We start from the raw sequence: 102,395 nt of genomic DNA on the forward strand, positions 1-102,395 counted from the left end.
ATCTTGTTGACTATGAATTAAATGACACAGTCCAGTGCCTGTCTGCAGCATATTCTGCACAGGTGAGCAGAATATACAGTGCCTGAACCAACTCTTGTCTGTTTTTAGACTTTGTATTGTGCTTGTCATAGTTTGCACTTGCATTATCTGCTGTGTAAACCATGTCGAGTTGTAAAAACAATATTATAGAAACATGAGAAACCTTAGTCTGTTCTAACTATTTATTTCCAATCAAAATGTAGGACATCATTTTAAGTTACATGATGCAGGACATAAATGCAGGAAATAAAATGATGTTCACTCCAACACAAAGCAGAATAGTTTATTTTAGTGCCCCATGTAAAAAAAATCATACCACATACCACAACATACCACGATTTATAAAAGACAATTGCACCCTTATAAAAGCCAATTGCAAAGGAGACCTCCCATTGTGGAAAACACATTATGGAATTTCCTGCTGGGGTGTAACTCACCACTGGTATAACATCTCCTATACATCAAAAACTGGTTTATATAGAGTATTAAATAGTGGTGTGGATAAGCTTGACTCAGGTTTGATTTGTTTGTTTTTTTGCCACTAATAGACATAGGAATAAAATATTTTTGTTGTGGTCATGTCCAGAAAAAAACTAACCCTGGAAGGGATGCCAAGACAGGAAAGATGTGCAGATTGGGCCAGTTGTGGATGATTCTATGAGAGATAGATGGAACCAATGTACCCCCATAGCAAGTCCAGCCGCGATGGCCACAAAGTGCCTGCTGCCACCGAAGTGGTGAAACAGCCGATATACCCACTTCCGGCCACATCCAAGTCTGAGACAAATGGCCCTGCTGTACCTGCAGCTGAGTGTGTTGTGGCCAACCCCCCCTGTGGCCGAGCCGCGGGTGCCGCTGGACCCTGATGTTGCTGCACCACAACCCACAGGGGACAAAGCAGGAGAAACTGAGCCTGCTGAGATGGAGGTACAACAGTCAGAGGAAACACAGGGCAGTCATATACCTGATGATTTCGATATAAGCGGTATAGGTTTATGTAGGTTCGTCAATAATTTAAGTATTTATTTTTTTACTTTTAAGTTGCTAAATAAATATTGGCAAACACGGTTTTAACTATCATTTGTGCCGTTATTTGCAGCCTACATAAATACAATTAAATACTAAATGGAACATCTAATAGCCACATATTACAGTTTAAATTGCATGTGCTTTTTAAAAAAAATCTATAAATTATACACCGCTGTACATTTAATGCTGTACATGCTATACTTGAGGGATCCTTTGGATTTTGAAGAGGAGCTGACATTTTGCCTCTGCAAGAAGACAGAGATCTCTTGCACGGAGGACCTTGTAATTATCCCAGATGTCAGTATTCTGCCCTTGTGTTTAGCATGTAATAGATAATCTTTTTTTTTTTTTTTTTTTTTGATAGTTTAGCAGTGGTTCTGAACAAAGCCAGGGGAAGCTGAATTTTTGGAAATGGTAATCTCAGCTGGTTAAACTAGAACTTCACTCCACCTGCAAACTCTTTTGGCATCATCAGCTGCATCCAAAACTAGTCCAGATCGATTTTGTTTAGCCAAGTCCAAGTTTTAACATAACTTAACCTTAACATAACTGGTTCGTGCTGCTGAGCAACCAATGTTGTATCCTTGAGCAGGTTCCTTCACCTGGAATTGCTCAGATACAATTGGATATCGACCAGAACCTGTAATGAACTGCCTGGGATGAAGTTTTTGTGGCCTGATGTGACTGATTGCACATGGACAGACTCTTATCTTCATCATATTATTCATTCATCATGTTGCTCTTCTCCTTTTAGCTGAAAGGTTTCAAAACTACAAACTAAGGTGAAACAGCTGGCCAGTTAATGGAAATGGATAAAACTTCAGTTAAATACTAACTCCAGTCCTTGTTGCTCTTGCTGTATTTGGTCGTGGTGTAGTAAATGCTTTGCTGCTTAGGAATGACGAATGATCAATACCTATCTAGCAAGGGCCACAATATTATCACTGTAATGACGAGTAAATTAGAACCAATACACAGATGAATATTTCTTTTCTGCAGAAACGGTAGTCAATTAAATAAAATCAAAGCACAAAAATGAGTTCATCTGTATGTTTGCGCAGATATAATGAACAATTACAGAAAAAAATATTCTGGCAAATAAGGACATACTGTAGGTGTTGAAGTGTCGACTGAGTGTCAGGAGATTTTTTGTGTTCGCTACATCTTGCAGGTGCAACCAACTAAATAAACTTTATTTGTACTCTGTTTTCCCATCTATAAGTAAGAATGACAGATATCGCATAATATAGTGGAGTAATAAGTATTTCACCCTGAAATGTAAAAGTAAAATAAAAATGTTAACGTAAAAAGTCCCATCAAATTTAAATACTTAAGTAGAATACTTAAACTTGATCTTAAATACTTAATTACACTACTTATGTTTCATTTTGCCTATTTGTTTTTTAAATCAGAACCAGGAAAATTTAGGGTAAGAAGATTCTGCTTAAACAACCAAACAGCTTTCTCCAGAAAACTGCACTACAGTAAATCTGAGTTTTACTCACCCAAATTTAAAGCCAAATGCCTGTCATTAAATATAGATACACTATTCGTAGCTCAGTTTTAATATTAAGATAGCTTTCATTTTTACTTAGTTTTTATTTTATTTGTTTAGATTTGGCCAAGACTTGCACAAAGCAGTATAGAAATGAAGGTAAAAAAAAAAAAAAAAAAAAAAGAGGCTGTCCGAGGGTCTTTGCTGACATGTAATCTCACCTCTCTCTGCTTTTAACTATAAGGGTACAGAGCTAAATTCTGAAAAATGGTTTTAAAATAAATCACCTTGCCTTCTATACTGTATGTATGGAAAATGCAAAAGATTTCCTGAGGCACACTTTTAAAAAGCTTTTACTAAAGCCTCTTTGTTGAAGGGTATGGCTCATGGCTCATGTATTCATATATACAGTACATCCAGAAAAAAGCATGTCTCTCCATCAATGTCCAATCTACACTACTATTTGCCCCATTCTGTGAGAGGATTGCTGGTCAGTGTACTCTCAGTGTAGAGTTTTCTTTTGTCCCGACAAATGACTTCCTTCCACATTTTTGTGTCCAGTTCATGATCGACCCCTTACTTATCAAGAGTATTTGGTGTCCGAGATCTTCTTCCATAGTAGTGTTTTGAGGTTGTTTAACACAAGTGAGTGATGCACTTCCATTTGGGAGGCCAGGCCACTCAGTGTCATGCAGGTGCGTAGTTGCTTGTCCAAGTCATCCATCAAGTCTGAAGGTGCTCCAGAAAACAGGAAATCCCTCAAGAGGGCACATACCTTGGCCAAGTTTGGTCGCACTACCTCCGTGTTGCACTGTTTGGCCAGACGATCACAAGTAGCTGTGCAGTCACTCCCAAATGTGCAGTCGGTGTTGATTTGGCAAGCTCGTCCTCGTAGGAATGCCCGTACAGTTGCTTCTGGGACCACACTTCCCAGGTCTGGCATCTTGCAGTCATAGTTGGTGCTGTAGCCCACTCGTTGAGGTGTTGTATCACACATGTAGAAAGTACCATAGACCCCATGAAAAAGTTCCTCCATCATCTCTAGTAGACCAATCGCAACGCGGGCACGACGTGGCCAGGCTGGAGCCAGCCAGTGGTTTAGAGAGCTGCTTAGAGCTTTGGGCATCAACGGATGGAGCCAGGATGGTATGTTTACACTGAAAAGGGTGCTGTGGGCCACGTGCTCTGTGGTATAAAGTTGGCCACAAAACCCTAAAAGACGGGGTGCATGCTCTTTATCCTGGAGCACCAGAGTCAATACAAACTCATTAATGCGCAGCAAAGCCCACACTGACTTTGCTTCAGCTAGAGACACTTTGCCATCAGCATTAACATCAGCCAGTGAGATAATGCGCAAGACAAGTGAGCCAAGAGACAGCTGTTCACCCAGACTATTCTACAGAGAGGACAGAAAGATAAAGAAAGACATAAAGATTCTTTTTCAGCTGGACACAACTAGAATAATTTATATGTAACTCTTTAGATGTGTCTTTATGGAAATTTACTCTATATGTCAATTAAAAAAATAAGAAGAAGAACTCAGGGTCCATAATATACAGTGCATCCCAAATATTTATATATTTATTAATAATTATTAGACACATAGGGAGTCTGCTCATTTAATAGCTGTCTAGACAATCACTGACCCCCTCCACAAGGTGGGTAAGCCACAAAAGGTCATTGCTGAAAAGCTGGCTGTTGTCGCTGTATTGAAACCTGTCCATGGAAAGTTGAGTGGATCGTGGAAGGAAAAGTAGCACACGCAACAGGGATGAGATTGACAAGATTGCCAAGCAAATGCGATTCAAGAACTTTGGGGAGCTTCACAAGCAGTGGAGTGAGGCTTTGAATCAGGAGCCACGAACAGACATCTTCAGTAAAAACTAAAACTGTTGCATTCTTAGTATCAAGTTACTCCTAAACCAGAGACAACATCAGAAGCATATTACTTTGGCATATTACCGTTACTCAGTGGTCAAAAGTCTTTTTTTCAAATGAAAGTAAATTCTGCAATCTGATGGACGAGCTAAGAGGCATAGAATCCAAGTTAATTAAAGTCCAGCGTGAACTTTAAATAGTCTGAGATTATATAGGGCGCCATGGCTTCTGCTGTTGGTCCGCTGATAGTCAAAGTCAAAACAGCCATTTACTAGGAACTTTTAGAGCACTTCCTGCTTCTGTCATCTGACAAGCTTTATGGAGATGCTGATTTTCTTTTTCTGCAGGGCTTAACACCTGTCCACATTGTCAAACCTACCACTAACTGTTTTGCTGACCATGATATTACTGGACTTTATCGCCCAGCCAACTCGCCTGGCCAGAAGAATAAACAGAGTATATGGGCTATTATCAAGAGGAAGATCATTAACAATTCTAGAAAGCTGAAGCTTGCTATCAAAGCAACCTAGTCTTTCAATAGCACCTCAGAAATGCCACAGGCTGATCGCATCCATGCTGCGTTGATGGAGTAATTGAGATGCACTGTATTGCTATGGGGTCTGTAATTTTAATTAAAAAGTAGTAAATAAACTTTGTGGTTGATATATTATACTTAGCTATAGACTTTATTGTCTATTCAGTTAAAATAGGTTAAATGCAGTTTAAAAAGTATTGATTATATAATACAAAACATTTAAACGCTATATAACAGAGACCTAGGTTTTGAGATCTGTGGATGGAATAAAGCAATTCATCTATACATTTGTATTATGACTTGGGTTTGACATGATATTGCTGACATTGCTATGTATATTATACAGTAGTACACGTACACAACAAGTTGATGGCAGCCCTAAGTAGTAAAAAAAAAGAAGTGGACAGAAGTACCTTGAGAAATGAGTGCAGCATCTCTCGAAATTCATCCATGGATGTGCCACGGGTGGGTTTATCATACAGACTGGCATCACGCTGAGCGTCATGTAATCCACACTTTACTACCACAGCTTTCTCCTTCCACACAGCACTGTATACCTGCAACACACACCCACAAACATTGGTCTTACTATCCTTGAAAGAACTGACATAATTAATAATGCCACTCATTGAGCTTTTAAGCTAAATTAGGATATTTCAGGCATAGTTGCATATAGAACTGTGCACAGTATGTGACTTTGGTTTTTGGTTGTTTCTCCAATCAGCTGATCATTGACTATTATTGCTTTAAATGCTGCAAGTAACTGAAAATGTAGCTTAACGCCTCCGAGTGGCGCAGTGGTAAAGCGCTCGCCCTATCATCCGGAGGTCGCTGGTTCGAACCCCGGGTGATGCTGTTTTCCTCTCACAGCCGGAGGCACAGAGAGAGCTGATTGGCCGAGCTCTCTCAGGGGGGAGGGATGAGAGGTACTTGCGCTCCCACATTAGTCACGGCGCTACAGCCAATCAGGGGCGTCTGTGAGCTCGCGCACACGGTGGGAGCGGCTAGCGCTTTCCTCCGAGTGTGTTACTCCGCCCCTAACGGTGCGTGAGCGAGCAGTTCGAAAAGATGCGGTCGGCTCGCGTCACGTGGTTCGGAGGAAACACGGGATAGCTTTCGCCCTCCCGACTGAGTGGTTGTAGTAGCCTCGATGTGTGTGGGAGCCCCCTAGTGACGGGGAGTAATTGGCCACGACTAGATTGGGGAGAAAATCGGGGAAAAAAGAATTGGACAGGACTAAATTTATAAAAATAAAAAAAAATAAAAAATAAAAAAATGTAGCTTAACTAACCTATCGCCCACATTAATATACTAGCTGAGCTAGTACTATCTTTACTTGGCATTCCATATCCAAACAGTAGTTGAAAGAAAGAAGAATTGTAAATCAATCCCAAAGAGGGAACTCTCATACACTCAGGGTTGTTTGTCGAAATTAGGTTATTAGGTGATGATATTGGCTGTAACTATCTTTACCTGTTGTGTAGGTGACGTGGAGAGGCAGCGCTGTAGAGTTAGAGTTTTCTCCTCACACAAAGACTTACACACAGAGCCAGAGATAATCCCCTTTTGGTAGTGCTCGCACTGACACACACACACACATTTTCATGTTATAAGGCAAGCTTGATGCAATATGAATACAATATACATGTTAGAGACAACAGACCAAAAATATCTGTGTGAACATCTGCAGTTGCAGTTTCACACAGGACTCTATTTTCAGTTCTAAATCCTCCTCACCGAGCCTGGGTGTTGCCAAAAATGGTGACTTGATATGATACTTTTGCAACACAGCAAAAATGAGCATTTCCTGAATATGTGACTTAGATTTTTATTTTTGATTGAAACCTTAGAAAAGTACAGTAATTGAAACTTAATAATGGCATTATGTTCATGTCATCCATTTAGACTCGGCAGCGTGTAAGTAAACAAAATATATGCATTAGACAAATGAAACATTAGACAGTAATTACACATAGCTAATTATACAGTATGAGGGGGTGTTTCTAAAGCACAGGGCTTAACATTTCGATGCTAGCTAGAGTAGCTATATGTAGTTCTGTGTAGCATAGCTAGGGCATGCCTTTACTGCAGGAAGAGTGGACATTTTTGTCAAAACCGCACATTAAAATCAAACCCTCTGGTAATTCTAGGGATTCTAGAGGACCGGTCCACTATGGTCTCTGCTAATCCTCGCTGGCTTTTACCTGTGATCATTCTCCATAAAAACCAAGTCCACAGCACTTGTGCTCTGATTGACTCAAATCAAAATGTGATCTGTGTTTCAACCACCTCTGACCTGCAAATCTCTTCTGAAGCACTACTTCACCTTTGATTTCACCAGTACTTCACCATTCTCATTGCATTCCATAACCCACCAAACAGTTCTTGTTACCTTAAACATCTCCGGTAATCACAATATGATTCCTTTCTTATCCAGCACACTTCTCCCATTCCTTTAGTACTTGGACCGAAGAAATAAAAAAATATTTTCGCCTACGGGCAATTTTCTCATTTTATAAATGTTTATTTATAGCACAAGAGCACAAGATCCACATCTGGTGAGTTCTTAAAAGAGTTCTGAATAACAAACGTTTTGTCAAAGCAGAAAAATGTGAACTTCATTAGGAAACAATATCATTTCTGACCTGACCTTTACTAATCTCATTCTTCACTGGACCCATAAGGCAAATGTGGGCACCATGGCTCCTGTTCTCACCATCCCTGCTCCCTCTGTTCAATTCATAGTGTATATTGACGCATCTAACCCTGGGGGAGTCACCCATTCTGAGATCAATCATTCTTCCTTTTCCTTATGATTCACTGTGACAAAAAAGAATTATGACGTGAACAATCAGGAGTTGTTCGCTGTTAAGTTTGCACTTAAAGAATTGAGGCAATAGCCCAAGGGGTTAAACGAATAAACTCTCAGCAAGCCAGGTAGTCTCTACATTTCTCCAGAATTAAATTCACACTGTCTTACCATCCCAGGTTAAAAAACACTAAGCCAGATGCTCTCTTACATTTGCGCACCTGTTCGAGACCTCACCTCCATGCAAACCATTCGGTCAACACTCCGTTCTCTTGGAGCGGCCCTTTTATCCATGAAATCCCAGGTTAAATGGGAACACGAACCAGGACCAAGTCACTTCCCTGCAAATCACCTCTTAGTTCTTTTCTCTCTTTAGTTCTCTGTCTCTTTACTAGTGCTAGTTAGCCTGTCAGTGCTTGAACCCTCTTCCTGATCCGACTCTGCTTTGAGTGATCCTCTACAAAGGAAGACACCCAGGAATTCATGGCTGCTTGTGACACTCGCAACTGGAACTGATCAAATAACAAAACCCCATCCAGACCTCTCAGACTCATTCCCATCCCACATCGACCATGGGTCCGAAAGCTTTAGATTTCATCAACTGACTTCCTGAATTAGATGATAACACCTGGATTCTCACCATTGTCAATATTTTTCCTTCCTCTGCTGGGACTTCTGTATTCTAAGGAGACAGCAGAACTGCTCGAACATGTTTTTCACTTGAATTGCGAAACTATTTTAAAACCTTATGAGACCTCATGAGTCGGACAATGCATGAACAGGCGTTATACAGTGCATACCTGTAGCTTTGATACGGAGCTGTCATCAACTACTGAAGTAACTCTGTGAACCTAAACCTACTAAAGGAGGAAGCTAATAATCCTTTTGTAATATTAATAACAATACGATCTGGATTTTTAATTATCTTTCTACCTTGTTTTATTTTCCTGCAATTACTTTATGTTTGAAACAAAATCATTAACAAAGTATAAGAGCATCATTTTTTATTAAAACTCAGCCAACATATCATTTAAATGAAAATAAAATGTGACTTAAAGCCACAAACACACTGCGGGCTGATTTATCTATTTAGACAAAACTGTGGCAGGGGGAGTTTACGATTAGCCTGATCACACTGATATAACCCCCAAATTTTGACATAATATTTTGCCATTTGTGCATTTTAGCATCCTTATGACCCAAAGAAAAAACATGCACAAAATATTTTCTATCAGTTAAGGATACTTCTTGCTTCACTTTTCTTAAAACTGCAAAACACTGTTTATGATCTATTACTGTAGAGATAACCGTCCATTGCATTTAGTCATAGGCCATTCTGCAAAACAGCTTAGTGTACCCATACATACACTTATTAGTAGACTCAATCCTTAATTTCTTACAAAATAACTGAGCAAATGACCATAGTTGAACATCACAATGCTTATTTTATTTCATAATAATAAATGTGTGTAACTTCTAAATGGTTAATGCAATATTCCTGTTAAACCTACTGAATTTAAGCTGAAGGTCTACTTTTAAAAAGCATACAGTTTGCTTTATTTCAATCCATTGTGTTGGTGTACAGAAGCAAATAAATAAATTTTAAAAATCCAAAGTTGTGTCACTGTCCAAATACTGATGGACCTGACTGTATATGTCAGTGCGATACTGTATTTTGATGCATATTTTATAATTTACTAGATTTTGTTTTACATTTCTATTACTGTAAGTGTGCTCATATTCATCTTGCCCAATTATTTGCACTGGATCTAATTGCTATAAATGATCATAGAAAACTCTTTAATGCGAACTTTGAGAAAAACAGAGGTTTGTTCTGATATGACAGTAAGCCTTAAAGCAATCATTTACATTCTAGGAGCTGTAGTACAATAGCTTACGATAAGCATTGTGCAGACATGGCCCCTGCATAGCTCAGAGTAGGAGGAGTACTGTATGTAGACAACCCAGCTGGCCACCAATACACCCAACCATGCCACCATCAGGTACTTCACCTTCACTGCAGGCAAACGGGACTGCGCATAAATAGAGAGAAAGAAACTGAGTAAGACAAAGATTAAGAAAATCTCTTTAAAAAAAGTAGACAAAGAAACATTTATGACAAATGTGTGTCAAACGTTCTTCTCAACTAAAGACACACACTTAATTACAGATTAATACATACTGTACAAAGTGAATGAATTGCAACAATATTTCATACACAAGTTAAATAAGCTTTATAGCATGCTATAACTACACTGGGTTAAAAAGGTCAATGAAGACTTTTTTTAATGCATACTAGTAAAAAAGCTGGACGGTAATTGAATAAATGCCCCAAAATCGTCACTTCCAGGGATTTGCAGGTGAAGTGGTACGACGAACTGCTGCACTCTGTATTGTTTGCTGGTGATATAAACCATTTTTGTTTGTACAAATCATTCTTTAAATAATAAAAAAAAACATATTATAGCGTTCTTGACTTGTTTCAGCATTGCTCCTTGTTTCAGCATTGTAAAGTTAGTTCGTTCATATAATTAAAGTAGCTCGTGGAAGGGGAAACTAGTCAGCTAGCGAGCTGTGCATAATGGCAGACGCAGACGGTGCTAATATTGTTGACCTGCTTTTGGCAAAACCAAAAGTCTTCCTTACGAGGAGAGACTTAAATGGCAGGGCAGACCAATGCCCTAGATTGATCTGGTGCAAAAATCAGGAAAAAATAACAGGTCTTTTCAGCTCTCCTGGTATGACAAGGTGAACTGGCTGACTGGAAGTGCTGTGACAAGAAAATGTACTGTTGGCCATGCCTCTTGACAAAACCTTCTTAGGGAATGGGATGTGTTTGCTCAAATGTGGGTTTTGGGGATCTGGGTAACTTTGACAGGGCATACAAAAGGCATGAAAAGTGAAAGAACATAATGAATTTTATGATGAAGACCTAATATGAGCTTCCCCTGTTTCAAAAGCTAGCAGCCGCCACTGGTGTATGGGCAGATATATTATGCTTAGAGAGGCTAAAACATGAAAGACATTTGCATTTCTTACCTCATTTATACGCATTCAAGTTCAACCCCTCCCTAACCCTTCAGCTCGTGATTGTGCAAATGCATTTACTTTCCATGAAACTAAATTCACTAATGGCAAATTTGGTGTTTCACATTGCCTCGACCAGGGCATTTATGAATGCTTTTCATTATTATTATTATTATTATTATTAACAAGCCTTCACCTTAAATTCAATTCAATTTTATTTGTATGGAGCTTTCAACAATTGTCATTGTCGCAAAGCAGCTTTACACAATCAAAATTATGGAAGTTTGTATGAAATGTGAATGTGTAAGAATCAAAATGATCTTTACTTCATCCCTTTTCTCGCATACGCCTCTAATTATTTTACTGTTCAGGTACACCCTCAAATGCTATGCTTTCCTAAAGGTTTGGAAATAAACCCGAGCTCCATCCAGTTGAGGGCTCCTGAAAAATGACTCCAGCTGAGTGGCACTGTGGTGTGGTCAGTAGAGAATTACTCTTAGTGAAACTGGCTATGGAGAAATAGTAACACTGGCTAGATGGGGCACTTCATCCTTATATGATCTACATGGGCCGCAAGAACCTCGAGAACATCAAAACAGCCAAGCAATTGATCTCTTGCCTAGTCTGGTAGGCTTTACTTTTCACATCCTTCAGTTTCACCTTCTTTTTTCACTCAGGTTTAAAAAATAAATGGTAAGGCTCATATATATTCAGAGTCACTAAAAGAACCCTCATGCATCTTGCCAGAACTATGTTTTGTAGAGGCAATCACTTAGGAGTTGGACTGGATGATGTCCAATACTCCAGAGATAAATGTCCCCATGCAGACCCCCAGGGGAGAAAAATGGATTGCCCAGCACCAACCCTCTCCAACTCTCATGACCTATGAGCTTATCCTGGAGAAATACTGATGGTCCAGTATGCTGATGGTCCAGTAAAATTAACCAGTTCATCTCTTCCTGCTTAAACTGTATATGCGTCTTATGCATGTATACGTCTTTTCCAACTACTTAGCCGACCCACTGCTTTCCAGAAAGCAGGACTCATATGTACTTTGATATTTCAGAGGACAGTATGAGTGACCTACACTATCTAAGCTGCCTCAGACTTATGGTACAGAGATCGCAACCTCCATTATCTCATCTCACCCTTCACCTGGGAGGGTCATGGACCAGATGAAAGGCAGTTGATTCTAGCACACAACATCTTGACCCTGCTTTCATTTCAGCCCCTAGAACTGCCCAAGGTCGCAGCATGGAAGGGACCAAGCAAGAAGAGCACTCCTAGGAGAAGCATCTCAGAGGGAAGGGGGTACCAAGGCCTCTGGTCCCAGCACATATGTTCAAACTCACCTGATTACTAGCACCTGGATTCACACACAAGCACATTATAAAAGGACTATAGAAACAGACACTTTTTGGGTCATATGCTCTGTAGTGATTTAGGCCAGTTTATTACCTAGTTCTTAATTTCCTGGGTTGTTTTTGTGGTTTTAATTTTGATGTGTCAGGTTTCCTGTTTTGATAAGTTCATGCTGTTCGCTAATTGCCCAACATCTACCAGTTTACTGTGTTTAATTCACGTATTTGTTTTGACTGCTGAGTTTATTAAAGTTTGGTAAACCTACACTTGCATCCTCACTTCTGTTTGTCCCAATCATTTTTGTTGTTTTGTAATCTCCTATACATATAATAAAACTCTAAAGTTGTACATGTCTGTACATTGAAGATATCTGCGAAAAAAAATATTTGATTGCAAGATGTGTAATAGAACACTTCAAGATGGTTTGGGGATTTTGTTTGTCTGTCTGTTTGTTTATGCACGCCTTATGTAAAAACTAAAGAATAGATTTTAAAAGGGTTTTCACAAGTGTATTTGGTTGAGCTTGAGGTAACATATAGGCTTTGTTTTTTCTTGCCATCAAAAATCTTTACTTCATCTCAAAATTCAACAGATAGCGTAGTACATTTTTTAAAACGCATGTGAGTGTGCAATCAACTTCCATGCAAATAAAGTCGCAGGCACATCTAGTAATAATAATAAGAAGAAAAGGGAGAACACTATTGGGTTGTTTAATAGAGTTTAATTTTATTCAATTTATATTCTGCTTATCCTGTGAACAGGGTCGTGGGGGCACGAGGAAGGGTACACCCCGTACAGTATGCCGATCCATCGCGGGGCACACACACACCAGCAATTTGGGGATGCCAATGAACCTAATCGTCATGTCTTTGGACTGTGGGAGAAAACCCGGAGTGTCTGGAGGAAACCCACCAAGCACGGAGAGAACATGCACGCACACAGACCAGAGGCGGGAATCAAACCCTTGATCTTGGAGGTGTGGGGGAATGCTGATTGGGTTTTTTCAAAACTATAGTACATTTTGTGAGAGCTGATTCAGTGGTGCAAGAGATACATGTGGTATAACAATGTTGATATAATGATAAATGATAAAATAATATTATTATCACAATAATAATGATAAAATCAGCAGTATCTAAACAGTTGAGGTTTTGCAATTGCAATCTTTGTTCGTGTTGATTATAATAACAACAACCAATATTACTGGTTATTCTTATTGGTTGTAGGAGTCCGTGGTTTTTATTGTTAATGCTGATGCTAACTACGGCCCTAAAATGCGATTTAACTTTCCAGGAGAACATAAATAAAACAATTATTTCGTGTAAAATGATCATTTATAATAAAATGAATACATGTTCAAATGCAGGAGAATAAACCTCACCATGCCCGCAGTGGACAGGGGAGTTAATCGCAATAATGTAAAAACAGAAAACCTACCTGCAGGCCCTTGGAAACCGGGCACAGCAGCACGAGATGCGCGAGCCTCCGCAAAGCGCGTGGCATCTTCGCGAGCGCCTCACGTCCTCTCACCGTCATACGTAAACATGCGATCCGACATTGCGCGCGCCCCCTCAGAAACACGAAAGGCCACAAAACGCGATGAGAGGGGAACCTCGGGAATCCTCTGTTCGACAAACACTCAAATCGGAGATCCGCTGGCGGCGTGCGTTTTATCGCCGCGAGCTTCCTTTCATGAATAAAAAAAAAATGGCCTTTTCTAGATTCTAAGAGCGTGTCCGTTACAGTGCCGCCACCCACCGCAGCGATGCTGAGCGCAAACCAACAGCGCTCATGTCTCCGGATCCTCTATCGCTTCTATTTTTATGTTGGGATGCATGAGAATCAGGATACAGGAGGCCTCACAAACACATACATACACACGCACACATCCGAACCCTCTCTCTCTCTCTCTCTCTCCCTCGCTGTGATTCGACAGTGTTTTAAAGGGGGGGTTGATCCACACAGTAGGGGGGTTTACACCGCCCAAAGAACAAATCTTGCCTTAAAGGAACAGATTTCGGGAATAAGGCATTAACACAGGTACCTTAAATCTGATTCTGGTTTATTTAAGCACGAGACAGTTTGATCTGAAACATTTGAATTCGATTTTTAAACGATACGGTTTTGCCTTTCCTGAAAGTTTGATATACAAGTCCTGAGGTTTTGATATACAAGTCCTGAGGTTTTGATATACAAGTCCTGAGGTTTGATATAAAAGATGTACATGGCAAAGATAGATTGTGTAGAAATGATAGTCATTCAATCAATTAACAGTCCAGAAATGAAATTTAATAGATGAATCAAATACTAAAACAGCAACAACCTGTTTTTTTTTTTTTGTAACGAGTAAATTATAGATACGAGCATAATAACAAGAACATTTGCTATTAAATCATCTTGACGAATTCACCTGAGAAACAATAGTGTACTGTTTGAGCCAGAGACATCTTACCTGGCCTAAAGAGAAAAATAATTGGTCCTTTTTTTTTAGATGAAAGTCAATTATGCATTTCATTTGTAAATTAAGGTCCCATAGTCTGGAGAAAGAGTGGAGCAAAATCCAGGTTGTTTGAGTTCCAGTGTGAAGTTTCCACAGTTACTGATGATTAGGGGTGCCATATCATTTGCTGATGTTGTTTCACGGTGTCTTATCAAGTCCATATTTAAGCCAGCCATCCACCAGAATATTTAAGAGACCCTCGCTTTCGTCTGCTGGCAAGCTTTATAAGGCAATGTCCGTTTTTAAGCAACACATCTCTAAACATGATAATCTAATTTTATCTGTGGTTTGAAGTGCGAAAAGCAGTAGGCTGAGAAGACAGTGGGGGTTGTGGGGGTTTACAGGGGCCAGCGTGATGATGCTGAAAATGCTTCATTCAATGTAAAACGTCTATGTGTTTTTCAGTCAGGATTGCAGCGTGAAGCCAAGCAGGTTCAAGTTAACAGGTGACCAACTTGTGGGAGAATGTTTGTAATGCATTAAACTTAATAAAAGCAGATGATAAACTAACCATATCAGATCAGATCCTAGATTACTTTACTCCTCTTGAAGAGAACAAGCTAATTTCACTCATCTCTTCTGCAAAATCATCAACCTGTGTATTAGATCCTATACTGACTCATTTTTTGAAGCAGACAGTACCAGCAATAACGGAACCCCTGGTGAAAATAATTAACTCTTCACTCAGCTGTCCAACTACAGGCGGATATCAAACCCCCCTTTTATCTCTAACATTCTGGAAATTATAGTAACGCAGCAGCTATGTTCATATCTACACGAAGACCTTGGTGTGATTATAGATTCCAGTTTCATTTGAATAATATGAAAAACCTTCATGTAGAAAATATTACCAGCTTAGCATTCTTTTACCTTAGAAATATTGACAAGATAAGGAATATATTGACACTAAAGGATGCAGAAAAACTAGTTCATGCTTTTATTACCTCTAGGTTGGACTATTGTAACGCTTACTGTCTTGTTGATCAACTAGGTGCATAAACAAGCCTTAGTTAGTCCAGGATGCAGCAGCAATTCACTAGAACCAGAAGATATGAGCACATCACCCCTGTCTTATCCACACTGCACTGGCTCCCTGTGAAATTTCGACTTGATTTTAAAATAATACTTTTGACGTATAAAGCATTAAATGGTCTTGGTCCGCAGTACCTGAGTGAACTGCTAGTGTCTTAGAATCCGCCACATCTACGTCGATCAAAGGAGGCTGCTCGTCAGTACCGCGAATTATAAAAATTATAGCTGGGGGCAGAACTTTTTCTTACAAAGCCCCAAAGTTATGGAATAGCCTTCCAATTAATGTTTGGACCTCAGACACAGTCTCAGTGTTTAAGTCCAGGCTATACAATACAATTACCTTATACATTGTGTGACTGTTACCATACCTAACTGTTATCTCTCCTTGTATTCAGCTTTCTACTCTTCTCTCTTTTCCTCTTTCTTTTTCTTTCCCTCTCCCTGTCTCTCTGTTGAGCTATACATGTTGCTCCTGAGCTGCCAGTGATCCAGACCCCCCTCTGCCCTCTGGACCCGTTTAACTTGTCCTGGTGCCCCGCTTCTGGTTGGAGATCTTCTCGGATGGATGCCCCATGTGGTCTGTCTGGGATGCATGTGGTGACTAGGGCCGGTTCTACTTTACCATGAAGACGGTCCTGCCCCCAGCTAATGTAGACAGCTGTTTTCTGAGTCACACTGAGTGATTGCAGCCACTTGATAGTTCAGGCCTGGAATTTCCTGTAAGACATCTCCTGTTATGTATATAACTTTCAGCCTCCTAACACACAGTATGCCTGCAGATGGGTTCCCTGTTAAGTCTGGTTCCTATCAAGGTTTGTTCCTATTGCCATCTCAGGGAGTGTCAGCTCTCGGCTTGTTCATAAGGGACAATCTGATCATTTTGATTCATACGCATTCACATTTTATACAAACCTACAAAATTTCTTTTGATTGTGTAAAGCTGCTTTCACAATTGAAATCAATTAATATATATATAAATATATGCCCCCTTCTTGTCAAGGTTAAGGGCTAAAGACATTGTTGGTCAATGGACTGGTTTGGGTGACATGTAAAATGAAACTTTTTGTTATGTCCTATTATTTTATTTTAATTTAGTTTTGTTTGTATAGCGCTTTTAACAATGGTCATATTACCACTATGCAAGACAGATTAGCCTTTGCCTTACCTTGCTGTCATATTACCTAACATCATAGGCACTAAGCAATGTATGCAGGCTGTAAAACATTACACTGCCCAGTAACTGATTACGTGAATGTCTCCAGACAGATGGTATTGCCCTTAATAGAAGGTAGCTGCTTCTTTGAAAATAAATCAGTTTATGGGTCATTGACGGATAAGACTTTTTAATAGGCCAATTTTAAAATACCAAAAATATGGATATGTTTGGCCATTTTCTAAACATTTGGAATGTAGTGTACACATGCTCTTTATAAAGAAAAGAAAAACAAATTGTCATTTTAGTGTTTTTACACTTAAGTTAATAAAACATCTTGATCTGGAGCATCTGGGTATCATCGTCATCTGGGGCGACCGTAATATATCTCAGAATTCACATTTTTTTGTATCATTAAGACTAGTTGAACTCATATCAGTAAGTAGATAAACTGATGAAGAAAGATAAACTTTAGTGCCCTTTCATTTTATGAAAACCATTATTTCACAAGTTTATTCTATAATATCAGAGTCTCCTTCATTATCCAGTTAAAATAAATGTTTATCCCTATAAAAGGAATGGAAAATGGCTGAATTTAGAAAAAAAAAGATACAATATACAAATAATTATACTTAAACAATTAACTCTATGTATATAATTGATGTATAGAATATGAAAACTACAAATATAGGACATATATCTATCATTTAAAACATTTAGCAGTGGTCGCCCCACATGATACTCGGTCGCCTCATATGATATTTTCAAGTTTACTCAAGTATAACAGGCTAACAGCTAGCCTCAGAAACCAAACTAGCTTCTTCTAGTGACAAAGCACTATCAAATTTATCATCAAAATATAGATTTGTGGAAAACAATTATAATTCACAGTTTTGGGGTGGTCGCCCCACATGATGACCAAAAGTGACTGCGACATCACAGTTGTTAAAAACAGCTTTTTCTTACTATATGAGAGAGACTGATTTACTATACAGTTGTTTCCAGGGGGTCTTCACTTGTGTCTGGCTGATGCAGTATCCCATCCTTGAGATGTTTTTTAAAATAAAGGTCCCAAAATTGTGGTTTGTTGATGGTCGCCCCGGATGAAATGGATAGAATCAACATAATTCGGACAACATTCGTTTGTATATTATGATAGAAATATATGAGCAAATGCTTTATAGTTTTGTCAATTGATGTAAAACATGTTTAAAATTATGCCAACTAGGAAAAGGGATATATTTAAGTTGATTTAAAGTGTTTTTAAACCCGTTGTCCTAACAAAAGTCAAGGCCGGACGGTCGCTCCATATGGTGTTTTGGCACTTCGGATAGCAGAAAAATGATGTAAAACTTAAAAATTTGGGGACGTTAGAGTGGTTTAGTAGGTAAAGAAGGTATAACAAGTAGATGAGAAATTTTTATGTATTTTTTTGTTTTTTCTGCAAAATAAAATTAACCCGGACAGAAAAAGGGGGCGTTACGTCATTGACCCATATCCAATTAAAACAGTGTTGCAGTGATTTCCTGTGGATGTTTCTACTGTTGTGCCTTATTTGTAATAGCATATTTCATAATACCATATATTATGCCGAAAGTTTTACAACCATTCTTTGTCTGATATAAGCTAAAAGACACTTGACAGGTGGCACGTCGGTGGCTTAGTGGTTAGCACCGTCGTCTTGCACCTATAGGGTCTAGGTTAGATTCCCAACTCTATGCATGGAGTTTGCATGCTCTCCCTGTGCTCGGTGGGTTTCCTCTGATAGTCCAAAGACATGCAGATTAGGGTAACTAGTGTGTGCATGTGCCCTGTAATGGTTTGGCACCATCTCCAAAGTGTACACTGCCTCATGCCTCATGTCTCCTGTGATAAGCTCAACAGCCCCCCGCGACCCTGTATACAGGATAGAACGGTGTAGATGATAAATGAGTGAGAAACTTGGACACTGTCCCTGATGCTGTCATCACTCACAAGATTAGCACGAGGCGGGGTACACCTTGGCCATGGTGCCAATCCATCACAGGGCACACACATACATTCACTTACACACTATGGGCAATTACCTGACACCAATAACACCAGTTAGCCTAATCTGCATGTCTTTGGACTGTGGAAGGAAACTGGAGAACCCGGAGGAACCCACCAACCCCGGAGCAAACATACAAACACATGCACACATACACACATACCTGGCCCAGGAATTGAACCTGGACCCTAAAGCTGCAAGGCGACAGTGCTAACCACTACACAATCGTGCTGCCTCAATGATGCTGTCATGTGCGAAATTCCACAGGTACATTTTTGGAAGAAATTTGAAATAGTCTTACAGCTTTTCCAACCAATTAATTATAGGTGAAAGCCAAATAATGACACATGTCTTATGTGCATTAATTTTGCTCATACCAAAAACAATTGTAATTTCCAACAATACAGTGTAAAGACAACAATACCTTTTTACCCCTTTGCAGTTGTTCCAAATATATTTAATTTAACAGATTTAGGCTTCAAAGCATCCATTTAAAATGTATTGACTATCTTTCTAATTTGCAAGCTTTTCTTAATTTAAATAAATTTAGTGTGGCCTTGTAGCGATTTTAAAAGGTTTAGAATTATTACAGTGACAGTTATGCCTGGACTTGTCTATTCCCAATACCTTAGAATGGTGATCACTGAACATCTAAATTTTAAAATTAGTGCATTACCTCCCAGACTATATTATGCCCTCAGAGACAATTCTGTCATGTGGCTGTGGGACACTTACTATTGTTCCTACTGGCAACATCAATAATATGAAAATATCATGTCATCACTGCTCTTACTGCTTTCTGACATCCACCTTAAATGCACAAACACAAAAACACATTAACAATTTAATTGTACAGATCAAGAAAGCAATCAGGATTTTATTTAGTATTTTTTCTACCACTGAAATTGCATCTCCAGTGCAAATTGCAAATCCCATTGTCGCCTTGGACCTCCAGCGTCCGGTTTTAGATCCCGGCCAGGCTTGATTCCCATCTCTGTGTGCGTGGAGTTTGCATGTTCTTCCCGTGCTTGGTGGGTTTCCTTTATGTACTTCCTTTATGCAGATTAGACTAATTGGCGTTCCCAAATTGCCCGTAGTGTGTGAATGAGTGTGCCCTGTGATAAATTAGCACCCTGTCCAGGGTGTACCCCGCCTCATGCCCTAAGTCTACTGGGATAGACTCCAGGCTCCCTGCAACCCTGAATACAGGATAAAGCAGTATAGACGAGGAGTGAGAGTGAGTAAGTGAAATTCACTGCGAGCAGCTTACACAGCTCTTTTAAACACAGGTGTGACTTACATCAAGCATAGCAAACAACTTGCATTTAGACCTCAGTCATGCACGCTGCCATTGAAGCCAAAATGGAGGGTACACAATCGTTGACAATAACTACATTTCATATGAAAAAAAGGCTTTATTTAAGCAATGTGATATGTCTGGCCATGTGTGTTGTAATTTAAGTAAATGTTAAGCAGTTGTGTAGTGTGGGCCATTTTTATACAGTACAGTACTTCCATGTTCATATGGGCCAAATTAAACTAGGCTGTGGGCTCATTTGGTTCACAGGATTGTGTGCTCTATCTAGGCTTTTTCTATGCATGTGACCAAGACTTTTGCACAGTACTGTAAGTAAAACACTTGTTTAATTATACTGAGCATGTCAGAGAACAAGCATGCTTGTTAATTTGACCTCAAGTTAATTTGATTTTTGTCTAGCCTCTTAAAGATTACCCATAAAGATATGGGCCCGTTTTTGTCACATAGACGTCCAGTATATTTTTAGGCATTAAATTGGCAAGCAATATGGTAAAACAATATACCATCAGAAAGCTTATAATCTTTTATGATACATTATTCACACCATTTACAAGAGTTTCAATTATGACTGAAGGAATTTGCCCTTTCATGGTAAAAAAAGTTGTATGTTGTTGTTTGTCTGAGATTGTCTTGGCCTAATACTAAGACCTGCTACAATCAGATGATTTTATTATGTTTTTAAAGATGGATGGTTCCAAGCATGCCAGAATGCATGGTCTGACTTGTATTTCAGATAGAAAATGATCAGTTACCTTCTGAAGACCTCTGCAAATGCAAGACTTATGCAAATGGAAATTTAAAAAGGAGTATAATATGTGACCTTTACATTTCCCTTACCATGAGTGATTTATTATAGACACAGTCCATGAGATTAGTTAGGTTAATGACTGCAGCAGCACTGTGAGTAGTACAGTACAAGTACTTTTTTTTGCAAGCATTTATGGTATCCAAATAAGATTATCCACATTAGCTTATGACTGAGGAGGATGAACCAGACTGGTCCAGAGGTTAAGGATAGCCACATAAGGAGATCGGTGTCAGGCTATGTTGTATATTGTGATCAGAGTACACGCTGTTACCATGATATAGATACCTGGCTTGATATGGACTTTAATAACTAACCTGGTTACAGCTTTTGATGCTATTTATCACAGAAAGGTGGTCTGTTATCTTTTGGACCTTGGAGTAAGAACATGACCGATTTTGGAGATTTGCAGCTTTATGATAATATTTCATCAGAAGGTGCTGTACCTGAGCGTGTCCAGAAAAGTATAAATTGTAAAGTTTTACGTTTAACACACTCCCAGCATTGAAAAAGCAAATTGTGTCTTCTAGCAATAGAGAATTGTTTATTATGTGTTAATTTAAAAATTGCATTTATTAAATTGAGTTTTCATCCTTAACACAAGCTGAATGCAATTCTTCCCTGGGCAATTTAATTAACAATTTAATCACAAAGGATCAAGGTAAAACCCTTAAAACAACTTCAGAAACCAAAGAATCCTTTGTCCAAGGCATACACCCCATTTTAAAGCCTGGACGGTTTCACAATTTTCCCACCATCAGTAAGAAAAAGTTGCATGGTTTTTGTAAGAAAATGGTTTAATTCTAGATTCAAAGATCGGCTAGCCGCCTCACATGGAACATCACTGGACATTTAAACTAACAAACACACACACATATGATAAATTATTAAAAATGATATACAAGAGTTTATGTTGTATTTTAAGTGGATACGTATTCTTTTGTATACATTTGCAGTTAAACTTTGGATTGCGAGCATAATTTGTTACAGAATCGTGCCTGAAATCCAAAGCATCAAAGAACCTCACAGCGCTTGTTTCACAAACCAGAAATATTCATATAAAACTGACTATTACAAAATATAAAGTAAGAATGTTACTAATTAACCTGAACTTTACCGTTTAAAAGACTCATGGCTGGTGTGAGGAAGATGAGAGAGACAAAAGGAGGCAATATCAAGTGATCATTAGATAGGTTTCTTGACAGTGCATTCTCGCTAAACAGATTTCAGATCTCCTGAACTGCTACAGCCTTTTTCTTTACGAGGGCAATTGTTGCAGTATAATTACTAAAAAAAAGTTACTACTTTTGGACACAATTATAAAAACGCACACACACACATGGTCACAATGCTATAGTGAACAGTATACATGTGCACGGATGTTGACTATACAAGTGACGATTACCCAAAATCCTGTAGCACGAGAGGGGGGTGGGGGGGGATGAAAGAGAGAGAGAAAAGAACCATTGGATCAGTTGTGATCATTTGACGCTCAATTGCAAGACTTCGCTCGTTTACAAAGTTTAAATCTTTCCTTCTACAGTCCAAAGACACGCAGATTAGGCTAATTAGCTTTCCAACATTGCCTATAATGTGTGAATGAACATGTATGTGTGTGTGCCCTTTTAAAGCAATGAATCATGCATTATTTTCACAGCAAATTAACAAAACCTAATGTTTTGCTGAAAAATATGTAAAACGTATTTTAATTAGCGAAATAAAACCTACTTTGGATGTATATATCAACGTCACACAATAAGTTACCAACAAAAGAATATCCTGATGGTGTCGACAAAATTCCACGTTATTCTAGATCATTTCTGAAATGTATGTAGGAGCCAGTTTGTTTGTGCATCATTTGCTAGATGCAAATTTTATGTGTTTGAAATTTATAAATTTTATGAAAAACTACCCTAAATTTAATATTGATTTAAGACTGAGTAGCAGATACATCTCAACATTTACTGTTCAAAGAGATTATTGCATTTTTCGACGTCTTCAGCGTTGCTTTACAATGTACAAAAAAAATAAAATCAGGACTGACCATAAAGTAAGAAAGTGGTCCCAAATTTATAATTAGTGTATATATTAATAATTACAGTTTAATATGTTGTTAACATGTTATTGCTACAGTGCTAACCACTACCCACCATGCTCTTCATTTAGTTATTTTCAAAATTTTATTATTAGATTTCTCACCTTAGTATAGAGTGATTTTATGTTTTTATGTCATAAAATGACATTTACAGAAAAAAAATCTATTAATTAACGAAATATTGAAATCATTATGCGTAGTGACAATGAAAAACACCCAGCAGAGGTGAAACTGGGCTGCAGATGTCTCCAGTTTAATACATTTCTAAGAATAGTATTGTAGTTGTAACATGATGTGCTTAAAAAAGATTCTAGAATGTTCTGGAGAGTGCTAGAAGTCTTTTATTTAACCGTAACTTATTTTATCTCTCTTGTTCAATTTTATGTTCTTCAACTGTCATAAGATTAGCACATCAAATAGTAAGTACATCGCTAATGCAAACAAAATCTCTTTGCGTTATTGATCTCCAAGCACACATAATGACGTGGAACGTAAACATCGAGAACCCGGAAATGCACACTGAAGCGCCTTCCGCGTGCTCTCCCCGCTCTGAGAAGCCCCCACTTCCTCACGGGTCGCACAGCCGAAGGGACCGCGTTTCTCGTCTTAGTCTGAGTGTTCCGTCTCTCTTCTCTTTTGTCTCCATTGGCATTTTCCGTTTCGCCTGATCTGACGTAGTAGAGGTTGCTCAAGCGTTTTATTGAAACGTGGTCCAATGTGGGCGTCGTTCAGCTTTTGCCTATTACACGCAGTCCGAGCTCAGCGGTGTGTGTGTGAGTGAATGTGTGTGTGATTGGAGGCGGCATGGAGGTTTTGTGGCTCCTACCGCTGCTTGTCTTGCCGGTCCTGTTTTTCACCAGCACCACGTTTGTTTTCTATTTCAAAAAATGTTTCTACGTGGCGTATATGATGCTGCTAGCCATGATCGCTATTCCCATCTGTATCGTGAAGAGCGGCGGACGGGACGTCGAGAACATGCGGTGAGTAATGAGCGGGAGCTGGTACGACACGACACTGCACCGCGCCGTTAGCCAACTGGGCTAAATGTTAAAGCGCCTGAAGCAGACCGGATTCCAGTATCCAAGACATGGCTCAGGCTGAGCACGAGCGCACACACGGGGACAGTTATTTCTTGCTAAATGTATATGATTATAGCGAGCACCAGGAAGAGGTGGAATTAACCAGACATAACGTGGCTAGTTTATTGTGGCTAATGTCTCAGTCGAAGGATTGTGTCACCACAGTGTGCATTGTGAATAGATAAATGAACCATTGTATAGTTCCGGATCTTGTGGAACCAGATGTTCACGAGCTAACCCATGCCAGTGTGCTAGCTATGCTAAGCTACAGGAGCTTCTCTGTCATGGCCTCCAGGTTGACATTCCCAGTGCTGTTGTGGTTTGATTTTATTCAATTATCAATGAGGTATTTCCTTCGAAAGCTGCAAACTGGCAAAACATATCCAAAACATTGGGTTTAAAATTTAACTCTGTTTAGTTCCTAACATCCCAATAATACTAATGATTGTAAGTTGAAGTGTTAATCATGTTTGCAGACAAGCAATGTAATGTAATAACATAGGTGGCACGGTGGAGTAGTGGTTAGCACTGTCACCTCGCACTTCTAGGGTCGGGGGTTCGAGTCCCGCCTCGGCTCTGTGTGTGTGGAGTTTGCATGTTACCCCCCACAGTCCAAAGACATGCAGATTAGGTTAATTGCCATTCTCAAATTTCCTGTATGTGTGTGAGTGTGTGCCCTGCGATGGATTGGCACCCCAACCAGAGTGTACCCCGCCTCGTCCCCAAAGACTCTAGACTCCCCAACCATGTACACAGGATAAGCTGTATAGATGATAAGAATATAATGAAAATTAGATCATTTATTCAATAATTTTTAATACGTTTTTTTTTTTTCAACCAGCTCAAGTTTTACATATATTGAGGTGGTTGCCGCTCAACTAGTGTGTATTGAGTTTGAATAGGGTTAATAACCTTGTTTAGATCACACCCTAACACACACACACCAGATCAATAGTCGACTAAAGAGCCACGTTGACTCATAGCTCAGCTCCCACCTTCGTTCCAGTGGGACTTGTGAAATCCTGCTTTTGGTGTTGAATATTATTTTTGTTAAATATGGACCCGAGCTTTTGGATGAGGCTTATGATTTTGTGTGCTAGTTATGGTTTTATATAGTGTTGAGAGCTGTTCTCAAGAAAGTAGCTGAGACTTGTTTAAAAAGTACATGTACGACTTTGTATACTAATTTTCATATTCATTTGTTTGTCATGTTCAATGGCGTATCAAGTTACAAACTGGGGTCACTTAGCATATAATAAAATAGTGTAGGATAGTCTTCTCAATGTAGAAAAACTAACTTCTGTTTAGTCATGGCACCACAATTTAAACTTTAATTCATTTACAAAATACTTCGTAAAAAGAAATGAAGAAAGCAGGGAAAAACTACTAGTGACAGAAGTTGTGACATGTAAGTAGTAATGAAGTAGTACCTGTTTTTAAGAAGAAACTTTAAAATGAACACTAAAGGAATGTTCAAGGTGAGGTAAGATTTGTGTTTGATTGCTGGGAGCAATAAGAATCAGTGATTGGCTGCACGCGAAGTGTATTCAGGCTAATAGTGGCTTGAGTGAACATGCCCTCTAAATTAGTTCATCAGCAGCTGTGATGTGAGATGTAAAGTTATATCTAGTTTAATACCGTCACTAACATGTTCTGTAAAATACACCTTCTTCATCATTAATAGACATGAGCACAATGCTGCCTTTCCATATCTGTATCCTGTTTTAAATCCAGAAGTTTTTGAAACTTCAACTACACATATGCCATGCTTGATCAAAGCCATCCTGATCTCATAGATCACTAGCTGACTTGAACGGAACAAGTTCAGAATGAGTCCCAGAACATCATAACCTGGCACACTTGTGATATATTATTAAGGTTGCAGGCATATTTATGTAAATAATTTTAACATGCTTCAGGATTGGCCTTTTCTTTGGGATTAATGATCATCCAGGAAACTCTCTCAGTCAGACAGCAGATTAACAAAGCTGAAGAAAGGTAACAATAATGACCTTCATTGCAACAGCTTGATAATGATATTCATTCAGGTCAAGAAGCTATTGCAAATCATCTTAAAGATAACAGTAAGGGATAATCTGCTCTTAAGCATTGTTAGAGGTGACTGTTTAAGGGAACCAATCAATTATGTTAAGCTAGTATATGAATTCTGTGCCAAAAACCTCTAAGGAAGAGTCTGTATATGTAAATACAGCTACAAAAATAACACTGGCGTTTGTTATTGCTTTTGCTATGGATTAAATATCTATGATTAGTTTTGTTTCCTCTGTATTCTGTCTAACACATGAGCTTCTAGGAAAAAAGGGAAAAAACACTTTAAATACAGTGTGATTACACCACACTAAAAACGCTTCATCGCATGCTGTACTGACAGTTAACAGAATATCTATTCATTAAAATTAAGCAGAAGCCACATGGCTAGTAATTACATTTGCCATTTACTATTTCCCTGACTTCTATGTGTTCTACCATTGAGACCATCCATCCAGTGTGCATTTATAAACAAGAATGCAAGGGAAAAAATCCCCACGTTGTGTTCTTTTTCCAGTTTTTGTATTAGCCAGGGTTTGACCAATTAGATTTTCTCCTTAATTTGACCTCATATAAGACAAGACCTTCCCACAGCTAAGGGTCAACAGAAGCTCATTTACATGAACACTGAAACAGCACACTTGCAGGAGGAGTGAAATCAATAACAGCTTGTTAATGAAACCATAAAATAAGAAAAATTTCACATAATTGTCAGTATTGCTGACATGGATTTTGTTGTGCGAAGCTTTATTCTTATAAATAAAGCAACTATATATTTTTTAGATTTATAGAATCAGTATTGTATATAATTTTGATAATTGAAATGTAAATTTAACCTGAGGTGAAAATTGCTTGTGTTTATGTGTAATAAGCACAGTACCAACAGTCCTATAGCAAGGTTAGTGACTTAGTGGTTGAGACATTATTGTAAACGTTCTGGCCACATATCAAGGACACACCGATTGCAGTTTTCTTGACTGGGTTTGATTGATTCTGAGATCAATAATTGGCAGCATATTACTACTACCCTTTTAAAATGTAAAATCCATAGTATGTTCATAATAAAATACAGACTATTAAATATCTTTTACATTTTCTCCAAACGTTCACAAGGTTACAGGACCTTTGCCATTCAAATCTCAAAATAAAAAAAGTGCTGCAGGTTATTCGACAGTGCTTTTCTGTGCAAATAAAATCCTATAAATGAGGTGAGAATTACCAACCGAATGCTTACTCAGAACTTGTGTGACAAAGTTAATTGCACATTACATTTGACCTACAAAAAAGTACTATTGAAACTGTCTGAAGTACCAATTTAGAAATCATAGCCGATTTTCTTCATCGTGACATCATTATGTAACGTGGCTGTGGGGATTTTTGCCAGTTCAGCCACATGAGCAGTACTGAGGTCAGGTATGATGTCTTGTTCTTTTCAGGATGTTCAGTGTTGTTGAGGTCAGGACCCAGTGAAAATGAGATCACAGCCTTGACAAATCATGACTTTAGGATCTAGCTCGGGGCACGGGTCTGTTGTCACACCAACACATGGGTGTGAATTCCACAAATAAGTCGCAGGAAAGCTGATTAATACAAATGCTCCATAAAGCCTGATCCCAAAAGAAATCTATTGGAATAAAGTTAAACAATATAACATCTGCCTATACTGACTAAATGTTTATTTGTAAACTAAACAGTAGAAATCCAACACTTTTAAAAAACAAATGTATGCACAAAATTATAAAAACTGCCAAGAAAAAGAAAGGAAATGACTAAGAGAAAATGTCATCAATAATCACAGTTTTAACCATTTAATAGTTAGATTTTTTTATACTTTCTATTGTTTCATGCATGTTGTTTATATAGTTTATAGTGGAATAATTCAGACACGTCACCTCCATAACATAAAAGTGTCACATCCGTAATGCCAGTTTACCCTAAATCATTTATTCAAGGTTCTTCCATGCTACAAGTGTGATGCTTTCTGTAATTGTCTTTACAATTCAGAGTTTGCAGAAAACCTTCTCTCTCCCATAAAAATTTGTCACATCCATAATGAGGTAACTTCTCTATATGTTAGATTGTTGTGTAATTGAATCATTAATGCAAATGAAACATTTTTAATTAAATTGATGCACCATGTTTTGATTTAAAAATGTTCAAGTTTAGACATTCCTGTTGTTTTGCTGAATGAATGTGGACTCATGGTGAATGAATGTGGTGGAAACTTCACATGCCTCTGTCTTTCATTCAGTTAATTACTTTCAAGCATTTTATTCAATAATCTTCATGCATTATTCAGTGGGCTAGTGAAATGTCAGCAGTTTGGCACATGAGCAAGCCATGAGTCGAGCGGATCGTGGTTTATTGCTGACTCAGTAAGTTTGATCATATGTAAAAAATTTATAAATATTAGCATAAGAATTAAGAGAAGTTTTATTCTTTCTTCCATGTTGCTCTTGTGTGCATCTTTGTATCTTTACACATCAGTGTGGGGATAAACAAACCAACAGGAAGTTTCTATGAAGCAAAGACTGCCTGCTTACAGTGGAGAACTGATCTTGATAAAGCTTCTTGATAACTCCCTTACAGTAATACAGCATTAGTTCTTGCAGAGAAGGATGTGTGTGTACTTCTGGCCTAGCTGCCAAATCAGTCACACGTCTGTCTAGTAATAATTAATACATGCTAGCTATTTTTTTGCTTATATGTAAATGAGGTAAAAGTTTTTTAAGTTTGGGTCAAACTGCCAAGTTGCCACTGCTGGGCCCCTGAGCAAGGCCCTTAACCTTTAACTACGCAGTTGTGTACAGGAGACAAATATAAGTCATAATTCATGACAGTCATAATTTATAACATCTGCTTATACTGACTAAATCTTTATTTGTAAATTAAAGAGTAGAAATCCAACACTGAGTTAAAAACAAAACAAAAATATGCACATATATAGTGAGGTATATGTTTTTGCTATGTGCTTTTGATATGTTTTTACTTCACATGCCTCTGTCTTTCATTCAGTTAATTACTTTTAATTATTTGATTACCCTGGTATTTGATCACCCTGTGATTTTGCCAGTTTTCTTACTTAGAAATCATGGAGGGGTCACAATTTTCAGCATAGGTGCATTTCCACTAAAAGAGACAGAATATAAAAAGTAAAATCCGGAATGATTTTTTTAAAACAATTTATTTGTGAATTACTGTGTCAAATAAGTATTTGATCACTTGCTTATCAGCCAGATTTCTAACCTTCAAAGACCTGTTATTTTGCTTTTAAACAGTCCAGCTACACTCTAATCATGATTCTAAATTAGTAGCACCTGTTTGAGGTCGTTAGCTGTCGTAAAGACACCTGTGCACCTCACAATCAGCCAAAGTCTAAGGGTTAGTCCACACAAAGCCGGTGCGTTCCCTATCCGATCATTTTTTTTCCCTCATTCTAAAAAAACATTGCGTAAACACGGCGTCATCTCAAGAAATATCTGCGTACACACAAAACCACTGAAAACGGTGTAGTATATATGCCAGACCAGTATGGGCTGCTGTAATTCTGCCATAGAGATACACTATACACAGATAAGAAGACTTTGAGCATGCGCATAACCTTGCGCGTTGTATACGAACCAAGATGGTGATGTCCATTATCGCTTGTTGCTCATAACAGTTGCATAGAAGCAATAGATTTTGCCGTAATAAAGCTAGTAGGCTTTGTAGCAACACAAACACAATCATGTAGTCCGCCATTATTGTTGTTGCTGTTACATGTGACGCAGCCGACACGTGATGTGATGACATCATCGTTTCACAAAATATACGGATTGGCTGTACACACGAAACCGCAAATTTATCCACTTTGGGACCGGGTTTCAAAGAATAGCGGTTTCAGTCTCCTAAAACGCCGGATCCGTGTGGACGAAACGCCAATATGATAACAAATTTATGAGTATACAGCGAAACGCGTCTCCGTGTGGACAGGCCCTAAGTAGATACATGGGCAAAACCAAAGAGCTGTCAAAAGACACATGAGACAAAATTGTAGACCTTCACAAAGCTAAAAAGGGCTACGGGGCAACTGCCAAGCAGCTTGGTGAAAAAAGAACAACTGTTGGAGCAATTGTCAGAAAATGGAAGAGGCTAATGATGGCTAATGATAATGATGATAATGTCCCTCGGACTGGGGCCCCATGGAAGATCTCTCGTCATAGGGTATCAATGATGCTAAGAATGGTGAAGAATCAGCCCATAACTACACGGGAGGTGCTGGTCAATGCTGTGAAGAGGGCTGGGACCAGCGTTTCCAAGGCTACTATCAGTAATACACTAAGACGTCATGGTTTAAAATCTTGCATCGTACAGAAGGTTCCCCTGCTTAAGTCAGCCCATGTCCAAGCCTGTCTGAAGTTTGCCAGGGACAATCTGGATGATTCTGAGGATGATTCTGTCAATCTAGAGGAGTCATGGGAGAAAGTAATGTGGTCAGATGAGACCAAAGTAGAACTTTTTAGTCTTAACTCCATTCGCTATGTTTGGAGAAAGAAGAATGATGGATCTAAAAATGTTAGTAAAACAACTGACAGGAAAGACATCCAAATGCAAACAAGCAGGTCAGCAAGTCAGATTTTCATATTTTTTAATCAGGCACTTGTTACACTTTTGCTGATGCCATGGCTACAACAAACATTAAGCATATTTCCATGTTATTTGTACAAGTAGGAATCAAATAGTGGATATTTTTATTGTGCTTTATTTTAGTTAAAATCCTTATATAATAAAATCTATATAATAAGTAAAATATAATTAAAATTCCTGTTCATTTTTTCCCCATGGCTGTTAGGATGTTAGGACATCCTGTTAGGATGGCCTTTGTACTGAAGTGTGTATTTTCCTGGGTGGGTGTGTAAGCTTGCGTGCATTTGTGTGAAAGAACAGTAAACAGGCCAAGGTCGGTCTCATTCTCTCTGTGTAAAACCATCAGTCATTTCACACACACCCCCCCCCCATGAGAGCATGTCTATCCTTGTATGCATTCATTGTAAACACTGACATGGCCGTTTAAATAACTTGAGCCACACTGAAGCTATAGCAAACTACATGGGATAAAAGCCAGTTTTTATTGTATAGTTTGTGCACTCAGCAAAATCACTCCAGTGGCCTGCAGTCTTAGTGTGTCTTTCCACTTACTTATAAGCCTGGCTTGGAGCAGTGGGGAGAGTGTACAGGGCTACAGCATGATCATGTCTCAAATTAGCACATGTTTTAACCATGGGGCAGTCCTTATGATCTAAGGTTATTGGATTAAAATTAAATCACCGGTGTTGATGAATCAGTCTGGAAGGACGATGATAGAAAATGGCTGTCCTGATGATGAATAATTTTGTGCGGGATTCACCTTGCAAACTTAGTTTGTAGTCTAAGTGCAATTAAAATCTGTGTGTACACACGTGCATGTGTGTGTTAGTAGTCCTACACAATAACCCCCGTCCCCTTTGTCTTCTGTCGGGAGTTATTATTTTCAAAGGTAAAGTGCAGATTAAAGTTTGCAGTCTAAGTAAAGTTAACGTCTGTGTTCGTGTGTGTGTAAAAGTCATCCTACACAATAACCCCGACCCCTCCTGTTCGGTCTCTACTTTACACAAATCCTGATTCTTTTCAAAGATAAAGTGCAGATTCAATAGTTTTAATTTTACTTCATATTTTCTATTAATAATTTGAGGGAGAAAGTAACATTTTAGAATACGAATCAGAAAGAGCTTTCACTGTGAATTTTTTTTTCCCTAGGCGCAGTGATTGTTTTTGTGTTGGGAAGGAGGACTGATTTATTCAAGTGGATTGGTATGCTTTACATTATATGCAGTGTATGACTTACTTTCCCCCGACTTATGAACAGTTCCGACTTACAAGCATGCTCCTGGAATGGAACTCGTTCATAAGTAGCAGACAACCTGTACATAGAGACTAAAAAAAATACATTAGAGATAAAAGTGTTCAATGTCAACACCTGAGCACCACATCTACTCTCTCCCTTATGGCTAACTGACTACCTTAAATGATAATAAAATTTAAACATAAACAGAAATTTATATATAATCAACACTTATAATATTTGCCACTACATTAATAAAGACATTTAACATAAGAGACTTGATGGATTGGGGGGGGGTGTTCGGTTATAAATTGTGATTCTTTTGTGTGACAATTTAATCCAAAATCGATGAAAAAAAAAAACACTACTTTATGTTTATAATATAGATGATCCTGTCGTTAGAGTGTGTTTACAGTCTCAAAGGTTTAAAATTGTAATAAAATCCTGGAAAATTAAATATTAAACCAGGATATTTGTAAAATCGTGATACTTGTAGAATCTCAATTTTAATCAAATCAGCACCTAATATCGTGACGTCCTATCAGGAAGTGATTGGTGATTCCCTTTCATATTAAACCATGGAAACCTAGGTTCCTAGATGAGTATTCAATTCTGTTATGTATTGACTTAAGGTTTTATTTAGTTTTGCATTAGTTTGTTAAACTAGCATCACTTGTATGATTATTATGGTTGTCACAGGTAGTCATAGTGTAGTCACATGGTCACGTGGATCCTTTTAGTGTCCAGCTTCTCTTTCTCCTTGTAGTGGACGTGGACATAGTAGTCTGCTGATTGTAAATATGTTTCATTGCTACCTCAACTGCCACTCCAAGCATAATTCATAATTTATTTAAGATACATGATCTCTGGTGACAAAAGAAGCTGACCAGAACTTAATGAAACAACTATCTGTTTTGGCCAGTCAGAACGGGACGGTTTGTTCTCTTGGCACTCAACCTTTGCTTAAGGCCAGTATCACTTTGTTTTTTGCACGTTTACTGTTAGCTTGTTGTACTTTGACTCACATCACTCAAGTGTTTTTACATTGTACATTCTGTACTAATAAAGAAGTCCCTGTTGTTGTTAGTCCTTTAGCTGCGCCTATCGTGGAGTCGGCACACTGGTCCATCCGATCTGCATACACAACTTATCACAGGTTTTATGTGAGTGGCGATTTGGCATCGGGTGGGTGCCCACATTATGTCCACATTAACACTTCAGTAAAACCCTCAACCCTTAAAACTCCCAGTGTATATATTCCGGTTTTAGATTTTACATACTTCTTACTGTGTTTACTTCTGAAATATTTAATTCTGTCCTCAACACTTTCACTTTCACATATACTGTGTAACGGTTTATTTTGTTTGATTGAGAGAGGGAGGGAGAGAAATGGCAGAGAGCAGTTTAATGATCTAAAATATTTGTACCCTCTGCATATGCAAATAGTGATACTTTATATGAACTTGAAAGCACAGGACTTAAGCGGTAAGTACAGTACTGTCACCTTGAACCTCCAGGGTTAGGGTTTGAATTTTTGCCTCCGGTCTTGTGTTTAAAGAGATTGCATACCTACCCTGTCAAACAAAACTGCATCTTCACCAATCTCTTCCTGTCTTTCATATTGCTCCACATTAGTACTTCCCACTGGTACTGCGTAGGATTATTGCCAGGTTTGCAGGCAGATTACAAAATGATAAAGATTTTTACTGCGGAGGCAAGTTATAAAGAGTTTTGTTTTAAGTGTTTGAAGGTAAACCTTGTTACATTATCTCTATGTTAAGACAAATCTTAAATGTATGTGCATACATCTACACATTTATATGGGTGAGGGTTGAGTAAATTACCTGGGATTCTTGTGGTCTGTGGTCTGTGTTTTTTGCTCACCAGAAAGTGTGTTTGAGAATTACTATAGACATCCTGTCAGCTCAGACCAGTCTGGCCATTTTCTTTTTAGCAACAAAGTGTTTCCTGCTGCACATCCTCCACTCACAAGATTATCAGTTTTCTGTTTTCTGTGTGTAACCTGTGAAGACTTGTACAGTGGAACCTCGGATTACGAGTAACGTGGTTTACGAGTGTTCTGCAAGACGAGCAAAAATTTTAGAGATAGTTTGTGTGTTTATTTGGCAACCTGAGAGAAAGGAGCTGTAAACGCGAGCGAGCCCCTCTACAGCCCCCCTCCTCTCAGGTTGCCAAACAAACACACAAACTCTTCTCTGTCGCGATTGTTTGCAAAGGTGAGGAGCTTTTTAATTTGTTTTTTTTTGTTGTTGTTTTACTTACAGCAGTGATTCTGATAGTATGCGCTCACGTGAGTGTGACTAGGAATGTTCCTTGCTAATTTTTAAACCGTTTTAAAAACGGTCTATCCGTTAATGTGTGTGTGTGTGTGTGTGTGTGTGTGTGTGTGTGTGTGTGCACGCACATTTTACACACACCCACCCTGCGTGTACAAACGGAAACACTTATCTGTCGGGATTTATTTTTAAATTTTTTAAGGTAAAGTACAGGTTAATTTGTTTTATTATTACTTTATATTTTGTATTAATTATATTTATGTATTTATTTTTTTGGGCTGTAGAACGAATAATTTAAGTTTCCATTATTTCCTATGGGAAAATTAAATTTGGTTTACGAGTGTTTTGGAATATGAGCCCGCTTCCGGAACGAATTAAGCTCGTAATCCGAGGTTCCACTGTATATGAAAATCCTAGAAGATTGATGGATAGATTGATGGATAGATTGATGGATGCTTCATTAAATCCTGAAGGAAATTCTAATCCTAGAGCTTTAAATCAGGGGAAACTGTCAATTTGATTTGATTTTTGAGCATTGCAATATGCCATTTGATTTAATACCAATAACATTTATTGTCCAAAAATGTTTACTATCTAAATTGTCTCAAGTAGCTATATTTCTTGCATGTTTTAAATTGTTAAAAAAAAACTACTAAAAGTATGTAATGAACTTTAAAATGATTTGTAACTTGTGTTGTTAATTGTTTAAATGTAATATCTTATACAAGGCGATAATCTTTTTCCCCTGCCAATCTTCTGTTCTGTAAAATATCCACCGATAAAATCAAAAAAGAGAAGAATCTATACTCTCCAATAATGCAAATATTTGTAGAAGATGCGAGATAAAAAGTATACTTTTTAGGCTATTTAACATTTGGAAGTTTAACAAAATTTGTACATTTTTTTTATTAATTCAGAATCCAAAACAGGCCCTATGATTCAATTAATTGAGCAATGAAAAAGCAACAATTAATTGAGCAACAAGGGATTGATTGAATTACATAATCTTTAAATCTCAACTCTACAGCTGCTGAAACACTCAAACCTGCCCCTCTGGTACCGTCAGCCATTTCAGGGTTTAAATTGCACGGGTTGGACTTCTTCCACATGCTGATGACTGATGTGAGCATTCTCTGATCCTCTTGAACTGTATTTGCATGATTTTATAAACTGTCCTGCTGTCACATGATTGGATAATTGCATAATGGTGGACAAGTGAACTGCCACTGTCCTGTACTAATAAACGTCTCGCACTAGCATCCTTATGTTGTTGTTGGTCTTTCGCCGCAGAGGACCATCTGATCTTGGCACAGGTTTTACACCGGACCCTGACGCAACCCTCCCGTTTTATCTGGGCTTGGTACGGACCACTGCATCCAGTGGCTTTTGGGGTTTGGGCATTGGCTGGGAATCGAACCCAGGCCTTCCGCATGGCAGGCAAGATGCCTACCACTGAGCCACCAGTGCCCTCTTGTGCATCTTTAGTTAAGGTACATATACAGCAAAACAAATACCATGACATGAGGGTTGATCACCAACATTCTCTAAAATATCCATGTTTGTTATTTATTTTCAGATATTTTGTGTGTATTACTAAAATCTGTGAAATTATGTAAATATTTGCCCCCTGCTCTTTAAGTAAGGTATTTATTTAGACTTGGTTTCACATAATCTCGGTTTCTTATGAAGCGGTTATGAAACTTATTCACTTCCAGCTAATATTTAAAGCGGCACTGAAGAAGTTTTAAGAAATACTGTGTAAATTTCGCTACATTGACACACATTTGTGTGTTTTAAAATAGTTGCAGGAAGTGTGTGCAACCTCTCTTTCAAAAAAAAGCAATTCATTGCATGTATTTGTACTTTTTTTAGTGTAGGTTGGTAATGTGTTTAGAATAGTAATCTGCCACTTTCTGTTCTGTTATCGCGATCAGCCATGAAATTAAAACCACCTCGGGTTATGAGTTCCCTTCGTGGCAGTAGGATTTCTCTGTCCTCAGGGCATGGTTTGCAGGATCTATGGTGTGGGCCATGTGCAAAGCAGGCTGTGATGCACTCTGTCTTCTGGTGCTTTTCAATTGTGGTTCACTTGTCAGTGGTCATAATGTTGGTACCATAAGGCTGATCGGTGTACGTGTTTGTGTGGGTGGACTTTGTCCTCAGCACACCATTCCAGCCCTGAATTATTTGAAAACAATTGTCCATACAGGTGCAAAGGTCAAGGGATTGACACGCATAATAGTGCTTTACTACATCACTCTTAGCTTTGTTGCTCTCTATCCTTTACAGAGCAGTTGCTGAGTCACAAAAGGCAATTTTATAGTGCAGTTGCATGATTTGTGTAGTGAAAACAAAACCATGACTGTTGGGTAAAATTTGTATTAATAACTACTAAATATAAAATAACTATATATAATTACACATAGATAATTAACAATGGCTATTTATTTATCTTTGGCAATGATTATTTTCAATCTTATTTTTAAGTAGGCCTAATTGTACCTTTAAATTCCAGTGGAACCTGATGTAGTCTTCTGCTTTAGAAGCTGGTTTGTCTTGAAGATTGTTTATTCTGTGCACTCTGACATGCTTTTCTGACCACCACGATTGTAAAGAGCGGTTATTTGAGTTACAGTGGGGTTTGACCAACAGTGTTGTTCAACTTGCCTCTTTTTGTGTGTGTTTTGTGCACAATACCGAGACCTCTATAAGATTTTGATGCCCATGCTGAGATTAGCAGAAGATCAAAGATCGCAGAGATTAGCGGTTTCTGTAAAACATGTACGTGAGGCATATTTTAGACACAACTCCTTCAGTTAACTTGTGCAAGCAAGGCATTATGTAGTTTTAAATTATGTGCCTTGGCTAATTATTCACTATTTTAATTTCTCCACAATGTGTGTTTAAAACTCGGAATAAAAATTAGTTTTTATGTGCAGCGTAATTAGACTGAGGGCTGGGCTTATTTAAAATGCTCAGGATCTTAATTGTAAACCACTAGCATTTTTGCAGTGTAACTTTGGCAGGGTGCTTGGATTCATCCATGCACAATGTGATGCCGTCACCACCATGCTTCACACGTGTCTTTACCACACGTGGTCTCTTAAGGGCAAAACTGTGATGATGATCTGCTTATTTTTTTATCACTCTTTTTATCTTTATCACATTTTTGCTGTTTCTTTTTGTATGTTCATATGTCATTTAACAAACTCTGAGGTGGAGAATGCATGGATGTACTGCACAGTGTGTATGTGGGAAATTAGGTTGCCATGTATTAGATTTAAAGATTTTCTCTCATCAGACCGCAAAGCTTTACACCTTTTCCAAAAACAGATGACTTGTTAGCTGCTAATTTTCCTTTTCCATCCATATTTAAATTGTATTTTTAATTGTATATGTATGTATATGTGTCCTGTAAAACAAGTGCCAACCCATATTTGATTGTTTTTGCTTGTGCCATAGGGTCATTCGCTTCTTGGTGCGTCATGTGAAGTACTTCCTGGGTCTGCGCTTTGAGGTCAGTGGCTGGGAGCACCTGCAGACCGAGGGGTCTTATGTAATCATCTCCAACCACCAGTCATCCCTCGATGTGTTGGGTATATATATACACACACACAGACACACACAGACACACACACACACACGCACATAATTCAATTCAATTAAATTTTATTTGTATAGCGCTTTTAACAATTGGCATTGTCCCAAAGCAGCTTTACACAATCAAAAAAATTATTTAAGTTTGTATGGAATTCGAATGTGTATGAATCAAAATGGTCAGATAGTCCCTGGTGAGCAAGCCGGGGGCGACAGTGGCAAGGAAAAACTCCGTGAGATGGTAGTAGGAAGAAACCTTGAGAGGAACCAGACTCAACAGGGAACCCATCCTCATTTGGGTGAAACAGAGAGCAGGAATTGATCTGCATTTATACTGTGTGTTAGTTGGCAGGCAGTTCAGCATAACAGTTGATGTTAATTGATGTTAATATGGAGTCCAGTTGGCTATTCAAAACTCAGGTAGACTTGTATGAACTATCGAACCGTCAAGTCCTCAGAGAAACAGTTGCCAACATCAGTCGAGGCCAGAACCGTCTTCTAGGTAGCGAGAACCATCCCCAGACACGAGACGCATCCCAAAGAGACACACGGGGCATCATGTGACAAGATCTCCAACCAGAAGCGGGGCACCAGGATGGGTCAGACAGGTCCGGAGGGCAGAGGGAGTCTGGATCATTGGCAGCTCAGGAACGACATGTGTAGCTCGACAGAGAGAGGGAAAGAAAGAGAGGGGAGAGAGGGAAGAGAAAAAGCGGGAGAGAGAGCAGAAGAGAAGAGATAACAGTTAGTTAGTTAGTTAGTTAGTTAGTTACAATGTATTATTATTTGGAATTTATAAAATGTAAATTATTTGTGATATAAACATAGTTGGCTGTAAATCTTTGCATAAGTAAAAAAAAAAAAAGAAGCCAGATTTACAAAAGTTTGCTTGCATGTTGATGACGAGCACTTGTGAATTTTTCGGGTGAGTGCATTGCACAGCTGATTTGCATTTGTTGACACTCACACAGCTCCATTAAATGCATCTCACTGCATCACTACACTAAACTACATGAATGGCAAAACAGTCTTACAAGTAGAAGTGAATGTGTTTTTTTTTTTTTTCCTTCTGTGCCAATGAAATACAGGGGTCAGACAATGAAACTAAAACGCCTGGTTTTAGACCACAATAATTCATTAGTATGGTGTAGGGTCTCCTTTTGCGGCCAATACAGCATTAATTCATTTAGGGAATGACAGGAGTGCTGCACAGTGGCCAGAGGTATTTTGAGCCATTCTTCTTGCAAAATAGTGGCCAGGTCATTATGTGAAAACGTTTCCTGACTCGCTCCTCTAAAATACTCCAAAGTGGCTCAATAATATTTAGATCTGGTGACTGTGCAGGCCATGGGAGATGTTCAACTTCACTTTCATGTTCATCAAACCTTTCTGTCACCAGTCTTGCTGTGAGTGTATTGGTGCATCATCCTCCTGATACACGGCACAGACTTCAGGATACAGTGTTTAAACAATTGGGTGCACATGTTTCTCCCGAATGGTTCGGTAGTCCTTGGCAGTAACGCGCCCATCTATTACAAGTATTGGGCCTAGGGAATGCCATAATATTGCAGCCCAAACCATCACTGATTCACCCCCATGCTTCACTTTGGGCATGCAACAGTCTGGGTGGTATGCTTCTTTCGGGCTTCTCCACACCGTAACTCTCCCGGAGTGGAAAACGCAGTGAAGGTGGACTCCTCAGAGAACATTACATGTTTTACATTGTCCACAACCCAAGATTTTTGTTGTTGGCACCATTGAAACGATGGCATTGACACGAGTGACCAAAGGTTTGGCTATAGCAGCCCGACCATGTACCTTGACCCTGTGGAGCTCCCAACGAACAGTTTTGCTGGAAATAGGAAAGTTGAGGTGCAAATGTAATTCTGCAGTGGGTTGGGGTGCTGCAGTTTTATGTTTTTTGGATGCAATCCGGGTTAGCACCCGGACATCCCTTTCAGACAGCTTCATCTTGCGTCCACAGTTACTCCTGTTTGATATGGTTCATCCTTCTTGGTGGTATTCTGACATTATCCTGGATACCGATGCATAGATGCTGATTCTGTTTGCATTGTAATCCTGTAAGTATTACAAACTTAAATAAGTAGCTTTTACCTCCAATGCAAACTAAAAATTATTTGAAAAAAATCTATTTTGCATTGCCACACTAAAGAATCACGATGCACCACTGAATCTATTTTTCTATTTCTAGTTGTTGTTTTTTAAGTGTTTTGGCTGATGTGTTAGTGTTGTACATAATTAAATGAAAATGCCATGAAAAATAGGACCAATTTATGAGCCAGCCTTCATCCTGTGAAAATAGCATACCAGTTTTAAACATCACTTCCTTCATAAGCATGACAAGTGCTAAGCCTTACTCCAGCGGAGGATGAGTCTTTGATGGAGAGTGCAAAGAGGATTAAACTTGACTGTTCAGAATATATAAATGATTCTACTCCATAGAATATTTTATTTTTAAATTAGAAGAGGTTTATGATTATAAGCCTTTGTATGTGTGAAGTTTCAAACACTCAGGAGCATGATTAGGATCCGAAAGTTTTTCCAAAATTTTTTTTTCTATACTACCAGATTTCTTGTAAATTCCTTCAGAACAATTTACAAGACAATATGTTCATATCCTGCTTCATAAATTGGTCCCAGTGTTGTTAATTATCTAAATTTTATTGTAGTTAAGAGTACAAAAAAATATTTTTTTAATAATAAATGTATGTCAAATGTTGGGGAGAGGAAGTTGGAGTTCCCTCTACAGGCTAAAAGTTCTCTTAAATTGAATCTGAGACTCTATTTGAGCCCACGATACACCAGGGAACACTATTGTCCTTGTGCCAGCACTTCTCACTAAACTCTTGAATACATAATACTTAATTTATTACATTAAGTACAAAACATGTTTTACATTTATCATGGTGAACTAGGATTGACGAGCCTCTTTAATAGGAATATCTCTACCCTATATTTTTTTTATTGAATAATTGCATGGATGAGCAGAGGTACAGGGGAACATGGTACATTAAATATAATTTTGTAGTGCTGATGTTAACAAGAATCATTTATCATTCACCACTTTTTCCTTCTGCCCTGCGTCAGTGTAAATATGCTCTGCTAGGTTATTTCTCAGAACATGAGCAGGTTGGAGACTAACATGTCAAATGTCCGGCGTTAATCTGTTAATCCCAGTTTTTAACAGTGGCTATTTCTTGATAATAGTTAATTCCTGGTTCTTTTTCCTGTGCAGGCATGATGGAGGTTTTGCCTGATCGCTGCACCACTATTGCCAAGAAGGAGCTTCTGTGGGCAGGAACAGTGGGCATGGTGTGCTGGCTGGGGGGCATCGTGTTCATCAACCGCAAGAAAACTAGTGATGCTAAGAGCGTCATGGACGACACTGCCAAGATCATGCTGCACGAAAAGGTGTGCCTGTCTAACCTTCAACCGTACCAGCCTTTTAGCATGGACTATTGTTACAATCAAAGCAGGAGCCTGAGACTTTAGTGATTGATTAAGCGTGCAGGTTTTAGGCATGAAAATAATGAAATACTGGTCCAACTTCTCCATGTAGACAGATTAGCTTGATTACGGCTGCACAATGCCATAAATCAGGAAGAAAGATGAGCGAAGTGACTGAGTTGTATGACTGAATAATTCGCTAATCTCTGATTGGTGAATTAATAGTGTTGTGTTACACTGTGTGACCGATATAGCAATCTGGTATTGTTCTCAAGTAAATAAGTGAACAAGGTAATGCAGTGTGATGTGAATGCAGGGAAATACATGCACCGTCATTTAGAAATAAGATTGTGTGTATGTACAAATTGAATTGAATTGAATTGAATTGAATTCAATTTTATTTGTATAGCGCTTTTAACAATTGTCATTGTCGCAAAGCAGCTTTACACAATCAAAAGAATTATTCAAGTTTGTATGGAATATGAGTGTGCATGAATCAAGATGAGCAGATCGTACCTGGTGAGCAAGCCGCGGGCGACCGTTTGCAAGGAAAAACTCCCTGAGGTGGTAGTAGGAAGAAACCTTGAGAGGAACCAGACTCAACAGGGAACCCATCCTCGTTTGAGTGAAACAGTATAAATGCAGATCAATTCCTGCTCTCTGTGTGTTAGTTGGCAGGCAGTTCAGCATAACAGTTGATGTTAATTGATGTTAATATGGAGTCCAGGTAGTAATTGGAGACAATTGCAGTCTTGAACTATCGAGCAACCGCAGCCAAGTCAAGTCCTCAGAGAAACAGCTGTCAACACCAGTCGAGGCCAGAACTGTCTTTATGGTAGAGTGAAACCATTCCCAGACACCAGACGCATTCCAAGGAGACACACGGGGCATCCATGCAACGAGATCTCCAACCAGAAACGGTGCACCAGGATGGGTCAGGCAGTTCCGGAAAGGGGGAGTCTGGATTACTGGCAGCTCAGGAACGACATGTGTAGCTCGACACAGAGAGGGAAGAAAGAGAGGGGGAGAGAGAACAGAAAAGGGAAGAGCAGAGAGGAGACATAACAGTTAGGTCTGGTCGCAGTCACATCATGTATAATGTGAATGTATATTTAGTGTAGAGTGCAAGCAGAGACTCCGACAGGACTAACTATAACAGCATAACTAAAAGGGAGAGCCAGAAGGAAACACACATGAGGGCTTCCTGAGATGTAAAGCAAACAATCACCTCATCGTCAACAAACCTAAATGATCAATGAGAGTGGGGAAGACGGCATCTAAACATACCAGTTCACCTAATACTCCTAGATCTGCCCCTTTACCCAAGACAAATCTATTTATAAAAATGCTTGATTAAATAAAAAGCAATGCGAGACCATTTAATGTTTTATATGTCATAATTAATATTTTAAAATCAATGCGAAATTTCACAGGGAGCCAGTGAACTGAAGATTAGTTTTCACTTACTTTCAAGGTGAAGGTAATTGAGATCGTGATCCTCACACGGCAGATTAATCATGCAGCCCTACCCTCAACCCTTCATCCCTCTGGACTTGCCTGACCCATCCTTCGGGCCCTATTTCTGGTTGGGGTTCTCATCACAGCGACAGCACTCACTGCTGCCAAAGAGGATGGCTCCATATGGTCTGCCTAAAGATACATGTGATAACTGATGACAGTTCCACATAATAACCACAATAAGATTGAAATTTAAGATTGAAATTGCCACAGTCAATTTCGTACCCAAGTCTCTGTTAGAAAACGGCTGGTAACCTTAACAAAGTGGGCATGTTAACTACACACATTCTCTGCTATAGAACTTGCACTTTTGACCTAATAGCACACAGTTATAGTTAGGATTTAATAACAGTCATGCTATTCGGTGCCACACAAATGAGGATTGGTTTAATTTTGAGTTTCTTTGTGATTTCGGGGAACTTTTTCTTTGCCAACGCTGCCTGCGCATCTGAACTAAACCACGGAGCAATGGAAAAATGAACTTTTTCTTTTACTCCATGTGGACGGCACTTACTTGGGGATGGCACCAGGATATGCACTATTTGAATAAGGCAAGGTGACGAGACAGTGTAAGGCTTTGGGCCTTGTTCTGTTAACTAAGCAGATTTTTTCAGACCACTTCATTACAATAGTATTTTTAAATGCTGTAGTCTTATAACATTTAGAAGCTAAATATTTGAAAATTTGTTGAATTAAAAAAAATATATAGTTCTCTATATCTGTCTGTCTTTTCAGATCCGCCTGTGGGTGTTTCCTGAAGGAACACGGAATCAGAAAGGTGATATTTTGCCATTTAAGAAGGGCGCGTTCCACCTGGCAGTACAGGCCCAGGTAAGTAGGATCACATTTAACACTAAAGACCGAGCTTGTTTAGTGGTGTTTAGACTCTATATCAACAGTTTTTAGTTGGCGACCCCATTTTAATGTCTGTGCCGTTTTTTTGTTTTTTTTTGTAGTTGGATAAATGAACATAATCATAAATAGTAGGATTACTGTAAATAATTTTATACATTGTGTTGAGAAACTATTTATAGACAGTTTAATTTAAAAAACATTATTACATGTCTCAAGTCCATGTACATCACAAAATTGCTAAAAAAAATAGTAGGAGTGTTGGGGATCACAAATTCATAACGTATCATGGATTTTGAGTCATGGATCTGATCACTTTGGTTAAGCCAAAAAAATAAATAAATGATATAAAATATAGGCGGCATGGTGGTGTAGTGGTTAGCACTGTCGTCTTGCACCTCCAGGCTCCGGGTTCGATTCCCAGCCAGACTCGATTCCCGTCTCTGTGTGCATGGAGTTTGCTTTGCATGTTGGTGGGTTTCCTCCGGGTACTCCGGTTTCCTCCCACAATCCAAAAATATGCAGGTTAGGCTAATTGGCCCGTAGTGTGTAAATGGGTGTGTGAGTGTGTATGTGTGTGGGCCCTGAGATGGATTGGCATTCTGTCCAGGGTGTACTCTGCCTCGTGCCCCAAGTTTCCTGGGATAGGCCCAGGTCCCGGCGACCCTGAATACAGGATAAAGTGGTATAGGAGATGAATGAGTGAGTGGTAAAAATTATACTTCTGCTTTGCTTTAGATGGGAATTTAATCGTTATTGTTAATTTTAAAATAGTCTATACATTAGCTAGACCAGCCAATTTCAACTATCTTAACTCATTCGCCAGATAGGCGGAAGCTAATTAGTGACATCACCCGGTTTGTGCACAATGAGGACAATAATACATGCCATATGTTGCGTTTACTCTTTTGCCCACCCCTGTATGTGATTTAGGACACTAAGTGTAGTAAACAGCAGAGGGTGCCACTGTTCCTCTGGAGCACATTAACTCAAGCTCCCACACACACCTTTTGTACTGGCATTGACATATTTGTTAAGGAGCAGCCTGTGTTTCTCAGGCCGTTCCCAGATGAACTTTGTGCTCTCATACAATTTTTACCAATGCCATCTGGGAAATCTGACCTTGGGTTTTTTTTTTAGCCTGGGAAGATAACATGGCTTGTCGGTTTATTTTAGTTATTGACCTCCTCTCATTTCTTTTTTCTCTTTTCCTTTTTTCCTCTGTCTATCTCCCACGCCCACAGGCTCCCATCATCCCCATTGTGTTCTCCTCCTATAGCAACTTCTACCTACGGAAGGAGAAAGAGTTCAAATCAGGTGAAAGATTTTACGTGTTGTAACTTTTGTTCATTTATTAATCATACCTGATTTTCGATGTCCCTTATGATTCAAGTGTTTTCTGTTAACTTGGAGCTAAATGGTTGTACAAAACAGCTTATATTATTTGGTATAATGTTTAGTTGTTGGGTGTTGGGATTTAATCTTCTCATGTAGTGAGCCTTCAGTACAAGCTGTCTGTATGTGTAGCGCTGCCTGGTTGAATTTCTTCCTCCTCTGGTTGATTTCCATGTCACATTCTGTTAAAAATTTTGTTGCCACATCGCATCTGTCTGTTCACTCATGAGTAATTTTATGAAATTTCTCTGGGTTGTGTTTGGATTGGCGAAACAATATTGAGCCGTATGAAAGTGTCACTTGAAAAAGTAAAACCAGCGCTTGGGATGAAATTTATCGTGATTAAAGGTGTAAAACCGATTGACATTTGCAGAATAGTTAAAGAACAGTACAGTGATGAGACTCTTACAACTCTTAAGACGTTTGAATGATTCAAATGTTTTAAAGAAGGCCGTTCAACCATGAAGGATGATCCTGGCCGGGGTGCCCTCTGCAGGTGTTCCTGTTAACATCCTGTGAGTGGGACACCTGACCCTTGAAAATCGATGAATAACTTGTCACCTACTTGCAGAAGAGACGCACATGTCTGTGGGAACTTTACGCGCAATCATTTATGGACACCACCTGCACGTTATAGGACCACCGCTGGGAGTTACAGTACTAACTGCTCGCACTAAGCATTTCCACATGTTTGACATATTAAAGGAGTTCCTGGGAGGCCAGCATCAAAAGTCTCAGTTTGACTTGAACACCCATCATGTTTTTGTGTCCTAGTTTCTTAGTGTATTAGCTTACAGACATGGGTGACAGAATTCAACATAATGCCCACCATTCATCCACGTGTACAGTTTAATGTACAGCTTTGAGTTTTTTTTTTTTTTTTGCTTATTGCTAAGCTAGGCTAAAATTCTTTGATGTGGCAAATGGGAATGTACTTTAAGCTTCAGTAAAAAATAAATTTTCTCTAAAAGGTTATAAACCATTATTATTACCTTTGGTAGAGGACTCTTTGGGCCCTAGTGTATGTAATTGTGATGTGAAGAACTGGTTGGTGTCTTATGTTGTTAGTTGTGTTTATGTTTTGTTTTATACTTTTCTTACAGGAGCGATCACTTTGAAGATCCTCCCCAAAATTGAGACAAAAGGCTTGACGTCAGACGACGTGACGTCACTCTGTGACCGGTCGTACGCCGTGATGCGTACTGCTTTCCTGGAAATCTCTGGCCAATCATCTCAGTCTAATGGGCCGTCCATTCACTGAGCATCTCAGTGACCTCATCTACGGTTTCTCTCTCATTGCCTCTCACAGCTGCAATGCTTTCTGACGGCTCAAGACTTTGCAGTCGTGGTGATTGACAGTAGCCGTGGCAACTAGACACTTCAAGTATCTCCTTCGGTGTCCATATAAAACCACATTACACATTTTTACACATGCGCTCACATACACAAGCACACACACACACACACACACACACAATACACAATACACTCTGGTCTCTCATTTGGGGACATTTGGAAGTGCATGGGTGTGGAGTTAAACGAGGGAAGCAACTTTTGACCTTGCCTACTGGGCACAGTCTGTTTGGAGCATTTTTTCAATCGCTTTATTTCAGAAGGGAAAATTTCTTGTGCATTTATTGTGCATGCCTTTGGGACGCTTCGTCTCCCCTTCGCTTGTTAGATCCTGAACAATTTATCATGTTTTACTTTTGCTGCCTTTTCCCTGGTAATCAGTTATTGTAGCTGATTTTTTTCCCCTTCATTTGTTCTTTTAACTTGTTATCCCTCATGTTTGTGTTCATGTTTGTTTTATTTGCCATCAGTCCTGCCTTAGGAACTCTAACCAATCAAAAGTGTTCCTTACATGTAAAACTACCACCAGTGGCAAACTTCCACCATTCCAAGTCTCTACCCCTTAAAGCAGAATTCGACATGTTGGGAGAAATTTTTCACTGGATTTTACTCAGTGTTGCTAATATTATTTTTCCTTAATATGCCTTATTACTGGAGTTTGCACGTAAAAAAAACTAAACCTAACCATTTATTTTGCTTATTGTTTATTTATTTTGGATTCCTGCCTTTTTGCCTTTTAAAGTTTCATCCGTTGTTTTTTTTGGGGGGTGGGTGGGCTGTTTCTTTAGCTGTAAATGAAATGTAGTGTTAGATTGTATCGGGGTGTTGGCTGCTAAAAAAAACAAGAAATAAAATCCAGCCTATTAAAATGTAGTATTTAATAATTTATTTTACTTGTGAATTAGAAATGGGTATTTTTTTTTTTTATTTGGTGCTTTTTGATTTGCCATGATGCGTTTAATCTGTCATAAATTTATTCTGTTCTACCCGATTAAACAAACAGAATCCACCACAAGCCCCCCATTTTTTTTCCTTTTCTTTTTATCCCACTTGCCTTGAGCAGTTCACTGCATTTCAAAGTAACATTTCAGCAGCTACTCGATAAGAAATGTGTAGAGATTGCAACCCCACACATGCGTCTTTTTGCTTGTGTATGCTACGTTAACTTTCCAGCCTTATATGTACATGTATCTTGATTATTTTAAAACATTGAGAATTCTTGTTTTGTTAAAACTGCTAAATTAACATGCCATCTGCTATGAAATTATTGGTTTCATTTTAATATGACCTTTTGATTAATAATTACTTATTTAAATATTTAAATTAATCTATATAACGATTTTCACTTTTTGAATTAAATTTCTGAAATAAATAAACTTTTCAGTGATATTCTAATTAATTGAGATTTACCTGTGTGTGTGTATACAGTCAGCCAAAAAAAATGTATACACACTTCAGTAAAAGATAGACTTGTATAAAAATTTTAAATACTAAATACTGATATAGATAATATAATATGTGTGTATTTTATATATATATATATATATATATATATATATATATATATATACACACACACACACACATACTATTTGTCATATTGATACAATCGAGTTAAAAAAATATATCTATATGAACTGTTTTTGTGCTATGTATGTAAATTTTCTTTGCTACCAGGTACAGCACCGAGCGAGTCAGGTAGTGAAGGATGAGAGTGTTCAGACAGTTTTGTTTTTTTTGTCCCTCCTTTTCCAAAACAGAATTTTAGTTCTGTTAGCCTCAGTTCATTTTGTGTAAGAATATTGTATTAATTTTAACTATTTCATATTGACTGAGGTGAAAAAGCTGATATGAAAGTGTAAAGGTTATTTCTAAAAAAAACAGTAGCTGAACGGTCAACCTTCTGAAAATTGCAGAAAATATATTTTAAGTTGTTTTTTGTTTCTCTCTTCTTGATGACATATATTTGATTAAAATGTTTTATTGTGCTTAATATTGTTAAAACTATACAATTTTTCTTTTTTCTCCATTTTATTTGGGTTCAAATAAATATTTATTTCATTTGGAACACCATGCAGTTGTTTAAGGCCTTTTTTAAACTTATTATTTCCTAGAAGTTGAAAGCACATAATTGTCCAGTATGTTTGTGTTTGCTCTAATTTTAGAGTTTCCATCTTTTGGAACTAAGGGGCAAAAATATGTTCCAGCATGACTGTGCTCCTTAGTACAAAGCCTACACAGAGCCCTGAATAAATTAGATAAATTGGAATGCAAACTTTATACCAGGTCTTCTTGTTTGACCTAACTAATGTTTTTGTGGCTGAGAAAGAAGAGAGGCTGATGCTCTAACAGCAAAGAGGGGTACAACTCTGGAACGGGATGATAAACATCCCAGGTGATTACATACAAGGGTTGCACAATGAAACTGAAACGCCTGGTTTTAGACCACAATAATTCATTAGTATGGTGTAGGGTCTCCTTTTTGCGGCCAATATAGCATCAATTCATCTTGGGAATGACGGATACAAGTCCTGCACAGTGGCCAGAGGGATTTTGAGCCATTCTTCTTGCAAAATAATGGCCAGGTCACTACGTGAAAACGTTTCCTGACTCGCTCCTCTAAAACATTCCGAAGTGGCTCAATAATATTTAGATCTGGTGACTGTGCAGGCTATGGGAGATGTTCAACTTCACTTTCATGTCCATCAAACCACTCTGTCACCAGTCTTGCTGTGTGTATTGGTGCATCATCATCCTGATACACAGCACAGACTTCAGGAGACACAAGTATTGGGCCTAGGGAATGCTATGATATTGCAGCCCAAACCAGGACTGATTCACCCCCATGCTTCACTCTGGTCATGCAGCAGTCTGGGTGGTACGCTTCTTTTGGGCTTCTCCACACCGTAACTCTCCTGGATGTGGGAAAGACAGGAAGGTTGACTCATCAGAGAACAATACGTTGCCCACAGCCCAAGATTTTTACTGCTGGCACCATTGAAACCGATGTTTGGCATTGGCACGAGTGAACAAAGGTTTGGCCACATCAGCCCGGCCATGTACATTGACCCTGTGGAGCTCCCGACAAACAGTTTTGGTAAAAAACAGGAGAGTTGAGGTGCACATTTAATTCTACAGTGAGTTGGGCAGCTGTGGTTTTATGTTTTTTGGATACGGTCCGGGTTAGCACGCGGACATCCCCTTCAGACAGCTTCCAATATTAATAATAATAATAATAAATACAATTATTTTTAATACTGCATTAAAGGACTTGTTAAGATTTTTGATTTGTTTAGAGTCTGCTATTTAAAGTCGTTAGGGTTTTTTGTTTTTCCATGTCACTAAAGATTTTCATGAATATTGCATGAAATCAAACAAGTCTGTCTAACATGTTTACTTTGTGTGTACAATCCGGTCTACTCTCTTCTGATGAATATGTATACATACAAATATATAAAATGCTGAGTGTGAAGGCTCATTGTAGTGTCTGATATTACATGATCATTATACACAAAGCTGCAGTGGATATGAACACAGTGTGTTTAAAATATATATATTGACAAAATAAACTCAAATAAATGTAATTCCTTTTTCCATATGGGAGAATATTTTTTACTGCATTTCACTGTATTGCTTTGAGCCTGAACAATAGTAAAATATTATTACATAAAAAAAACTATTCACACATCAGGCCTTGATCTTTTAAATAAAAAATGACTTTATTACAAAGGGCTACATTGAAAATGTAATAAGGTAATACACTGATAAATGAATTCTCATGCCATTACTGATGCTGCCTATAACGATTCGCAAAAAGGACTTTTAAGCTAAGCAATAAAAATGGAATAAAAAAAATTGAAATTGAATAGAAATTCACTCCACAAAATTCAGCTGAAAATGTGCCATATAAAAATGGCAAGAATATCATTTCTCATAAGTACACATGGTAAATCCTGAGTATTTTAACTTTGCACAAAATACTTGGCTCATAGTGGCATTAATATAGTTGCTCGTAGAACATATGCATCATTTATTGAACCACACTGTTGGATTCCCATTTGTTAGGGTGTTGATTAATAATTCATTCTCTGATAATAGTGCTGGCTGTAAAGATTAAGCACAGAATTGTTAAACGCAGATGTGCTGATGCCCTGTATAAATCAGGATTAACAGTAATTGATGATGCATTATTTAACAAAGAAAAACTCTTTTATATATATATATATATTTATGCTCAGACTTTCTGTGAGGAGATTGTATTTAACATGGGAAGACTCTTCAATGTCAGTGCTTTGGAAGGCGCAGACGTAACACTACTTTTATGTTTTTTAATTTTTAAAATCATATTAAAAAGGTAAATGGCTGTTTATATGAAGCATATAGTTGGGGGTCAGGGGTAGCTCAGTGGTTAAGGCATTGGACTACGGTTCGAAAGATCCCAGGTTTAAACCCCACAACCAAGGCCCTTAACCCTCAACTGCTCAGATGTCTAATGAGATAAAAATGTAAGTCGCTCTGGTTAAGAGCGTCTGCCAAATGTAAATATAGTATGTAAAGATTCTTTGTTGCTTTACTCAGTATTGAGCTCGAAAATGCCTCTAGAAGGCACATCACAACACACAATAGCTTCATTAAATTTTATTTCCATGGCTGAGCAACAGCAAACAAGCCTTATATGTACAACACCAAAAACTAGATAGATAGAGTGGCTATAACACACAGTACAGCCAGTGGACTCTGTAGCGGTTTAAATCCGTTCTAATTCATTCTTCCTCACTACCTGGCAATATATTTCCTGTTTCAGCATTCCTGTGCCCCCGTGCATAAACATGGTCCATAAAGACATGGCCGGAATTCCAGTGGCCCACGCAGAGCCCTGACCCCAACCCAATTTTAGGATATATCTTTGGGATGCATCCTTTAGGGAACGCTGCTTCCAAGCCAAGCTTCTTCATCCAACATCAGTGCAACAACATTACAAATGCTCTTTTGACCGAATGGGCACAAATTCCCACAGCCACATGCCAACATCTTGTACAAAACCTTCTCACAAACATCGAGGCTGATATACATTTACATTTACATTTGGGCATTTGTCAGACGCTCTTATCCAGAGCGACTTACATTTTTATCTCATTACACATCTGAGCAGTTGAGGGTTAAGGGCCTCGCTCAAGGGCCCAACAGTGGCAACTTGGTGGTTGTGGGGTTCGAACCTGGGATCTTCCGAACCGTAGTCCAATGCCTTAACCACTGAGCTACCCCTACCCCTGATATAGCTGTAAAGGGGCACTCAATACTAATGTCCATGTTTTTGGAATGGGATTTTCAGCACACTTATATCAATGTAAAGGTCAGGTGTCCATACTTACTACTTATATACAGTACTTGGGTCACAGAGTATATTTAAAGATGGTCTGGTGAGTCAGTGTTAAACATTACAAGTTTGTAACATGCCCACACTAGTGCAGATTCCAGGGCTGGTTAAGCGTTCTTTCTCCCGAAGTTAAAGGTAGGGTGTGTTTAGTTGTGTGTTGCAGGTATGCTTTGTTGCACAATCTGTTGATCATCTAATTTTCTTGGCACGAGCCTGGAAAAAAAAGTGAGAAAGTGGTCATTCAGTGTGAAAAAGAATGCACACACAGATACAGCGACATTCAGGATGAAGGAACAATATACCAATGTGACAACATAAAGTACAGATGCAGTCATTTTAAATTGCTTGCTGGTACATCACAGGACACAGGTCGATCTCTGACTGGTTCCTGCCTGACCCATGCTCAGAACGTGCATGATAGGGTCAAATTCACTGTGTCTCATTAACCTCCATCTGCATTGTAAGGAAGATGGATGCAATGCTATATACGTATTTCTGCCAGGTGGAGCAGTATTACACTCACTCATTGTCTATACCGCTTTATCCTGTGTACAGGGTCACGCCGGGCCCAAGCCTATCCTAGGAGACTTGGGGCATGAGGCGGGGTAAACCCTGGAAAAGGTGCCAATCCATCGCAGGGCATGTCTTTGGACTGTGGGAGGAAACCAAAGTACCCAGAGGAAACCCACCAAGCACGGGGAGAAAATGCAAACTCCATGCACACAAAGGTGCAGACCATAAATCTCACAAGTTAAAAGGAACATTAAACATTTTTCCTTATTTCAGCATTAATGAAAGATAAAATATACACTGTTGTTGTACAGTAACTGTTAATAATGCTGTGTCCTACATGTTTTTACATAAAGAAAGAAAGAACTCGACTACATATGGGCTACGAAGTCCAATTTATGAGAATGCATGAGTGCTTAGGTGTACTGGTTATTACACATTGTTTTACAATGTACAGACAGTGATGTACATTAACATCAGATGCAAATTAACATATTTGGAGATGCAAAGTCAGCTTTTGCGGCCACCTTTTTTCTCGTAAAGGTTGCATTCTTCACGTACATTACATTGGTGAGGGTTGACCAACATGAAAAGTAAATTTCCTTGGTAAGTTACATAAAGTTATATTCTCAGCCAACAGATCGTCATATCATTGTCAATAAAGGTTGTAGAGCTTCATGATGTTTCCTCCAAGTTCAAGTTACACCATAGAATTTCCTAACTTGGAACAACCAGAATGTCATTTTCTCGCAGATGTTTTTTTCTTATATACATTCACCGCACACTTTATTAGAAACACCTGTCAGAATCATCCAGATGCAGGCTAGAGGAATTGAGTAATGTTTACAATAACCATCAAAATGAAGAAAATATGTGATTTCTGGGATTTGTAAGCAGGACACAATTGTTGCTTCCAGACGGGCTGGTATTGAATATTTTTATAACTGCTAACCTCATGGAATTTTCACACACACACAGGTCTCTAGAGGTTCCTCAGAATGGTTGAATAAAGAAAAAAACATTAGTGAGTGGGAGTTCAGTGGCCGGAAATGCCTTGGCGATAAAGAGGTCAAAGGAGAATGGCCAGACTGGCTGAAGGTGACAGAAAGACATGATAGTAGAAAGGAAAACCTTCCTGAGAAAATATGAGGAAGAAAGCTGAAGAGAAACCAGAGTCAAACGGAAACCCATCCTCATTTAAGTGATACAGATTATAATGCGATTATGAAATATTTCCTTCGAATACTGTGTGCTATATGGGCAAAAAGCACAACTCTGCAACCAGGAGGTTCATTATAGCTTTAAGGAAGAAGTCTGTTTTGTTGACGTTATCAATTCTTCACTGATGTAGACTACCATCGTAGCTAAACTGTTCAGATCAACTGCAGTCCAAAGGCATCTTCCAAGTTTCTAAGTGATATTATGCATAGTAATCGCATATATTTTATAGGCAGTCCACATGGAGCCATCCTCAGCAGCAAGCTCTGTCCAAATGATGAGAATTTTACACAGAAGCATGGAATCAGGAAGGACCAGAGAGCTTTGGGGAAGGAAAGCCCACACACTTTATATTAAAACAGAATCAAAAGGGGAAAGTTCCCACTTACAGCACTGACTGCGACAACGCATCACTATGGCTGTCATTATTCCCATAATGCACACTTACATGATCCAAGACGCTCCTCCAGGAAGCTGACCTGCTCACTGAGAGAGTCTATTCTGTCCAGCTGTCGCAGTGAGTGTGACAGGAAGTTGGTCTGGTCTGACAGGAAATCCGTCCTGTCTAACAGGAAACCATTTGTGTTGGTCATGTCCTCCTCTGGAGGAAAGAGTGTGGAAAATGGTGCGAGAACCATCTCCAATTTCTACAAGGAAAGACACAAATTATTTTCAACTTACTATAATTTGACTAAAATTTACAAACTTTGGGGGATGACGTTTGATCTCATCAAATTAAGAGTCTTCCTAGCTTTTGGACCGTGGGAATATTTGAATATGGCTAACAAGAAACTATTTGCTTCAGATCCTGTGGCGGGGATGTGAAGCATGTGTTTGTCAAGTCACTGGAATGTGGCTTGTCTATTCCAAATAATCTGATTCTATTTTTTTTTTTATTAATCTGTATTAATTAATCAACTATAGCAAAATAAATAGTACACACTGTATAAAGTGTATTCAGATGAGTGTATTACCTGCTCCAGCAGCTGTACTCTATTCCTGAGTCTCTGGACCTCTTCTGTAACATTAGCCACCAGCCCTTCCTCTCCACCTTTAAACACACACATAAACACATGCATACACATTCCTGAGTCACTACCACCAACCTAAAAAACATTCATCACAAACATTTATTAGTATGTTTAATATCCATCTATCCATCCATCCATCCATCCATCCATATATCTTAAACATAGATGTTAGTTTAATATATCTTAAATAAATGAAGGCAGATTGTCATGACCAGAATGGAGAAAAGATTGTGGTCATGCTAGTTATGTTAAACACGTGATCACAGCATATAACTGATTTACCAATACAATTAATCTATAAAACATAATTTGTTACAGCACATTCTATACAAGAAAGCATGGAACATATGTAATGAATATACTGTAACTATTCTTTTACATCTTTATTTCATGTGCCAAAGTAGTAATCTGGGCACAAAATCATAAAATGCTGCACATGGTGATTTCAAGGTGAAATGGTGGTTACAACAAATTCCAAAACACTTTTACTGGTTATAATTCAGCTCCACATTCAAATGTCAAGCAAGAAGTGCTGAATGATTTTCTCAACTAATACGGTTAATTTGAATTAATGTTCTATTTTTATGGATATGATTTTTTGAATAAATTGTACATGAATGAGGAATAACCACTATTAAATGAATAAATGGCCCTACAGTCTGCACAACTCACAATCACTTCCTGTGCTCCCAAGTGCCACAACGGAAACATGTGCGCCCTATCATCTGGAAAAGTTCGTTTCCCTGGTGGTGCTACAGCCACCTGGAGCCAAGGGCCTGGAGAGAGCAGGCTGGCCATGCTTTCTCAGGGGGAAGTAAGACATCCCTATACTCACATCAGTCACAGCGTCACTTGCCTTCACATGCTATACCCTCCCAGGTGGAACTGTAGGAGTTGATGAATGGGGGGTGTCCTAACAAGAGTAAAGTGTCCTTTACATTTTTTGCACTGCATATACAGTATATGCTGTAAAAGTAAACCGTCAGCCATAACATTAAAACCACATAAAAAAAAAAAACTAAGTAAGAATGAATAACAGTTATTATATCACTACAATATGACTGTATGTGAATATACGGTACTAATATGATGGCTAGATGGCCATCTCTGTCCACTTCCAAAAGTAGCTGCAATGGGGAATGTGAGCATTATTTTTGTTTTACATCACATGAAAGGGTAGGCCTGTGTGGGTCGCTTGCCTCGGGAAAAATGGCATCAAGTTGCACTATGGGAGGAAGGCAAGCCAGCAAAGGCAACTCAATGCTCTGAGCAAAGTTCTTTTGGGAAACCTTGGGTTCCTGCATTCATGTGGTTGTTACTTTGACATGTACCACCTATTTAAATATTGTTGCGAGATAATGCACCCTACCATACTGCAAACGTGGCTCAGAAATGGTTTAAGCACAATACACATACATGGTATGTGTACTAGGCAGTATACAGATACAGTACTAGGTACAATACTAAGCAGATGGTTTTAATGCTATGGCTGAATGATTTTAATATATCATATTTATATATTATAAGCAAATAGAAAAGGACACTTTTTGCATTTTTGCTACAGAGCGAAAACAGCTATTGGACCATGGATAACCCTTTTTATCTATCTTATGTTTTCTTTGTTATTATTTCCTCTGCTTTCCATTTAAAATCATTCATGCTAACATTACCAAATCCCAAATCTGCACTGGCTTTCATTGTAAGCCAGAAAATTCTACTCTTATACAGACGACCCCAACCCAGGAATGTTACAAGTGCTTTCCAAATTTCTAAAGGCTGTTACACACACGCGCACACACGCGCGCACACAAAGTGTTATACAAATCACTAAGTTACAAGAGGAAACTGTAATCCAAGTAGCACATATTTGACTGGCACGACTCCAAACCAATCGAAAAACAACCTGGTTCTCCACTGCTTGGGTCCTGATCAGGGCCTGAATGAGGGGCAGCCAATTACATACTACACACATGCACGACTTACATGCCCAAGATAGATTTGACTTGGCTTCTTGCATACACATATATCATAATCATATCTTGAGAATCTGTACCAGATGTGTGTATTATTGGAGTTACACAAGAAAGTGAGGCTAAGCATGTGTAAAAGGAAGGAGAAAGACACACACAGAGAAATATAGAGAGGGAGGGGGAAACAAAGGGGGAGAAATATACGAATAAATGACCTTGAAGAAAGAGTAGGGAATAGCTCAAAACTGAGTATTAAAATAGAAAAATAAGGGAGAATGGAATTTCATATGATAAATAAAAAGACATTTTATTCTCTGGTAGTTTGTCTTTTTAAGTCATTGATTCCATCCATCCATCCATCCATCATTCCATCCATCCATCATTCCATCTATCTACTACCCCAGAGATGGCAGATTTAATACCATGTCACTAAATATGATGTTACTCAGGAAATCATAAGCCACTTTTCAGCACAAGTTTAAGGCAACCATTTGAGATATCAAAAATCCCTTCGCAATTGTGCATCTGCAGTGTTTTAGATCTTACAGTATGAGCCGGGTTTGGTGGTGATTGTATAAGTTCAGTAGGAGAAATATATCAAACTGCATTGCGTGTGCCCTTGACATGCATAGTGGAAATTGTTCAGCTTAATGAGATCTAAATGTGTACCGGTTTTAACATGTATAAGTGTGTATGAGCTATTTAAGTAAATCTCCTGTGAAGGCACTGGGCCACGATTCCAGATTTGTCCTAATGGCAGCAGATTCTAAACTGCGTGCTGACTTTAATTAATTGTTGAACATGTTAAACCTCTAAATAATCCTGGATGGTTGTGAGATGGTGACATCATAAGGCTTTTAGTTTAAACATTGTATAATAATGTAAATAAAAGTTCACAGTGGCTTGGGGGTTTGGATCTCATCTTCTGTGTGTGAGCTCAGCTTGACCCCCCCACACACACAGTCCAAAGACATGTAGGCTGATTGGTGTTTCAAAATAGGTGATTCTGTGTGAGCACCTGTACTCTGTGATGGGTTAGAACACCATCCATTGTGCATTCTGCATTGTGCCCTAAGCTCCCCCTGGAAAGGCTACAGACTCCCCGTCATCCTACATGTGTGGAAAATTAATTAATACTAATAATGTAAATTAAAATAAATAACTAGCCTTAAAGATTTTAACATATCCAGCATTTTGTAGCTTTCTGCAGTCCAGAAATCCAGAACGCTTCCTTTTTGGGTTTTACAGTATACTGTTGATCCTCTATATAGCTTGTTTACAGTGGAGTGAAATGTTGTTCTTATGTTCCTAGGCACAGAGTGGATCTCAGGGGTCAGTTTAATGGCTCACATAAAAAAAAATACTGCCCATATTCCAAAATACACAAAATATTTGTTTCAGTTTCTGCAGCTGGATTGATTTTGCGATTGATGCCTTTAGTATGCACATCTGGCAAACCTTGATCACTTGTGATGAGTTGTTTGGTGGACATTATGATGTGCAAACTATACAAATAATCATTGGAGAGATGCCAGCTGAAGCATGGCTATTTGCAAAATCTAGCTCAATCTTGAAAATGAACAGGAGTGTTATCTACCATATGGTTTTGTCATTGTTGTTTCTGGAAACAAGACAAAATAAAAAATGTGTAGAAAGGATTGTTTGGGGATTGCTTGGTGTGAGAATTGTCTATTATTCAAGAATAATTGAAGGTACAGTACAAAATAAATATAGTGATATTCATACTGTGCACAGGCAGGAATCCAATCATGTTTGTGGTTTTGCCGTTGCTAACATACATTTAAGCATTACAATTTGCCTTCACCGTCCAACACAAATAGACAAAGACAAATGTCTTTGTCTCAGGAACAGCTCACAAACAGTGAAATTCATCACAATGCTAAACTACTGGACCTACATGAGCAGTCAACACACAATATATCACTGGGGGCTAATATGGTAAAACTAGGCAACAGGAAAACTGGGATAAAACTGTAAAGTGTGAACTGGGCTTGAAAGTGCGCTCCAGACCTCAGGGTTGATTTGGTTTTATTTTCACTTTTTTTTACCGCGGTCAGTGCTGTCATTCCTTGAATTGAGTGCAATAAATTTCTCACCTCTACTGTTATTTGTGGATAGGTGATTGTCTACTTCAGGCTGGCTGGCTACAGTTGTATGAGGAGGAAGAGGAAGAGCACAAAGGCTTAGACAAGATCGTCTGTCTTCAGCCAGACGGAATCCATCAGCGCACACACACTGATAACTTCCTGCAGAGTTCACACACTGGTGACTGCAACCATGTCCCCCCTTACACTCATTCACATCTGGCACAGAGAGAGAGAGAGAGAGAGAGAGAGAGAAAATTACAAAAAGTCCATCATTTTAGTCAAAATCCAATTGTTTGTCACAAAGTCTTTTAAAGGATTTTATACTGTACACTTGAATATGACTCATAAGCTCTAGCTTTGTGTACATGTGTGTCGCTCTAACATACTGTATACTAACACAATATTTCATGAAAAAATGATATAGAAGCACTTCTGTTGAAATGCATTCCTAACAAGATTCTCGTTGATTCTTTACGATAAGTATTAAGTATTTAGTATTTAATAAGTATTATGCATTAGTTATCAAGTGAGAATAACAATTATCAAGATGTTTCAGCGGTATACTGTATGTGTTACAATTTGATGTAAATCAATATTTTCCCAGAGTTATTAACTACAACATTTGACCCCACAGAACTTGATTAGGTAACTGAGTGATTAAACTCAAGGTTCTGTTATATTCTAAATAACATTTTTTCTTTAAAAAAAATAATAAACTATAGAAAGAAAAATTGCACCCAGGTAATAACGATTAAATATATGGTAAAAACAACTCTAAATATTATGGATATTCCATTATGGGATCACATCACATGTATCTTATTCAATTCAATTTTATTTATATACCGCTTTTAATAGTGGTCATTGTCTTAAAGCAGCTTCAGAAAAATGAAAAAAAGCTGAAAGCTCTTTCTTAAAAAAAAAGGAAACACCACAGTTATGGAATAGCAATCCAATAATTGTTGGGGATTTGGACGCTGTATTTCTTTAGTCAAGATTGTTTTGAATATTTTGTAAAGTAGCAGACTGGGATAATATATTTTTGGATGTTTGAATTCACTCTCAAGCTTTCAGACAGGTTTTTTGACATTGGAGGGGCTGGCTGTTTAATGTTTTGTGCCCTGGACAGCATGATTTGGGTGTCTCCTTCTGGCGCTCCATTTTTGTTAGAACGCCACCCCGTCCCTGCTTGCACTCTGCATATAACCTATTCATTTATTCACACCTAATTGCTCTTCTGACACTATGCATACCTACTGTATCTATATGTTATTCTCTCAGTCCCTCTCTTTCTGTCGAGCTGCAAAGGGCATTCCTGACTTACCAGTGATCCTGATTCATTCTGACCTCCTGACCTGCCTGATTCACCCTGATGCCCTCATTCTGGTTAGAGTTCTCATCTCTTGAAAGCCATTTACTGCTGCTGATATGGCCCCATATGGTTTGTTCATGACTACTAAGAATTTAGAAATCATAAAGATGGCTTTGGATTGTAACTGTTGCAAATGGGACTTGAGCCGATGAGTTTTGGTAACCTCAACAAAGTGAACTTCATGTTAACTAAAATGGACTTCCTATTATACAACATTGACCTTATAGCCCACAAGGAATTTATTTATGATCACAGTGTCTTGTATGCCCTGAAAGAGGAAAGTTCTTCGCATCATTTCATATTTAGCTATCGGCAAATTGTAAATGTAAGCTGAATTATATCTTTATTTCTATCTCTTATTCATTCTAGAATTTGATTCTAGAATAAATTTAAATTTGAGCCTTATAATATAATATAATATAATATAATATAATATAATATAATATAATGTGTGTTGATGTGCAAATTTAAGCACCTATCTGGCAGTAGCTTCCTGTCCAGCCAATGGGACAGGCACAGTGATCTGGCCTTGTGCAGGATCCACCATTAAGACATGGCTGCACACATAATGCTGTGGGAACATACAAACACACACACACACACACACATATTTTATGAGTTATATTTGCTGCTTTACATTGTCTGACATGGTGTGACAAAAAGCTCATGCATTATTGTGAATCAGGTGTGTGTATCAGTCTTGGGCACAAACATACTGTATGTTAAAGTGTATAAATATACCTATATACCTTTTCGCACTGAAGTGTTGATAGGGAAAAAAAACAAGGTTACTGAAAAATGCAAGAATTAATGTGATAAATCGTGTCCAAACATTCCAAAATATTTTAATTATTAAAAATATATTTAAATGATTTGCTGCACACACCACCACAAAATACTGGTAGAGCACTCTGGCTCAGGTAGCATACACAACATGCACATAATATAGAAATTTCCCTCATTTGGGAGTGCCATTTTACTGGGAAAAATAACAGAAATGCCAGTGCATGTTTATGATATAAATCAATCTGTATACACTGATCAGCCACAACAATAAAACAACCTGACTAATATCGTGTGGGTCCCCTGGGCTGGTGAAACAACATATGGTTTTTCCAGACATGGACACAAAACACAAGGCCTTTGAAGGTGTGATGTGGTATCTGGCACCAAGATCTTAGTAGCAGATCCTTTAAGTCCTGTCTAATGCAAGGTGGAGTTTCCACATATCAGACTTGATTTTCCAGCACATCCCACAGATGCTCAATTAGATTGAGATCTGGGGAATTTGGAAGCCGAGTCAACACCCTGAACACTTTCGCAGTGCAGCAGGGCACATCCTGCTGAATGCAGCTATTATGATTAGAGAATATTATTGCCATAACGCGGTGTACGTGGTCTGTAACAATGTTTAGGGAAGTGGGACGTGTCAAAATAACATCCACATGAAAGCCAAGAACAATTGTTTCCCAGCAGATTACTGCTCAGAGCACCACACTGCCCCATCTGACTTACCTTCTTCTCAAGGTAAATGACACACACTCATGCAGCCATGCACATTATGTAAAAATAAATGTGATATATTAGACCAGGCCACCTTCTTCCATTGCACTGAGGTAAAGTTCTAATGCTCATATCCCCATTTGCTGGTGGTCACCGGCCAACATGGACTACGTAGCCCCATTCATTTTCTGTAGGGACCAGCATTAAGTTTTTTAATCAATATTTGCTATAGTGTCTTTCTGTGAGATCAGACCAGAAGGGCTAATCTTCTACACTTGAGCGGCTCTTGAAAGATGCTCAGGTCCTCATCTAATACATCCAATCGCAGCCCCTGACAGATGCCAATGTAATAAGATAATCACTGTTATTCTGTTCACTTCTAAGTGGTTTTAATGTTATGGCTGATTGAATTCAGTGTGAACAAGGCAATATAATGTTTTGCGGTGTTTTACCATGATTACAGTTGAGTGAGTGAACACGCCGCCAACCTGGACAGCATTCTGAGTAGATGTGGGAGCTATGTTCTAGCCGGCTCACCTGTCTATAAGAGACTTTATACACGGTCCTGGAAAATATAAACCAGATACACTTTTAGGGTTGCTTTAACTACCATAATCTATTTTCTGCAGAACAGGGAAGCTATTTAATCTCATACATACACATACAACATGCACATGCTCTACAACATGCACATACTCGTACACACAAACTAACAAACAGAGACTGATCGATTCCAGTGTTTGTTTTTCTTCCTACTTATATGTGCTACAGATGCGTTGGTTGGGACATGTGGTGAGGTAGGGTTTGTGTACAGGCTGTAGGAAGGATTCTGTACTGGATACCACTTTGTTGGCTTTCCCAGAACATACTCTCCTCCTGCAGAAACAAGACAAAAAACAACAACATGTAACCTTGTGATCATACCACCCATTAGTGTTACGATAAACCATAATATTTAGGGTGTTACTGTATATGATTTTTTTTTTCTAATGAGGTGAAAGTTTATCATCTGAGGACACGCTGCAAAGCAGTGAAAGCTATTATTCTAATACAAGAGTTTTATTAAGAAAATACAACTGTTTGCGTTTAATATGCACCATATAGTCAAAAGTTTGTGGATAGGCCACCACACTACACCCATACGTAGACCTTCTCTAAAGCAAAGTTGGAACCATTTTAGGGCCCAAATCTGTTCCAGCATGACATTCCACCTGTGCACAAAGCAAGGTCCATGAAGACCTGATGTGCCATGGACTAGAAGAATTCAAGTGCCATGGATGGACTGGAAGAACCCCCCCCCCCCCCCCCCCCCCCTATGTGGCATGTGGCACTATCCAGCTCCTGCCACATGCCAAGACTGATGCCAGAGTGCTAGAATGTCACCGATCCCTTTCCGCAGGAGAAATCAGCCAATCAGCACTCTCTTGGCTCCCTGGCTGCTGATGGCTACAGCACCCTCTGGGGTTTGAACTAGCATTCTCCGGATAACAGGGCAAGCTCGTTATTCTTTCACCACTCAAGGGCAATATTTATAAGGGTAAATATACAATCACAAAGAAATCTAAATCTAAGCATGCCTGTTAAGGTTTACAGTGTGCCATAACAGACGTACTAGGCCAGTCTTGAGTGTTTCCCAAACACACCCTTGTTTTTGTATTTCTTCAACATATTCTTGCTGTGCCTGGTCTGCATGGTCTCACATACCTTTCAATAAACTAAACTAAAATCTACTTAGGATTAATGAATGAATAGGAAAGTTGCATTTCATTTCACAGCACTAATAGTTATATAGTCTATTAATAGTCTTTGATTTATAGTATAGTAGTAATCCTACAGGATAGTACGATTTTCCTACTCTACAGAATCACACCTTATCTCTTAGCCTGAACAGCTGACAAAGCCTGCCATGAATGCTGGAAAGCTTAACAAATGCAGACATCCCGGTTCTCCCGGAAGTTCCAAGAGCCTACTGCATATTGATAACAGATCCCTGATGTGCACAGATCAGCGAGAATTTCTACTGAACCTATTATTTTTCTCAGTTGGCTTTACACTGTCTCTGTCTCTCCATCAGTCCTGCAGTGCATCAGAATCAGGGTTATAAAGAGAGAAAAAAAACGTGTAAATACAAAATGCACTTGTATAGTAAAGTGTAGTCCTGCCTCATAGCAGTAAACATGGCGCATTTGTTCACTGCACTGTTTGCAGCGGCGATTCTTCTGTTGTCCATGGTGGGTTTAATAGTTGCAAAAGGTGAATTAACAGCCACATTTGTTCAGTAGCAACTGTATAACCGGGTACTGGTGTCCAGGGGGATCTCTCTGAAATGAAATTTTGCAGGATGTCTGCAAATGTGTCGGCTGAGATTTGTGTGTAAGGTTTATTAAATACCATACAAAAACTGGTGGCCAAAGAAATCATCATAAAAAAAAGTGCAAAACAACCTCAAAAACACACAAATAATACAACCGAGGCAAGAGTTAGCAACGGTCATTGTACGCACAAGGTAAACAAAGTAATAAAGAAAATGTGCATCATGCACAGAATTAGGGAGCTCCTTAATGGAACCAAGAGTTGAGGGAGATCCTGAGCATCTGTTTATTACACCACTTGGATTAAGACTGCCCAGTCTAAATAACTCTTTACAAAATATACTTTGTTTTAGTATAAGTAATCTTTGTCGTCATGCATGCTAAACAGAGCAGTTTAATTAGGCAAAAACACATGAACAGGAGGAAAAACTTCTTCAAATCTGAAACACACCAAACTTTCTCCTTAAAGCCACCACAAAATGCAGTATGATTAAGTATGTTTAAATCATTTTTAGGCAACAACAATACTACTACTATTAATCATCATCATTACTTGGGCAATGATTATTATTATTATTATTATTATTATTATTATCCAGGGCATCTGAATAAACACATGCACATTATAATAATTAAAATGCTGGATACCCATGATGTCCGTGCAACTGTATAGTGCAACTTGCATGGAGGGAGAAAAGAAAAGAAGAAAGTATGACTGTGCCATACATCTCTCCCCCTTTTTCACACACACAGGCGTTGCCGTTCTCGCAAACACTCTCTTCCTTTCTTTCTGTCTCTTGATCAATGTGGAATCTGTGGTGCCTCCGGCAGAAAGAGTCCTTTTTCCAGATATCACAGCTATCTGAGTGTGAGAAAGACACAGGGAGAGAAAGAAAGAGAGAGAGAGAGAGAGAGAGAGAAAGAGAGAGAGAGAGAGATGTTTTACAATGCCACAGAAGTGATATAGTTATAAAGGATGAAAATTGGCAAATGTTTGTGCATTAAATGCTAGTGCTAGTTTTTTATTTAGTTTTTCCCCTAACAAATATTCATTTACACTAATTAGCCATAAGATTACAACACAAAGCATTAACAAATATTCATTTGCCCTAATTAGCCATAAGATTACAACACAAAGCATTATGCTCAGTATTGTGTAGGCAACTCTGGCCCCTCGAGGCATGACTTCACAAGACCTCTGTGGATTGTCCTGCCTTTCCAGTGGATGCTTTGGGTGCTATGGGTTGCATAGTGGGGTCTCCACGGATCAGACTTGGTCCGGTGCATCCCATTGGATGCTCAATCAGACTTGGATTTTGGGAGCTTGAAATCCCGGTCAGCAGCCTTGCATTCACATCTGCAGCAAATTGTGCATTATTGGCTTTTCTGTGGGACTGGATTGGATAGGCAGGCCTTTGGTGGTACACTACCAGTCAAACGTTTGGACACACTCTCTTATACCATGGTCTTTCTTGATGTTTATTTCTTTTCTCATTATAAAACAACCTGAAGTCATCCAAAATATGCAATAATCTCCTTTAAACTGTTGATATACAGTAGAGATGTGTCTGCTACTTATATTCTGGAAAGGCTTCATAATAGCTCAAGTCTGGATGATTTCTGAGGCTGGTAACTCGAAATGAACTTCTCCTCTGCAGCAGAGGTAAGTTTTGGTATGGCTGTCCTGGGATGGTCTTCATGGGAACCAGTTTCATCATGGTACTTAATGGGTTTTGCAAACACACTTGAAAATACTGTTCTTGCAAGAACTCTTCCAGCTGACTTAAAATAACAAGTGACTGTTGTTAAATACCTAATACCATACATGTTACATCATAGTTTTAAAATCTCCAATATTGTCCAAACTTTTGATTGGTACTGTAATAATCAATGTTAATGTGTCCATTTTATGTCGTGTATCAACATTGCTCTATATAGATTAAATATTAGTTAATAGTGAATAAACCTTTCGAACATCTCTTGAGCGCTTTTAAACACTCCACAGACCTTAAAACCTTAAAAATAAATTGTATAATTATTGCTATGCCTAAAGATACATCACTCAGCCCTGTGCACAACTAATGAAGCAGAACCACGTTAAATCCATCTATTACAATTGACTAAATAGCTACGTGTTGTACTTAATTAAGCTATCACGTATTAGTAGAAAAAGGATTATAACTAAACATTATAACCCATACACATCTTATCCTTGCCACATCCTGTGTGTGTGTGTGAACCTCGTGAAATTTATGAGTCTGAAGACTTTTATGATTTACCCCTCTGTGTGAACCTTACCTCTTGCAGAGTGTGTGTACATGTGGGTGATTTGGGGTTGTCTATAACAGCAGCCATATGTATGCCTCAGGGGATCAGTATAAGAGTATTAGAACATAAAAAAGAGCCAATGCATTTTATACACCTATCTAAATGAATGTGTTGGCTGTGAGTCCCAGGAATTAACTCTTTGGCTTTATGCAAAACAGTCCAATTTAAAGCATATTATTTATATCCCAAAACCTATACATTAATGATATAGATCATTGCAATAGTAATGGTTGGTGCAATGGTGAAAAGGTCCCCTATTCAAGAAAGAACTTGGGTTACTATATAATATGCATGTGATATGAACCCAGAGGACCCCTCATGCATTTGATTCATTTAAATAGTTTTTTGTTTTTGTTCCTTTCCTTTTTCAATATTTACAACACATAACATTAACTCTGATTATCAGTTATTTACCAGGATAATGGTGACAGGATCATGGGTGCCCAAAGCTCATCTTTGCTGTGGGAAGTGCTGTCAATGCTGGCCATGACAGAATGGTACCGAAACACCCAGTGCACCATAGCCTCTTGTTGGGGTCAGAGTTGCCCAGGTGGCACAAGGGGGACCTACACAACACCAGGCGTAATGTTTTGCATGGTAATATTATGGCTGATGAGTGTATGCCTAATTGACTGGTCTTGACTGACAGTTTTGCTTGTAAATAACAATAAAATGTTTCTATAAAGTTGAGCATTTCCTAATTAAAAGCCACTTCAGTGCCCTGTAAAAGTATTAGCTTTTCCATATTTTAGCTTCTCCATATTTCGTAATGTTACAGGCTACATTTGAAATGTATTTAATTAGGATTTTTACTAATTGATTTAAAGAGAATATATATATATTTTTTGATTGAATAAGTAGCAACCCCTGGGTCAACATTTAAACCACCTTCAGAAGCAAATCTTCTGGAGTACTGTACGTCTTCATCAGTCTTTCACAATCTTTTTTTTCGGAATTGGATGCTTTTGCCAATTTCTCCTGGCTTTGCTCAAGTTCTGTCAGTTTGTTGATGAACAGTAATTTACATCTTACCACAGACTGAGACTTGGCTTTGATTGGAACAGTCTAATTTTGAACATTTACAGTTTTTTGTTTTGAATGAGACCTACTCAGGATACTTAGAAAGTGGCAAATTGGAACCTGTACTGTATGCCTCTGTTCTTGTCCTAGATCTAATGTGGACAGAAACAGGTTTGCTTTTAAAATGGGGGTATTTGGCTTCATATAGCTTTCTGCCAACTGCAGTGATTTCTTTTGAGGTATTTCAGCATTATAAGTTTTCTGTGTGAAAAAAGTTGAGGGGAGTGAATGTGTTTTTCCAGCATAATTGGACCACTTTTGAACTACGAGTTTAAGGCGTTGCATTTAATCAATTGTCATAAACATTCATTATTTATTTAAAAAGGGGAGGGTGACATAAAACTTTTTAGGGTGCAATGAAAGCATTATCCAGCAGGAATTTTTGGATGTCAAAATGTTATGGATGTTGGGACATCATTGGTATTAAGTTGTTGCTGAAAGTAAGATTTATTTTGACGAAATCACGTTGGATCAAAGTTGAATACATGATGTTGGAATAACAATGAATAAAACGACACCAACACAGTGTTGCAAATATAACTTAAAAAAAGTTTTTAAAAGAGCATCTTTTTTTTTTTATACCTCAACAGAAATACTTTTGTGAAATGTTCACACTGCTGGTATCTTCCTTTCTTTTTGGCAAACTAACCCAACCTCCAGAGTGGGAATCAAACTCTAGACTTGGCAGTGAGAGCGCTGAGTATTTACGAACAGTCCACCAGGGTACATGCTGCAGAGACGGGTAAAAGCACATACAGTATTTTGCTTTGTAAAACAACGTGTGCCAGAAAAATCACTCATCCTGGTCAAAAAATATGAAACATCTGCAATTTACAGTACCAAAATATTCATTTGGCAAGAAGATGAAAGAGGGGGAAAAACACTTTAAGTCTAAGATTTAGCAGAACCAGAGATTGAGCAGTTTGGCTGATGTGTCAAGACCATAGTACACTACAGTAGGGTAGTTAGTAAAGCTATAAGGAACATTGCAGTGTAGAATGTTTGAGTGGCACAGGCCTACATCATGAGCAACATCATTCACTTATTTTCCACCCTCATGCTGTTTAATGCACATTTGTTTCACTCCCAAATCGATATCCCATTTGCCTTTGCTTATGTGTGTTTTGCTGATTATAACACTGATTATGCTGCTGTAATGCACTTTATGGTCACATTAATGCCTCAAGCAATCTGTGTACAAATGACATAAGATAAACTCATTGCGTTCGGGAAGCTCTTACATTCATCCTGTTCTACAACTGGATTTTTGTTATAGTATACAGTATTATAGCCATGGATATTGTTTTAAGGTTGTATTTGCAACATTGTTTTGGGGTCATTTATTCAATGTCATCTCAATGCCATAATAACTTTTATCAATGTTATTTTAACTTTCAAAATCCCAGTGTAGACAATGATGCAACGAAATGTGTGATGATGTCATCCAACCTTAATGTTCCTGCTGGGTAGACAACTATGTGGTTTTCACACAGATCTCTGATCACAGCACCAACTATACTAGCAGTAAACCACTAACTTGCTCACTTATTGTCTATATCGCTTTATTCTGTATCCAGGGTCACCGAGGGCCTGGTGCCTATCCCAGGAGACTTTAGCCATGAGGCAGGGTACACCCTGGATGGGGTGCCAATCAATCGCAGGGCACATAAACATGCATACAAACTCACAAACTTCGAGCAATTTGGAAACACCAATTATCCTAATCTGCATGTCGTTGAACTGTGGGAGGAAACCGGAGTACCTCGAGGAAACCCATCAAGCATGGGGAAAACATGCAAACTCCATGCACACAGAGCCTAGGCGGGAATCGAACCTGGATGCTGGAGGTGCAAAATCCTGAAGGTCTGATTATCCACATGTGTTATTATAAACATGTCTATCATATAACATTAGACTTTTACAGAAAAAGTCCTCTCCCAGTTTATTTAATGTTCCTATATACATGAATTCATACATGTAAATAACATGCTCACACTTTATATATGGTCGATCATGTGCACTGGTTTAACGTGGCTTTTAAACTGCAATTAACCACTCATGCAGAACTCATCGGGAAAGCGAGACAAAGGTAATGTGTGTGTGTGTGTGTGTGTGAGAGAGAGAGAGAGGAAAAGAGTGTGCGCGTGCATGTCCAACAAACTTACTGTATGAGTGCTTCTGCCGGTCTCGCGCCTCGCGGAGCGTGTATTCCCGGGCTAAATCCAAATCTTCCACAAACGCACAGCCGAAAGTGTGTTGAAATTCTTTTCTTTTGAACTAAACACGTCTAAAAGTGCGTGTAGCCTATAAAAGTCCCGGACCGGCATTTATACACGGAGCGCATCCTACTTCTTCTTTACTCATACTGTGTGTGTGTGTGTGTGTGTGTGCGCGCGCGCGCACGTGTGTGTATTTTGGAAGCTCGCAGAGATCTTCAGCCAAAAGCCTGTCAAAAAGTCGTACAGGGGGTAAGAAAATATATTTCCGTCTGTTCTTAAGCGCGCGCGCGCACACACACACACACACACACTTTGCGGCCAAAAACCATTTGCAGAGTCGATTTCAAATGAAGTGATACAAATCAGTTATTTCGCGCCACTAAGCGTTACTGAAAGGGCATAACTAACGAGCACATGTTTTTAAACATGTAAAACTTTGTCACTACAGAACAATAAGATGTCTAGGTAGCGTGTCTTACACAACAGGATATTATTAAAGGCACCTATTAGGAAAAGTTAACTTTGTAGTCAACCGTTTGTGTGAGCACAGTAAAACATTCCATTCTGTTAGTTATTTTTCTCAAATTTCCACCTATTGTTACCTCATAGACTAAGAGACCCTCCCCAGACTCCACCCAGTGAGGAAGATTCTGGCCCCTGAGTGACAGGATGCAATTAAAATGCTACAGCAAGTGAAAGGAATTGGATTTATTAAGGCTGTAAAGTTTATTAAGGTTATTAGATTTACAAGGATCTCTAGCGGCACTCCATCTGCCCTTCTCTGGACTTTTTAAAGCTACAGTAAATAAGGTTAGGATAGCAGATAGTGGCTAATTGCAGTATTAAATGTGAAAAGTTGCTTGTGCAGTCACACTAATTCAAATGTATTCTATTAAACTTCACCCACATACTAAATACACCAAGGCCAGCTAAGGGGTCGTCTGCAGTGGGATTGTCTAGAGTGGATTTGGAAAGGATCCAACCCTCTACAACACACCAATTGTTTTTGTTTGACTCTGCCCAGGTAGGCTGGATTAGGTCCGACTACAACCAGTGGACTTTTGGTTCTGCAATCAGGTGTGCTTGAAATTATAGGTTGGTGATCACTGCAACCTTAGATCAATTCTGTAATGCTTAATAAGAGGTAGATCATGGGATGTTGTCTCACCAGTAAAGAAAAGCAATTAACCCTATTAATTAAACATAATCTATGCATATAAAATAAAATATGTATATATTTACAAATCTACAAATATACTGCTTTATGTCTGCTTTATGTCTTGTCTGCTTTATCACTATTTAAACTTGCCTAGATGCCTACAATCTGTCTCAAATTACAGTGTGTTGGACTGTTTTCTCCTCCCACCTACTCCCAAGGAAATTCTGACCAATTCCTCCTACTCATTCTGAAAGTTTAAAATATAAAACCTGCAGTTACTCATGGTGAAAAAAACCCCCACACACAACAGAAATTTTAGTATGGATAAACCACAACAAAAGCTTTAGTACGTCTTGGTATAGATTCTACATTTCTCTGGAATTATATTCTTCAAGAAGAGACTGCGGGTCAATAACTACATTCCAAACAGCTTATATTTGCATTTAAATTGACAACATTTGGCAGACGCTCTTATCCAAAGTAATTTATCTTATTCACTACATTTATATGACGTTGTGTTAGTCCAACTACTGTTATTGTATTAACCCGACACTGGACTTGTAAAACATGTAAAACATGTTAGTCGACTGAAGTTATACTATATGTTCCTTCTCAAAGTTGGTCTAGTAAACCCAGATAATGCGGTTAGTAATGTATACCTCAAACGGACACAGAAACGCCTAGGGACTATGCACTTGCTCCAGAGTTCCCGTGATGTGCCTTAACCCAGAAGTTGGACAAAATGTTGAACAGAGGAAAGAAGCTGCTAACAATATGGTGGTGTCATCTGCCCTCGGATAATACCATGAGGGACAGCGTAAGTCTTGTTTGACCAAAAAGTAAAGCATAGTGTATATAAAACGTATAGAGCTGTAAAGTTGCCCATGTTTTACTGCTCAGCATTACTAGCTACTGTAACTTGTTTGTCCAGTGCTTGTGTGTAACATAACTCAACCAGGTCAACCAGGAAATGGTCCAATACAAACAACCTGAAAGGGGGCATATCACAATCTATTGTAGTGGAGTCGGACATACTTCAGTGAATAAATCAATTCCCCTGCTGTTCTTGTACAGTATAAGAGGGCAAGGACAGTGGTCCAAGTAAACAGCCTAGGAGAGCTATAATTATATACTGGTCATGCAAACATACTTATTGACACAACGGATCAATTGAGGATTATGCGCTTTTCAAAGGCCAGCTGCCAATACAATGGCACTGCTGGGATTTAAATTTACTATCCGTTAGTAAGTAGGCCAACAGATTAACCACTGTCTTTCGTGGAATGGCTAATAAATATAAATCTGAATAATATATTATTTTCTGTAACTGTACTTCTGTAGACTTTCTTTAAAAGTATTACTGTATTTGATGTACAATCATGTTAATAACTTGTCATGAAGTCTGGAATCCATGGACATGACCAAATGCTGAACTTTCCTTTGATGCTTTGCCAGGCCTTTACTACTGCTGCCGTCAGCTGCCTCGTGTTTGTACAGTAGGTCTTTCTGGCTTCAGTCTTGTTTTCAGTAAATTAAAATCCTGCTTTATTGGTTTGAGATGAGGTGAATAACCAATAAAGAATATCCCTTTTTTGCTTTGAGAAATGCTGGGGTAGCTTTCCCCAAACTGTCATTTCACTGTAGACTTCGACGATAACACACCTACTGTACCTCCTCAAGAGTCTTCTTGACTTGGCTAGATGTTGTGAAAGGATTTTCTTTACCATGAACAGAATTCTGCAGTCATCCACTTTAGTTGTCTTCCATGATCTTCCAGGTCTTTGATGGCCAGTTGTTCCAATGTTCCAAACCGTTGTATTAACCACTCCTAAAGTTTTTGCTATCTCTTAATTATAACCTTTACTTTCATAGACACCTTATCTTTGTTCCAAAAATTATGAACCTGATTATATGTGTAAGCTCCTGTTATTTATTATACTGTATAAAGGACTTTAATTTTACATTAGAGGCAAGTAATGCTTACAATTATCCCATCTTATTAAAAATCTCCCTAACACTTAATACTTAAACATTAGTAAATGTCTACATTCACAGATTCATACACAAATCTCTAGAAATAAACAAACAAATAAATAAATAAATTACAGCTGGATTAACGAATGGTGTTGACAGCTATTTTTTTGAGGACTTGACGTGGCCGAAGTTGTTCGATAGTTGGAATTTCCTACAAGGCTACCTGAGTCTCCAGTAACTACCTGGACTCCATATTACCTTCAGTTAACATCTGTTAACTGTAACTATAACTGTTATAGCTGAACTGGCTGCCACCTAACACACAGTATGAATGCAGATCAATTCCTGCTCTCAGTTTCACCCAAATGCAGTTGGGTTTCTTGTAGTCTCTCAAGGTTTCTTTCTACTGCCATCTCAGGGAGTTTTTCCTTGTCACTGTCGCCCTCGGCTTGCTCACCAGGGGCTATTTGACCATTTTGATTTATACACATTCACATTCCATACAAACTTAAATAATTCTTTTGATTGTGTAAAGCTGCTTTGCAACAATGACAATTGTTAAAAGCGCTATTCAAATAAAATTTAATTGAATTAATATGACAAAACTAAGAATTTGTAGAAGTCTTGTAAACTATTATAAATAATGGAAAATATATCATTGTAAATAATGTATATTATTTATTAATCTATGAATTATATATAAATGAAATACATGAAACAAGCATCATTTTCAAAATTCACTCACTTTATTAAAACCAAATGGCTCCATACTGATTTTGCACAGTGAAGCAGATATGAGTAACTTGCCAATATGGGCTGTCTCTCCATAAATTGTTTTTAACCTCTTTTAAGCTCGGGATTTATTAATTAACTATTATTATTATTATTATTTATTTATTTATTTATTTTATTTTATTTTATTATTTTTTTTCATTGTATTAATTATTATTATTTTTTTTAATGGTGTTGAGTGAATCACACTGTGAACAGGCTGGAGAAGAATGGCATGCAGTGGGGGGTTCACACCATGCTTTTAACACTCAGTCCTTTCCTGTGGAACTCAGGAAGTGTGATCCCAAAACCGGAAATCCTTTGAGTTCTGTTCCTACTTCCACAAGAAATTGTACATGTCACTTGCGGCCTACTGTTTTTCATTTGATTCTATAATCAATATTATGGAAGAAATCTAATAATCTTCATTTTAAATGTGCGGGATTTTTGTTTGTTTGTTTACTTCTGAGCATGTGAACCACAAAGAGAAAAAAACGCTTGTCTTCTCAAGATTCTTAAGATATAAATGGAATGAAACCGAACGGTCTGCAACTAAATACCTGATATGGTCTAACATTTAAGTTAGGCTGAAATTCATCATAATTGTGTTAATTAACTAACAATTATTTAATTGATTATATTTAATCAGTTTATTAACCAAATATTAATCAAATACAACTAACAAATATTAATAGTAACTAATCTAGGTCTTGGACCTTGTTTGTACTAATATACTGTAAGTACACTACTAGCAATGCTTTCTATGCCATTTTGTGTTGGGTATGAAGGAATTAGGCAGCATTTGTGTGAGCTGTTCAAGCTGTAGTGCATTTAAGTTTGAGTGAATACTACACAACTACTCAAAATCTCTGACATGAAATGCTGACCTGTTCACACTATATGCGTTCCCATATAAATAAATGCGAGAGCTAGCAAGTGTTTATGACTTTTGTGACTGTTCTGCAATGAAGAAAAAAACACATAGGGCAGAAATAAGTTATTTTATACAGTAGCTAACATGACTTATACTTTATGTCATGTGTGTTTCTGTTTCTGTTTGTTCCTAACCACCATTTGAGTATGATGTGCAAAATATGTTTTTACACAAGTATCCTCTTCTTCTAACATTTTTGCACTCTGCCTCTAACACATAGATGGATGATTAACTGGGTTCAGGGATCCACTGTGTATTAAAACAGATAAATTTGTTCTGAGAAAACCTTGCAAATTAGTATTTGCTGTGGGAGCACGCTGTAAATAGCTCACTAACTCAGGAGTGTAGCCCCAAAATCAGGTCTAAAAATCATGTGCAATATTGGAATCCTGAAAGTCAGTACATCCCATGTCTGACTACACTACAGTACTGTGTACACTGATACACTGAACTGTCACTAGACTGATTAATTATCTAAAGAATAACCCTTTTGTGCCTACTGTGGATGGATGGGCATAGCCATACCATAAGATTTAGTGGAAGGCCTTCTCAGGAGAGTGAATGTGCTTATAGTGGCAAAGAGGGACAATGACTATAGTTTTCAAATTTTCAATACTCAATGTCTACATAGTCTCAGCCATATAGTCCATTATAAACACACATATACATACAAGGACGAGAAGATCTGTTAAGATCTGTTGTTTTTTTGTGCAGCATATGCTGGAAGCATTAGGAAAAATCTATACAATAGGATAGTGATGTTAAACTGTCCAGAAGACAATGGAAACATTAACAATCACCTTTATTGTCATTATGTAATATTCATTATACCAGCATGGTGGCTTAGTAGGAAACCTTGCACCTCCAGGTCCTGGGTTTGATTCCTGCGTGTGCAAGAGGTTTGCATGTTCTCCCTGTGCTTGGTGGGTTTCAAAAACATGCAGAGTGTTGACCGGAGGTCCTACCACGGTTGTCAGATGGAAATAAATAAAATGGTCACCGTCAGCTCCACGGTCTCTTTTTGGACTACAGAGATTCCTGGATGGATGAATAGATGGGTAAATAATGCTGGGTAAGGACGTTTATATTTTTCAGCCTACTTCACTGACTTGTCCATTACACATTCATTAGCAACATTCATGTTACAGATATTAAAGGAGTGGGGTAGGGTGTGGAATAGGACATAAACTAAACTGGAAAGTTAATCAAACATTATCTAATTACAAAGACTAGTAAATAACCCAAACTAACCGAAAACCCAGACTAGGTAAATTACCCCAAATAACCAGAAATATTACTATATGTTGTGTTTTTTGGTTTTAATGAGAGGTTATACCTTTACATTTTAGCATTTTTGGTTAGAGGAGGTAGGTAAAGCATTAAAATGAGCATTAAAATTATCTGTCAGAATATAGAACTTTTTTTTTCCCATAAAACCTGTCCAATAAAACCTGTTCACGGCCCAAAAAAATAACTCTTCCCATCAATAGATGATAATCTTGTTTGAGTTGTATTTCTGGTTATTCCTGTTTCTGCTTGTTTTCATTAACGGTTATGTACTGTAAGAGCATTAAATACACACCATTGTTAAAGCTCTATACCAATGAAATTGAATTGAACTGGAAAATATCCTGAGAGAATGTGGGTTTTCACCTAACTGATTTTATGTGGCTTTTAATTACTAGACCGACTTTCCCACTGCACCCACAAATAATTCTGTAAAAACTTGTAAAACCTGGCAGGAGCACAGTAGAAAACAGTAAAGGTGTAGTATTGTCTTTCTTGAGATGGAAGTGACATTTTTGGGCATAATCAAAAAAAACCTGTTGTGTATGTACAGTAGTCTAAGAAAGATGAGAAAGTCCTTAATAAGGAAATGTACAGTAAGCATTGACCAGTTAATGGCATAACTAACATCTCTTAGGGATTTAATTGACATACTGTACCACAAACATGGCCCAGATGGGAAAGAGTTGATGATGTTCTGACTGAGTTGTCACTGTAATGTCACTGCATGGTTGCTATGTCAATGGAGTGGCTCGATCTTGTTGGACCTGGTAACAACATGATAAACTCATTGAGAACCAGACAGGGACATGGCTAGTAGAATGAACAACGTTCTATTTTTACCTTATTTGTGCTGCATTTTTTTTTTATTTTTAGGATGCAGTGGGAACTTAATGGTCTTTGTTGGAGTGTGATGTGGTCTACATCTGTGACATGTCATCGTGTTCCCCTGAGCACTGCCATGTTTTACAGAGCACTCTTTAAGGCTAGGTTACCTTAGGAGACAAATATGCCAACGAAAAACTCCCTTCGATAAAAGGAAGAAACTTTTACAGGAACTCTAAAGACATCCATCCTCATGTGGGTGATTCCGGCAAGCATGTCTATAAATAAATAGTCAAGTGCAAATATGTAACAGGAAATTCAATTGGTTTATATGAAGTCCACTTTTTTTTAGGTAACCTGATGACTGATTTAGACTTGGGTACAAAATGGTTTGTGGCAATGGCTTAGTGGTTAGCACTGACCATGAGTACTGGTCATGAGCTGGGGCACAGAGGTCAGAGCTGGGAAGGAGTAAAAGGTGAGAAGCACAGAGCAACAAGATGAAGCAAACAGGGTTCCATCCCATGTCATGTGTTCACGTGTTTGTGCAGCTTGGCGTTCTCCAGCCAAAACGTTTTATGGTGAACTTTGCTTTACAATACTGCAGCATCAGCATTGAATTAGCCACCATCAGATGGTGGAGTGGCTGTGTTGTGCCACTTGTAGATGTTCTTTAAAACTGACCCAGCTCCAAGCTCCCAGTACAGCATCCTGTGGAAATTAACACGATGACCCCCACAGCCCTGCTTCAGTGCTCATCTGACATTATCACTCTGGAATGTGAGCAATCCACTGTAGCCCTTGATCAAATCCAGAGCTCATCAGTAAAAGGCATGCCTCAAATTTAGAAAAATATTTCTCCATTATTCCCAGCATTATCATTTGCTGGGATTTTTCTTATACCACTTTCTTCTTGTTTTCAGGTAAACAGTAAAGTTTGGAGTAGAATTAACTGTTTTTTGGTAACTACTGTATGACCACATAATTTTTGTCTGTTCCATTTACAAATCAACAGTAACCACTTCCCTCCTTTGTTTGAAGGCGTTAGGTTGACAAATGCCATGTCCTTGCAAATTTCCCAAATCATTTTAAGCTATAAGTGGGAAATAATACCAGGACTTGCAAAAGCATTCTGTTGAGAGCACATATTAAAGTCCTAAACAAAATTTCCCATTAACCGGTGTGAAGTTTTGCTCAGTGATCCAGGGTGCATTGTATTAAATAGTATAGTATAAAATATATAATAATAATAATAATAATAATTATTATTATTATTATTATATATATAAAGCATTATAAAGCCTATTCACTAGTATTATAAATAGGTAAACGGCTTTCGACTGTTTATCTCTATATAGTTTAAGTTGGAGCTCATGAATAGACTTTTTTTTCATTTGATCAAAATTAACAGTTTCACAGCAAAACGTGCACAAAGTTATCCATAACAAAACTTTTTATATATTTAAAATAAAATGTATTTTAATATTTGCAAACAATATAAAATTGCTGAAGATGCTACTTATAGAAGCTTTGAATTTCCATGTTTAAGTCACAAGATCGGTGACATTACTGACTGGGTAAAATAGTGGCTACCCTTATGGATTTTTTGGAGAATGCTGACACCAAGACTAAGGACATTTATCTTCTTTTACTGCCCAAGTACTGTAGGTACCTAAAAAAGTCATGGACTGCACACTTGTCTTCAATATGTTCTGTAAAACATTTTCAAAAAAAAATTAATTAACATAATATAATTGTGTATACCGCTAAAATTACTGTGTATGGTTCTGTCCGCACTAACCAGGAATTCTGACTCCCAGAAACTTTAAAAAAAATCTATTATAGATTTATGAGACCACAGATATATAAGAAATCAACATATGCCTAAAAAGACATTATTTTATGCATATTTTGTAAAATTAAATTCAATTAATTAGCACAAATACACCTGCAGGCTGATTTTCCTATTGACACAACCGTGGTGTGTAGAGCTGTTTTGCATAATCGCACAAAATTTATACTTATATGCCCAACACAATTTTGACATAATGTTTTGGCATTTGTGCTTTTTTATCACCCTTGTGACTTCAACAAAACATACATGAAGTACTCTTTATCATTTTGCAATACTTCTTGCGTCTTTTTTTCTCAAAACTGGAGTTGTTTCATTTTGCTCGTAAGCTGTTTAAACATTTCATTATCCCTTAAATTTATGGATGTAAAATATGGCCTGTTTACCCAAATGTCACTCTACTCTACAGTACTTTTCGACTGTCTTGGTTCATTTGGTATGAGTACTCTACAACAGTAGTACGCGTTTATACACTTTGACCATCTATAATTATAACATTCCCAAATGTGTTTCTTGGAGCAATGTCATGTGCCAGTTTCAGAGTAATATTTGCTAGGGACTTGCGAAGAGGAGGTGGGGCCCCATCAGCTGGAGGTCCTGCCATCTGTTGCACTTTTTGCTGCCTGGTCTGTTTCGTGCAACATACTCCGAAGAGCAAAAGCAGCCAAGGCAGCACAATGTTTTTTATTGTCAGAACGTACAAAGTTCAAAATCTGCACTAACAGAATAAATCCTGGTCAGTCAACTCCCAAGAGTCTGGGCTCTGACTAGGCTATACAAGAACTTTTTTTTTTCCTTCAACCACTGTGTGGTCAGTTTTACTGAGTGCTTGGATCATTGTCATGTTGAAAGGTAACTAGTTATTTTATAATTATTAGGATGTAAGGAAATTGGATGGGGCAAAATACTGCCAAATTCTTGAGGAAAATTTAACAGTATTTTGCCCCATCCAATTCCCTTAGATCCTGATAATTCATCCAGTCCCTGCTACAAAGAAGCACCCCCATAGGAGGATATTACAGTACCACCTCCATGCTTTACTGTAAGTACTGATGTTATTAGAATGATTAGCTGTATTGGATTTCCACGAGACATATCACATGGCTCTTTCATCCAGTTTAGAGCGACATCCTGATTTAGGTAGGGTCTGTGTACCTTCTGTATCTTCTGTACCTTTCACTTGTTAAAGGGGTCATACAGCACTACATGCACTATTTTAAGCTGTTTGGACTAAACTGTGTGTTAGGAGAGTGCGTACACAACCACTCTACGATGATAAAGAGCCGCCCAGTGGTTTTCTTTTCGTTTATTACAGTAACATCCCCCTTCTGAAATCAGGCCAATCGCAAAAGCCTGTCGATGTGACGCCACACCGACAGAGGACGCTCCTACACAAGTTGATTGACACTGGTGTTTTAGCAAAGACCCGCCCCGAGTGAGAAGACGCTGTCAGCCATTGTTTTTTCGCCGCTGGAGCAAAATGATGCCTAAGCGAGTGTTGTGTACAGTTGTTGGGTGTAATAGCGAACACAGCAGTTGTCATTTACTACCTAGGGTTAGTGACCTAGGGTACCTACCTAGGGTTAGGTATCTGAGCCACTGAGGACGCAGTGGCTGAATTTAGTTTTTAAAGCTAACGTTCCCGCCGATTTACCTAAATGCGTTCATGTTTGCGATAATCATTTTTCACCAGACTGCTTTATAAACGCGGGTCAATGTAAAGCAGGTTTTACTAGGAAGCTGCTCCTAAAAATCGGATCTGTACTAACGCTTCGTGTTCCTGCTTCATCTTCACCAGGCTCGGTGAGTGTGATTTATTTAACTATGACTCTTTGCAGATCGCCTTTTCTAATAATCACAATGAATGCTGAGTGTAAGTTAACTTACACTCTCATAGAACATGGTAATGGCTTCTTCTCTATGTACATCCGTCTCTATATAATTCCTAATCGCCCGTTTATAATAAACAATGCATTGAGGTGATTGTCTAGTTGCAAACTGTGTACGTAGTCGGAAAACTATATTATGCTTACCTTTGTTACGTTAGATGGTTTATAACGATGTCTGTCGACGATTAAGAAGTAATGTAAACATATCAGTGAACACATCGCGTCCGTATCTCTCTCACTAAGTTTCTCCGCTTTTGTTGTTGTTACTCGCGGCAGCATAACAGCCTGTTAATTCATGCCCGTGCAGTGATGAGAAAGACAAATCGAGTCGATCATGTCCATTCTTTTAATTTCTGCATTGTTAGGCGATATTACAAACTTCCGCGTAGGTTCCGTACTTAAATCAAACCAAAAACGACTGAAGAAAACAGACTCGGGCTCCATATTCCATAGTTTTCCAGTTTGGACTGCATTACCCACAAAGCCCTGCGTTGTGGGCAATGCTTTGTGGGTAATGCAGTCCAAAGCATTGCCCGCACTGGACTACACTTCCGTCGCTATACCCTACGTGTCACGCCCCACAGAACGGGGGGGCGGGCTCAGCAGAGGTCATGAGCATTTAAATTAGCATGTACTGAAACAGGTTGCTGAGAACAGAGCTAGTTTTTACCAGGTAAAAGTAGTGTTTTTTTTACACAATCCTTTTGAATTTTTAATTAACGTATAATACAAACTTTTCATTAGGACCCTAAAGATCATATTAAAATTTAATGAAAAATATAATGTGTAGGACCTTTAATAAAAGACTTTACTGTGTGCATATATCTCCTAAATTGTGCCTGTGTACAACTTTATCCCAGAGATCTTTTGACAGTGCCTTGCCACCCATAGTTAAATGTTTGCTTCAATTGCTACCAGGGACTAATGTGCTTTAGAATTTATACTGAGGTAATCAAAATGACCACAATTGAAAGTCAAATAGCTTTATGGGCCATTGAGAAGGTAGCTTTACCAGATTAAGTTTACAAGTTAATTTAAATTTTTAGGAGGATGTGATCCCTTTCCAATTCAGTGATTTTTTATTTTCTTTGTTGCTGTTCTATCTTTCAGTTGGATGTTAAAAGTTGCACAGAGTAAATACGGCTGAAAAAAACAAAAACTATATCTATCTTCATTTTCATACTTCATCTTCACATTCCCGTACCCACATTTTCCCCCTGTCCACCTAATTAATAGCCAGGCACTCTTTCTCAATTTTGTTGTCCTTCTTATTGACAGCTTCCTGCTGTTGTACCGTACAATACATGGCGTACATGTACCTTAGTTGTTGTCTTCAGTATTCACTATAAAAGATCAGTCAATAGAAGGCAATAGCAAGCCCTAACACAAAACCACTTACCTAGCAAAAAGCACACTTTCAGCTGCTCCTGTTTGTGGTCACCACAGCTGGATCAAAGAGTGTGGATATTTGATTTTTGTCTCAGCCTTCTCCCATGTACTTTGACTTGATACCAGCACCAAGGGTGCAATGATACCTCAGTGACAGGGTTGGGTGGAGCATTGCATCATCATTTGTTAACCACAAATGACTCTTATCACTCTTGTGGGTGATTGTGATGGTCTTTTTTAAAAACCGTGGCTAGTTTGTCCCAAGAATTAGTGAATGAGTGAGGCCTCTATGATCTAGTTCCCAAAATGTGAAAAAGAGTGGCACCAGAGGAGACTTCCAGTATACACACATCATCTTCAGGACCTGTCCAACAAGACCTGAAGTGTACTTTCTTTTATTCCCACTGACAAGTGATACATTTTTGCTCTGTCAGACTTGGATCAGGGAGCTATATACTGCTTCCTTGGTATCCCGGTAAAGCCTGGTTTCCCTTCCACACCTGCAAATATGTGCAGACTTTGTCCCAGTCTTGGTGGCCATGTGTGAAAAGAAGTTGATGTAGAAGATATAAGAGATGAAGGAGAAGGGGGCATCTATGATGGTAGCTGCTGGGTGGAAAGCTGGGTTACCCTGATACCAAGTTGAAGTGTTGAATAGCCACCCAAGCCTTGACACCACCACCACAGTATTTGACTGATGTTGAAATCATGAGCAGATTTTTTGGGTTTTTTTACACTTTGGCCATTTCATCACTATGGCAGAGATTTATCATGGTTTCAGACTGTTGTGATTTATTTCTGCATTTTGTTGATAAAAAATGATAAAACTGTCCCTGTTAAGCAAGCCGAGGACGACAGCGACAGTGGCAAGGAAAAGTCCCTGTGATGGTAATAGGAAGAAACCTTATGAGGAACCAGACTCAACAGGGAACCCATCCTCATTTGGGTTAAACCGATAGCAGGGATTTATCTGCATCGTACTGTGTGAGACTGAAAGTTCAGTAAAACAAGAGATGTGTTTTAGTTTAAATTGAGTCCAGTTCATTATTGGAGGCTCAGGTAGACTGTAGGAACTCCAGTCCCGAATTATCGAGTGACTTAAGTCACAAGTCCTCAGAAAACAGCTGTCTGCATCAGCCGAGGATAGGACCATCTTCGTGGAAAAGTGGAACCTTCCCCAGTCACCACATGCATTCCAGATAGACCACACGGCCATCCATGCAACGTGAGGCAGGACACCAGGACAAGTCAGACAGCTCCAGGAGGCAAAGGGGGTCTGGATCAGAAAAGAGAAGAGAAAAGAGCAGAAGTGAAGGAGAGATGGCACCTAGATATGGTCACAGTCAAACAATGTTCAATGTGAATGTATATTTAGTGCTGATCTTTCCATTCTTACTACTGATGAGTGGTTTACATCAATGATATACCTGCTGTATCTTTATTAGTAAAGTTTTCTTTAAATGCTAGATTATGATACCCTCATCCCTGCCTTAGGGAGGTTGCTAATGATGCCACTGACTATTGTGTAGAGTAGTGGAAGCTTTAAAAAAAATCATGATCTTTAGTTATGACATTAACTGGTTGAAGATGATGGGCAGCAGCACAGCATGGTACTACACAGTATTATAAAAAAAAAACATGGTATGTCTAGTGAGGTCTCTTTCTTTTTCAGGAAGATGTGTCAAATTTTAAATACAAAAATGTGAACACTAATTATGAAAACTGAATTATTTTATTTAGCATATTTGCACCTACACAGCTTAGACTAATCAATCAAACTTATGTCTGTCACCTGTCTGAAAACTGATTTTTACAAACTACTAAAGTTGTAGACAAACCACCCAAAATTCTCTTGTGATTAATGGATTTTTATAACAGGTCTAATTTCTAAGACCCAAATACTGTTTGGGATTTTTTGCAAACACATATAATAACTACTGACAGCAGTTAGAATTAGCTGAGCATTGCACAAAAATGCATAAGTGCAAAAGAGTCAACCTCTATTTTACATCTCTGATGCTAGACTTCTATTTTGCAGCTCTGAGCAGCTGTGCCTAACTAACATCTGCAAAAAGTTATTGTCTCTGATCAGTCAGAGATCAGATCAGACCTCGTTGGCTTTAAAATGGCTTGCTGTTCTCCCTTAAATAGCTTTTTGGTTTTCCTTTCAACAACAAACAGCATTTACTAATGAAATCCAGGGTTCAAACTAAATGTAGAAAAAAATCTAGCTATCAATTGTTTAAACAAGTTTAAAAGGGAACACCTGTACAACAACATCTTCAGCAGGCCCACCCACAATTTATGGGACCTATAGTTCTTAGCTGATTTGGACAATAGCATGACAGAGCACTGACAGATACAAAGGTATAATTGAAAAGGCATTAAGGAGGAATGTCTTAGCCTTGAGAACAAGACTTTCTTAATAATGAAGCAGAATGGTCTGTGGACCTAAGGCTTTGAGCTTGGAGGGGAACTTGACTGTCAATAATTGAGCCATTCGGTTATGGCAGCTACCTTGGCTTAGTCCATAGAAAGTATGATTATGTTAGCTGATACATCACTTGACCAGCCAGGCATATCACATCCATGAGGACATCAGAGAGGGTTCTGCTGCTCATACAGTATAAGGGAGGGTGGCAGACAAGGAACCTGGAGAATTATGATCTGATTGATCGCTAATCATCCTGTCCCTTTGACTCTAAGAAGAGACTGGCCCAGATTTTTGCAAAGCAGGGCCAGCTCCTTACTTACCCTGGATTGGCAGCAGTAATGATCTGGATGGCATTAAAGAAAGAAAGTGTGCTTGTCCCAAAACCCAAAGGATAGCAAGGATGCAGACGTGGAAGGCAAGTCCTCCCTCTAACCTTCCCTCTCTGTGCTATCTCAGCAGGTGGCCAGAAAAGGCAACTTTGGGTGGGAACAAAATGACGGACTTTGGGTGGGAACAAAATGGAGCACTGCTGGTATCAAGTATGAGAGCTAGAGGGGGAAAAAGTGTGACCTTTTAGTAGTGCCTCCCAGTAAATATTAACATTGTCATGCATGTCGCACACTCCTTCCCTATTGATGGATATATTTATATTGGGGTATTAAACACAGCAAGGAAAAAAAAATCTGTGACAGCTTCCACTAGCCGGGACTGGATACCAATGTCAGTAATTTTTTGCCAGCATTGCCCTAAATGTCAGAAATTACCATTAAGTTTAATAAAAGTTTCATGATTAATGAAATTGCCTGCCAGTCCTGTGTCAATCACAGCTGAAAGTTAAAGACATGGTCTGTGTGTTCTATCTGAAATCTTCTTCGTCTTTCAGCTGTTCCCTTTCAGGGGTCGCCACAGCGAATCATCTGCCTCTATCTAACCCTATCCTGTGCATCCTCTTCTCTCACACCAACTAAATTCATGTCCTCTCTTACTGCATCCATAAATCTCCTCTTTGGTCTTCCTTTAGACCCTCTGCCTGGCAGTTCCAACCTCAGCATCCTTCTACCGATATATTTACAATTTCTGTTGATCGTAAGTACTTATTGTTCCGCACCTTCCTTACCTCTGTTCCCTGTAGCCTCACTGTTCCACTCGGGTCCCTATTATTCACACACTTGTATCAAGCCGATCCTTGATGCAGACCCACCTCCACCTTGAACTCTTCTGTCACACCTACAGCACATCTTACCACTGTCTTACAGCTCTCATACAGTACATGCCCTGCACCACTCTAGCATATTTCTCTGTCACTCCAGGCTTTGCCGTGCAACACCACAGCTCCTCTCTTGGCACCCTGTCGTACACTTTCTCTAAATCTACAAAGATGCAACTCTTCATTACCTTCTTTGTACTTTTCCATCAGAATTCTCAAAGCAAATACTGCATCTGATGTACTCTTTCTAGGTATGAAACCATATTGCTGCTCACAAATGCTCACCTCTGCTCTTAACCTGGCTTCCACTGACTGATGGTGGTTTCCCACAGCTTCATTGTATGGCTCATCAGCTTTATTGCCACAGCTCTGCACATCTCCCTTGTTCTTAAAAAATCGGCACCAATACACTACTTCTCCATTCCTCTGGAATCCTCTCACTCTCCAAGATCTTGTTAAACAAACTCGTCAGAAACTACTGCCACCTCTCCTAAACACTTCCAAACCATCACAGGTATGTCATCAGAACCAACCGCTCTTCATCCTCTTCAACGCCCTCTTCACCTCAATCTTACTAATATTAGCTACTTCCTGCTCCACAACAGTCACCTCTTTTTCTCTTTGTTTGCTTTCATTTTTCTCATTCATCAACTCTTTGAAGTACTCCTTCCATCTTCTTATCACCCTCCTGGCATCTGTCAGTACATTTCCATCTCTATCTTTAATCACTCTAACCTTCCCATCTCTGTCTCTCTGCCTCGCCAACCTGTACAGATCTATCCAATCTAGCATACAAGTCCTCATATGTTTTTTTTTTAACCTTTGACAGATCTACCTTCACCTTATGCTGCATCTCCCTGTACTCCTGTTTACTACCTTCAGTCCTCTCAGTGTCCCACTTCTACTTAGCTAACCTTTTCCTCTGTATCGGTACACTCCTATACTTCCGTGTTCCACCACCAAGTCTTCTTGTCCACTTTGCCCTTTCCTGATGATACACCAAGTACCCTCCTGCCTGTCTCCCTGATCATATTGGCTGTAGTTGTTCAGTCAACTGAAAGCACCTACTGACCACCCATAGCCTGCCTCAACTCCTCTGTGAAGACTACACAACATTCTTCCTTTCTCAACTTCCACCACTTAGTCCTCAGCTCTGCCTTTGTCCTCTTCACCTTCCTCACCACCCGGGTTATTTTACACACCATTATTTTGTGTTGTCTGGCTTTCAGATTACAACATCAACACAAGCTGTAGTCCAGTGCTTCTGTCTCCGCTCTTATATGTCACCTTATGCTCTTGCCTCTTCTGGAAGTATGTATTTACTACTGCCATTTCCATTTTCTTTGCAAAGTCCACCACCATTTGTCCTTCTAATTTCCTGTGCAGAAGACCAAACTTGCCCATCACATTTTCATCACCTGTTTCCTTCCCCAACATGTCCATTAAAGTCTGCACCAATCACCACTCTCTCACCTCTGGTGGGCTCTGCATCACTTTATGTAACTCACCCCAGACCCCATCACATTCTACCTGTGGAGCATAACCACTAACAACATTGAACATCACACCTTCAATTTCCAGCTTCAGACTCATCACCCTATCTGATACTCTTTTCACCTCTAGAACGTTCCTAACAAACTCCTCTTTTAAAATAACTCCTACTCCATTTCTTTTCCTACTCACGCTATGGCAAACCCTGATCCCTGAACCCTGAATTTGAACCCTGATCCTAAGCTTCTAGCCTTGCTACCTTTCCACCTGGTCTCCTGGACCCACATTATATTCACCTTCCTTCTCTGCATCATATCTAGTCCTTAATATCACTCCTAAACTCTTGCCTTTTCTTTTTTCTCTCTCCTTTTTTGACCAACAGTAGCCCAATTTCCACCGCCACCCTGTCATGGATCATTGATTTGTCAAATGTTTTACGTCAGATGCCCTTCCTGACACAACCCTCTGCATTTATTTATTTAGACTTGGGACTGGCACAAGAAGACACTGGATTGCACTGGATAGGAGACCAAGTTGCTTTGTACTTCCAGGATCAAAGGGTCAATTCCCACCTCGGGTCTGTGTGCATGTCCTCCTTGTAGGTACTCTGGTTTCCAGACATTAAAATTACAGGTGGTACCTGGTGAGGGGAATAAAAGTGGATAAGGGTAAGAATAGTCTTGCATATAAATGAGGGAATGCACATTTCTCTCTGTCCTGCCTCCAAAAAAATATAATTTATAAAGAATTGAACATTTAAAAAAATATATTGTTTCACAATTTTCATCTGTTTGTTATATCATACTATTCTGATACACAATTAAACGTGCTTAAACATTTTCATCATTGGAGTGTAGAGTATGATTTTTCATTGTTTTTCCCACACTTACAAAAGCTAGTCATACTTGATTCTTTAACTAGTAGGTGGTGGTTAGTCCATGCCTCACCATCCACTAATTCTATGGTTTTCAGCTTTGAACAGCAAAGTGTTTGGTTGTGCAATAATAACGTTGGTCATTAGGCAGTGTCAGGCCCGTCAATGTCTGCTTCACATCAGGGAGACACAGAGGGTAAGAAGGCCTCTGCCCCTCCTCCCCCATGGGGATTCCCCTTTCTGGGGATTTTTCTTCGGCGGTCGTGTGACAAAACCCTTAAGCATGCCTCTGGTCATGTGAGAACAATTAATTGCCATGTAATTCCGGTTAATGCTGTACCATCCATATTTCGTAATTATTAAAGAAAAGCTAAAAAGCCATCAGGAAATGTTATGGAACATTTCTGCAGGCATGGTTGCAGAGGCTCTCTTATGTTTTCTCTCCAAAATCGGAATCTTGAATGAAAATTTGACTGAGCAAGGCATTACTCTCATGTCACGCACACTATAAGAATGATCCAAACTGTTGGGAATTAAATCGATTTTTACAAGCATTCACCGCCCACTGATAGATGGTCTGATTGAACGGTTTAATCATGATTTAAAAATGATTTATAAGTTTTTTTCTTTTTATCGTTTGTAGTACAAATGGTCCAGCAAGCCTGCACTGGGTTTTCTCTGTTTGAATGCACAAGCCTTGTGGCATTCTACATGTCTTTAAGGAAAAGTATGGTGAGGAAATGTTTTCTATCATTAAATTCAATATTTTTTTGAATTGAGAGCAAAAGTCCAAATACTAGGTCAATTAACTTAGAAGAATTTGCTACAGGTTGGAGAAGGTCAATTCAAGGTGTATAACATAAGCACCTAAGGATATCCACCAGGAAAGTAGTCACGCTACTACCTATGTCGAGTTCTAAAGTATTTGCCATTTGGCAAGCCCCTTTTGGGGTCCGAGAGGCATTTACTGTATCTCTGGCAATGATAGGTTCAGAGACAGCAGAGCTGAAACCAGAGGTAGGTCTAAAAAGCATGGTCAGATTTACTCCCATAAGGCAATCACCTCTTATCATCCACAGGTTGGCACACTGCTGGAAGAATTTTCAGATGTGTTTTTTGTGTTACTGTCTCCCCACAAATTGCCTGACACAAGAAAAGTGGTTCGTGAACAACTCAACACATACCCAATGCCTGTCCCAATGAACTGCTTGATCAGTTAGGCACGCCCAATTTTTAACTCAACACAATTAGAGATAAGGAAAATGGCAAATCCCTTGACTACAACATTCTGCTCAAACAGCTTTTTCTAGACCAGTCAGAGCTTGCCAATCCGTGACACAATATGGTTTGTTTAGGGCTCCTGAGATGTTTCAGCATCTGGACAGAATCCTCTGTAACGCTGCATACAGTGCTGTCTGATTAGATACTATAACAATGATTAGTAGCGGCACATGCAACACCCCAGGGCTGTCCTGAGATCGCTGAGGTGGACGGGGATCACAGCGACGCAATTGGTCAATGGAAGTATCTTTTGGTTTTCAGTATAGTCAATGCCAGGTATGACCCAAATAGATAATACTGCAGCAATCGTGGCCAGAAATGGGCAGTTCCTAAGGCTGGCTGGCTCTTATAGGAAGATTGACTTTTAACCAAATAAAAAGGTCTTTTTGTGCATTCACAGACTTTGCTCTCACTTTTGTATTGCAGTCCAATGCATTAAACAGAGGGCTGCATTTTGTTCCCTGATCAAAAGGAAAGAGTGGTTAGTCTTGTACATCAGTTGAAAGCTATCTGTGGAGAAGAACAATTAAAGCGAAAGAGAAGGAGTGTTTGGCCATCAAGTTGGCAGTCCTCACTCTATGCTACTACCTATTGAATCAAATTAAAATTTTATTTTTCACATACTGTACACATTCATACACAGTAGGATATGCACTTTAACTTTGAGGCGTATGTGGGACCAGGCTGTAAGAGAGTGTGTGCTTTTTTTTATGTGTGTATGTGTGCCTCACACCCTTGCTGAAAAGCATAAGTAAAACATTGAATAATGCAGTGAAAGTGTGGAGAAATATATTTACTACTGAGACTCACAGCTTGCTTCCTGTCTTCTATTCTTTGAATCTGTTACAGACTCACCACACACATGCATACATCCTGAGGTCATTAGGTATGCATGTGCATGAAGCTGTTAAAATCTAGATAAAGGATGTGTGCAGGGTTAAGGTTCATGTGCCTTGGGTATTTCCTTCCTGTCTAGAGAGGAGTAGCTATATTGCGATAGTAAAGTGTGTGTGTGTTGAGAGCGATGTGTTGCAATGAGGCCATTGACACTCAAATGTACACACCATACACATTTTTTGAGGGGGTAAACAGAAAGATTTTACACAGTGGTTTACACACATTTTAGAATAAATGCTTCTTATGTATTTGGGGAACATACATTTATCTAAAACATTTCTCAAGCTTACAACCACAAAATTTGCCAATTCACCTTTTTTGCACGTCACTTGCAAATATTAAAATCAGTGTATGCTAAAATCACACAGATTTTGACACTGAGATTCCTTCTGGAACCAAGTCTCATAATACGTCTCTGTAGATGTGGATAGTGTGCGATAATTTAAATTGAATAAATTTAAATAAATGTATTTTTCCCAATTTTCTCCCTAATTTAGTCATGTCCAATTCCTCCCTATCACTAGGGGGCTCCCACATTAAGGCTACTACTACCAGTCAGTCGGGAGGGCCGAAGACTATCACATGATTCCTCAGAACCACGTGACATCAGCCGACCGCATCTGTTCAAACTGCTCGCTCACGCACCGCTCGGGGCGGCGTAACACACTCGGAGGTCAGCGCTATCGTGAGCTCACAGACGCCCCTGATTAGCTGTAGAGCCGTGATCCAGCTTGGCCAATCAGCTCTCTCTAGGTTACAGCATCACCCAGGAATCGAACTGGGTTTCTCGGGACGATAGGGCGAGCACTTTACCACTTAAGATTTTTGCAATAGGACCAGCCCCTTAGGAAAAGTCTATACTGGGCTTATGGAGAGGAGGAAAGTTAAACACAAAGTTCTGGCTGTGCCAAGGCCAGGATACAGCGCTTCTCTGTGGAAGTGAAGCAGGAGCTTACTTACTGCATGAAGCTCACTGAGCTAACTTCTATTGTACAAAGACACTGACTGTATGGATACCCTGGCGCATTACCAGGCCCTGTCAGAGATTTTGTATTTTACATTTTTTGGAGCTCGCCCCAGAAGATGGATGGAATTGTGGCTGGGAATAGATATCTGAGCTGATCTTCTCTGCCACTATGTTTTTCTCTAAAAGAAATACTCAAACTAAAGTACCACCCAAAAAAATCAACAACAAATCTTGTTTTTCGTACTATGCCGCTGCAGAATATTTTTAATCCTTTATCAGAATTTGCAGAAGGAGCTTTATTGCTAAGTCTGTTTGCACATACAAGGAATTTGTTTTCGGTGACAGAAGCTTCCAGAGACAACGACAACACCACAAAAACACAAAAAAAGATATGAAAGAAGATGTGAAGTATTATCTAATAAATATCAGTGGTATTGCACTGTATTGCACCTATTAATATTGCACATATTTTTATTGCACAGTGGAGAAAAGGTTCTTGAGGTTAATTGCCTGGGGAAAGAAAATGTTCTTGTGTCTGGCTGTCGAGGTGTTCGGTACTCAGTAGTGCAGACCAGATGGCACTTATAAATATACACTCATCTTAAGGATTATTAGGAACACCTGTTATCCAATTAACTAATTAACCAATTATCTAATCAACCAATCACATGGCAGTTTCTTCAATGCATTTAGGGGTGTGGTCCTGGTCAAGACAATCTCCTGAACTCCAACCTGAATGTCAGAATGGGAAAGAAAGGGGATTTAAGCCATTTTGAGCGTGGCATGGTTGTTGGTGCCAGATGGGCCGGTATGAGTATTTCACAATCTGCTCAGTTACTGGGATTTTCACGCACAACTATTTCTAGGGATTACAAAGAATGGTGTGAAAAGGGAAAAACATCCAGTATGCGTCAGTCCTGTGGGCGAAAATGCCTTGTTGATGCTAGAGGTCAGAGGAGAATGGGCCGACTGATTCAAGCTTATAGAAGAGCAACTTTGACTGAAATAAAAACTCGTTACAACTGAGGTATGCAGCAAAGCATTTGTGAAGCCACAACACGCACAACCTTGAGGCGGATGGGCTACGACAACAAAAGACCCCACCGGGTACCACTCATTTCCACTACAAATAGGAAAAAGAGGCTACAATTTGCACGAGCTCACCAAAATTGGACAGTTGAAGACTGGAAAAATGTTGCCTGGTCTGATGTTTCTCTTGAGACATACAAATTGTAGTCAGAATTTGGCGTAAACAGAATGAGAACATGGATCCATCCATGCCTTGTTACCACTGTGCAGGCTGCTGGTGGTGGTGTAATGGTGTGGGGGTTGTTTTTTGGCACACTTTAGGCCCCTTAGTGCCAATTGGGCGTCGTTTAAATGCCACGGGCTACCTGAGCATTGTTTCTGACCATGTCCATCCCTTTATGACCACCATGTACCCATCCTCTGATGGCTACTTCCAGCAGGATAATGCACCTTGTCACAAAGCTCAAATCATTTTAAATTGATTTCTTGAACATGACAATGAGTTCACTGTACTAAAATGGCCCCCGCAGTCACCAGATCTCAACCCAATAGAGCATCTTTGGAATGTGGTGGAACGGGAGCCTTGTGCCCTGGATGTCCATCCCAAAAATCTCCATCAACTGCAAGATGCTATCCTATCAATATGGGCCAACATTTCTAAAAAATGCTTTCAGCACCTTGTTGAATCAATGCTACGTAAAATTAAGTCAGTTCTGAAGGCAAAAGGGGGTCAAACACCGTATTAGTATGGTGTTCCTAATAATCATTTAGGTGAGTGTATATTATTTGATATACAATTTAATTATTTTTAAATAATCCATAATAAACAATAATAAAAAAACTATCAATACTACTCTTAATCATTCATTTACACTAATCATGGCAGTAGGCAGTCATTTAAATTGTGCCAGCTCCACCTCACTATCACAGCACAGAAATGTAGCTGCTGTTCTTTGACTTTATTAAATATCTTTGAGCATTAACATTGATAGAGGTTTCATTAAAAGGAACCCTGTGAAATTTACACAAATGGCACAGCAGCTTTACTTTAATAATTATTTGAATCTTTGGATAGGGCATTGTGATTTTATTCCTAAACAATGCACAGTCATCTCGCTGATTTCGGCTTCAGAGCAGCATGTTGGCCTCCTATTTATAGCGTCTGACAAGCATTGATGGATATCTTCCCTAACAGCAAACATGTGTCTGGCTGATATTGACCCAATAAATAAAGTTACATTCAGAAAGAAGAGCCTTTTCTAATTGGAAATATGTCTCTAAAAGTATGGCATTTAATCTATAATACCAACTAGAGTATATTTGGATGATGAATACTATCCAAGTTAAAAAGAAAATACTGAGATGCAAAAATAGCCTCCTAATTTCATTCTAGCGGATCATCCTCCATCAGTCAGTTCTTGCTTTTCTTTGCAATGATTAGATGGGCTTAAGAAACTTTACTGTCAAACTGAGTGCCAACAAAAGAACTCTAGCACAATAAGGGACACAGAAAAAGTTGCAATAAACAGAGGATACTATACTTTCTACTTTTTAGAAAAAAACTAATACTATATGCTCATTACTTTGCCAAAAAAAACACAGTACTGACTAAAGTCTTGAGCCACCACACATTTCTTAAAATTAAATCAAAGTACTGCGACAGGCTGCAAAGTGCCTAAAGATACAATTTAAAACTCAGCAACAACCTCATTTCCCCTCTCATGTGTTCCAACCACATCATCAGCATGACCAGCCTGATCATCTGTCATTATCTACAGCTGTTTCTCACTTGTTTCTCACTGATCATGTCTTTATTTAGAGATATTTTTTTTGTTCTTGAATGATTCATAGGATACTGTGTGGCTTAACAAACAAACACAACATTCTTCTGAAACTAGTTAGGTACAGGGGCTGAAAATGAGGCAAGCTCTTGCCAAAAACGAGAGCCAAAAAAAGTCCTTCAGATAGCCTGGAGAACTATGCAGATGACAAGAAAAAAAAAAAAACTCTGGCTCTTTAGAAGTAAAAATATGAAGAAATAAGAGGTGTCTCAAGGTTTTTGCACTGCACTGTATACAGTATGTGACAATGTTTTTAGGAGACCATGGCGGATCTTCTTACAAAACTACCCAAAGTGTGCTTGAGACTATTTATTTATTTTCTAATGTCACAGAAAATGAACGTTTTGAAAAATAATTTTTGTAATTTAATTTTTGCAGTTTTGGGTTGTTCAAGTTGTTCTTAATAAAGGAAGCAGACTGCAAACTGATAGAGAACATTTTGTACATACTTTCAAGGCACTTTTTGAGGCACAAGGGACACAAATGTCAAAATTGTTTTAGTCAAATACTGTAAGTGTGAAATTTTTTTCTGTGATTGTCATAAAGCAAAAATGCCATCTCCCACAATTTTGGCACAATGGATAAATTAGCATGCATTTGTGTTTGTGGGCATTTAAGCAGACAGTTTTATGTTAATAATATGTTGAAGGAATTTAAATAAAAATATATAGCCAACTCATGCTTTTATTGTGATTTTTCTAGTGGCAGCAGATTAGATCAAAGTAAAAGGTTTGAGGTTTCATATACAGTACATAAAATCTTTTTAAATCACAAAGATTGTATATCAAGAAAAGACATTAGTAATACGTAACAAACAATCTAAAAATATTACAGCATTGTAAGCCTCCCTCTCTACTAGAGGTGCTGAGCACAGCATCTTATCATAGTACAGGCAAGCACCATTCAACATTCACTTGGGCATCGTCAGACTGCACATACACCTGTGGCCACATAATGTCATAACATAGATTAAAAAATAACAATACAAAGCATGCATAGCAGACAAATCCCATCAGCTTTCCACACATAATGTGTGTATTTCATGCCTCATGTACACAAAGTTTGCTAACGTAATACAATCATTGCCTCATGGCTCCTAAATACACCAAACCAGTGCTAACTCTAGATAATCCAACTCATAATCCTGTAACACCTGCCCACATGAGAGGTTCATAGATCAGTGAAAGAAAAGTAGAGAATATTGCAATGAATTGTAAAATTTCTTTGCATTTCACATTATGTTTTTTGTTTTTTTTTGAAATTATGTTTTTTCTTTTTACAACATTTTTGACACAAATCAGATTCCCTACACTTCGACATTGTTAACAACTGGATTCAACTCATTAGTAAGTATGTGCCTGTGTTTAGAAGAGCAGATATGGTAAAATTGCCATGTTAGCAGAAAATTCTTGAAAAACATGAGTAAGGCACAAAAGGAAAGTGATGTCATAGGTGGAGAATGCACAGGGGTGCGAGAGAGGGAGAGTGAGAGGATGAAATACATAAATGAGAGAGAGAGATATACAGAATCAAATGCTGTATTTGTAATGTTATGTATGTGATAATTTTGCAGTAGGTGTACTGTTATTGATATTTCCCACTGTATGGGAAAAAATACACAAATAAAGGACATAAAAAGCTATTTTAACTGATGTTTTACAGCTACAGGCTTGAGTGGCTATTAGTACTGTTCCTGTCACTAGTACTGCTATAGTGAACTTCAATTATTAATAAGCTGTAATTCAGGACCAGTTGGCAACAGCCAATGTTAGTGGCTAATATTAGTGTTGTTGATTACCTCCTTTAAACCCTGATTAGTATGGTCAGTATTATATGTTTAACTAAGTATTGTGTCTTTACAGTATACAGTATGAATTGACCAAACTTTATTTAAAACAAAGGAGTAAGTCAGACTTTACTGTAAGACACAGACATTGTATATACAGTAAATAGCCATTCCATTTTAACAATTAAATACATTCAGGGATCAGTAAAGTCTTTTATCTATGTATTTATATTTAAAAAAAAAACAGCTGACAGGGGTTCGAGGTCACGGTTCATAATGAAGGGTTAGATAACTGTTTGTTTAAAACATATAAAACGCAGCACTTATTATTATATATTTTACTAATATATATTTTTTAATACAAATGTATTTACAGGATCTAGAACACAATAATCACTGATGTGATATAGTTTGATTGATATCTTTACCACTATTTATTAAATTGTCTGGCGTTAAGTTTAGAGAATTTTTTGGCTGATATTTTTGTTTTTATAGAATGAAATAATTTCCAATAGATAGATAGATAAATACTTTATTGATACTGAAGGAAATACATTTTTTATTGGCATGCATTGGTCTGTGGCTTGCTAAAGCATTAAATATAAATCTAGGATTACTTTTATTATCCCCTATAAGAGTGGAGATATATATTAATATGGCAGCACTTAGAGCTTTTCTATAGCTCAGGATGATCTCCTCTCATGCTGTTTGATACTACCATTTTAGTATGACACTATGCAGGTTCTAGTTAACGAGTAGTCTGTTTTAAGACCATTGTTTTTCAAGGACATTAATTAAAGTATAACAGAACATTAATTTAAGCACACAGTGGCCTGAAGGAGTTCTGTGGAGCCAGATGATGATTCAATCATAGGTAATAATAGGTAGATGACTTTGTGGTTCTGTGGAATAGTTAATGTGAATGTATATTTAACGCAGTAATGTGGCAACATTACTACCATTAAGACACATTAAGGTGATCTGTGGAAAAGTGACTTTTCTATATTTTTTCAGTGTTAGTATAAGATCAGGAGTGTGACCAGATATAGAAGTGGGTCTGATTTATATACTGATTAATCCCTACTGACTCTAAACTTGACATAGTGCATTGTTCTCAAAGGGTCTTCTAGATTTTTATCAAATGTATACTAAAGTCTCCAACAGTTAGTGCGTTATCAAAAGAAATGACCAGGTTTGAGATGAATTCTGCAATTCAGTAATTCAATGGACCTGTGAGTCAGACATTTAATTCAAATGGAGTTGCCAGCTTGATGCCTGAATGGGGGTAAAGGAAATTGCTCATGGGTCTAACAGTGGCATCCTGGTCTGGGACCCTGTCCCCCCATGTCCCAGCAAACACTGATCCAGTATGTCGCATTACCGACACCTACAGTACTGGTCTTCCTCACCGTCCTTTCAGTTTAAATTCTCTTTTCTAGTACCGTCGCCCTTAACAAACCCATCAGATACTTTCTTCCTTGTTCTCCCCCTAACCCCCACCCCGCCAGATGCACTGCAGACGCAAGAAATATGATGGTATATGAATGATCATCCCCATACTCATCGTCACAATTAGTGCAGTTTTTGTTTTCTTTTCTTTTTATATTTTATATAATCACTATTATTGAAATAGCCGGAAAACGTGGCCATTCTACACCATCCTCACCTACACACCAGTTATAATCGTGAAGCGCCAGTGACATCTGCTGGCACCATGCGCATGTCCTACAGACAAAAACAGCTTATACTGCAGCACTTGTGTATCATTTTAGCTGTACTCTTTACGATAAAGAAAGAAAGAAAGAAAGAAAGTAAAAAACGTACAAATATTTGCAAGTTTACGCACATAAAAAGATTGATTTCAATTTTAAAAATCTTCATAAATACTGCATTGTAGCCAGCAAGGTCACATTTTAATCAGAATATCTGGTTTCATTTTAACAAATTTGGACAGCATATGTTAATGATAAAATACATTACATAATGTTATTGCTGCAATACCTTTCAGGCCTTCTGTCCAGACATATAGATTGTAAGGAACAAATCACATATAATTGTATAATTGGTATCATTTTTATTATTATATTCTTATTTTATATTTGTAATTCTTTACAAATTTACGGAATATGGTATTATAAAGAACATTTCTTGTTTGTAAAAGTTAGTATCCAAATCAGTTTAGCGTGATCCAAGGTCTAATTTTTTAGAATTTATTTCACAATGTAGTTTAATTGTTGATTCAAAGGTTTAGCAGTTGAAACAGTGAAGACAAAGAAAGGCCATTCTCCCAGGTGAACATGTTCATCCAAATGTCCAATAATATTGGCCAACCAGTTCTACCATTTCTAATTGTCAAGGTTATATACTGATATAAACATTGGTATACTTATATGTACAGTACATGTATGTATGCAGTCCATTTTTAACTGCAGCATGATGCCCCACTTTTGATTTGTATAAAAAAAATGCAGCATGAAGTGATTCGTTTTTTCTTTTTTAAATGCTGAGGGGTTACCTGATGCCGAAACAAGTCACAGAAGAGCATAAACAAAAGCGTTGGATATCTGCAAACAAAATTTGGACCGATACTCTAAGGAAAGTGAAAGTTTCTTGAAGAGAATCATTACTGTTGACGAGACATGGATTCATCTATAAGCCTGAGACTATACTGTACATATACATATGCTTCTTACAGAGCCACTCCTTGGTTTTCCTGGCTGTGTGCTTTGGGTCATTGTCATGTTGGAAGACCCAGCCATGACCCATAATTAATGCTCTGACTGAGGGAAGGAGGTTTTTGCCCAATATGTCACAATACATGGCCCTGTTCATCCTCTTCTTAATACAGTGCAGTCGTCCTGTCCCCTGTGCAGAAAAACACCCAGAGAGCATGATGCTTCCAGTCCCATGCTTCACTGTAGGTATGGTATTATTGGGATGATACTCATCATTCTTCTTCCTCCAAACAAGGGCGAATGGAGTTAAGACCAAAAAATCCTACTTTGGTCTCATCTGACCACAGGACTTTCCCCCATGACTCCTCTGGATCATCCAGGTCCCTGGCAAACTTCAGATGGGCTGACTTAAGCAGGGGAACCTTCGGTGCGATGCAAGACGTCTTGGTGTATTACTGATAGTAGCCTTGGAAACGATGGTCCCAGCTCTCTTCATGGCATTGACTACCACCTACCGTGTAGTTCTGGGCTGATTCGTCACCATCCTTAGCATCATTGATACCCCATGACTTTATATTACTTTATGACAGCTAATAACCTCAAACAGGTGCTACTAATTTAGAATCATGAGCAGAGTGTAGCTGGACTATTTAAAAGCAAAATAACAGGTCTTTGAGGGTCAGAAATCTGGCTGATAAGCAAGTGATCAAATACTTATTTGACACAGTAATTCACAAATAAATTGTTTAAAAGTCATACAATGTGATTTCCGAATTTTTCTTATTAGATTCTGTCTTTCACAATGGAAATGCACCTATGCTGAAAATTGTAGACCCCTCCATGATTTCTAAATAAGAGAACTTGTATACAAATACTTATTGACCTCACTGTATATATATAATTTTTTATATATTTTTTAATATAATCATCTTGCTTTTCAATACACTTTGTCCTCTTTGTCAACAAGCTTTCATAATCCCTCATTAAAAATGTTTTGGGCTAAGCTGTGAACCAAAAATGCACTGCTAAATTCTTTAACATAAGTGAACCTACTGTCTATCCTTGCAGTGCTGCTTCCAGGGGACCAAACATGTAAAAGTCAGGTGCAGCAAGATCAGGACTATAGGAAGAAAGCTTTAACACCTTTAAACAAAGTGCAAAAAAAAAATGTGGTGAATGTGTGATGAAACACAGTGTTGCACTTGTACCTTTACTGTCATTTCCAAATGGACGTAAAGCCAACTTGGCTTCCTTATCCAAAAAGGTTAAAAAAACATTAGAAAATACATTACTTTCTTGTCTGATATGTACATAGCATAAAAATCAAGTAGCACCTAATTCTCTAAGCAATGTGCAACATTGATTTATGTAAAAATGCAATAATGACCCCACTGAAAGGAAATAATGTAGAAATGTAGAGGAAATCCAGGTTATAATGGGGCTATGAATATGATTGAGGAACAAGAATTGGCACAATAATTTGAATTCAGTCAAGAATTAAATAAATAAACAAATAAAATAAATAAACAGCCATGTTTGTGCATTTTCAGAAACATTGCTTTAATATAATATTATACTCAGCCCTCATTAATATAAAGAAGAGAATAATACCAGCTCTAGTGCAATGGAGCTTGAGAAGCTGTGAGCCTGCAGAGAAACTGCCCTCACGACACTGAGGAAGGCCCCCCTGCCGTCATGCGCATTCTTGCCTAAAAAAAGATTACACAAACTTCTCACCTGCAATGATTCTTCTCAAGAGCATTCATTTAAAAGTTTCTCCTGTGTCTTTAGATCACCTGTTTGCTTCTGTTGCATGGAAGCTGAACAACATGCACCTGGCCGTAGCCTTCCACATTGTAGCTAGAGTTATGCACAAGATGGCACACAGCACAAATGTTTAAAAAAAAAAGATCAATAAAGTTACAGAAAAAACAGCATCAGGGAGTCTGGAGCACCAATCTAAAGTCTCTGGACCACACTAGGAGGAAAAAAAGGGCTAGCACTGTTGAAGTTCGTTATGACATCATCTACTGCGGACCATGCTTTCCTCACTTTACAAGAGCTAACATGGTTTTTGGGAATAATGACAATGACACAAGAGCTAAAGGAGTATTCCACACAGATAATTCTCAATGTCTTTTATGGTCTAACAACTAAAAGTCAGAAAAAAAATTCAACAAAGCCACTTCATGTTCTTGAAAGTCAATAATGAGGGACAAAGCAGACAGGCCTTTCAAACCTTAGACTCACACGCTCCACCAGTCATGCAAACTGTGTTTCAGTAGTCAAATGAATGTTAGATTTTGCCAAACATGCATGAGCTTCTTAAAGTACATGTCTAGTGTTCATAGCAATGGTGGAAAGTTCTGTCTAAGAATTGGCATCTTTCTTAAAATTGATGCCAGTAAAAAAACGGAGAAAGAAAGGTGTTTTGATGAACTACATGATGTAAAAACTATTTAGAAAACTGGAAGATTCAGTTCTGAACACAATCTGGAAGAGAGGAGTTACTATTATTTAGTGTTTTATTTTGTTATGTCCCACATTACTGTACCTCTAGTAGTCATTATACCATGCTTTTTCTCCCTGTAAGTCCATATAGGAGGGCAGGCTTGTGGACAAGACTGACTCCTTACTTAAAATATTAGTAAGCTGAAGATAATGATTGAGTTTTATTTGTTGTTGTTGTTCTTTTATATTTCTATACCATACTATACTATACTATACTATACTACAGTATACTATACTATACTATACTATACTATACTATACTACAGTATACCATACTATACTATACTATACTATATTAAATCTATTTATCTATCTATCTATCTAGTCATGTTCAAAATTAGAATTCTTTTAATTTTATGTTTTTTGTGTAAAAGCATAATAAAACTCATCTGATTGTAGCTGGTCTCAGAATTAGACAAATGCAACCTCAGATGAACTACAGCATATAGGTTTTCCCCCATGCTTTTATTTATTTACCAAAAATGAAGCAAAAAAAAAAAAAAAAAAAAAACGTGGGTAATTCTAAGTTCCCATATATTTCAGTAGCTTGTAGATCCACCTTTAGTAGCACTTCCATGCTTGACAGTGGGCATGAAGTGTTTCTACTGAAATGTTGTTTGGTTTTTGCCTAACATAGTGCTGGCCAATAAGGCCAAATATCTCCACTTTGGTCTCATTTGTCCTTAGGGCATTGTTTCAAAAGCCTTGTGGTTTGTTCAGATGCAGCCTCAGTCATGCTTCTGTTTTATTTTTTAACAAAAAAGTCTATCTCTTGGCAACCTTTCAAACAAGCTTAAACTTGTTTACTCTCACTCATCTTCTATACCGCTTTATCCTGTATTCAGGGTCGCGGGGACTTGGAGCCCATCCCAGGAGGCTTAGAGCACAAGGCAGGGTACACCCTGGACAGGGTGCCAATCCATCGCAAGGCACACGCTCATACACACACTCATTCACACACTTCAGGCAATTTGGGAACGCCAGTTAGCCTAACCTGCATATCTTTGGACTGTGGGAGGAAACCGGAATACCCGGAGGAAACCGGAATACCCAGAGGAAACCCACCAAGCACTGGGAGAACATGCAAACTCCTAAACCTGTCTCCTTCTAATTGTGCTGTCATGTGACTTTAACAGCTCTTGGGTTTTTGTATTTCTTCGAACATTGCACAGTCTGACCTTAGGGTGAATCTGCTGAGACGTCCACTGTTGGGACACTGTCTTCAAATCTTTTTCACTGTAAAACTTTTAATGTACAGCCATAATTGCTTCTCTATGACCATTGTTTATGTCTTTCCCTTTTGGCATTGTGTAAAAACACACCTTAATGCTCCAGACAAGCAAACTAGCAAAACGTCTGCTTACTCAGGTCTGCAGACTTGCTGATCAATTAATTAAGGGCTGCAACTTTCCCACTTACGTAACTTCTGTGGAAGCGGTCAGGGTGTTTTTTGAAAAACAGTTATATGTTGTTGTTTGTGGCTGTAATTTTTAGAATTAAAAAAATTTAGTTCTAAAAATCATAAATATAGTTTACACTCGAGGGTAACCATGACTCCCTTCTCACCTTTTATTGCATACTGTAAAGCAATAACATCTGCCGAAACACTGGAGTGGTGTGAAAAGCGTCAGTGAGTTGCAGGAAATTGTTCCACACAGGCGGAGCCATGGTACTGTAGCACGCAGGCGGAGCCATGGTACTGTAGCACGCAGGCGCGCCC

The 102,395-nt window shown here is 38.5% G+C and overlaps 3 protein-coding genes across 5 annotated transcripts; 1 reads left to right on the plus strand and 2 right to left on the minus strand.

The window, feature by feature from the left end:
- Nucleotides 1-816: 816 nt before the first annotated feature.
- dipk1b (divergent protein kinase domain 1B) lies at nucleotides 817-14,756 on the minus strand. Of its 2 annotated transcripts, none has more exons than XM_053479133.1 (5): nucleotides 14,627-14,756; nucleotides 9,684-9,818; nucleotides 6,450-6,557; nucleotides 5,390-5,533; nucleotides 817-3,959 (listed from the first exon to the last, which is right to left on the minus strand). In XM_053479133.1, exons 1-5 carry the CDS (start codon nucleotides 14,687-14,689, stop codon nucleotides 3,147-3,149), a joined length of 1,263 nt encoding a protein of 420 aa, XP_053335108.1. In that variant the 5' UTR covers nucleotides 14,690-14,756; the 3' UTR covers nucleotides 817-3,146. The 2 variants fall into 2 exon arrangements, with proteins under 2 accessions (XP_053335108.1, XP_053335107.1); XM_053479132.1 differs by lacking the exon at nucleotides 14,627-14,756 and adding an exon at nucleotides 13,612-14,065.
- Nucleotides 14,757-23,634: 8,878 nt separating this feature from the next.
- Nucleotides 23,635-50,089, plus strand: agpat2 (1-acylglycerol-3-phosphate O-acyltransferase 2 (lysophosphatidic acid acyltransferase, beta)). The gene is made up of 6 exons (XM_053479082.1): nucleotides 23,635-24,086; nucleotides 37,854-37,987; nucleotides 41,245-41,420; nucleotides 43,710-43,805; nucleotides 45,071-45,143; nucleotides 46,325-50,089. The coding sequence occupies exons 1-6, from the start codon at nucleotides 23,911-23,913 to the stop codon at nucleotides 46,480-46,482; spliced, it is 813 nt and encodes a 270-aa protein (XP_053335057.1). The 5' UTR covers nucleotides 23,635-23,910; the 3' UTR covers nucleotides 46,483-50,089.
- A 1,761-nt stretch (nucleotides 50,090-51,850) lies between these two features.
- egfl7 (EGF-like-domain, multiple 7) lies at nucleotides 51,851-69,757 on the minus strand. Of its 2 annotated transcripts, none has more exons than XM_053477963.1 (9): nucleotides 69,549-69,757; nucleotides 64,702-64,837; nucleotides 62,420-62,539; nucleotides 62,116-62,228; nucleotides 60,636-60,731; nucleotides 58,798-59,004; nucleotides 54,654-54,730; nucleotides 54,128-54,326; nucleotides 51,851-52,164 (listed from the first exon to the last, which is right to left on the minus strand). In XM_053477963.1, coding segments are annotated over exons 2-9 (834 nt in total). In that variant the 5' UTR covers nucleotides 64,704-64,837; nucleotides 69,549-69,757; the 3' UTR covers nucleotides 51,851-52,144. The 2 variants fall into 2 exon arrangements, with proteins under 2 accessions (XP_053333938.1, XP_053333937.1); XM_053477962.1 differs by having other exon boundaries at nucleotides 64,624-64,837.
- Nucleotides 69,758-102,395: the final 32,638 nt, after the last annotated feature.

The sequence above is a fragment of the Clarias gariepinus genome, chromosome 19 (assembly GCF_024256425.1).
Source record: "Clarias gariepinus isolate MV-2021 ecotype Netherlands chromosome 19, CGAR_prim_01v2, whole genome shotgun sequence".
Classification (NCBI taxonomy): Eukaryota; Metazoa; Chordata; class Actinopteri; order Siluriformes; family Clariidae; genus Clarias; species Clarias gariepinus.

What these genes read in the sequence shown, in the direction of transcription:
- agpat2 (XM_053479082.1), top strand. Translation starts at nt 23,911, where the DNA reads ATGGAGGTTTTGTGGCTCCTACCGCTGCTTGTCTTGCCGGTCCTGTTT. An exon ending in ACCTGGCAGTACAGGCCCAG is followed by an intron (nt 43,806 to 45,070) that starts GTAAGTAGGATC and finishes CCACGCCCACAG; the next exon opens with GCTCCCATCATCCCCATTGT. An exon ending in GGAGAAAGAGTTCAAATCAG is followed by an intron (nt 45,144 to 46,324) that starts GTGAAAGATTTT and finishes CTTTTCTTACAG; the next exon opens with GAGCGATCACTTTGAAGATC.
- egfl7 (XM_053477962.1), bottom strand. Translation starts at nt 64,703, where the DNA reads ATGTATGGCACAGTCATACTTTCTTCTTTTCTTTTCTCCCTCCATGCA. An exon ending in ATCCACAAATAACAGTAGAG is followed by an intron (nt 54,731 to 58,797) that starts GTGAGAAATTTA and finishes GTGTGTTTAAAG; the next exon opens with GTGGAGAGGAAGGGCTGGTG. An exon ending in GAGTACAGCTGCTGGAGCAG is followed by an intron (nt 54,327 to 54,653) that starts GTAATACACTCA and finishes CTTTCCTTGTAG; the next exon opens with AAATTGGAGATGGTTCTCGC.
- dipk1b (XM_053479132.1), bottom strand. Translation starts at nt 13,710, where the DNA reads ATGACGGTGAGAGGACGTGAGGCGCTCGCGAAGATGCCACGCGCTTTG. An exon ending in CGGTTTCCAAGGGCCTGCAG is followed by an intron (nt 9,819 to 13,611) that starts GTAGGTTTTCTG and finishes ATTTATGCGCAG; the next exon opens with TCCCGTTTGCCTGCAGTGAA. An exon ending in CCACGTCACCTACACAACAG is followed by an intron (nt 5,534 to 6,449) that starts GTAAAGATAGTT and finishes TGTGTGTTGCAG; the next exon opens with GTATACAGTGCTGTGTGGAA.